Source organism: Colossoma macropomum, unplaced genomic scaffold, assembly GCF_904425465.1.
Source record: "Colossoma macropomum unplaced genomic scaffold, Colossoma_macropomum, whole genome shotgun sequence".
Taxonomy (NCBI): domain Eukaryota; kingdom Metazoa; phylum Chordata; class Actinopteri; order Characiformes; family Serrasalmidae; genus Colossoma; species Colossoma macropomum.
This window is the reverse complement of record NW_023494800.1, coordinates 17,963,705-18,084,166: the sequence shown is the minus strand read 5'-3', so window position 1 is coordinate 18,084,166 and position 120,462 is coordinate 17,963,705. Positions and strand designations below refer to the sequence as shown.

At 38.4% G+C, this 120,462-nt stretch overlaps 6 protein-coding genes across 9 annotated transcripts; 3 read left to right on the top strand and 3 right to left on the bottom strand.

Moving 5' to 3' along the window:
* The first annotated feature begins 262 nt into the window (after positions 1–262).
* Positions 263–12,779, top strand: clcn5a (chloride channel, voltage-sensitive 5a). Of its 2 annotated transcripts, none has more exons than XM_036587490.1 (12): positions 263–635; positions 1,235–1,420; positions 2,454–2,596; positions 2,683–2,782; positions 2,908–3,218; positions 4,583–4,789; positions 5,553–5,633; positions 7,451–7,996; positions 8,431–8,617; positions 9,008–9,406; positions 10,004–10,220; positions 10,400–12,779. In XM_036587490.1, exons 2-12 carry the CDS (start codon positions 1,273–1,275, stop codon positions 10,488–10,490), a joined length of 2,430 nt encoding a protein of 809 aa, XP_036443383.1. In that variant the 5' UTR covers positions 263–635; positions 1,235–1,272; the 3' UTR covers positions 10,491–12,779. The 2 variants fall into 2 exon arrangements, with proteins under 2 accessions (XP_036443383.1, XP_036443384.1); XM_036587491.1 differs by having other exon boundaries at positions 264–532.
* Positions 12,780–15,181: 2,402 nt separating this feature from the next.
* tnfsf10l3 (tumor necrosis factor (ligand) superfamily, member 10 like 3) lies at positions 15,182–32,443 on the bottom strand. Its single transcript, XM_036587492.1, has 5 exons — positions 32,101–32,443; positions 23,744–23,893; positions 20,496–20,532; positions 18,945–19,037; positions 15,182–17,274 (listed from the first exon to the last, which is right to left on the bottom strand). The coding sequence occupies exons 1-5, from the start codon at positions 32,377–32,379 to the stop codon at positions 16,817–16,819; spliced, it is 1,017 nt and encodes a 338-aa protein (XP_036443385.1). The 5' UTR covers positions 32,380–32,443; the 3' UTR covers positions 15,182–16,816.
* A 4,460-nt stretch (positions 32,444–36,903) lies between these two features.
* Positions 36,904–51,589, top strand: LOC118820563 (short transient receptor potential channel 2-like). Its single transcript, XM_036588922.1, has 21 exons — positions 36,904–37,073; positions 37,282–37,423; positions 38,269–38,424; positions 38,787–38,953; positions 39,170–39,252; positions 39,341–39,498; positions 39,610–39,655; positions 41,139–41,365; positions 41,471–41,697; positions 43,663–44,355; positions 44,606–44,815; positions 45,941–46,105; positions 46,610–46,784; positions 46,958–47,158; positions 48,103–48,265; positions 48,566–48,658; positions 48,749–48,941; positions 49,051–49,178; positions 49,283–49,346; positions 49,446–49,575; positions 50,925–51,589. The coding sequence occupies exons 1-21, from the start codon at positions 37,029–37,031 to the stop codon at positions 51,587–51,589; spliced, it is 4,131 nt and encodes a 1,376-aa protein (XP_036444815.1). The 5' UTR covers positions 36,904–37,028.
* Positions 51,590–53,629: 2,040 nt separating this feature from the next.
* rrm1 (ribonucleotide reductase M1 polypeptide) lies at positions 53,630–61,150 on the bottom strand. 2 transcript variants are annotated; one of them, XM_036588636.1, is made up of 19 exons: positions 60,832–61,150; positions 59,400–59,488; positions 59,007–59,184; positions 58,816–58,916; positions 58,675–58,734; positions 58,511–58,550; positions 58,262–58,424; positions 57,717–57,858; positions 57,540–57,623; positions 57,263–57,424; positions 56,924–57,003; positions 56,516–56,717; positions 56,253–56,402; positions 55,922–56,143; positions 55,649–55,725; positions 55,425–55,560; positions 54,543–54,638; positions 54,086–54,274; positions 53,630–53,995 (listed from the first exon to the last, which is right to left on the bottom strand). In XM_036588636.1, exons 2-19 carry the CDS (start codon positions 59,466–59,468, stop codon positions 53,807–53,809), a joined length of 2,340 nt encoding a protein of 779 aa, XP_036444529.1. In that variant the 5' UTR covers positions 59,469–59,488; positions 60,832–61,150; the 3' UTR covers positions 53,630–53,806. The 2 variants fall into 2 exon arrangements, with proteins under 2 accessions (XP_036444529.1, XP_036444528.1); XM_036588635.1 differs by lacking the exon at positions 60,832–61,150 and adding an exon at positions 60,386–60,604.
* A 2,396-nt stretch (positions 61,151–63,546) lies between these two features.
* slc6a7 (solute carrier family 6 member 7) lies at positions 63,547–79,514 on the top strand. The gene is made up of 15 exons (XM_036587674.1): positions 63,547–63,892; positions 65,826–66,051; positions 68,984–69,115; positions 69,775–69,920; positions 70,892–70,941; positions 72,487–72,625; positions 72,955–73,089; positions 73,213–73,316; positions 73,427–73,551; positions 73,682–73,794; positions 74,136–74,273; positions 75,247–75,346; positions 76,410–76,528; positions 78,018–78,191; positions 78,367–79,514. The coding sequence occupies exons 1-15, from the start codon at positions 63,770–63,772 to the stop codon at positions 78,529–78,531; spliced, it is 1,989 nt and encodes a 662-aa protein (XP_036443567.1). The 5' UTR covers positions 63,547–63,769; the 3' UTR covers positions 78,532–79,514.
* A 2,254-nt stretch (positions 79,515–81,768) lies between these two features.
* On the bottom strand, positions 81,769–120,155 carry stim1b (stromal interaction molecule 1b). 2 transcript variants are annotated; one of them, XM_036587672.1, is made up of 15 exons: positions 119,887–120,155; positions 119,601–119,787; positions 119,161–119,281; positions 104,629–104,759; positions 102,931–103,045; positions 102,285–102,396; positions 101,513–101,628; positions 98,288–98,465; positions 92,573–92,750; positions 90,378–90,545; positions 90,156–90,256; positions 88,696–88,931; positions 87,114–87,194; positions 84,709–84,772; positions 81,769–83,187 (listed from the first exon to the last, which is right to left on the bottom strand). In XM_036587672.1, the coding sequence occupies exons 2-15, from the start codon at positions 119,616–119,618 to the stop codon at positions 82,764–82,766; spliced, it is 2,043 nt and encodes a 680-aa protein (XP_036443565.1). In that variant the 5' UTR covers positions 119,619–119,787; positions 119,887–120,155; the 3' UTR covers positions 81,769–82,763. The 2 variants fall into 2 exon arrangements, with proteins under 2 accessions (XP_036443565.1, XP_036443566.1); XM_036587673.1 differs by having other exon boundaries at positions 84,385–84,772; positions 119,601–120,155.
* Between the last annotated feature and the right edge of the window lie 307 nt (positions 120,156–120,462).

Here is a 120,462-nt window from a genome sequence, read left to right as displayed (position 1 = left end):
AGAGGCCACATTTTGTGTTGGGTATTTTTTTTAATTCAGCTAATAATCAGTAATTGTGCATTAAAATATAATAACACATAAGTGTGTTCTCTTTAGAAATTATGTATTTATTTTTATTTAGAAATCAACAAAAAATGCCATTTGATCAGGGGAGCCATAACTTCTGCATACGCACATGAAGATCCGCACAGTAGCAATAAGCACCCCAGCAGCACCGCTGTAGAACCGACACTAGATGGCGACACTGATGTAGTCCTCATGCAGTCCTGAGTTCAAAGCTGATTATGGGGTTTAGGTTGGGCTACGTGTATTAATACCTGTTAAAACATTTCAGTAGCCAACTAGAGTTATTTAGGCCATGTTCTGTGTGGCGAGTACAAAGAAAATTTTAACCTGTCTAATCCTAAAACATTTCTGTTAATGGATTACCGATGCTGTTTTCCCTTCTATCGACACTCGTCTATGCATGTCTTTGGGGAGATGTAAGGAAGGCGAAGCGGTTTACTGATGCAAAACAAAAGTAGTTAGAAAGGTAATTTTTAACCAGCTTAATGACAATACGGAGTCCTCGACAAAGTAAATATGTAACGTGTTACCTGCTTAGTGAAAACGGCCAGGAAGCGCTCAGCTAAGTGGTATGAATTACTAATTCGGGTTGTTTTTGTTCGTAGATGCTAGCTAGCTAACATTAGTTAACGGGACTGAGAGCGTTGCTATCAGTGTTTATTCACTTTCTGGTAGCCCGCGGGCACAGATTAGCAGCTAATGTAGTTTAAAGTTACACTGTACCACCTCATTTTGATTTGCTTTTGCCAGCTCAGACCAAGAGATTGTGGCCAAGGACAAGTTAGATGGAGTTGATTTTTCGTCATGAATAAGCTGTTGTGGCGTTAGCACAAATGTAGAATAAGTTTGCTAGTTAGCCGTGTAGCTAGCTAACGTACACTAACCGGCGCCCCAGCTGATAGACCTGATTAAGAGCATTTACAGTGAAGGTGCTATTTAGCCTTTTAGCCGTTGCGCTAACTTACACTCGCTTTTCACGAGGTTGCCACGATCTGCCTACCTCAAGTCAAAAATATGTTACTTCAAGCTAGCTGTTTCTCATCTGCATCATTTTGTTTGGTTGACTGTAATTTATCTCATTTAAACGTCGCGGTTCTCCGTTACTGGCCTTTAAGGCAGCTGTCATGCGTTGTAACTAATTTGTGGTACCCTTTCTGATCCATGACAGATCAGAGGGCTTTACTATGTCCCCATCTGTTTAAAGCGATGATGGAGAACACGGGCTACTGCAGTGAGAGCTTCACCAGCCTGCAGAGTGCCGCCAGCGATGAGGACATGGTGGAAATTGCTGGGGCCACTCTGGATTTTTCCAGTACTGATGATGTTCCTCCGTTAGACCGTGACTACGGATCAGGTAATTGAGCTGCAGAACACACAAGAGAGATTGTCAGTGAGGTGTTTAGTTAGAACTAGTAGAATTTACGTGGTGCCCACAACTTAGAAGAAGTAACATTATTTTTTAAAAATTAAATACCGATTATTTGGTAGTGAGTGCCCTCATTCACTCTTGACCTTATTCAAACATTATTGTTATGTAAGAGCTTCCCATAGTTTTTATTCTTTTTCTCATGGAAAGTGATACAAGTTTAGGGGGCAAATCAGTAATGTAGACGCTTCTGGTATTTATATTCGAGTAAGAAAATCCTGGTGTGAAATGGATGAGGTCATTATGCCACTGTTCACTGCCACCCACACAGAGAGCTGCTCTGAGCCTTTATCAACAAGATCAAAGTCTCCTCTAGTTATTTCTGTGGTGGTTTCATATTTTGACTTGGGGGATCGCTCAATTATTTGCTTACCTTGCCTTTTAGTAGCTTGCTTCTGTTATGTCTGTTGTTAAGGCCAGAAGAGCTGTGAAATGTTAACATGTTGCCAAAGTCTCACGCCACTGTTTTTGTCTTAGATTTATCAATACTGCCTGTCAGTCAACTGTAATATTTTTGGTTCTGAGTTATTCTGTACACATATAGGCTGACTTAATGAATTGAATAAATACATCTACCATTAGGTCATATGGATGAGAAGAGTTTTACTACTAGTAAAACTGCATTGGTTGTCAGAATTGTTTTATTGCTGTCATATGTGTATTCAGAGCTCAAGAGTCAGAGCTCATTTCTGAGCGGTCAAATCACTGAAGCTTAACACCACCTGTTATATATCTCCAAGGCAGTGGATGAGCAATAAAGTGGTTTCAGAATTGCTGTTGGAGCATTTTTTTGAAGATGTTTATTGATGACAAGAAAAAAAAACGAATTATAGAATGTGCCTTTTGCTCTCAGTGCTTTTCTAATTATGATACTTGTTAGATTAATGTTAAAAATTAAGGATAGCACACTTCACCCAAAATTTAACCCTGAATGAGCTAACGCTTTTCATTCAATGTGCAGGTGGACTTGAGAATGGGCTGAATGGGGTCCTTAAGCTGATGGATCTTCTAGATGAACCAGTGCCTGGAGTAGGCACGTACGAAGACTTCAACACCATTGACTGGGTGCGAGAAAAGTCCAAGGACCGGGACCGCCACAGAGAGGTTAGCGGGACTTGGTTAAAGACTCAGATACAATTTAAATGCACATAGGAGACTGGATTGGAATTATGTACTTCTTTGTTCTACAGATTGCCAGTCAGAGTAAAGAGTCTACCTGGGCTTTGATAATGAGCATTCATGATGCCTTCTCTGGTTGGCTTCTCATGCTTCTGGTCGGACTGAAAGCAGGTTAATTCTTCAGGCTCTTCATTTATCATGCATTACCATTAGTACTGCTTATTTACATTCACAGTTTACTTAATAAGTGGGTCAACTGATACACATCCTGCTTTATTTCTTGCTTTAATTTAAAGGTGCCCTGGCTGGTGGGATTGACATCGCCGCTCACTGGATGACGGACCTGAAGGAGGGCGTGTGTCTCAGCCGTTTCTGGTTCAACCATGAGCACTGCTGCTGGAACTCCAACGAGACCACATTCCAGGAGCGAGACAAGTGTCCTGACTGGAAGAGCTGGGCCGAGCTCCTCATTGGCTACAATGATGGGCCTTTAGCGTACATCATGAACTATCTAATGTATGTTTGCTGGGCCCTGCTGTTCTCATTCTTAGCTGTGTCTCTAGTCAGAGCCTTTGCTCCCTACGCCTGTGGCTCTGGTATCCCTGAGGTAAGGCCGACAATAGTCAATTTCTTCCTTTCCGTTTCTCTGTTTTCTTGCCTGATTAGATCTGGCAATATTTGCAGGGACACTGTTGCTTCTGAGGAGGTTTATTGCCATACATTCATTCATTTATTTACAGTCTTAAGCAAAAGTTTGAGTGCCCTCGGTCAAGTTTTATTGATGTGCTAAGTGAAAATAAGTCCACATCCTCTACAGAGAACAGACTTTATGCACATTTTATTGCACAATTACTGATTGCTCGCTGAATTTAACATATTGGGGAAAAAATGTGGCCTGTGCCATATAGTGTATATGTTCATTTTTTGTATAGGATGTGGTGTGTATTTTCACTTAAATCAACAAAACATGTAACTTGATTGTGAGTGCTCAAACTTTTGCATACGACTGTATATGCTGATTCTCTCCAACATTGCCCTCCAGAATTTTTAGCACCCTTTTTAAAAATGAACAAACAAGGTAATGGAAAAAATGAGCTTGATCTTGTACCATCAGTATGAGTGGAATCTAATCTTCCATTTAGCTAAAATTATTAAAATATAAAGCTAATTAAGGGGATTTTTTCTCAAAAACATATGTGGTGTAATAATTGGAACTTTGAATTTATTAGTTTTAATTGACATATTTTTGTTCATGTGTTAACTTGTTAAAAACACCCAAAATTTTCTGAGCTCTTAAGTGGTCTTAGATGGCTATGCACAACTTTCTGTAACCCTGGTCTAAACAATATGACAAGCAAGGTAAACACCCTTAGTCATCTGTTGACATTTGGCAAGATCTAAACATCAAAAGGTTGTTTACCTCCATAAATGGCAAAAATAAAACAGCTTCAAACCCATTTCTTCTATTTGGGGAATAATTAAGAGTTAAGAATTTTCGAACATCCATTGCTGTGTTCAACGTGCTTGTAAGAGGATATAAGTGTATTTTGCCCTGTGCGCAGTGAGGAGGTCCGAGTGGCTAAGACAGGACGATAATCCAAAACATACACCCAAATTCACAGAAAATTCTTTACTAACCACAGAGTCAGACTTTTGTAGTGACTATCCTGCTTCTGTGACCTAAACCTCATTGTAAACATGTGTGGGAAGCTAAAGGGGAAAGTCCAAAAGACTCTGAAAGACATGAGGAGAATTTGTATGGAGCAATGGTATCAGATTGTCTGTTATGTGTTATTTTATCTCATTCAACATTAGAAACATTAAGTTAGATTTTTTCTGTATTTTCTACTTAGGAATAAGCTGATACCCTACTTTATTGCTTATCTTTTCCAAAGGTACCATTAACTGCAGAGATGTCTGTATTATGTGGTAATATCTTGATCAGGCAAGTGTCCTGAATCTGATCCTCAGATTAAGACCATTCTCAGTGGGTTCATCATCCGTGGTTACCTGGGCAAATGGACTCTGATGATTAAAACCATCACTCTGGTGCTAGCCGTGTCATCTGGCCTCAGTCTGGGTAAAGAGGGGCCACTGGTCCATGTAGCCTGCTGCTGCGGGAACATCCTTTGCCACCTTTTCACCAAGTACAGAAAGAACGAGGCCAAAAGACGAGAGGTGAGTGAGTGAAAAATGGCAGAAAAAGATTATAAAACAATTTGGAAGAAAACAGAGTGACAGGCTCTATTATCACCATCACTGTTTTGCACTATGGAACAGGAAAATTATTGGGGGCAGCAAGGATTGGTAGTGAAAAAAGATCATGCTTCTTTCAAATCTTCTCACCCTGAAAACAGCATCACTAAGAATAGGCTGTTTGTCACACAATACTTGGAATAGTCTGATAGCTTGTTCCTGTGGTATTATGTTTTCCACAGACACATTCCAAATATTTGTCTGCTGTCTCTATGGCCATAGAACCGGACAGAATAGAATAGATGTAGCCAGTCGTACTGTACTGGTTTGCGCAAGTTGCCATGGAAAGTTGCCCTTAGTTATGCAAGGTTATGCTATGGTATTCTAATGTTGTTGCTGTAACAAAACTAGCTGTTACAGCACTACTGAAAGATGTATTAATATGAAATAGTGCATTTGTTAAATTAAGGGAAAATAATTCCAGTGTCCTTTTGGTGAAACGTCCTTTTGGTGTGGTTCTTAATTAATTAATTGATTACATTCAAGTCAAGTAATCTTGCTTACAGTAGTTGTTGAAGACAGTTTTGCAGACAGAATATTGAACATTTCAGAAAATCTATAGTCACTTATTTCTGTACACTATATTTTGTTTCAGCCAAACAGTAAAACACTGTTACTACGTCATGTTTGGTCTACTGTAACCTTGACGGTGGTTTTTGTCCTAATTCTCTATTTATACATGCAGGTGCTTTCTGCTGCAGCTGCGGTTGGCGTTTCAGTGGCATTTGGAGCACCGATTGGAGGAGTCCTCTTCAGCCTGGAGGAGGTAAATAACCTTATTTAGGTGATGCTATACTGCTATTATTTCCTCTGAAAGCAGAAGTTTCTTGCCTTTTGAACGTGACCTCAAATTCACTACAGCACAAAAGTATTAAAATAGATTTTTTTTTTTTTTATGCATTTCAAAAGTATTTTACATTTTGATAAGTTTGCCTGTTAATTGAAATCAAGTTTCACCAAAGAAGTTTATCCATAAATATTCTATTGATCTACAGCAGTGGTTTCGCTGGTAACGTTTCTTTGTGGCGGCCCACCACACCAAAATCTTTGCTGCCATGGCATCTAAATCAGTGCCTTGGTGAGTCGCCCAGGAAGCCCGATTCCTTCTTTCACACCCGTGTACACGTTATAGAATTCAGTTGGTTAGTGACACTAATAGGCTATATTACATTGTCGTTTAGCAGATGCTTTTATAAAGCTCTAATAAAATAAGCATACTTAGGTAAGGAAAAGAAAAACAGGCAAGGTAGGGAAACAGAGCAGGCATTTAGTTAGCTGGAGGGTGACAATGCATCTCTCTCCTTGCTCCCTTAGGTCCAAGCTGGGTTAGCTTAGCTCTTAGCTCTCTTCCCTTTCAGTGATGGCCTTTCTGTAACTACTCTACTGCAGCCTGAGGTTATCTAAATGATACTTCTCTCACACACTGGGAGAGACTTGCTTTCCACAATAAACCCAGTAAGTTTGAGTCACATAAACAGGTGCTGTTAGGCTGTTGTTACATTGTTGAGTGAAGCACTGGAGACAGGCAAACTGGTGAGGACTTGCAACAGGTAAAAAAAAACCCTAGTTGTCTATTACTGTCACTGAAAAATAACTAGCCTATATCACACACACACATTTTCTAAGCCGCTTATCCTTCTGGGTCGCGGGGGGAGCTGGAGCCTATGCCAGCTGTCATTTGGCGGAAGGCAGGAAACACCCTGCACAGGTTGCCAGTCCATTGCAGGGCAGACAGACAGAAATATACATTCACACACACATTCACATCTAGGGGCAATTTAGCGTGTCGAGTTGGCCTGACTGCATGTCTTCGGACTGTGGGAAGAAACCGGAGTTAGCCTATGTCACTTAATATAATTTTCAAGTGTTCTGCCAGAAAATGCTCCAACCAGTCCTGCCAGCTAGTCTGTATTGGCTCTGATGCTGGCGTTTAAATACAGTATTATTATGGGTAGTAGATACCACTAATATCATGAAACAATTTCTTACACGCAACTACCTAAATCAAGCAACATGCCTGTGGTGTGGGACTAATTCATGCTTCACACATGCTGTAAAAAAATTGTAACGAGAGTATTATGAGAGTTGATACAAAAAGTCACTATGCTATTTGGCATAGTCATCTTTAAATGTTTAAATTTATTTCAATTTGATGTATTGAAATACTTGCTAGTTTCAAAACATGAAATTGAAATAAATTTAAACGTTTAAAGATGACTATATATTGTTGTATCTCTGAAACTATTAAAAAATGGCATCTCTTCAAGCCTAGTGTGTTTTATTTGTGAAACAGTATACTGCTTTTACCAAAATAAAATATTTATGAAGTGGAATGGTATAACATATACATGTATTTATTGGCACCTTTTGAGTAGTTAGGTTAGATATAATTAGATATCGGTCTCTATCAAAAGGGAAAATGCAGTATTGGTGCATATCTAGTTGCTTCTGAACTTTTAATCTGTAGTGTATATTTGATTCTGTGATTCAGTGGCTTTGTTACTAGTGGCAGACTAGAAGTCTTTTTCATGATCTTCAGCTTCAGGTTGATAGAGGTTCATGCTGAACTGTTCCTTCCTCTAGGTGAGTTACTACTTCCCCTTAAAGACACTGTGGCGTTCTTTCTTCGCTGCTCTGGTGGCTGCCTTCACATTGCGCTCCATCAATCCATTTGGAAATAGCCGTCTGGTGCTGTTCTACGTGGAGTTCCACTCTCCCTGGCACCTCGTAGAGTTGGTGCCATTTGTGTTGCTGGGAATTTTCGGTGGCATTTGGGGTGCCTTCTTCATACGGGCCAACATCGCCTGGTGTCGGAAGCGCAAGACAACGCGTCTGGGCCAGTACCCTGTGCTGGAGGTCCTGGTAGTGACTGCGATCACAGCTGTTCTGGCGTTCCCCAATAGCTACACACGCATGAGCACCAGCGAGCTTATCTCAGAGCTGTTCAATGATTGCGGCCTGCTGGACTCCTCCCAGCTCTGCAACTATGCTAATGTCAGCGACATCAAGCTTAGTGGGAACACACTGCCCGACCGGCCCGCTAGCCATGACGTCTACATGGCCATGTGGCAGCTGGCACTGGCACTTATCTTTAAGATGCTCATCACTGTGGTGACTTTTGGCATGAAGGTAAGTTCAACTAGTAGTACAGCTATTGGAATATGATACTTAACATAAAACTACAAATTAAGAAGTATTTTTTTTATTCTTTTAAGAAATTGTGTAATTGTGTTTCAGAAGATGTTTTAGAGGTGTGCAGAATTCATTACGTTTCAATTAAAGATTATAGGAAAGCAAGAATTTTGTCAAATTATGCATCATGTTAAAATGATCAAGGACAGGAACTAACACAGTAAAAAAGGTCAATTTTGATTTCAGGTTTACTTTCAATTATAGAATTTTGGAAAATTCAATATGTGACTGATCATAAAAGCTGTACTAAGTCTGCTTCACTAAACTTTATCTTGTGTCCATTGAAGTTCACAGGGTGATGATTTAGTGCTCGGGTCATCCTTTGTTATGAGACTGTAAGCTGTTTTGTTTCCATTTTGACACCATGCCAGATACCTTCAGGTCTGTTCATCCCCAGCATGGCTGTAGGAGCGATTGCAGGCAGGCTGCTGGGAGTGGGCATGGAGCAGCTAGCATATTACCACCATGACTGGGTGATCTTCAAGGGTTGGTGTTCACCTGGTGCAGACTGCATCACACCAGGCCTCTATGCCATGGTGGGCGCTGCTGCCTGCTTGGGTAAGTAAGAAATACAGCCCACTGCGTTGGTCTTATCCTCCATAATTGGTGCATGAGTGTTTACATTTTTTTTCTTCATGATTCAAGCTAAATCTGGTTTGTGTAAAACAAAACTAAAATCACATCTAAAAAGAAAACTAGAAATCTCCACTAAGCATGACATGAACTCATTCATCAGTGGTGCTCTACTCTGCAAGATCACTGCTACCAAACTGCATCACTGCATTATTGCCTGTCACCCTACACATCACAGACAACAAAAAAATTGTGTGGACTAGTCTGGAACCCTTTAATATGATTTAAAGAATGGGAATGATGTCTGCCTTTTTCCACAGAGGAAACCCCTTTGGACTTAAAACTGCAACCTCTCTTTTCATTTTGTCTTTCCAGGTGGTGTGACTCGTATGACTGTCTCTCTGGTGGTCATCATGTTTGAGCTGACCGGAGGCTTGGAGTACATTGTGCCGCTCATGGCTGCTACCATGACAAGTAAATGGGTAGCGGATGCACTGGGCCGTGAGGGAATCTACGAGGCCCACATCAGACTGAATGGTTACCCATTCCTAGAGGCTAAAGAGGAGTTTAGCCACAAGACACTGGCCATGGATGTTATGCGGCCTCGTCGTAGTGACCCCCCACTCTCCATCATAACGCAGGATGGTATGAGTGTAGAGGAGGTGGAGGCTCTCATCGTGGACACGTCTTACAGCGGCTTCCCTGTGGTGGTCTCTCAGGAGTCACAGAGACTGGTGGGCTTTGTGCTGCGTCGCGATCTAGTCATTTCCATCGGTGAGAGACTTAACGCAAATTGGCGGAAGGAGCGTGGGGGTTTATGTGACTGGGGAAAGTGGTGATATGTGTCTGTTTGTTTAGATGATTTGCTGATTTATCTTTGTATTTTACGTATTTGATTTAACATACTCCCAGTTGACACATGGAACGATCAATTGAAGTACTGCACTACACACCATACAAATCTTTTTGCTTAACATATTTTCATCTGTAGCTGCACTTAATGTCATGATTTTGCTTAACACAAGATATTTCAAGAAAATACAAAAAAATATTTAATATTTTATTCCAAACTACATATGCCTTGTTTAAATACCTGACTAAGGAAATGGTTTGGCAAAAAAAATCACACAATGTCCCACTTCCCCCAGTTGTAGTTGATCAGCCAAGACATATTTGAAGTACAAATTTTGCTTCTTTAGCTTAACGCTAGAGCTACAGGACTGTCACTAACAAATTAGCCCAAATTGTTACTTCAAATATTTGAATAACCATGTCCACCCTTAGATTGTGCTCAAACTGTTGTGTGAAACACAGATAGCTTTTTACAGCTTTTAGTTATTTTTCTCATCATTTCTTCTCTCCTTCTTTCAGAGAATGCTCGGCAGCGACAGGAAGGCGTGGTCAGCACCTCTCGGATTTTCTTCACAGAGTACACGCCCCCTCAACCACCGAACTGCCCCCCTCCCCTGAAGCTACGCGGCATCATGGACCTCAGCCCCTTCACCGTTACTGACCACACTCCCATGGACATTGTGGTGGACATCTTCCGCAAACTTGGGCTGCGCCAATGTCTCGTTACTCATAACGGGTAACAAATTTTAGCATTTTAAAAAACACTATTTCAAAGACAGTAAGGAAGTGTTTTTTATGAATTACTGTTTTTTTTTGTGAAATAGTGGCAGTGCGGGCAGGACATGAGCTCATAGGCAAGCAGTTTTCAATGTTCACTCTGTCTTCACGTTCTAAATATTCTCTCTTTCTTCACAGGCGTTTATTGGGCATCATCACCAAGAAGGACATTTTAAAGCACATGGCCCAAATAGCCAACCGTGACCCAGACTCCATTCTCTTTAATTGAAGCTCCAAGCTGGCCTTTCTTATCTCACTCATGCTCCAGTGTGTAGCCACCTGTCAGGCAGGGAGCGCCTGTCTGACCAATCATTTGCACTACAGCACAGCCTGTGCTGGATGAGAGTCCACTCACACTGTGATGGCCATTTTGTAGGGCCTCGGAGCTGCAGGCACACCGCCAAGGTGGACAACTTGCAGCAAAACACCCTATGCACCTCGACATAGCTTAACCACCAAGCTTGGCCAAATCAAGATGCCAAGTTTTTTGTTTTCGTTTTTTCCCCTAAGTAGCCCTGATCTTAACATATCAAGACTATCACTTCATTTTGAAAAAAAGAAAATAAAAAAATTCTGTGGATTTGCACATACCACAATCCCAATCATGTTTACCTTTAGATATAATGTGTTGAAATTCCTGCAGAATGATAAATCACCTCCAGGATATCTGCTGACTCTGACAACTCAAAGCCCCATGTTCTCTCGGTAACAGAGGAATGCTTTGTTCGTCTTTTGTTTGAATACTTTTCATGGATGTGTGTGTGTAAGCAGTTATTGACTGGTTTTGCCTCTGCAGATTTCAATCATTCATTATGCCATAGATATCACAAAGAATGAGCTAAAACCAACTAAACTAAAACTAAAAATGTGCCCATGTGTTTTCTGTGTTGTGAACCCTTCCGTTTTTTTATTTGTGTCTGTCAGAATTTTGACTTTAAATAACTGGCTTTTTCAGCTTCTTCAGCAGAATCATCAATGGAGTTGTCATTTAAGGAAAGCATTTCATTTCACAGTATTAAGAAGTATGTGGGGAAAGTTGCAGAGCACTTTTATTTTTCTCAAAGAGCCACTGCTTTGGGGTTTGCAGTCTTTTTTACCTTTACATTATCCTCAAATAATGAAATGTACCAGGACTTTGGGCATTCCACTCTACTTTAAATGGGCTGTTTTTGTGCTTAGTTGATCTGGCATGAAATTGCTGCTGGGTGTCATTGTATGTTCTGCCCATCAGGCCTGAACACTTTGTCCTTAGATGAGTTTTATTTTCTTTGCTAGAAATCCTGTCTTGTTGCTTTAGTGGTTGATTACATTATTTAAGTTAAATTGACACATTCTGGGATTTATCTTGGCAGCAGGTGATGCGGATCTTCACCCAGCCAGGTGGCTAAACCCACATTATCAGAATACAAATTTGCAGAACTGATCAAGTCCAGAAAATGTGGCTGTTTAGGCTTTAAGGAAGAGTCTGAGGAAAAACTGTAATGGTCTGACTAATCACAGACTCACCGCCTCATAACTTAAGGCTTCTACAGTAGCCGTGCTGCTGTTTATTTCATACACTTCATTTATGGTAGGCATAATGAGCCGCCTGTAATATGTTAAATATTGTATTATGCTATATGCCTCATGATATGATGCATGCGTGGTAGAACTTTCTGTCATATATCACAATAAGCATTAACAATGACCCTAAATTTCCAATATATTTTTTAAATGTACACATTTTATGTAAACACTACTCAAAACAGTATATAAAATTTAAATACTAGGTCTGATTATTGTTTCTAATGCTTCCAAACTTGTGTGCCTGGATTGTAAGGCAGCCCATGCTGTGCTGTGAGCCACCTACCTGGGTTTAAATCCAAATCCATTTGTTCTTATGGAAGTGACATATAATAGAGATCAGATGATTATAGATTACATGCTCATGTTTGCGTTGGCTGCCTATTAGTTTTATGACACTGCCCTTGGTCTGCTGCAAAAGCTTACCAATAAAATACGTTATTTCATTGTTTACATCCTCCAAAGACACATTTATATGTATTGCTTTAAGCTTTTTCTCATCTCATTATATACCTGAGTTAATACTGGAATTTTATCTAACCATCTACCCTGACATCTGATTTCTTTATTAGGCATTGCTAATGAGAAGAGCTCTTTAAGTACCAGGGCTTCAAGAAGCCCTTTTACAATTACTGTTGAAAAGTCTGTAAATTGAGATGCACAAAAAGCCACTTTTCTTGCAGAGTATTCCCTTTATTAAAAAAACAAAAACAAAAACATTGTGTACATGTAGGGTCTTAAACAGCGTAACCTCTTTAATCCATTGTTTGTACTTATTTTAATTGTCTAATCAATGCTTGTTGATCATGAACATTTATATGTTAGTATTAAATATGAATGTAACACATTATCACAGTAATTTATGCATTAATACCCATGAGACAAGTTAAGATGTGATCTCCTGTGTTTATTTGATTGTATGTAAATATATAAGCAAACTAAACAAAAAGCTAAATCCCTTATGTTCTCGCTTTCCTTTAGAGCAAGTGTTGTGGTGGGTCCTCCCAAGACATAATGTCCAGCAGAGTATTTGTGATAGTGTGGTTTATGAACAGCCATACCACATACTGCAGAATGCACACTGATTAGCTGCTGATGTGCCACACAGCAAGCTAATAACTGACATGTTATTGTCAGTTATTAATTAAGGATAAATTTTTAAACATAGTATAAACAGGATGATGATACATAGACCAACGCACAGTTAGTGAAAACAAACTGGAACAGCAGCCCATTTTGGTGTTACAGCACAAAAGAGAGAACCTTGTAAAGGGGAATCTTGCCCCACTACCTGGCGTAAGAAGCCCCCTTGGCGAATCTTTTACAGAATGTATAATTTATATGTCAATTAATTTCTAGTCCTTGAATTTTTTCAAAAATTGTGTTATTAGGCAAGGTACAAAACCAAAATATTTTATTTTAAAATTAATTTGACGCCTCTGTCAGTGTCTGTGTTAATGAATTGACTTAATTGTAATAAGATATGACAAAAAGCAAATGACAGTAATTGTCAGCTTTGTCTAATTATTGTTGATTTAAAATGAATTAATGACTTTATTGTTGTTATTATTATTATTATTATTGCAACAAAAACAATTCAACCAATAGCATTCAACATTTAACTGAAACGTGCAACTGATTATTACAGCTGAGAACAGATCAGGTGTGGATGTAGTTCTGAAGTTGAGCTGCAGAAGTCTCAAAAACTCATCTCCACCAAGATGACTGATAATGTTGCCAAATTCTAGCTTATGATAGCTTCAGCCAGTGCTAGCCAGTCAGTGAAACTGCAGTGGACAACTTTGTCTTCATATGTATTTGTGGTGATATGCCTAATGGACTTCTTGCACCAAAGATCCAACATTCACTTTGGAAGTATAAAACATGTATTTTAATTCTTCTCAAAACCAGCTATACTAATCGGTCTACCCACCCGCAATAAACTATTCATGTACAAATCTATGCATATAAATGCATTGGTCACTACTATCTAATGAAACTAAAATGAGATCAACTGAATCTAATCAAATTCCTGAGGAATAAATCCCAGAATCCAGATGTAATCCAGATGTAATTTCATTGCTTTAAGCATAGACTTTCAGTAAATGGGCTGAGATTAAATTTAGCTCCATCATCATAAGGGGGCTTTTTCCTCCAAATTACCTTACTGAATGACCTTACATATCACTAAAAAGAAGCACCACTATGTAGTGTATCTAAGACCGGCATTCTGACATTGATAAACTGTTATCTTTCCACCCATACAGTTTGAGAGCCAGTTTTCCAGACCCAGATTAAACATAGACTAAAAGGAATTTCCAGTGATAACTCTCCATTCACACTAAAATTCAGCCCACTGTTAGGCTGGAAAACCCACAATAATTGTGTTTGCAAGTAACTTCAGGTTCAGTGTACTGCAGCTGTGTTCAGCAAGTTTAGTTTCCCTTTCAGGCTACATTACACACAACCCGTTTGTCTGATAATGAATATCAGCCTCATAGCGCGCTTCCTATCAAAGATAGAAGATTCCCACTAAATGACTGTTTTCCCACCAAAAAGTGAAATGTCTGTAAACTTACAGGTCATTAGAGGACCAAATAGTTTCAGTCTGTTTCTGTGAGAGACCAGAGCAATCTACATACGTAATAATAAGCAGGCTAACAGCCTGAGAAACTATGTGGAGAAAAAAATCGTAGAATTCATTAATAAAAAGCCTCTGGAGGATGAGCAATAAACAGTCTCATAGAAGAAGGCCAGTTCAAAGCCTATTATGTCATATACGTACTTACAACCAAGATTTCTTTCCACAGTGTGAGTCAGTATTCACTATGGACGTTTCCCATGTCTTTTATCTTTACTCTCTCACACAAACACCACAGAGGGTCTTTTACACCACGGGGGGGTGGGAGTTCCACAAATTAAACTCAAATTCCGGATGAAATGAATGATGATTCAATGTGAATTTCCGTCAGACTGTCTTGCGGATCAGATGCGAGTACTGAGTCACTCAGTGCTTTCGATCATGGTTCATATTACAGCGAGGCCTGAAGGTGTCCTCATGCCCTTGGTGATGCACTTCATCCACAAAGATAAAAAAATGTCCTTTATTTTATAAAAGGCAATTTACAATACATGTATTATTAACATTTCCATTTGCAGAGTGCTTTGTTGAAACTCTGAGGGTATTTGAAAATGTACTATACTATGGTAAAGTTGTTTCTTTACAGACATTTTCCACTGTTTTGGCACAACTACACATGGTGCTTTCAGTGACATTCCCCAGCGCCACAGTGTAAAATAACAAATAACAAATAATCATAATCTAAAAAAAGAAAAGAATGCCATACATCATTTGTGCTTGCACTGAAAACATAATGCACTGAATTTACTTGATTCCAACATTGTAATGACCTATTTTTATTATTAATGCATTGATGTAATATATTTGATTCATGTGGATATTATGTACACATTTGAAATGAGTAAATTGAGTGCACTGCATTTTTGGTGTGTTTATCCCACATAGTATATGCTGTGTATGGTGTCCAATAAATTAGTGGGGAACCCTCAGTGCCTTCTAGGCCTTAAAAGAAAGTTTCTGTTAAATAAACAAAATACATCATACATACATACATACCGTTTTTTTGTTCATTTTTAATTGATAAAATCAGCATGTTATTGTAGTAACACAATTATTAATTAACTTGGTTAAATTCTTGCAATGTCCAAGGAAAAATTATCCAATCAGAATTTTTCTTGCAGTCTCTGGATGGATACAGCTAAGCAAGCTCTGACACCGGTAACTTCCAACCAAATAATTAGGTACTGAGTGGAAAAAACCAATCACCTTGTGATTTCCAATAGTGGAACAAATTTTGTGAGGGAAAACGTCACGCTGGGCCTTTTGGAGGTTCTAGATACATCAGTGACTGTGAGTATGTGTGATAGCATAACCAAGTTTCAGTCAATTGTTAGAAATGGAAAACGGCAGCTCTCCAACAGGATTCTTTACTGAAAGAGTCTCTGTAAAACTACTACAAGACAAAATACGAGTTAATATGTCTGTTATAAGCTTTAAATAAAACATGGAATGTCTTTTATAAGCTTCACATGTCTACATTTAATCTAGAATGAGCAAAAAATGTTAATGTGAATCACTGTTAGCTTAGCAATAACATACTACTAGAATTCCACAGGAGCGCTAGAAGAAATTAGCATTATCGCAAAAATGATTCTTTCCTCATTTTTGAGTGAGTTTTCAGATTTATGGCCCACAATGAAGCTCTATTAATCATGATTCACCACTGGTGAGAATGATTTGATGATGTTTTTTTTTACGTTATTTATTTTTTGGAAGAATATATTATGAAGAATACAGGCATATTAAACCATTTTAGAGTGCCAGTTGATATTGATTAAGATCCATTAGCCACAGTTTGCTTCTTTTGCTTTTTTAACTTACTTTTTTTCTGTACATTTAGCTGTTTGAGGCTCCATCATAGAAAGAGACAAACAGCTGTGAGCCCAAGTCCCTAGTGTGTCTATCCATTTGGATTTTTCCATGCATCTGGCAGCACTCTTCACATCTGCCCTAATACATAGAGAGTTCAGTAAATTCCTCTGCTGCTTTCCCACTAGCTCCAGATCCTCCCTGCCACAGAGCTGCTTATTTGAGGTCCTGATGCACATTTTCAAAGGGGATCAGAGGGAACCTCACTTCAGCTGTCATGCTGGATCAGGGGTATCCACACACTTCTCCAACTGGTTTTCATAAAAGCATGTGTCTTTTGTTTATCATTAAGCTGGTTGTTAAGTCTTGAGTCATTTGAGCTCGCTCCATGGAGGTTTCTGAGTAAACAGGAAGCCATGCATGGCTTCCTAAATCCTCTCATTTTCAGTCTTTCTCACAGTCCTCTGTTGGGTCGCTTCAGAAGAACCCACTGGTCTTTCATCCAAACAAAAAAAACAGACCGCCGCTCACCACGTCAGAGGTCACAGGTCAAAGCGGAAGGCTCCAAAGTAACTTGATGAGTCTTCCGCATGCACAGCCACAGGGGAAGACACGGAGACAAAGATTTCGTCACCCGCCCGCAGCTCAAACAGACCTCCCTGATAGACGGAGTGCAGAGCGTTCTCACTGTCCGGCGCCCAGCACTTCGTGCCCACTCCCTTCAGAAGCTGAATGGGCCGCGCGTACGCTGTCTTCTTGTACACACACTGCACCACCTGGTGACTCTCAGAACTGGACTGCCGCTCACTGTTGGACAGGGTGAGGTAGCGGAAATAGACCTGGGCATACAGGTAGTAGCGCCCAGCCTTAGGGATGCGCAGGCGGCCATTGGAGACAGTCATGTTTTGCAGGTGGGAGCCGAAGCTCTGGTTGCCCCAGGAACGCACAGGGTGACGGCAGGACTGGTGCAGGTCTGCCTGAGGGGTTAGAGATACAGGGCCTGCAAGAATGAAGAGGAAAGTTACATTTCCAGGAAAGAACGTGGATGTATAACATGTCATGTTCATTAATGTAATACTTAAAAAGATAATCCAGCATTTTCTAACCTAATCTCTAGCTGCCACATCAGCATATAGTCAATTACCCAGACAATAATTTTGGCCCTTTTTTCCTGTTGACACGAAACATGCTTATTATAGAAGCCAATGGGCAGATGCTAAAGTCTGTCAGGAAATGTTTATATGAAACACACATTTCTTTAGGACACATCAATGAACACCTCCCAGAAAACCTCTGGGAACTGCTTTTTCACTATTTTGCTCCAATGTTCAGAAGTTGAATATGCGAAGTCATGTTAAGTAGTACACATAGATCCTGTTTACACCTGGTTACTTAATGCATCTTGAGTATTATTGTTGTAGTTTTATCATTATTGAGTATTATTTTTAGATAAGATCAAGCCACATAAAAATGCAAATCTAAACGCACCCAAGACGCATTTAAAACAGATACAAATCTGATCGCTCAGACCACTTCAACCAGAGACGCACCTGACTACCAAGTGTAAATGCATGCGGCTAAAATCTTGAAGTGACCAGGTGTAAACGGGGTCATACAGTATGCATCTTTAACTATTATTTTACCCAATTCTCTCCTAATTATTTTAATCATCGCAAATTCCACCCACTAGCTAGGTCTCCCCCAATCACACGATGCTACCAAGCTGGGAAGATTAAGGTTAGAATAAGCTTCTTCCAAGACATGTTAAGCCAGCCATTGCATCTTTTCAAACTGCTGTTAATGCAATGTCAATGGACAACTCAATGCACATGGAGGAGAATGCTAACTGCCAATTCTGTTACGTTAACTAACAGACGCTTGCCTTGGCTAGCATTGCAGTGACTGACTGTGGCATCGCAGGATTAAACTGATAATAACTGCGCCAACTATTTTGAACATTTATTCACATAGTTCAGCAACTGTCTTCTATAAAAAATGAGTTTTGAGTCAACAGATTTTCTTTTTCTTTTCTAAGTAGAGGGAAAAGCATTAAAGTTATTGTCCACTGTAATAAACCATACATTACAGATGCAGAGGATAGAGATCAGCTTGACAAACCTCAGAGTATTCCTTTAACCTGACTCCTACACTTGTAAAACAACACACTCTGTCCGTAACTAGACACATCAATGTGTTGGTTTATTTAGTGTATTTCTGTGCTCAGTTATGGTGTTAAACATAACACAAAATGCACTAAAACAGGTAACACAGGTAGTGATATTTAACCTATCACTTTTTAGAGTGAACAATCATACACAGTATGGGAGCATTGTGTTTATCCTAGTAAGGGTTTTAAAGCCTATAAAGTGTACATGAAATCGCAAAGAACTGCCTGTTTGCTAATCTCTTTGGTAACAATTTCTGAAGCACTGTTTGAGATCTCACAGTACTTGTGGAAACATTTCTCAAGTGTGGTCTTAAGAGATCCATTATATAAACAGTGCAAACAATGCAGACATTGTTGCTTTTTTTAAGGAATGTTTCAAGCCTCTCTTTGTTATACTTCGTACTACAAAATGAGTATTAGCCTTATATGAAAATATAGGTCATGCTTCAAACCCCTATTCACCAGACATACACACACACATACATACACATACACACACACACCCTGTAGTCCGCTGTCTCGGAGAGTGAGGTGAGCAGAAGGGCGCGGATTCCCACCAGTGAGAAATGTTGTCCGTGGTGGGGCTGTTTGTCTTTCTGAAAGAAACAGAAAAGGCAGAGCAGAGTGAACGGCTGACCCAAAAAGCAAAAAAGCAACATTTGGCACGTTGTTACATACATCAAGAGTAATTATTTTCCTTTTGTTGTACTATTCAAATGCAACTGTTACATATTTAATTGTTGGAAGTACAAAAACTAGCAATGCTTTATTATGATTAACACCACCTTTATCAAAATCAAAATGTGTTTTCCATTATAGCTCAGCATAGACAGATTTTAATATGCACTTTCTATTTGTCTCAATGTCAAGAAAAAAATTAAGGATCCTTTTTTTCATTACACAAAACAAGACAAGACCCAATAATAACTTTTCATGAAGTTTAGATCATCTAAAAAGAAAGAAGAGAAGAAAAGCTGGAGCTTGTTAAAATACCACGCGTCAAAGGACATTTTGATACATATTTAACCCTTAGAAGTCAAGAGTTATTAAGGTCATTCTAAACTATTTAAACAAAACAACGTAACATTACAACTTTGATTACATAGTAATTTTGTGCTTTTGTTTGATGTCAGGAAATTATAAAAGTATGGATTTTCTTTAGGAAAAACAAGATTCTACACAAATCATAATAAAATATAATGAATTAGATGAAATAGCACTATTAGACCTATTAGTAACAATTATTATTAGTAAGCGTGATTCAAAAAGATTAATCCGATTTCAAAGTGCCATTTTCTTTACAACCGTGAGGCGCCTAGGAACCAATCACATACCAATTGAAAGAGGGTGTCATAAAGTGTTTCTGACTGTCACTGGAAGTCGGCTCCCATCAGTCTGTGAGGAGATGGCAACCCCAGAGCAGAAAGCGTTTTGTGTTCTCCATTTCAATAAGAGTGAATCTGTCATAACTGTGCAATGTGATTTTCATCAGCTGAGAACCTCCGACAGCTCAGAGCATCTGTCATGGGTTCCACAACATGATCTCCGAAATCGCACTGAAAGAGCTGTGAGTACAGTGACACCCGACATGCTCAACAGAGTGTGGGATGAATTTGACTATGGCATTGATGTTGTCCGTACTGCTGGAGGAGGTTCATATTGAGCACTTATTTACATAACATTACATAATAAACGTTATGCTCACATAAACCATTTACAATTGACTGTGTTGTTCTGTAATGCTTTACAAGTAAATATATCATTTGAAATAAGATTAATATTTTTTTTATCACCCTGTAGTACTATTAGTAGTAATAACTTTTTTAATTATTATTAGTCAAATCATAATAAAATACCTCCTCTTCTCACTTAAAAACAAAAAAAAACTACTGTGGAAATGATTAAAAGTTTAGAATTCAGAATTTTGACAGAATCTCAGAACAGATGTGTAATTTTTTGGGGTGAGGAGAGAGAGAGTGAGAGAGAGAGAGAGAGAAAGCTTATCTTAGGATGATGTAAAGCCAACTATTTGGGTTCCATGGGTAAAATATTACCTTGAAAGACGTGCTGGGAGATGATGTTTTCTGTTACCTGAATGAGAACAAAGAAAGTCCCGCTCAGATTTGCAACAACAATGAAGACATAAAAACAACAGTATCTACTACATTCATTTTGCTGATCGCCACTGCCCTGCCAAATTCATCTCTATGTCTATAGTTCAAATATCTTTGCTTATTAAACAAAGTAAAGGGTGGTGTTAAAGCTGTGAGCAGGAAATGACTGCACAGCTTCACTCTGCCAGAGGCCAGAGGAGCCATGCTGGCTAAATGGAGTATAGCCAAGAGGCTTTCAGAGCTTTTGTGCCAATAACGTCATTCAGGACACGTTTATCCTCTCTGAGTCCAACTTACAGCCACGGAGAAAACAAAAGACACTGAGATTCCATGTAAATTCCTGCCAACAATACAAAGAAGTGCTGACGTCATACGTGATCGAGTTTCTCTTCGGGAATCAAAGTGGTCACGTATCAGATGTACCAAAAGGTTTTCCAGAGTATCGACTATGTCAAAAAAGGAAAGAAAAAAACAAACCAAAGTGGAAACAAAAACACCAAGGAGGGAGATGATAGCTCAGAGAGGTGAGGGGTTCCACTTCACTTGAATTGTTAATGCTTCAAAAAGCTGACTTGCACTTTTTACTAAGTGCACTAGGCCAATGCAAACTGCCAATGTGTGATTAAATGAAGAATAAATGCCATACTGCCAAAGAAATGTCTGTTATCCACTTTTTTTCTAGTCTGAACCTGAACTACTGTGAACTACTGTGATAGGTACACTGTATGTCCAACATTACTTCTGAAATTAGGGGTATTATTAAGGAATTTGCCCCCGCCACACCCCTTTGCTGCAGTAACAGCCTTTACTTCTGGGAAGGATGTACACTAGATGTTGGAACATCACCTACTGGATGGTTTTGGAGGGTTCTCCATCATTCTAGAGAACGCAGTTCCACTGCTCCTCAGCCCAATGCTGAGGGGCTTTATACCCATCTAACTCCCATGTGTCATTGAGCATGGTAACCTTATTCTCATGTACAGCTGCTCCAGAGTGTCTCATTCTATTGGCAGTGCTTTTTTGCACAGTTGAATGCCTGTGTCAACAATGTGCACACCTTAAAGTAGCTGAATTCACTGAATAGAAGGGGTGTCTAAATACTTTAGGACATATGTCTGCAGCAATATTATAAACTTCCAATTAGCAACAGGAACACCACAAAGTAAGACTTTATAATACACATAATAGGTGCCCAAATGAACTCTCAAAAAGAGTGTTAACTGAATTCCATTTAATTGAATTTTCCAATTGAATCCATTGAAAAACACTGGTACACAAAAAGCCTTGCTTGGTGAACTGGTTTCCTGGAGTTGATGCATGGCACAGATTAGCAAATGCACATCTGCATTCATTTTTGTTTACAGAAGCCTGCCAAAAAGTCTTTTATGCCTTTCAATACAATTACTGCCATAGTTCTCTTGGCTGCAGTAATGTCACGAACCTTTATAATAAAGTAAACGATGCAATTTACGTAAATACTAGAAGAAAAGATGGATCTGCCAGATACACATGTTACAGTGGAAGTACATGTTAGCCCTCAGCCTCTCAGGTTGGTAGCCATTGTGCAGTATGAGGCCTAGGTAGTGGTTGGCAATGGGCAACTACTTATCCCACACATCCTACATTTTCTTATATTTCATTTTGTTCTCCCTGAGGACCACTTATCACATTTGTGTGTTTTTATGCATTTAAACTTATATATGTAAATTAAATTAGTTCTGTCAGGTACTGAGCAGTCAAGGCTGAAACATGAAACACTCCTTGTAACTTCACCGTACATGAATGGAGCTAAACTGAACGAAGGTGTGTGTGTATATATATATATATATATATATATATATATATATATATATATATATATATATATATCATTGCTGTCGGAACAAAACCTTGTATCTCCGTTTTGGTTGTTTTTTTGGTTGTTATGCCTGTTGGCCTTTACATTGTGTGCAAATTTCATTATGAATGGACCAAAAGTACTTGGGAAAATGTCTGGTTCCATTGACTTACATTAAAAGTAAAGCAAGTTTTTTCCTTTTCCTGTAAAGTTACCATTTTGGAGATACGAGGTTTTTTTCCGACAACAGCGAGATATATATATACACACACACATTTAAGTGCATTGCTTTTTGTGACCTCAAAACGTCCCATTTTCATAGCTTAATCTACATATCGCCATAGAGTAAGTGCAAGCAAGACCAGAATACATTTTGAAATTATTACAATGTTTACAGTGTTTACATATCTAACTCTTTTATTTAAAAAGGTGATGCAAATTCTTGAAATTTCCATTATATGGGCCCTTTAAAAAGAATGAAAAAAGCTGGACCTGCATTCAAGGAAAGCTTTTATTTTCTTCCAATGAGTCTGAAGGAATTGGAGAGATAGAGAACAGAGTTGAAGCGTCCAGGGAGATCCTGCCTGTATTACTAGTGGATAGTTGTTTTTTCAATGATTACCACCACATTTTTGTGGTCTGTGAGACTCCACTCTCCAACAACTTTCCCATTTTCTCAAACAAATGACATTCACTTCACAGGACATTCAAGCAAACACAGAATTGTTCCCATAACAATGGCTTCAGCATGATATGAATTAGACATCAAGCCTCACTGATTAGAAGCGGATGATTCCTGATTTGTTTTTTTCTTGTTTTTTAAATTTACATTTCTTAAACAATTATTTTACTGATTGCCACATGTGACATGTGGTATGAGTCACAGCTAGAGCCTATCTGACAGATTTAGAGAATTTAAAAATCAGCTCTTTATTCATTTAGCAATAAGAACACCACAAAGTAAAGCTATTTCATAGGCATCCAAAAGGGACACTCAAGAGAATTTCAAAGGTCTGACTGTATTCCATTTAGTGGGCTTCTCCAAGTGAATCTTTCACAAAGGAGCCACATCATACATCATGGTTTTTCTTCAAATTAATAAAAAAATTAATGGCACTAAAAAAAAGCCTTGCTGGATGAACTGCTTTCCTGGAACTGATGCATGGCACAGATTAGCAAGTGCACATTTGCATTCATTTTTCCTCAGGTCTTGAGAATCCTGCCAAGACTTTCCAACCAGTTTTTCAAGCCTTTCTGGTTTATAACAAAGCATCATGCTATAGCAGCACAACATCAGAACCATATGATAAATCACAAGACCACTAAAAAATGAGAATGTATTCATGCTTACCTTTGAGATGTATGCCTTAATTCCCTCAGCCAGTTTGATACACGGTTCACCAAACAGCTGGACCAGGCCATCAGGCACCTCCTGGTCTTTTTCCAGAGCATTCAGCAGCCCTAGACACCGTAGCTCCTCAGAAACACCCTGACTCCGGGCCTGTACATCAGCCAGACAGAGTAAAAACAAAGATACTTTAGATTAGAAAACAACAAAGTTTATCTTTTTCCCAAATATCTTCTGCCTGACAGAGCACATAATGTCCAGTCACAGCACAGGTCTAATGAAATTCTGCTGAAAATTAGGCAAGTGGAGGCAACGTTTCAGTTCATGTGGGCAGATGTGCTATGAGGTCACCATCCTCTCTCCACCACTGCACTGCTTCCAGTACTGTCATCAAGATAGAAGTCTGTAATCAAAACGATGACAAAAAGCTTCATAAACATGTTATGGCTTGAATGAATGATTCAATCTTGCCGTCAAAACCAAACTTTTGTTTGTGTCTTGGTTGTGTCTCGATCTCAAGTTGTGTCTCAATCTCAAGCAAGCATTACAGGCATGCAAGAGTGCCCTTCTGTTGAAACCCACAGATTCTTTAGATTTCATCCTACATTTTTCTTGTATTTTATTATTTTTCCTGAACACAACTTGTGACATTTGTGTGGTTCTATGTACCAAAACCAGTCATAATTCATTTTTACATGCTCATTTTCCAAGCTCTTTTTTATCCTTTAGCATTAAACTGGCTGTTTTTGTTACCATGCCTTTAAGACTGATTATATGTAAATGATTTATGTTTTGACTGGCTGCCCTGTGTCGTGCCCCATTTGAAAAGCCGTCTGGGCTAAAACAGAACAAGTTCAGTGCAAATGGGCAGAGCTAACCTGCTATAGGCTGAATAGATGGATATACAGTTAGGCCCAGAAATATTTGGACAGTGACACAAGTTTTGGCATTTTAGCTGTTTACCAAAACATATTCAAGATACAGTTTTAAAGATATAGGGTTTAGGAATTACAGCTCTTTAATATGTACCTGCCTCTTTTTCAAGGGACCAAAGGTAATTGGACAATTATCTCAAAAGCTATTTCATGGGCTGTATGTGCTATTCCCTCGTTAATCCATCATCAGTTAAGCAGGTAAAAGGTCTGGAGTTGATTCCAGGTGTGGCATTTGCATTTGGAAGCTGTTGCTGTGATTCCACAACATGCGGTCAAAGGAGCTCTCAACGGAAGTGAAACAGACCATCACCAGGCTGAAAAAAAGAAGAAATCCATCAGAGAGATAGCAGAAATGTTAGGAGTGGCCAAATCAACAGTTTGGTACATTCTGGGAAAAAGGAGCGCGCTGGTGAACTCGGGAACTCAAAAAGGCCTGGACGTCCACGGAAGACAACAGTGGTGGATGATCACAGAATCCTTTCCATAGTGAAGAAAAACCCCTTCACAACATCCACCCAAGTGAAGAACACTCTCCAGGAAGTAGGTGTATCAGTATCTAAGTCTACCATAAGGAGAAGACTTCATGAGAGCAAATACAGAGGGTTCACCACAAGGTGCAAACCATTAATCAGCCTCAAAAATAGAAAGGCCAGATTAGACTTTGCCAAAAAACATTTAAAGAAGCCAACTAAGATCATGAAACTAAGATCAACCTGTACCAGAATGATGGGAAGAAGAAAGTATGGAGAAGGCTTGGAACGGCTCATGATCCAAAGCACACCACGTCCTCTGTAAAACATGGTGGAGGCAGTGTGATGGCATGGGCATGCATGGCTTCCAATGGCACTGGGTCACTAGTGTTTATTGATGACGTGACAGAAGACAGAAGCAGCCGGATGAATTCTGAAGTATACAGGGATATACTTCCTGCTCAGATTCAACTAATTGCAGCAAGGTTGGTTGGACGTCGCTTCACAGTACAGATGGACAATGACCCAAAACATACTGCGAAAGCAACCCAGGAGTTTTTTAAAGAAAAGAAGTGGAATATTCTGCAATGGCCGAGTCAATCACCAGATCTCAACCTCACCGAGCATGCATTTCACTTGCTTAAGACAAAACTTAAGGCAGAAAGACCCACAAACAAGCAACAACTGAAGGGAGCTGCAGTAAAGGCCTGGCAAAGCATCACAAAGGAGGAAACCCAGCGTTTGGTGATGTCCACGGGTTCCAGACTTCAGGCAGTCATTGCCTGCAAAGGATTCTCAACAAAGTATTAAAAATGAACATTTTATTTATGACAAAGTTAATTTGTCCAATTACTTTTGAGCCCCTGAAATGAGGAGGCTTTGTAGAAAAATGGTTGCAATTCCTAAACGTTTCATATTCTCATATTTTTGTTCATCCCCTTGAATTAAACCTGAAAGTCTACACTTCAACTGCATCTCAGTTGTTTCATTTCAAATCCAATGTGGTGGCATGCAGAGCCCAGTCATGATGATTGTGTCACTGTCCAAATATTTCTGGGCCTAACTGTATGTAAATGTTTCTGCAACATCACAGAATACTAGATTCAAAACAGGCTGTTTTTGCTGTTTAGTTTCTGTGTAAGAACTGTATGAACTGGGGGTGAGTGGTACACTTTCAAACATCAACAGTGTTTACATGCTATTAATGAACTCGTTAAGTTCAAAAAAGCAAAGAAAATTCAGCTTTCCATGATATGGTTCCTTTAAAGTCAGCCAAAACTTGTTTAAGAGCAGTAATTTTATTACTGTACTAAATGAAACATTGCTTGATATTTTCTGGTCCCACAAAGGCACAGAGGCATAATTACACCTCCCACCAAGAATTCCAGATTCAAATAATATGCAAATCTCCCCTTATGCCAGGGTAAACAGTGTTGTGGAGTTCAATTCATTTTACCATATCAATTACACATAGTCTGTGCTGCAAAGTGAATGGGATTCTGTTTTATAATTAATTTTCTTTTTTACATTCAGAGACAGTCTTGAAGGATGTAAAACTGCAACATAATAGGAAAAATGTTATTTGGATTTAACATATTCAAATATCTCTGTTTATGCTAGAGCATAAAATAAATGTGAAATGTGAATCTACACCACTCTTAGCTTGATACTAGACTACACTGTAAATCCCACAGGGGTGCTGGCAGAAATTAGCATGATAATAGCAATGGTAATTGGATAAAAATGCAACTTATACAGCAAATGAAAGGGTTGGTCATTTCTCTATTAAAATCTGCAATGTAATTATATGCTATCAATTATTTTTTTTATTTTATGATAGCACCTGGCTCTGTCTAAACAACATAATACAGTTAATGAAAGAACTGCAATATCCTAAGCTTTATTTAGTTAGTTCTAGTACATTGTTAGACAGATTATGATACTGAATACAAATTAAATGATGAAGAATGTAGTCAGTAGTTTAAATTACTTCAACGTTGCATTCTGATCTGATTACTTTTGGACTCTGATCTACTGATTTATTTAGTTTCATAATTGCTTAACTGGATTAATAAAGTTAGAACCTTCCTTGCATATATTCCACACCCTCTCCCTACTTTCGCAAATTTCTTTCTCCCAAAACCACATGTAATTATTGCCATCAGTCATAGTGGCACAGCTATTATGTGTTTATTTAATTTTTTCCCCAATATCCAGCATTTGCACCATTTTCTGTATCAAAAACAGTCATAATTCATTTTACATATTTTTTCCATATTAAAAATGCATAGAGCCTGATTCAGTGACAGTTTTCATAAATTAATGCAATTAAATGAATTACTGTAAGGATATAATGATAGAAAACCTGGTGTCTTTAATACTGACATTGAGGCTGATGAGGATCCTCCGTTAGGACCTCCTCAGGCGTGGGCATTTGGATATTTCCTGCATAGTGTTTGACACAGCATGGCTGCCAGCTGCAGCGTTAACTTCCTTTCTCCTCTGTTCATACTGTAATGGCATGTTTCATGGTCAGCTGAGAGCGCAGACACCCTCTAAGGTTTTTTTTGTTTTATATGTAATACTCATAGCTGAGTGCAGGAAAAAGGCACTGGCTAACATCACTGTCAGACTTTGTTCTTCAAACACCCAATCAATTCTCATGGTCCCTAAACACATGTGTAGTACGACCTGGACAAGGAACATCTGTTTTGATTCTGGATACTGACTGTAGCTTTGAGCGAGCAGCAGGGAATCTTTCACACTTTCAAGTTCATGCTCAAAAAATGTACTTTCTTTGACTGAAGGATGATAATGTGAAGTATGATTTCAAGTCAAAACTGCCATTAAATGCTCATTTCCTTGACACTGAAAAGTTAATAATTTTATGGCTGTTTTGACTGAAAATTGAATACATGCATGGTGGGCTCTGCTTTCTGCACAGTACTATATGTCCACGACGGCTCGTGCAATGTCTCTTCCAAAATCAAGGGTATTAACAGGGAATTTGTCCCCCTTTGCTGCAGTAACAGCCTTTACACTTCTGTGAAGACTTTACACTAGATGTTGGAACATTGCTCTGAGGATTTGATTGCATTCAGCCACAACAGCATTATGTTAGATAACCATTGATAACCAAACATCGCTCCAACTCATCCCAAAGTTTAAAATGTTGCTCCATCACCCCAGAGAATGCAGTTCTACTGCTCCACAGCCCAGCACCAGGGGCTTCATACCCCTCCAGCTGATGCTTGGCATTAAGCGTGGTGACCTTATTCTCATGTGCAGCTGCATCAGATTCTATTCTACTGACAGTGCTTTTCTATGGAGATTATACAAATTGTGTGTGCGCAACTGAACTCCTATGTCAGCTATGAGTACCGCTTAAAGTAGCTTTTTCACTAAATAGAAAGAGTGTCTCGAGAGTCTCTCTCTCTCTGTCTCTCTCTCTCTCTCTGCTACACAATTGCAAAAGACAGAGCAAAATATTAACTAAACTGATCTTTCAAATAATATCAGCATTTGTTTGATTTCACTGTTGAACTTAAAGATTTCCCTTTTTTACGCACACAAGGATGCCTTTGAAATTGTCAGTATTGGGATCTTTGTATCAAACTGAAAGGAAAATCAGTAACATCACCCTTCCATCCAAGGATCTCAGTGCACAGTGATCAGATCCTTATATAAGAATTTTCCCGCATTATTTATCTACATTCTCAAGCCTTTGCTTCATTTGCTGAGCACTCACTAACCTCTGTCATGGCCACATTGTAATAGCCCTCCTTCCATGAATAATATTGATATTGGTCAAGACCAAAACATATGACCACATGACCTTTGAAAACGGGTCTTGTTGTTGCAGATATGAATGTATGAAGAGCCTCAAAGAGTCCTTAGAAAATATGAAGCCAGTTACTTAATGTACTAAGCTAAAAAGTCTTTTAACCAAAGACTGCTGGTATATGATTTAATTAGTGCACTAATTGCAGTCTGATTTTCTCGGTCTTTTTGGGAGTCTGAGGTTTTGAAGCAGAGGAGCAACAATAGGAGTTTAGACAGCTGTGTACATAATGCATAAAGGTCATGAAAATAGCCTGACCTTGCCAAAATGAAAACCACAAGGCTTTCTGAGAAAAAGACCACAGATGACCTACAAACATCTTCATCCCTGTAGAGATGTGCTTGTTAAAACAAACACCAAAACAAATGGAAAAACTCAGCATTTCCATATGTGCCTGCTTATTAAGGGATGTTGATATACAAATATATAATGGTGGCGACTAGTGATGATCAGAGTTTTTGTTCTGGGGAAAAATAAATGCTGTCAAGTTCAAAGAGCTCCATAATGATCTCATAATGTCTCTAAATATGTTTGTTAAAAAGAGAACACTTCTCTTAAGAAATACTGATTTAGCTTACTCCATATTTTATTCATTGTGTTTTACATTCAGTAGCAGACATTGTAAAACATCTAATCACAAGGTTAATCATTTAAAACCTACCATATTCAGACATGCTAACTTGCAGGCAGTTAATAAACGGGGCTAGTTCAGAACCCAACCCTATGTAGGTGGGGTTTGAGGCTTGGTCCTTGGAAAATGTAAAGTGTTCTGGTGCACTCTGAGATTAAAATACAGGGAAAGAAGTAATTGATTAAGTTCATTGACTATACAAACATAAGTCATGTCAAAAATTGTACTGCTTTCCAAGTAGACTTATTTTTTTTTAAACCTGCTTTTGCCTTCTTAATAACTTCTGTAACTAGAGGACATTATAAAAATCAGCGTCAATTTCATCAGTTTCATAAATTTCAGACAAAAACCGATGTTATAGCTGATTGGTTTGTTTAGACACGACACATAAAAAAGTTTTGGCAGTGCTGAGATTGGTTTTTCGTACATGATTTCTGTCTTCGACAGCTTCCAATGGCAGTGCAAAACTGTTAATATGTGTATATTATCATTATTTGCAAACAAACCAATCAGCTACAACTTCGTTTTAACAAGCACATCTCTACAGGGATGAAGATGTTTGTAGGTCATCTGTGGTCTTTTTCTCAGAAAGCCTTGTGGTTTTCATTTTGGCAAGTTCAGGCTATTTTTATGACCGTTATGCATTATGTACAAAGCTGTCTAAACTCCTATCGTTGCTCCTCTGCTTCAAAACCTCAGACTCCCAAAAAGACCGAGAAAATCAGACTGCAATTAGTGCACTAATTAAATCATATACCAGCAGTCTTTGGTTAAAAGACTTTTTAGCTTAGTACATTAAGTAACTGGCTTCATATTTTCTAAGGACTCTTTGAGGCTCTTCATACATTCATATCTGCAACAACAAGACCCGTTTTCAAAGGTCATGTGGTCATATGTTTTGGTCTTGACCAATATCAATATTATTCATGGAAGGAGGGCTATTACAATGTGGCCATGACAGAGGTTAGTGAGTGCTCAGCAAATGAAGCAAAGGCTTGAGAATGTAGATAAATAATGCGGGAAAATTCTTATATAAGGATCTGATCACTGTGCACTGAGATCCTTGGATGGAAGGGTGATGTTACTGATTTTCCTTTCAGTTTGATACAAAGATCCCAATACTGACAATTTCAAAGGCATCCTTGTGTGCGTAAAAAAGGGAAATCTTTAAGTTCAACAGTGAAATCAAACAAATGCTGATATTATCTGAAAGATCAGTTTAGTTAATAATTTGCTCTGTATTTTGCAATTATGTAGCAGAGAGAGAGAGAGAGAGAGAGAGAGAGAGAGAGAGAGACAGAGAGAGAAAGACGGAAGAAGGAAAAGTATTTTTGCTATCTTTTTTATCTTTTCAGCATACATTTATGTGCAAAAGGTTGGGCACCACTGGTCAAATTACATTTGGTTGACTGTCTAAGTGAAAATAAGTACACATTCTCTAGAGAACACACTTCTGCACATTTAATGTACAATTACGGTTTAACATGTTGGGGAAAAAAATAAAACATAAGATGTGAATGTACAAAGCCTTTTATATGTTATAATATGTTATTTTTCCCAATATATTAAATTCAGCAAATAAAGCCATGTACAAGTTTGATTCTCTTAAAGGATGTGTTAACTTATTTTCTCTCAGAAAATTAACAAAACTGGTATTTTGACCGGAGATCACCAGAGATTTACACACACACACACACACACACACACACATATATATATATATATATATATATATATATATATATATATATATATAGTTTTTATATGTAATGTTGATATATATATATATATATATATATATATATATATATAAAGACACACAGACGGATATCGCTGTTAGGACAAAATCTTGGAATCTCCATTTTTTTCACATAGTTCCCAAATACAGTCATTTACATGATGTGAAAATGTACCAGAAATGGTCCAAAATTACTTGGAACTTTAAATTACTTAACTTCCACTATAAGCTAATATTCCCCTTTTACTGTTAACGCACACTTACTGGTTAAAGAAAACACGTGGTCTCAATATTCTCTGTAATAATCAGTTGTCAGAGTCTGGATGGGAAGTATCGATGCTCGGTATCAATCCGCCCATCTTTAGCTTCGTTCCTTTATTTGTGCTTGTCGAAGCGCTCAAAGTAGTCCGTAGTGTGGTTTACATTAAGTAGGGCGCATCGGGGGGAAAGTGTGTGTAAAATAGGCTACAAAGACAGTGTTAGCCTTCAGGCTGACTGCGCTCCGAGTTAATCAAGTAGCGTGAAATAAACCGTGTTATTGCAGCTCACGTAACAGCAGTTCACTTTACACTTACTGAGGGTCACGGTCTGCTGGCTAACTTCACTGAACAGCGTTATAAGTGGGACTACTTTTTTCTCACTGCATTTGTTTACCTGAACACTCCACGCAGTGCTGAGTAAAGTGTGTCCATTTACTCTTCATAAAAAACTCTATTATCACTTGTATTCAAAGAAAAGAACTTACTTGAGCCATGGACATATTGAGGTAAATGAAGAGTCCGGTTGTCGAAGCGACTTGGAGAATAATCATGACGGTAATAATCATGGTCATCCACAACTTAGACGGCGCTTCCAAACGGCTTTTCGGTTGAACCATGATGAATGAGCTCGACTCGCTGCTCACAGATCTTAAATAATGTGAGTTTTCCTCGGATGCCAGCGCATTCCTTTCGAATGACTGCTCCTCGCGTTCAGCAGAGGGTGGTGGAGGAGCCGCCACCTCCATGTCCATCACTTTGTCCATTAGTTATATCCGATCAGCGAGCTCTGGGCTGAAGAGCATGTCTGAGTGTGGCTGAGCTCATCTAAAGCAGAGACACAGTGCTGCATTGCTTAAGAGCAGCCTGTTAAGAAGGCGTTCCATAGTGCAAGATGATTATCTTAGCTGGAGGGAGATCCAGGAACACGTAAGCTTTTGACTGAAGTTTTTCCATCTTTTTTTTTTTCATGTAATGACTCCAGTTTACCATTTACGTTGCCCTCCACAAAGCTTTCATTATTTTTTTTGTTTATAAGTTTCATCTCATACTGAAATTATGAAAGAAATCTAACCTTTCTGTGAGACACAAATATTCAAGGAAAGAAAATTATACATGCAAGACATATATAACAATTAGCACTTCACATCACAATCAACACAAAATGTAATATATTCCCATTGCCAAGCACAGCTGAGTCTTTAGCAGCTCTTAAGTGGTCATCCATTACTCCCTACCATTATAGGGTATCATATGAAATTCTATGTAGGTCAGACACATTGGATTTTTCATTAAAGGGAAAATTCCCCAATTTTTCAAAATTTATGTATAATTAAATCACTGAGATGTAAAGTAATTAATTCTGACTGGTTTGATGTGAAATGGTTCACTGTGGAAAAACTTACCGGCTCAGATTTGTTTGCAGTGGTGGTGATAGGAACCAGGGGTCGCGATGTCAATAGCGCAGATATAGCCAATTTGTTTACCGTCCAAAACCACCAGTGAACATACACGTGCCATACATACATCTGAGTTTTTAAATGTCATGTTGCTGATGGTCTTGGGCAGCGTATTCATAGCAGTTTCATGTAAGATCTTTTTGTGATGTAGCTTGTAGAGGCATTCAACTTTTCAGATGTCTGGTTCCATTTGCCACCACTGTGAACAATTCTTTCTCTAGAACGGAGCATTTCACATTAAACCTCTCTTAATTTCTATATACAGTTTAACAGTTGACTTTTGGAAAAATTTAGAAAAATCGGTGGAATTGCCCTTTAATATGTGCAAGGTCAGAGAATACATAAGTGAAATGAGAGAAGGTTGCTGATCTTCATAAACCAAGCAATGGCAATAGTAAAACAGCTTTTCACCATAAGCACCCATCTTCACTATTAGGCAATATCTAAGAAACTTCAAGCAATGGGAGCTGTGGTGGTCTTGCACAAATGGCTTTTGCACTCATCCACAGTCAAGAAGAAAACACAAAACATTTGCTCAGCTGTTGGACTGTTGCAAGAAGAGTTTTTTTGGGGTTACCAAGCTGCGAAACTAAAATTAAGTGCCACCTCAAAGCCAACAAATATTTATGTTTCCAAAAGCTTACCAGAAAACAGCCTCTACTTTTGTCAAACAATAAAAGTAAGCAACTGGATTTAAATGTCGAGTTTGATTGGAACAAGTTCCTATAGTCAGATAAGACAAACATCAGATCAGATCAGTTGCTTTGGCATAATCTGTTTCCCGTTAGTGAAGTATGGTGGTGGGTCTTTGATCCTTGTTAGAATACAAGGACTCTGTGGGCTCCATCAAATGACAGGAGATAAAAAGGAGAGTAAAAGTGGGTCATGGTTGGCTCCTTCAGCAAGTCAAGGCATGACACAAAGCATGCCTCCAAATCCACAAAAAAGTGGTTCATGAACTACATAATCAAGCTTTTGCAGCAGTCATCCCTGTTACCCTGAATTAATCACCATTGAAAACTCTTGAGGTGAGCAAAAGAGGAGAGTCTCATTTTGCATGGAATAATGGTTTTATCTCATTATATATTTTCTCTCACTTCATTCAGCATTATAAGACAATACTCAGAGCTATTATTTTGGCTGGGAGGATGTACAGATGACAAAATGCAGGTTTGCTGATAATTGTGACATGTTTTTGCAATAAAAAATATTATTTTATATGTGTTTTTTCTTTAAATCATATTTTTGCCGAAACAAAAGGTTAGATTTCACTCATAAAAATAATAATGTTGGAGGGCACTGTAAAAACTTGAACCCTAAATTCTCTTAGTGATTTAGTCTGATTTTGTCTTTTTAAATCACTATTAGCCTGCTGTTTTTCTAGTATTACTGGGAGAAGTATGATGTTGTCATTCCACCAGAAAGATTACATTGGCCACAGAATGGTCCTGAGCTCTAGGCTGTTCCTGTGCCCGACCACAGGCTGGACCGCCCTCAAATAAGACCATCAGAGTGATAGTCTGCCTTGTGTTTATCTGTAACAACAATATTTGACAAAATAGGGAGTCTGTGTTGTTATATTCTTTTCACGTTTTTACATAACAAACACAAATTAATGCAAATAAACCCACGCATTACATTTTCAAAATGTTTTCATGACCTGACAAACACATTTGGACTTAAATATGTTTGTGAAGGATTGGACGAGCTGAAACAAACATCTCTGAAAACTTTACTTTCATTTTTTGGCAAATTGAGCTTTATGTGATTATCTCCTTACCAGAGGGAGCTTTTTCTGTCTGGGGCCTAATAAGGAGCTGCAGTGTGCTGAACAACAGGACTGGGCTCAGCAATTGAGACACTGGGCAGTAATTTACCAAGCTAGAGCAAAAAACTTTACATCCAGCAGGAAGGGCATGTTTTTAGCTAGACTGACTTGAAGATATCTGACAGTTTCCCTGCTATTTCAAATGTAGGCATGTGATGTACTTTTGTCCATTTTCACAGATAACAGTATGACATATAGTGTGGGAATCCATATAAACATGTCTATTTAACATCTCAATCTAGTTAGAGATAGTGTGTGATGATTTAAGAATGCAGTTTCTACGTACAGCTTTCACAGCTTCTATTACTTGTTAGTTACATTAGCCTCATAGCTCCGGTGCAAAACTAAATAAGCAAACTTCAGACATTGACTACATTTTGAGATCTTTATCCCCCAAACTATCTCTTCAAGGTTTAGCTTAAGAGGACAGAAGACAGATGCAGTATGTCAGCTCAGGCTGTGTCCTGATATCTCACATATGCTAACAGACAGCTACAGCTGCCTAGCAAAGGCCACAAACAGCTGAGAGCATACACACTACGCTCAGTCTTGTTCCTAAGGTGTAGAAGCCACCAAAGGCACTAACAAATGAACTATCATCTGTTAATCATTTATTTAATTTGGCATGTTACCATGTTAGCATGTTACCATGCTACCGTGTTACTTTTACGTGATGCAGATTCCATATATATGCAGACAAATTTTGCAATACAATGCACTACATGTTTTTTTCAGTGTGACTTTTTATTCAGACATGACTTTATAGTAAAAATTTTTTCACTGAATGAAATGAGTAAAAATCACACACTCCTGCTTATCACAAACATATCTACTGAAGAAGTGAGGTTTGGATTTATGTTTTTTGTATTATCTGTGTTCCACCCACGTTCTTTAGTTTCTGACCTTGCCCAGTGCCGGCTGCCCTGGACCCCCACCAAGACCATATATGTTTAACAGCTGCATCCTGATGTGTGGTTACTCTGCATAGTAGTTCACATGACAGATGTGCATCAAAGCCAGGATGTATGGGGCTCATAAGCAGCTGTGCTGCATTGCAGGATGAGCAGTATACATAAGCTAGAAACCTAAATCTAGCTGAAGACATGGGAAATATACTGTTTTTGTTACTGTGTATTAACCCCTTAAAATCACAGGCTTATTACATACTAAGGCTTATTATTCAGTAACTACAGGAACTTCAGTGCGAACTGGCTGAGCTGTTCCTAGGTTATAGAAGTGTGTGATAAAACTTTGGGCCTGCTGGTGGGCCCTGGCCATTTTTTGCAAATAAAATTTGTGAAGCATCATAATTAAGCATTTGCCAACTAATTTACTGACATGTGGATTTAGGAGATTAGGAGTGAGAGCCTAAATTTGATTCCAGTAGAGTACCATGTGAATGCTGGATCCAGAAACATAAAATCTTAAGAACTTTCAACGAAAATTTTAAAAATAATGTATTTAAAATGACATAAAACATAGCAAGCTTATAATTAAATATTCAGTAAGCATGAAATATCTTTTTAAAAACCCTAAACATCTTAATGTTACATGTTATGAATGTATTTGTGGTTGGTTAAAAGGTTTATTCTGAGATTGTCTCCAAGGCTGTGTCCAAATACTACCACACTGAATAATGTGTCAAAATAGCATACCACCGCTAGGTATACATTAGTGTAGTACGCGTAGTGTGTATAGTATGTGGTTTTGGACGCAGACCAGAGTTCTCTGGATGCTGTTTAACGCAAAGGCTGTCTTAACTTTTTTTTAACTTTAACCGTTTTCTTTTATCATTTTCGCGTACTGACAGAGTAGGAAAAAATTAAGCAGTACAAACATGTATTTTTGGAGTAGTTCATGTTTGTGTCCAGCGTTGCTCAGCCCTTCCCCGTTTGTTGTTCAGGCGCAGTGGTCTTTTCTCCCGGAGCCACTAGAGGGCGCCTGAAACCGGACGAGGCGGGCAGTGTTGCTAAGAGACAGTCAGCTGATACAACAGGCGGGAAAATGGCAGCGGATACGAAGCGTCTGTGAATGAGCTCGAATAAGTTAGCTAAACGTTCATTGAACTATCATGAGTGCAACTTTTAAATAATCTTGTGTTCTGCTAGCCAATCGAGCAGTCTTTGCTATGGCACCTATCAGAATTAAACACGTTGTCTCATTCACGTCGCAGGTAACCGAAAAAATATACCAAACTTATTGAAGTTATAGTTGTTATCGTGGTGCTGTAGGTTAGGTCAGTTTCGATGAGCCTGTTACTGGAAAACTATCTGAACACTGAATTTTGATACCGATATTATCACTGTCAAAAACGGGTTACGTTGTAACTTACAATTAAGTATAACATTATGCCAGCGTAGTAAAATATGAAATCTTTTCAGGACCCCAAGAACTGCGTGGAGAATCTCTGTGAGCACACAGGAGCTAGCAAGCCGTGGCTGTGTGGTAAACAAGCCTGCAGCGGAGTGCTCAAAGCAGAGCTGCAGCTGGAGAGAGCTTCTACTGTTGGCTTCATCGATGTTGGTGAGGGGCTCTTGGTTCTGTCCTAGAAATAAATGTAGGTGCCTTTTGTTTTAGAACATGAGCATAAACATGACAGCCTGACATAACTTCCCATTTGACCATTGTAACTGACACTCAAACTGAAGAAAAGGGAATTCCGTCGATTTTTCTTTTTTTTTCTAATTCAACGGTTGAGATGTAAACAGCGTCATTGTGAGTGGTTTGGTGTGAAACAGTGCGTTGTAGAGAAACGTACCGGTTCAGATTCGTTTATAATGGTGGTGATAGTAACCAGGGGTCTGCAATGTTATTATAGCCATTTTATTTGCTATCCAGTGAACCTACAGTGAACTGGTTTACTATATGTGGAGTTTTTATATGTAATGTTGATAATGGCAACAAACTGAAGAAAATGGTAAATCTGCATATACCAATACGTCCCCTCACTAGGCTCATAACCATTTTATGGAATAACTTGATGTGAGGTATACTTTAGAGGTATTAAACTCTTTGGACATCTGTTTGCCTAGACTTCACTTTGGATAATTTTGTTTGCATCTTAATGTATGGGATTATGCAGAAAATTTTAAAAATCGGTGGAATTTGCCTTTAAGGGATTTTGACATCTTTTGAGTTGGAGCAAAATGTACTGAATGCAACAATGTTCAGTGTTGACAGCCTTTCATTTTATATCGCTGCACTTTGCAGATGAAATACTAGTCGGTATTGTCGCTGTCAAAAATGTAGTTAAAATGTTATCACACTGTTATTGAGTCATCAGGTACGCAAGACACCACCAGTATGTGATGCTTCAGAGTTTTATGCATTTACTCTAACTGGATTTCTTTTGTTTTGTCATTTTTAAGGAAACTGTGGCTCTGCGTTCATACAGGTGGATGTAGGACGCTCCTCATGGCCATTAGACCATCCTTATGTCACACTGTTACCCACTGCAACCCTGATGAGTCCAGCTGATTCGCGACAGGGCAAAGGCCGACAGGGTGTGCGCATGTTCAAAAAAGGTATCACTTCAGCAGAACACTAAAAAACTAGACACACCTTTCACAACTTTTTTAGTCTGTAAAAAAAATTAGATAAATGTAATTCTCAATGTAATATTAAACATTTCTGGATTGTACCAAAATAATCTGTATCAAACTTTATCAAAATATTGTATTGTTTTCTAAAGAATCACAATCAAATCAAACATTTTGCAGGTCACGGATTCACACCTCTAACATATAAACTTTAAATGTAATACTTAATGAAATCACTCAGCTACAGAGTTTCACAAATTTAGGTTTTAAAAAAACAGTGTTTTAGTTTTGTACGTATGATTGATACAGAAGGGGATGTAACGGTTACATAATCTGTCCGTTTTCAGCTGATTTCTTGCCTCAAGCTGCTGAGGAGAGCTGGGACAGGCTGCGGGTCACCTGCACTCAGCCATTCAACAAACGCTCTCAGTTTGGCCTGTTTTTTCTGCGCCTTCGCACTGCAGAGGAACACACTGAGGAGGTTTCATCTCATCAGGAGGACACTGAAAACCAGGTGAGATATTGCAGGAAATTTCATTCATTCCTATGCAATATCCTGTTATATATTATATGCTAGTTGATTAATCTGCGGGGGAGGTCAGGATTGACTGATTATTATATGATTTTATAAGAATATAAAAGTGAAAGGCTGGAAGGGTACCACTGCGATTATGCAAGCTGGGGCTGGTGTTTAAGAGTATAACTCAGAAATCTTTTGAATGGTTAACAGGGCACACCAGATAAGATACAGTCTGTGAGAGAGTGGCTTACCAGCCCTGCTGTACAGCACACCTTCTTTGGGCGTAAGACAGGGTGAGTATGGAATAAATGTTTCATTAATGAAGAACTGGGATACGGTTGCTTAGCATGCTAATAGTATGTTTATGTTTGTCACTCTCAGAGAAAACTCTCCAGCAGAAGACCAAAGGAAACATGGGAGTTTGAGCAGGGCAGAGCGAATGGTAACAGCTGCCCAGTCCACCAAGCGGTCTCTATACATTGAACCCCACAGCAGCAATCCCATCCAGGGAGAAGCTAAGAGCGAGAACACACAACTTAGTAAGTGCAGCACTTGTCATGCCATATGAGTGCATTTAGTAAGAACACATTTGAGACTGACAAATATGTTGTTTTTAGTGGCACATTCAAGTGGATTTTTTTCTCTTGCAGGTAAAGCTAGTACTCCTCAAGAGCGTAGAAGAAAGTCAAAAATGAGGTATGTGTGTTATTGTTCATGCAATGTAAAGCCATGTTAATTTAAGTACTGAATTCACCAAATGAATAAAAAACACATACAGCCAACAAGCCACAGCTACTACTTAAATCTCAGTCATAATACACAAGGGATGTTTCCACTGTGAATGGTTATCTTTGCATACCGTACACATGTACAAGGTAAAATATGTCTGACTGTGGTTTATAACTGTTTTGTACATGTTATTCAATTTGCAACAGAAGAGGTCAGTTCTTGTGGCAATTACCAGTTTGTCCTTGAAAAATAAAACTTTTGGGATTTGTTAGCAGTTGGAAGAGTGAGAAAAATACAAATTAAAGTTTCTCCTAATCCAGTTGTAGTAAGCTGTCAAAATGAGCATAATTTTAGCAGTCTTTTAAAAAAGAATGGGTAGTTTTTACTTACTCGCTTTCACAATTATCACAGTCAGTGAGATTAATTGGTATTGTCAGTCACACTACATGACCAATAATCAAAATATCTGCAACAACTGTTTTTTTTTTCTTTCTTTCTTTTCAGTACATCAGAAAGGTTGAAGTTGTGCTTAATCATAATCAATTATTCTTAATCATTAATTCTCCCTATAACTAACAACTGAAAGTTATATATGTTTTACGACTTTTGTTAATGGTCCTGAAAATCCATTTGCAGCAGCAAAAACAGACCAAAACGGGACTCACATTGTCCAGTCCAAACCAGGCTTTATCATTTTTGTTGGATTTGTTAAATCTGAGCCCCATTGCATCAAGGCTAGAGTTTTCCACTGCTTAGATTAAGTGAACAATTTTTGCAGGATTATGCCTAATATTGCATGATGCATTTTTGTTTGTTGAGCAGCAATGCAGAACAAAGGATCCCATTTGTTTTCTAAGCGAAGTGGTATGTCAGTCCGATGCGGCTGCCCAGTGCATAATGAATTTGGAGGATGCAGTTCATCAAAACAGTTGAGCAGAGCTGAACTTATGCGAATGAATCCAGCCATTGTGATGCCTTTGCCGAATCAGAAGACGTGGTCTTTGTGTGATTAGTGTCTGCAGCTCAGCATATGAAACATTCAGTCTGCTTACAAAAGTGACAACGAAGAACAGTGGGAAAAGCCCAAATATTTAAACTTTTTACTCTAGAATTCAAAATCTGAGAGGGAAGATGATTAGTTGGATGCATTAAAATCACTGATATTGACTGCAAATAATAATCAATAACCTCTGCTCCCCAAACCTGAATTTGTCTAGTGTTAACCTAATCAACGTTTTGGAAAATATCAACCTAATGATACAAACCAAGTTAATAATCAATGCATTAATTGCATAAATATTAAATTAGCAAGATTTATTCCAAATAGATTTCACACTTTCGTAACCCTCATAAGCAGCCAGTTGAAGAGAGTGAAAGTGTTCAAGTCTGCTGCCACAACACACCAGTGTCAATGCAGCATAACACGACTTTCTGCATTATGGTTTTTCAGGCAGGAGCAGGCAAGCATGATGTCTTCTACAAAGAGATCCAGATCCAAGTGTGAGAATTTGTCATCTAAACATCAACAAATAAGTACACCAACCAGAACTGTCAAAAAGAAGGAAATGAGCACTTTCAAACACAGCCCTGTCAAAACTCCTATACCAGCTAGGTCACCTATACAGAACATTCCTGACCACCTAGAGCCTTCTGAGTCTGTATGCCCAATATGTGGAGGTAAGTGGGTGCATATTTTATTTTTAGAATTTTAAAATAATTTATTTTTTACCTAAGTTGTTAACTCTTATTTTCCCTCTGTTCCTGTGTCTCTCTGCTACACAGTGTCTTTTAGCCCACTTTATTTGCCTTTTCATGCTTCCTCGTGTCTGGATTCTAGTTCAGTTGGGCTCTCAAGCGACACAGAGACAGACATCATGCCCTCTTCACCCTCTCCCCCACCTTTTAGTACCAGCAGAGATGACCTCATGGTGCCGTGTCCTTTGTGCTCCTTCAGGTTCCCTATAGACTGCATCGAGCAGCATGCCAGCGCCTGTGGTGATACTGTATGGGTAGACTGAGTCTCTGGGGTTATGATTTGATCCAAGTGTGGTTGCTTCTGCGTAGCTGATGAAATAATGAGGATTGAAGCATTTTGCACGCAACTTTACATACCTTGGACAGAGCGGAAGACACATCAGCATCACTGTGCTTTTCATGTACAGTATTTGGTATCGTGGGGGAAGCAATGTATAGGCCACGGAAACATTGGTCTGAATATGAAAGACAGCAATACATTTTAAACTTTTTAGTGCTATTTCTTTTTATACTGTTTTTTTGGTGTCCATATGTACATGATTCAACACCTGAAATGTTTTAATCAAAGGCATTGTGGAAAATATTGAAGTGTATCAATGTAAATGTATGCTGTTTCAACTGCTGTTCTCTCCTTTGTGGTATTGTTTACTGCCAAAAGAAATGTAAATAAACCAAACTTCTGTTTTTGTATAGTTGGCCAGACTGATTTTAGTTCACAATTGGCGAATGGTTGTCCAGGAAAGAAATGTGTGTGGAAGGAAAAAGGAGAAGAGATCTAAGGACCTTAATGAGATAAGCACATGTGAAACATACTGTCTGTTTTTAATTGGCTATGACCTTCTGGGACTGCAAGCTGTTATTTGGTTCGTGAGGTAATTGAAGGTGAATTTACCCATTCAGGCATGTTAACTCCTCAGTTTCATCAAACTGCTGGAGTCATCCTGATGCACCCACTCACACTCATTCAGTTCAGATACAGAGGCTTCTAAGAATGACTGTTTCTGTCTCAACTTGGGTTTGAAGGCTCATAAGGTCTCTGGTGGATTTTGGACATGTGGAATTGATTTATTGAAACAGCTTTCCAGAAATATTGTTTTAAGTTTGTTTTTCTAGTTTTTTTTTTACCATAATGGAAAACCTCACGGTAAGATGTCATTTTTGTTCAAATAGTACATTAAAAACAAATTGTTTTGGATAAAATTAATGAAATTTTACTTTAAAGCTTGACAAAAATGAGTACAAAATAGTGTTACTTCCTTATTGTTTATTCATGATTTTGGGGCTGTTATTAATGAGTTCACATGTAAGAGAATGTCTTGTTTGAGTAGTTTTTTATTGTTTGGCATTGATCAGCAAATATTTTGTAAGTGAGTTTTAACTGACTGTGCCTGTTGCTGTGTTGTAATTTGACAGCAGACAGGTAATAGACATTGAAATGTGTAAGAGAAGAGAAGCTGTTACATTGGTTAAACATGATCTGCTTTCTTGCATCCTTACAAAACAATCAATGAATGCTAGTTGTTGAGTTGGGTTTGCTAGTCCATGGATTTATTTGTAGCATATATAATTGTTAATCCTGCTTTTTAGACATTTTAATTAAATGATAATTTTATTATTAGTGATCATAATGGCAATTTTAATGATGATCATTATTATTATTATATTACATTTTAATAAGACAACATTTTGCTAATTATTTTTAGGTATAGCTCAGATACTGTAGTTTGAGAGCACCTTATTTTACTTCTTTTCACCATGTTTTTTTTTATATTTGACTGAAGGATCAATCAAGGCTTTATAAAGATTTGTGTGTGTGTGTATCTATACATACACACACACATTATATATATATATATATATATATATATATATATATATATATATATACATACAACAATGAGAACATACAGACTCGGAATAATAGATATTATTCTGATTGTGTATGTTCTCATTTAACTTTTAACTTGCCCACATTTAAAACAAACTGAAGAAATATATCACAATCATCATCACCAACCAGTTTTAACCCTTACCCCCCCCCCCCCCCCAAATCAATCAATAAAAACAAAAACATAATGTAAATATTGCCACACATTTTAGAAAAATCACACTTTGCCTGCAACAGTCACAAAAATAGCAGCGAAATCCTGGTGGGACTGTATTTTCGATGTTAGGTGTAATGCTTGGATTAGCAGTAACAGCCTTCTACTATCTTCCAGCCAGAGCAATGGAGGGAGATTGTGAACAAGAAGCTGCGTTTCCCCCCAGAGCTCATCAGTGCCATCCAGGAGGGGAACATGGTCATGATTAGTGGGCTCCTGAAGACAGGGGATGGGATCATCCGTCAGCTGGAGGAGTCTGAGGACAGACAATGGAGAGAAGCTCTGAACCTGTCCATCAGGCTGGGCAACGAGGACACAATGGGCGCTCTGCTTCAGGGGGTGAAGTTTGATTTTCGGCAAATCCATGAAGCTCTGTTGGTGGCAGTGGATACCAACCAGCCTCGCATCGTGAAGCGCCTCCTGGACCGACTGGATCAAGAAAAAGGAAACAAGATGGACGTGCGCTCTTTCTCCCAGGCCATTTTTGACCATTCTATTGACGACTCTCAGTTCGCCCCTGGAGTGACCCCGTTGACGCTGGCCTGCCAGAAGGATCTGTACGATATTGTCAACATGCTTACACAGAAAGGCCACGTCATCCCTTGGCCACACAAGGTCTCCTGCGCTTGCCTGGAGTGCCGCAATGGCCGCCAGTATGACTTGCTCAAGTTCTCCCTGTCACGCATTAACACCTACCGTGGCCTCGCCAGCAGGGCCTACCTGTCTATTACCGCTGAGGATGCCATGCTCAGCGCCTTCCATCTGAGCCGTGACCTTCGTAAACTCTCCAAGAAGGAGCCTGAATTTAAGGTCAGACAGGGCTCGTCAGTCATTTTGAAGTTATGCCATGGTAGAGAATATCAGTGCAATTACATGTGTCTCACAGAGCCATGACCAGGCATCCAGACATAACTTCATTCAGTTTAACTTGTGGCTGATGTTTATAAAGCTCTGTTAGCCTCTTTTAGCCTCTGTTAGATTCTTTCAGTTCATTTAAATGGATTTCAGATGTAAATGTTTTGCACTGTAGTAGTAAGTCATGGTCTGTTACCTCTTTCAGCCTCAGTATCTTGCCCTTGAGGAGTTGTGTCAGGAGTTCGCTGTGGAATTGCTGGGAATGTGCCGGAATCAGAGTGAGGTCACCACCATTTTGAACAGCTCTGGGGTTGACGATGAGGACAGTGAGGACGAGTTTCATGATCAAGCATTTGAGAAAGGCATACCAAACCTGGCCCGTCTGCGACTTGCTGTCAACTACAACCAGAAACAGGCAGGCTTTTCCAACTGGTTCTGTTGGTTCTTCACATGCTGAGCACTAAGATATTGAAACTATCATAATTAGGCAAACTATGCTCACAGAGTCAGTGTATATTGAATATGTATGTAGAAAGCTTAACCCCTTGAATGGCCAGGGTGGGCCCAAAGTTTTGTTACACACTTCTGTAATCTAAGAATAGCTTAGCCAGTTGAAGTCCTTGCAGTTACTAAGTAATAAGCCTTATGCTGGCCTTACACCAAACGACTTTTCAAGCGAATTCACTGTCGCAGACAAATATCCATGTCGGGACAAAATCATGAGAGTCTTTAAGTCTTGGCTCATGAAAATAGTGACGCGCGTGAGTGCTTGCGGGCTAGCGCATGCGCGCGGCGCGGTAGAAAGAGAGAGACAGAGAGAGAGAGAGAGATAGAGAGAGAGAGAATGTACGTGTGAGTGCCTGAAATCTCTGTAAAAACGGCAAATCTGCTCAACTTTAATACAATAATCACATAACTTAAAATATAAAGTGACTGCTTTAATATTTCAGGACTTTAAGAATGGCATTATTGAAGAATCATTGCCGTTTTTTCTTTTCTGCTTTCTGTTACACTGTTTTTTATGGTTTAGTGCATAATATCCAATCAACAAGGCTGATTCGCTGCATGTTGTGTTGATGTGTAAATCTTTATGTTAAATAAAAAAGTAACTGCACATTTTACAGGTTAGTTAAAAGATTCTGGGTGATGATCTGACCAGAATATACAGTCCTACAGTGAACTGGGCTGAGCCCCAGATCTTTACATGCTCAGCCAATGTATCTTCCCATCTGTACCACTATAGAGTGGAAGGAAAAGGGTTTCTCTGCTTGTATATTTCCACCAGGTGCATGATGGGAAATAATCTCAAAAGTCTAGTTGCAGTCTTGTAAATAGTGACACTGCAAGATTTCCTGTCTTTTCAAAATTCATAATGTGTGATGAAAAACTGTGACACTGTCTCTAGATGTGAGAGGGTGTCAGACTTTAGTCTTTCAAAAGTCTTTTCAAAGTCTTCTAGTGTATGGTTAGCATTAGTATGTAACAAGACTGGGATTTTAAGGGATTAACCAATATTATATGTTGACTTGCATATCTCCAGTTTGTAGCCCACCCAATCTGCCAGCAAGTGCTCTCCTCCATCTGGTGTGGAAACTTGCCAGGCTGGAGGGGCAGCAGGACAGCCTGGAAACTCCTAGTGTCTATGGGGATCTTTCTCACCATGCCCTTCCTCTGCCTCATCTACTGGATTGCACCAAAGTCAAAGGTATTAAAACACATACATTTGGCTGTTAATAAAAATTTGTTGTGGTGGTCAGTGTCACGATTTTAGCTGGCCTAACAAACATATGGCTTTAGTTAGCTAGTGGTGACTGCTAACATGTATCCTTGCATCATACATTTATGTATTCATCATTTTCTGGAGTCACACGAGGATAAATATTTGAACCTTCGTTTGGAGTTTGAGAGTCTGTAGTTAAATTTATGTTGTGGAGGCAAAAATGGCAAAAGAATATAGACTAGCAGTGGAGTCTGTCATGCCCTCCTCTGAGCCTTAGGGCTAAAATGATCATCACGATTATTTTGCAGTGTTGAAATAATACACAGTGCCATTATTTATCAAAATTATTCAGGCAATGCTTTGACAAAATAATTTCATGGCACTTTTTCATTTTAAACCAACAATCTTTTCTTTTACATAATAAAGGTTATTGTGCAGGTTTTATAAACAAAGTGGAAAATGTTATTCATGTTGTGTTGTTTATTTTAGGTGGGGAAGATTTTGAAGATTCCAGTGATCAAATTCCTCCTTCACTCTGCCTCCTATTTGTGGTTCCTCATCACATTGTTAGGGGAATCTCTCACCATGGAGATGTATCGGGATTCATTTGCATCCAGGCAGCCGAACATCTTGCACAACTCTTTCCATATGGTGTGGGTCGCTGGTAGGTTCATTTCTCCATCACCTGACATCCATGTTTCCTTCATTACAGCACCACAAGTGTGATAAGTGAGTAGTGTTCACATAGATTCCATTTGTGGTGAAAAGATCACAATAATTACATTAAGTATAACACATATATGTACAGTGCCATCCTTAGTGCATCATTTTTTTTAGGGTTCTTCTGGTTTGAATGTAAGGAGGTGTGGATCGAGGGGCTGCGGAGCTACTTCCTGGATTTGTGGAACTGTCTGGATATGATGGTGCTCAGCATGTATTTGGCCGCCTTCACCCTGCGAGTGGTCATCATGCTCAAAGGCCACTTCCTTTGTCTGTCACCTGGAACTGAAGAGGAATGTGTCTACTTCACTCAGACTTGTGAGGGACTTTATTGTCTGTAGGACAGTATTGACGAGTGCACCATCGTCCACTGCTCTGAGCTCCGCCTCAACGAGGCATTTGATTGGTTTAGAAATTTCATACTCAGTTTGTTCCCACCAACACTTAGCCCAAAATTTCTCATGGTTGTTCCCAGAAGTTCTCATTACAAGATTATGTCTGCACCCACAAGACTATAACCAGAAACAATCAGTCCACTACAGGTGGTGAATATACACTGGCAGGCAAAAAAATTGAGTTGCAAATATTTAATACAGTAATATTTAGTGACTGTATTTTGTGTATTTAAAGAGACAAATCTGTTCTCTTAAGGAAGGAAAACCACAAAATAGTCTTATCTGCAAAGGGATAATGTGGCTTAAGCTTTTTATTTCAACCATACAGAAACACTCCTGGTACAACTAATCAGTTGTTTGAAGACTTGGAAGACTGAGAATTAAACAACTGGAAAAACAACAACTTGTGCTCCTGCTTGGTTGGAATGAAAACCTAACCTTTACTCAAATGCTGAAGCACTGTTTACTATGTTTGCATTCATTTTTTAGTATCAGTGATCACTACAAAAAAAGGTTTTGGAGATTATTTTTGACTGCCAAATTTATTGTATTCCTAACCCTTCAAGCCCTAGACTATTATCAGGTTATTAATGTTTTATTCATCTAATTAATGTAATGTACTATTACATTATTCAGTTACTACTATGAAACTAATATGTAAGTTGTTTAGTTATGAGAGTGAGGAACTAAGGTGTGGGCCTATATACAGACCCTTCAAGGGGTTAATATTTCTGGAATTACCCACTCATTTTCAGCCTACCCTCACAGTTGGCTCATTTAGCCCCAAAAGGCCTCTCTCTATATATGATCTCTGTATATGTAGTGAAATAACAGCATCACTCTTATCTGCATCTTTACTATCTGTAGTGCGTGATGACTGGCGCCAGGAGGATCCTCAGCTGATAGCCGAAGTGCTTTTTGCCGTGACCAGCATGCTCAGTTTCACACGTCTAGCCTACATCTTGCCTGCACAAGAGTCTCTGGGAACCCTGCAGATCTCTATGGGGAAGATGATTGATGACATGATAAGGTAGAAATACAGTAGAGTGCAGTTTTCACTGCTGGAGGATAAACCAGTGAACTGAATGATGTTAATGCTGTCAGTCATTCAAAACATGTCTGGTGTATGAAGTCTGCTTCTTTAGTTTTGCACTGGAGCTACAAGGCTAATGTACCTCATAAGTAATTGAAGGTTTTAGCTGCCAGTTAGTAACATACAAATGCATGACTAAGTCATTACACACTTGCCTCAAACAGTGCTGAGTTGTTGCTCAGCAAAAAGTACTTTTCAGTTTTTTGCCATTTTGAATGGGATGTTCTTTCTCTCCAGGTTCTTGTTTATTCTGATGATCATCGGTACAGCCTTTCTGTGTGGAATCAACAATATCTACGTTCCTTATGTCATCTCTCCTCAGCTTGGAAGGTCTGATCTAATATTAAAAGTATCAGTTTTGTTCATAAATTTAAAATGTTGGTTTCTGTGTTGAAGTTGAAACCGATACATCCTTACCAGGTTTAATGAGACTTTCCAGTTCCTGTTCTGGACAATGTTTGGTGTCGTCAACAAGGAGTATGTGGATATGCCTGATTTTGTTGTGGCGGAGTTCGTGGGTAGAATCCTTTATGGTATCTTCACGCTTCTCATTGTCATTGTGCTGTTGAACATGCTCATTGCCATGATCACAAACTCTTTCCAGAAGATTGAGGTAAGCTTACTGAGGCCACTTTGAAATGCCGTTTGTACAGAATAGCCCTGTTCTTTCTATAAATTAATTCAAAATCCACCCGTTTCTCTTTATTGACCATCCCCTGTAGGATGATGCTGATGTGGAGTGGAAGTTTGCCCGTTCTAAGCTGTATCTTAGCTACTTCAGAGAGGGCCTCACTATGCCTGTCCCCTTCAACATCATTCCCTCACCAAAGGCTTTCTTCTACCTCATACGGTAAGTTAACCATTTTTAGCTCCAGTGCTCTCTCGCTTGTTATTAAAACAAAACAAGCCAAGAGATTTCCAGAGTTCTCATTTCTGTGTTATTTTTATTTCTAGAGGAATTTTCCGAAGAATCTGCTGCTGTTGCAAATTTAATTCAACCCCAGACTATCCACCTATTGCCTCTATGGTGAGTTTATTTCCAAACAGGCACTTTGTTTAGACTCTGCATATCACTAAAATTGTCTGCTGCAAAAGGCTTGTTGTTCTGATTGTGCAGTCAAATGTGTCTATGAAGGATGATGGAGGCGTAGATGAGAAAATGTCTTACAGACAGCAAGTCATTCGTGCTCTGGTGCAGCGCTACATTGAGTCTGCAAGGAGGGAGTTTGAGGAAACAAAACGCAAAGGTATGATAGAAAAGGCATATTTACTATTATTGTGTTTTTTTGGGGGGGGTTTAGGGAGTGTCCTAGAGAAGGTGGAAAAACTTTTTTTAACCCATAATATTTGCTGACCCATTGGTGGGTCCAGACTTCTATATTTCTCATGCATGTAACTTAACAGTAACTCAGCCATTGGCACCGTTTTCTATGCAATTGCTAAAAAAGAACATTATGAGGTTAACTTACTAGTAGTATTAGTTTTTAACAGTTCCAACAAAACCTCTTTTGTCAGCATCCAAAACAGGAAATACAACAGTTAAAAAAAAAAAAACCATGCTTGTTTGCCCCTAAAAGAAATTGGAGTGTAAGTGCCTTACTTAAAAATGTTCATTGTGTTAGAAAACAACATTTCAAGTAGCATAAATTTTTTTTGACAAAGCATTCTTTCAAAAGGCGACTGGTGTTTTTCTGATTGTTACCGTTTATCGAGTATTTTTCTTTGCAGACTTCTGCAGGTTTGCATCCAAAATACAGTTGTACGCTTCATGTAAGAAAACCAGAATCAGACTTTGACGTTTCCTCGTTAGAAGAATTCTCAGGCTTTCTCCACACAAAGAGTCCAACATCAGTTTGATGATGTGCTGAAAGTGTTTTTCTCTGAAACAAATGTCATTTTGTTAAGCATTTTAGTAACCTAAATCCAAATACTTTTTGGGACCACTGTTCGTCATATCTGTTCACTAAGAAATGCTGTACGGTAATACATAGGCACCCATCTTTACAAAGAATTTACCTAAAAGAAATAAAGTAAATTCTATAATTTGAACATAAACAGTCCATAAATAATAGCATTTTTGACTTTCCTCTTGTTTGAGTCTCAGTTTATGAGTTATCCCATAGATCTCCCTGACTGCTGCTGTCCACTGCTGTTTGGTCAGGGTCCCAGCTTAAGCCACTTGTGTATTATTCATTTGATTAAAAAAAAACATTTAAAAAGTTAAAGTTTAAAAAGTGTTGCTATATATCAAGTTAATTTAGTGCCAAAATTTTAACATAAAATAATTAAATCCACAAGCAAAATGTTAAGTCTTAGAAGAGGCGTTCACCTGTACTCTCTATTGGCCACAAGTTAGATGCAAAGTAAGATTTCAGAAGTAAAAGAACGATACCAGAAGCAAAATATGTATCAGTAAAATCAGCAAAAAGGAAAAAATGAATGAAAATGAGTATTAATCTTTTTGAAAAATTAATTTAGATTTAACTCTCCTCATATTTGTGAGGTTTTGATACTTAGAAATTTGCTTGTGGACTTTATTATTATATTTAAAACTTTTGTCACAATATTAACGCCATACTATACGCCTTTTTTGTAGATGTTGGAAATCGGGTGACGGAGCTTAGCAAAGTAGTTGGACGGTTGCATGCTGAGATGAAGCAAATTCACCAGACCCTGTTAGACATAGAAGAGGCCAAAATGGATCCTTCAGAGAGAAGTTCCTCCTCCGTGCTGGGGAAGTACATAAGGGGGGCCAAAAACAACTTTCGGGACTTTGGCAGCAGCGGACCATCAGAAAGTAAAAGCACACCTCTACTGGTGAATGTACACCAAGAAGACCCTGGTCTGGAACCTGAGAGTATGGAGCAGAAAGACGCAGGAGGGGACAACGTCACAGAAGTCAGTGAGGAGGAGGCCAGTGGTGATCAGACAGTGGTAGATATGAAGAACAGTTTATCTGGTGAGGAAGAGACTGGAAGTGGAGATGGAGAGGGTGAGATAGAGGATGAGACAAAGAAGATGGAGGAGGGGAGAGCTAATGAAGGGACATCTGAGGAGTTTGACATGTCTGAAGTAAATGTGGTAATTGAGAGAAGAACTGGGATTGTAAGTTTTATGGCTAAGCAAATAGAGGAAAGAAACAACGGACAAGAGATTTCAGGTTTCAAAGGGAACAAGGCAGCTTCTCCCACTGACAGCAGCGACTCACATGACACTGGCTTTGGATCTCAAGAACTAGAACTCTCAGATAACAGCCCTTAATAACTTCAACAATCTGCTAGCTTTATTATTCTGTTCTAAAATGATCTTACTATAAATGAGCGTAATAAAAATGTTAACATTATTTAAATTTACTGCATGTATACAAAGTTTAAGGAAACTTTTCTTTCTTTCTCTGTTTCCTGAAGAATGTTGGACTTTCATTATGACTTTTCAATTAAGTGAGAAAAATGATTTGGAGAGGAAAGAGGCTTTTAAAAGGAGGAGGGAGGAGTTTAAAAGGTTTGAGATAGCTGACCAAATAGCTCCACAAAGCTCTAGGATGTCCCAGAACAAGACAGAAAAGCCATGGCAGAGCATCTTTGAGGGATGCTTGGTGTTATTATGACAAAATTGTGTACAGCAGTTAAAGCTGCTAGGTTTTTTTTTTCCTAATGAACAGATTTTATATTTATTGCCACAAATACGGAAACACAATATTGCTGTCCTCAAAACAAACCTGTACGTCTTTAATGTTAAGTTAGTGTGAACTCATGAAAAGCATGTTCATAAAAATGTTTCAAAAGGCTTGGTGTCCCCAAACTTTTGACAGGCAGTGTGTACACACAAGAAAAGAAAAACAAACAAAAACACGTCAGTTACCTGAAACTCTTCTGTTACTACCAGTTGAACGTTTAGAAGTGTCAAAAAATCTTTAGAAGTGTAAAAATCTCTCATGCAAAGTGTACCAAAATAAACAATATACTATGGCTCAATACTTACAGTTCCTCTTAATCAAGCACTTGATAAAGAATTTCTTGTGTTTTTGTATATTATGGGAATATTGTAGAAAATGTGCAAACTGCTGAATAATGATATGAATAAACACCTCAATCTTTAACATTAATGTATAATTCCTTTTTTCCACCCCAACTAAAGAAACGAAAGAGTTAAATGGTGAAACAGTTGCAGGTTTTGTTGAGTGAGAGCTGTAATTGTCCCCTTGGCCTGCGTACAGGTTGCAGCTTGTTTAACACCTGCTGTTTGTAACACACAGCTGGGCTGTCCTGAAAAGGTCCCTTGATTATTAATTAATATATCACCAGGGGCTTCACTTCTCCTGGCCTGAGTAAAAGCACCACACCTGTGCTTCTGATTTACCGGGTGATATACTCAGATAAAATATCCTCCAACCAACAGTTTCTTGTCTCTTGTGATCAAATGATTGTGCCAAATCTAATTTGATCAGATTTACTGAATGGCTATGGTCTAATTAATTTTTATGATTCAGCTGGATCTGCATTCTTGTGATTTTTTTTTTTTTTGCAAATTTTTAGGGTCACTTGATAACAGTAATCAATGAATTTATATTATGCTGTACAACATTGTAACACTTAAACATATGATTGAGGGGTTTGTAGAGAGAGCCATACATTTGATTGAGATTTTTTTTTTTTGGAGAGAAAGCACAAAATCCCCTAAAAGAGCAAAAGGCTTCAGCATTATTATTCATTACCAGTCCAAAATTATTAGTTATCAGTTGCTCTCATACATGCAGTTGCTTTGATTATCCAGATTATTTGACAATTGTGTGAAGCTTAAGGGCAAAACTGCTGCAAGACTTGGGTTGAACTTTCACAAAGCCCACTTTAAATGACACCAAGAACATTTAATAAAACCTTTGCGTTTGTTCAGAGGGAAAAAGACTACCCTGCCCACCCAATTTTTTTTTTTTGTACAAAGAAATTTTATTGTTTTAATATGTAAAAACAAAATTCTTTACAGATTAGAAATTTTATAGTACAGGATCTATATGTAAATAAAAAGGCACCCAGGCTGCTTCTGATATTACTTGTACTCCTGACATTCAAAATGCATTCATTCCAAGATCACAATGAAAATATTAATCACAATGTACAGAACTGTTAGGCAGTACACCCAAGAGAAATAAATATGGAGACTGAGTACAGTTATATCTGGGATTATAGACAAGCATATATACAGCACTAAAAAGAAGACAGCAAGAATGATGTATGTCCATACCGAACAGTCCCAACCAAGCCAGACGTTTTGATGCGTTTTTGTAAAAATTCAGACAAAACACTTAAGTGCCACAAAAGCTCGTGAAATACTGTTTGTTTGCATATCAGTTTAAAAAAAATGTGGTCCACAGATGATACAATAACTGCAAAAAACACCTGTAGATGGTTGTTATTTATAAATGTAATCAACATGACAAGGACAAGAGGAACTGGGGCGAGGAAGAGCAGGAAAAAGTATTTAAGAGCCACACATTAGACACTCATCACGATTCTCCAGAGAGCACACCATAGCAGCTTTGTTCCGCTCCTTGACCTCTTCACTGCTTTTGGTCGCTTCTGCCTCTCTTAGCTTTTCCTTGTTTAGAGTGAACTGGATAGGGTTTGCAGCTGGCTTTGTCCGGAGGTAGTACATACCAGTCTTAAGCCCCTGTAGGAAGAGTTACACAAGTTCAGTTACACACCTGGCTCAACCATTCTACCATCATATTACTCTGTAGACCCACAGTGTTTAACTTACCTGCTTCCAGCCATAAAAGTGCATGCTAGTGAGCTTGCCATAGTTGGGCTCAGCGATATGGATATTGAGGGACTGGCTTTGGTCAATGAAAGCCCCTCTATCAGCAGCCATCTTAAGGACCACCTTCTGAGAAATCTCCCACACAGTCTTATACAACTCTTTCAGGTCATCTGGGATTGTGGGGATACCCTACAAAATAAAGCCCACCAAGAAAGTCAGATGGAATAGATAAAACACAAGACTTCCATTTTTGCAACTTAGTGTTGTCAGACATTATACTGTAAAATATGATAAAAACAAGTCAAAACATCCTAAATCTAGTCAATACAACAGTTTCTCATTATGAGATCATTGTAAGAAAAAGATTCACCATTTCTAAACAAATTTTACTTGTTTTAGGTATTTTTTCCTAGTGACGTTCTTATAGTGAAATTATCTGCCAATCTAATATACCAACCTGGATCGATCCATTATGAGCGATCAGCTGGTTCTTCATGTCCTCACTCCAAAGGCCTCGTTCTGTGAGATCTTTCAGCAAATGAGGATTCACAATCTAAAGAATGAGCATTAACAAAATTAGTAATGCACTGATTTGATTTTCCTTCCTGATTTAAACATGTGAACTCAGGATATCAGAGTGCCAATCTGAATTCAATTTAAAAATACTTAAAATTTGCTATTACAATTAGAGAGTTCATTCCAAACATGATACATGTATTTTAATAAATCTTGCGAATGATTTAAAATAATTTCATCTAAGTATTTCAACCATATACTTCTAATTAGAGTGATTAGACTCACAAAATCATCCAAAAATTATATTTGAGTTCATTTTTTTAGCCTACATTAAATTGACAAAATGTAAAAGTCTGCTGTTGAAGCACAACAGGAAAAAAAGGCCCATGTGCACAGGGCTTTTATTTTAAATGCACCATCTTGCTTTGTTAAGAAAGGCTTTTATTTTGACATGCTGCAGCACAATAAAACATGGCATTTCACATCTGTAAAGAAACACTTGCTTCACCTCCACAAACTAGTTGCCTGTAATGTTATCATTAATGATGGCATATGTAGAGCATTCAGGTCCTATTAATAAAAACAAAGTGAACAAAAAATAACTTTGTATTGCGTTTTGGAATGACTTCTAGATCAACTGTGCCCAAGAGTATCAATGATGCATCTGTCATGTCTGACTAACACCTGCTTCATTTAATAGGAACAACAACAACAACAACAACAACAACAACAACTCAAAGCAACACATGCACAATAGATGTGACTGATGTTTTGACTGATTTATAATATGAAGACAGGAGTGACTGCAGGTGACTCATTGTACCTGAAACTCTCCAGACAGTACTCTGCGTGTATAGATGTTACTGGTGTAGGGCTCGATGGACTCGTTATTGCCCAGAATCTGTGCTGTGGAAGCAGTAGGCATGGGTGCCAGCAGTAAACTGTTCCGTACACCATGCCTGCAAATAAACCAAAGCAAAACTGCAATTAGGCCATTTTGGTCTTCAAACATGTGGCATAAAGAGATCTACTGAAGATTTGACTTACTTGGCAATCTTCTCCTTCAGTGCCTTCCAGTCCCATAAGTCTGTTGGGGTCTTGTCCCACATGTCATACTGCAAGATCTGTGAATATTAAGAATAAAAGTTTTAAAGCTCTAACAATACTGAACAAATACCAACTAATAAACAAACACCAAGTGGAAAAAAATATCATCTGAAAGATTAAGAGGGAGCAGATTTTTTTTGGTCAGCACTGATGCACCTGAACTTCACCTTTCATTCACAGTCTGTTGAGTGGTGTTGTGGTTTAGACACTTACACCCTTACTAACAGGGGATCCAGCATAGGTCTCATATGGGCCATGCTCAGCAGCCAGCTCACAGCTGGACTCCAAGGCAGCATAGTAGATTGTTTCAAAGATCTGCGTATTGAGGAGTTGAGCTTCTGCACTCTCGAAAGGGAACCGCATGAGGATGAAGGCATCAGCCAGCCCCTGCACTCCTATACCAATGGGCCTGTGGCGCTTGTTGGACCTCTCCGCCTGTGGAAAGGGGGAGAGAAGAAAAGGGCACGATACAATGTGAGAGTCTACAAATCACAAGGTTGATGAACTTCAAAAACTAAAATTAAAATACAAAAAGGTAACTCACCTCAACGACTGGGTAATAGTTGATATCAATTATTTTGTTCAAGTTCCTTACAATGACCTTTGTAACAGATGCCAACTTTTTAAAGTCAAATGTCCTCTCAGCTGTGACATACATGTTAAGTGCAATGGATGCCAGATTACACACAGCTACCTGCAAATGTAAACATTAAGATTAAAAATAACATTATTTCCCCTTTTGTATATATAGAAAAACAAAATCCAATCTGTGATCATTGACACTATTCAAGAAAAATAAAACCTCACCTCATCCTTGCTAGTGTACTCTACAATCTCTGTGCACAAGTTGCTGCATTTAATGGTGCCCAGATTCTGCTGGTTGCTTTTCCTATTGCAAGCATCCTTATAGAGCATGTAAGGAGTTCCAGTCTCTGTCTGAGACTCAATAATGGCATACCACAGCTGCTGAGCCTTCACTACACGCTTCGCCTTGCCCTCTTTTTCATATCTGCCATAAAAACATTTGATCAGTTGAAAAATCTGAAAATCAGGGATGACAAGAACATAGTACTACAAACAAAAGGATACACACGTAGTATTCTTCATAAAGTACATTTGTATTAATTTAGAATGACAAACATCACCCCTTTGATATGCAAATAACTAGAAGACATCAATCCAGTAGATAAGCCATAGAAATGTATAACATTTTACCTAGTATATAGTTTTTCAAACTCTTCTCCCCAGCATTCATCCAGACCGGGACAGTCATTTGGGCACATAAGAGACCATTCCTAAAAAGTGCACATATACAAGTGAGCATGAATAAGAGACAGACAGACAGACAGACTTGAGGTGGTGATTATAAAGGATATCTAAACATTAATACAGAATCTGTTTTTGTGACCTAAAGCACCACTCACTAGAGACAAGTGTTCCCTAACACAATCCCAATCTGAAATGCTACATGAATACCCACATGTGCCTTAACGTAATACTATAGTACATAATATTAATAAATCTATAGTGCTTTGCCTTAAGCACTGCACTTACTGCATTGGTCTCCACTCTCTTCATGAAGAGATCAGGGATCCAGAGAGCATAGAACAGGTCCCTCGCCCTCTGTTCTTCTTTACCAGTGTTCTTCTTCAGCTCAAGGAAGTCAAAGACGTCAAAGTGCCAAGGCTCCAGGTACATAGCAAACGCTCCAGGCCTCTGAGAAAAGACAGGTGAAGATGGTTTATGAGATGGTTTACCCAACTCTCCAAAAAGGTACACACAAACATACAATAAACAAAACATTTCGTTTGTGAGAAAGCATCTGTCTCACCTTGTTTCCTCCCTGGTCAACATAGCGGGCGGTGTTATTGTAGACACGGAGCATAGGAACCAATCCGTTTGAATTGCCATTTGTCTGAGAATTTTATAGATTCCATTTTAGATTTCCATTTACTTTGTGAGGAATTAATGATTTGCAATTGTAGGTTATCTGGGTAAACTGACTCACTCCTGCAATGTAGCTGCCTGTAGCTCTAATGCAGCTCACGGCCACACCGATGCCTCCTGCAGATTTAGAGATCAGGGCGCACTGCTTCAGTGTGTCATAGATACCTTCAATGCTGTCATCTCGCATAGCGAGCAGGAAACAGCTGCAAACAAAGACAAACACTTCTTAAAACAAAACATACTGCATGAACTGAGTGTTATTCAACTTTACCTGGAGTCACTACACTCATTAATAAACTCTAGAAACTGCTACAAAAACGTAACAAATATCTGTGGGGATTCTTAGCCCCAGGACTAAATTTTGTCCAAAGCGAGGCAACAGAATGAAGCTTGGCCCAAGTACCGCACATCAATTGTGTAATAATGGTGTTGACTTGAAGGGACATTAAAGACTTAATGAAATAAAAAAATAATAATAATAAAAAAAATAACACCACACAAGTCACCTCATTAAATCCTGGAATTTGTGTTCATTTCTTTAGTCAAACTGCCCCCTTATGCCCAAACTATGTAATGCAACTATGTGTTACCCCCTCTGGTGTATACCTGGAGAGCTGAGGCCGGTTGGTGCCTGCATTGAAGAGTGTAGGAGAAGCATGAGTGAACCACTTCTCAGACAGCAAGTTGTAGGTCTCAGTGGCAGCAGCAATATCCTCTTCATGGATCCCAACTGCTACTCTCATCAGCATGTGCTGAGGCCGCTCTGCAACTGCTCACAAAGTGTGCAACAAAGTGAGGGATAATTAACATTTGTTGCTTTTTACCAGAGAAGCATAATGTTTTTATTTCACATACCTTTTCCATTGATCTTAAGCAAATATGACCGCTCCAAAGTCTAAAGAAACAAGGCATATTTCAGTGGTCGTATGCAGGATTACTGTGAAATTCAATTCATTAATTTCTGTGAGCAGATTGCATTTAAAATATTCAATATGACTACCAGCAAAGACTCAACCTACCTTGAAGCCAAAGAAGTTGTAAGAGAAATCTCTGTCGTAGATGATGGCTGAATTGAGGCGCTGTGGACAGAACACAGCAAGACCATTTAGACTAAATAACTTTAAAGAAACACAAAACTAATGATTATTCAGCTCTCTTACATCCTTATTAGCCAAGATGACGTCGAGGGTCTCCTTAGCAATCATTGGTGAGTGTCGCCCATTCAGAGGATTCACATAGTTGTAGAGGTCCTCCATAACATCTGCAAAAAGGTTAAAAAATTATTAATGCCCACCATAAATGGAGGAAAAGTACACCCTCTCCTCCAAGTTAGTCACATAAAATTACTCACCACTGAAGACCTTCTTGGTCTCCTTGTGCAGATTGGAAACAGCGATGCGGGCTGCCAGTATGGCATAGTCAGGGTGTTTAGTGGTGAGGGTGGCAGCGGTCTCTGCAGCCAGTGTGTCCAGTTCAACAGTGGTCACACCGCTGTACAGGCCCTGGATCACCTTCATTGTGATTTGAGTCTGTAAACATAAGTGTACAAATATCCATGAGTTGATTTAAAAAATACACTAATAAGTAAATAAACAAATCCTAAAATATCTGTTGGAAAAGTCAACAACAACAGACAGACTGTTTAAAACTGTCAAAATATTGTGCTGACAATGAGTAATTCATAAAGATGCAAAAATCTTAAACATTAAGTTCACTATTAGAAGGTGAAACTACTTATACATACAGGATCAACAAAGTCACTATTGAGTCCATAGCAGAGCTTCTGAATACGTGAGGTAATTTTATCAAACATAACACGCTCCTGGCGTCCATCTGCAAAAGAAACACATCGTATTAAGGAACTTCAAAGAATGTAGCTTTTTGCCAGAAAGTTTTTACTAATGGGAATTTAAAAAAAAACCCACAACAAACGTATCTTGCTCTAAATGATCAGTGATGATTCTCATATCACACAGGCTTCTGTCGAAACACGTAAAATATAAGGAATTGTGGGCGGATTTAGGCTTTAGAAGTCAGAAGTGATTAGTTTTGTGTTAATAAATGTTCAAAGCTAACTGGTAGCTTGTGCCGTTTACCGGCTGAGCAGGTTATTTGGCGCCAACAACAGCGACAACAAAGAGATAATGCAGCAAAGTGGTATTGTGAGCCAAACAGGCGCTGGAAAAGCCATATTCTCGTCTCAGTAAATATTCTTTCTTGGTAACGAGCGGTTAAAATCACCAACGACTTTTCTAAGCTATAACGTTACAGCCTGACAGTCGATACAGTAAGAGTCTTTATTTTGGAAATAGGCCTGGAGCTAACTAACCTAGCTAGGTTAGCGTCGCTTCACCGAGAACTTCACACGCGTGCGAGTACTCCTTATTTTAATAAAATGAGTATTAAGCAGTCTTAAAGCCCATGATTGTTGGGTGCGGTCAACGTCAGCTATAAGTTACTACAAAGCAAGCTAGCAATATGGTGCTAACGTGCACAGCTCCGAGTCGAGCATGCTAACTACAGTGGCTAGCTAACTACATGACCACAAGTCCTCAGTACAACAGCAGCTGATTTCTCAAATCATGCAGGGGTTTAAAATAATCGTGCACTAACTACATTAAAAATCACATCTTTCACAGATACATGTCCAACCAATGCTAACTAGCTAGAGGGCTAATGAACTTCTAGCTAAGCAGAGAACCCAAATAAGGGCCAGAAACATTAACTCACCACGCTTGATGACGTGCATATTGGTTTATGGTGAAAAAAGTGCAAAAACAATAGAAAGAAATACTAAAGAAACGGAGGTATTTTGTTTGAAAATATTGATTTGTGTCAGTCTGTAAATTTCCTCCAGCTGAAGCGAGAAATAAAGCGCGAAGGTCTTCAAACCGCGCCAGAAATCCTTCATGTAGAAGAGCGGCGACCAATCAGATCCACTAAAACATATTTTAACCAATCAAAGAGACGACGTGGAGGGGGCTGTCGTGAAGCAGCAGCCGGGAAGAAACAGATGGTCTGGTTATCTGGAAGGAAATCTTCAAAAACCGGCAAAACAAAAGTGTGTCAGATTGGTAATGCAGGCTGTGTCGGTAGTGCGCTGGAGACAAACCGTCAGAATAAATGAGATTTTGTTCTGTTGTCCTCTCCTGTACTTTTCTTGAACTTTTACGTACCATCCCTTTGTCCTCAGCGTTAAATAGGGCTGTCCTTTATTGTGCCTCATTCAGAATAGTAGTCCGACCCGAAACTCTCCAGATCACTTCAGTGTAAACGAGTTTGGCTGAACTGCTGTAGGACAATAGGCTTTATATCTAAAAGTTTTTATAACATCAAGCAAACAATAAATGTGTTATAGGTCGTTTACCCACATATTGACCAGCTAAACTGTGGTGTGAACTGTATGTTTTGAAACCTTAACATTATTTACATATACATGCTATATTACATACGGCATTAAACTAAATATTTGAAAAAAGTTTTCCCTGATATGAATTCAATTTGTGACTGAAGGCACCTAAAGAAACAGGTATTTTGTTTGAAAATATTGATTTGTGTCAGTCTGTAAATTTCCTCCAGCTGAAGCGAGAAATAAAGCGCGAAGGTCTTCAAACCGCGCCAGAAATCCTTCAAGTAGAAGAGCGACGACCAATCAGATCCACTAAACATATTTTAACCAATCAGAGGAGAGACGACGTGGAGGGGACTCCTTCCTGAAGCAGCAGCCGGGAAGGAACAGATGGTCTTGTTGTCTGGAGGGAAAATTTGAAAATCTTCAAAAACCGGCAAAACAAAAGTGTGTCAGATTGGTAATGCAGGCTGTGTCGGTAGTGCGCTGGAGACAAACCGTCAGAATAAATGAGATTTTGTTCTGTTGTCCTCTCCTGTACTTTTCTTGAACTTTTACGTACCATCCCTTTGTCCTCAGCGTTAAATAGGGCTGTCCTTTATTGTGCCTCATTCAGAATAGTAGTCCGACCCGAAACTCTCCAGATCACTTCAGTGTAAACGAGTTTGGCTGAACTGCTGTAGGACAATAGGCTTTATATCTAAAAGTTTTTGTAACATCAAGCAAACAATAAATGTGTTATAGGTCGTTTACCCACATATTGACCAGCTAAACTGTGGTGTGAACTGTATGTTTTGAAACCTTAACATTATTTACATATACATGCTATATTACATACTGCATTAAACTAAATAGTTAAAAGAACGTTTTCCATGATGTAATTTCAATTTGTGACTGGAGGTGCTGTCCACTTTGGAAATTAAATCCATTTGCATTAACAAAATGCAGGGTTATGCATACAGTTAATAATGTATAGTAAAATGCAACACCTTTTTTTATTTTGTTTTGATTTTGGTTTATAATAGATTTTATATCGGTTTGTCAAGGCTGCACCGTCCTGCAGTTTGGCCACAACGTATCTTGCATAAAAAAGAAAACATTACATAACTAAACAGTTTAATAGCATAGAAGTAAGTGTTATTTCAATTAGCAATTGATATCAGTTTCTTTCTATGCGTAGTCAGTATTGTGTGTTGTTGGGTTGGGCTGTACACTGCATCTCTTCTTCCTTCCTCTGGTGTTTGGAGAAACTGAAGGCCGCTCCCACAGAGCCACTCCTCCATAATGGTGTTTCTCTCAGGAGGAGGAGCTACTGAAGCACAACAGAGCATCTCCTAGAAACAACAAAGCACACAAAGAGGAAAAGTACAATCTGAAACTTTACTCAGAGGCTACAGAACATACAGCACACACACACACAAACACACAAACACACACAAAAAGCACAGGTAGCAGTGCAGATGAGTTTTCTCTAATATCAGAAGTTAACAGTTCCAGGAACAAATTTAAGCATCTTTGGAGTCACAGTATAACTATGTTATTATTATTTTCATTATTAGTTTTAATTTTTCAGTCCATTCAGAATGAGGTGTTCTTTCACAGTCCACATTTCTTAGTAGCAAAGTAGCAATTTCCTGTCGTTGCAGTGTGGTTTCCTGTGGAAATGAGAGCAAAAAGGAGCTTTTGACAGCATATAGTAGTTAAACTGATGACAAGTCGTATGTCATATTTTACCATTGGGTCATTTGTGCTTTTGCAGTTTTGTTTTATGGCAAGATAGTTTTGAAAGAGGTGTTAAATGAAATTCCAAGCATATTTATCTATCTATCTATCTATATATATATATATATATATATACACACACACACATAGTAATGACAGTCAAAAGAATTTGAACAGCAGTCCCAATTTTGTGTGTATATATATATATAAGTCTGAGCCTGCTTTAAAATGTTTTTAAGTTATTCCTCCAAAAAAAGTTAGAAGAAGTAAAATGAAGAACACATTTTATTTCCAGGTCACTGTTCAAATTTAGGCACATTTGTGACATTGACCATGTCCAGGCCTCTGTACAAAAAGGTCAATTTTTTAAAAAAATCTCTTTTTCCTTCTATTGAAGCTCGGGTTCAGACGACTCTCAGGTGGATTTGATCTTCTATTCACTTTTGTCACTGTCAGTGATCAATGCTAGCTCGAGTGCACACGAAGCAAAATTTCAAATTCATTTAAATATTTTAAACTTTCCGTCGTTTGAAAATGAAACAAATGCATTAAATCTAAGAATAATGCAAAATATAAGCATTTTTGCTAGTGATCTCAGACATTTGGACCCCAGTGTATGTATACATTACTTTACTTATTTACTTTTTTTATTTAAACTTTGTAAACCTCATTTTTGAACCTATGTTCAATTCCCTTTTTAGTTACTGAGAGATCTTTATCGTGTAGAGACAGACAGACAGACTGACTGACGGACAGACTGAAGGCTGTCCGGGAGGAGTGGCTGTAGCTCAGTGTGGATAACCTGTTGGAAGGTGAGGAGAGGAGAGAGAAGAAGAGCCTCCCATTACAGATTACAGTCTACTCTCCTCCCCTCCCCCCTCCGAGAACAACATGGCGAACTGAGCTGAGTACACCTGCGCTGCTCTCTGGACTCTTTAACTTTTCTGTAGCCTGATGTAACTTTTCTAATGGTCTAAATCATTCGCGATAATCAACCCGCTTCTGATATCGGTGTGCGCTTTTGAGGCTGTTCGGTCGTCTCGATGAAACCTTTACCGGAACCATGTAACGAGCATCAGAAGAAAAGCTCGGACTCTGCTGCCCGCGGGGAGATGCCGAGTGTGGAGGCGAAAGCTGTACCTGGAAACACGGAGCTCAGCGCGGAGGTGAGCCGGATAGCCATCACGGCCAGTTCTCCAGCCTTTTTAACGCCTTTTCGTGGGTTTTAATATTGAAGGAAGGAAATTAAAACAAGCCTAAGCGCCCATAAACGGGCTTGTTTGGCTAGTTTGGATGGCTGACTGGTTATTGAGGTAACTCAACCTGTTTGACCTCATTCTTTGGAAAGTAATTGTTAAATATAGACTCTTGGTTTGTAATAAAGTGGACATTGAAGTTCTACCAGTAGGATTAAGGACAATTAGAGTATAGGGTATTACACAAAATGAAAAAGGTAAAAGTTACCCTACCACATTAAAATCATGATTATCCAAGCTATGACAGTATTATAAACCAAACTGAAAATTCTGGATTAAAAATTATGTTGGCTTGTCCTTTTCTAGACTTGTCTTATGTTAAAGGCACCCACACTCTGATTTTTGTGAACATTGTTTACAATTTATGGTACATTAACTTTTAAAATAGTTTTCTTCAGATGCCTCTAGGCCCCATATTAACCCCATTACAAACCGTATCAGGGTTTCTGATTCTCCTTTATGCAGATAATTCTTTATAAGACAAAAAAGGAGCAAATACATCTTCAGAACATGATTCTCAAAGTACGCTTGTTGTTTCTTGTACCTTGATCCCTACCATTTCCTTCACAGTAAATGAAGAGACTTTTTTTGTTCTGACATCACAGAGATTACAGATATGTGTGATATCTGTGTGTATCTGTGTAGTAGTTCTGACAAGTTTACTCTTGCTAGCCATTGTGTGCGGAACCATCATAATTAATGTGTGGCAACCAGAATGACTTCCCTTTCATTAGACAGCTGAACCAAACACAGCATGCACTGGTTCCCCTTTTAGTTTATGTGGAGGATCACTCCTAATTCACGTAAAGAGAAGTGATTTCAAGCCATTTGGCAATACTGTTGGAACTGGTGTTCAGTTGCCTTCTTTTCTGTGGGGAGATAGATGCCTAGTGATCAAATTACTGTTGTGCATAAGGCATCTCTAACAGGCCACAATTTTACACAATTTTCACAATTTCCTATTAATTATACAGAAAGGGAAATTCTAAAGATTAAAAAAAAATCAGAGTAATTAAACTGTTAAGATGTACATTTTACCAAGTCATTCAGAGAGGTTTGATATGAAAAGCTCTGTTCTAAAGAAACTTGCTGAGTCAGACTTGTTCATATGTTTTGTGATAGGAATCAGATGTCCAAAGAGTTTAAAGCCTCTAAAAGCTGCATTACAAAATGAAATGGTAACAAATGAGCTGCCTGATGCTTGAAACATGTTTTACAATTGAGATAAAGTTTTGGCCTAAAAGATATTTTCAAGAAATAATTCTTGGTGGAAGTACCCCAGTTCATTTTTTCAGATTTACCACTGTTTCAATGTTATCAGCAAAATAGCATGCTCATATTTGTATTGTAGAAATCACAAACCCTGGTTCCTCTCACCACCACTGTAAAGAAATCTGAGGCAGTACATTTCTCTCTAATGCATCTCACATCAAACCACTCTGAATGATTCTTTAGATCTCAACAATTAAATTATGCTGGATTTTGAAAAATCTGTGACATTTCCCATTAACTCAACGGCTGCAGTTTGTACAAAAGAATCATATGAGGTTCTTTTTGTGTGACACATCTTCCCAATGCTGAATAGTTCTTCAAAGTGGTTAATAAACCTTGAGGCACTCATCTTAGAGTGTTCTTAGACTGGTGTTATGTTACACAACTGGGGAATAACCAACTGCACTGGGAACTGATTCCCAGTTGTCCCAGCTAAACTTTGGTCACATAAAATCCATTGGATTAAATGGTGGTGAAATTTGAGATTTCAGGATGAATTGTTGTGAAGTCAGAGATTTTGTTGTAGAGACTGTTGGTATGTGTCTGACTGAACTTTTTCTCTCATTGGTAGAGTCCAGCACAGCTGAATGGCTTCACTGTCCCTCCGAGTGTGACTGGTGCTACCTCGCAGGCTGAGTCTCACTCTCCCTCTCCCTCTCACGCCCCTCCACTGAACCCCCAGCCTCCCAGAGAGCAGTGGGGCGGCAAGTATGAGTTTCTGCTCTCCTGTCTTGGCTACTGTGTCGGCCTGGGAAACGTCTGGAGATTCCCTTACCTCTGCTACCGGAATGGAGGAGGTGAGTTATCACTAGTGGAGCTGAGCAGACAAAGAGGAATAATTTGATAATTTGACTGATAAGTGTGTACATTTTTTAAAAGAAAGCACAAAAAGTCTGCACCATGTATCTATAAGTTGATAGTTAAGGTGGTTATATACGGTGTACTGCCTGGCATAAAATCAAATATTGCAACTTCTCTCAAACTAAAGCTGCTTGATAAACTGTCTGTTAAATGTTTTCAGAACTTTGGCTTATTCAGTAATGATATTGCAAAAGAATGTGAATATGCAAATGAGCCTTCAACACATCACAAAAATTCATTGTGTGCTGTGAGCATCAAGAACAGTGTCAGATGTTTCAGATGAGAATCAGGTCAAAATTACACAGGCCATCTTTAGCCCGGTTACATCAAGGTGTTTGTAAGACACTGCAAACATGGTGTATTGCAAATGCAATATGTAGCAATATAATATAGACTATAATATGATATTTTATTCTTATCATGCCATCATGTAACGAAAGCAGACAATATAGTTCTTCCAGGTTGGGTAACACCCATAGATCATGTTATTTGCATGGTGATGGTTGTGGGTAGTCCAGAAAAAGCTGTGTTTAGGGTGTGCTTTGTGAAATTGAAATATACTGTACTGCATTGCAGAATGCACTAACGTAGGTTTTTCAGTGACAATGGTGAAGTTATTAGATTATTACTTTAAAACAAGTACCTATCTACTTCACATTGTTCTTGTTATTCAAATGTGAAAACAAAATTTGCAACTGTGAGTTCATATAATACAATATAATATATAATACCTCAATATAATACATATAATACCTCATTGTATGTTCTGAATCATTCACCTGATATCTTGGTTGCTGAACCAGGTTCGAAACTATAGTAGCACAGTGACAGCCTCTGGCATCTGTAAGCAGATACCAAAACTACAGTCAGCTGCTCGCACACATATGCACCCAGTCCCGCCCTGTGCCGTGTTAGCTCTATAATCCTTTCAGAGCAAGCTTGGACGGCCTCCAGTCACCCCTGGGTGTGGTTCACACGTGAGTGTCTCAGATGTAATGGAATTGTCTCTACTATTTAGATTGGTATTTGTTCAGAGTTTCATCGGCATGCTTGACATTTGCACTGATGTTTTACTTCCACCTGTTTATTGTACAGTTCAGTACCAGCATGGAACTAACAGAAAAACAACACTCCTACACACTTACAACATAAAGCACTGATGCTATATTAAAATGATGACAGAGAGCATCGTTTCCTCATTTATAATCTGCGGTGTTTATAAATACTTCCCTACAACAGTGCATTGTAACTTAGGACTTGCCACTTGCACTTAGTGTTGCATGGTTTTTTGAAGGTACTTTTTCTATTCTACAATGTGATGTACAAATCAGTACTCTAACTTCTTAGACTTTCAGTTCATTTGTTGATGTTGTGTTCTGCCTGGAGGTGTATCAAATTTTGCATGGTAATTACATGGACATTCAACACGTTTATTAGCATATGTAAAACAGACAAGTGAACACTTTTGTTCTGACAGACATGTCCTACGCTCCTAGAAACAATCAACATAAGGTTACTCATTTGTTTATGTTTTAAACACAGTGTGAACAATGCTAGCCTATATTGTGTCATCATCTCGCTGTTAAACTTCCCTTCAGAACATGTTGTACATATTTGAATTATTTATTTACTTATTTGATGCATTTAACAACTGAAGACTTTTGTGTTAATAACGAAAGAGAGTTAATTTTTGAGAATCACTTATAAATTAAGCTATAACAGTTTATAACTGTTATTGTTCTCACACACACACACACAAATGTATAATTTAAAAATGTATATATTATATTACTTCCAACAGCACAGTCTAATTGGTTGATAAGCATTCTGTTAGTGCTTTTATTTGTGAAAACAGCACGTCTTTTTCACAGTTTACTAAGTAATGATTCACTTTACGCTACATCTAAACATTAATACATTACTACTTTAGGCCAAACAAAAACAGAAAATAAAAACTTTTATAATATCTGACCTGCCGCCTGCACTCTTCTGAAGAAGAGTGTGACGGCAGGCCTACATCAGATTCCAAAGTTTTCCTGTTGTTGTCACTGAAAAGGGCTACTACACAAACTAACTAAACAAACTGGAATTAGCCAGAAACAAACAGAATATAAGTCAGCAAACACTGTCAAATGCTTTACAGACTGTCTGAAACAGAAGAACATTCAGGTTAATCTGGCAAATACTGAAAAGCTGAGCTGAACATGAAGTTGTGATAGTTCTGTGGCTCTATGACGCAAAAGAGTACTACTTTTTTGGCGTGAGGAATTGCCAATATTGAAGCACGTTTTATATGATGTTTTGGGCTTATTTGTTTTACTTTTTTATTTTACAGAAATATATGAAACTGAATAGAACTGTATAAAAGCAGTAGAACACTTGAGGCTATTTGTTACCGTGAATATTGTCACGGCTGTGATGATCTTGTGACTGAATCACAACTGGTAATGTTTTTCAAAATAACACACTCCCTCTCGTGTTCTACTGCTTAAATAAAAGTTTAATTGATCTAGAAGAATTTTTTGTGATTTAATTTTTTATTATATTTTATTTAAAGAAAAACCAAACAACCCCCTCCCCCCCACATAATTTTTGTGTTCAGTCCAATAAACATTGGTTGTTTAGTTCATTTTTTTATAGTGTCATTTTGGTATAAAGCATTTTAAGTAAAGTATCAAAGTCGAAATTCTGGTATTTTGAAAACCCGCTTGTACTGTTAGGTTATCTCTTTAGAGATAAAGAAACACGGACATGGATTTTGAAGGTGCAACCTTTCAGAACGTGTAGATGACCTGTATGTCTCTAATGTTACTTTACATTCCCTCTGAACCAGGCATTTCCTGTATGAAAATGTTTTTTGTACTGCAGGTGTGTTTCTCATCCCGTACTTCATCATGCTGTTCTTCACGGGCATGCCCCTCTTCCTCATGGAGCTCAGCTTGGGCCAGTATGGTGCCGCAGGCCCCATCACTGTCTGGAAATGCTGTCCACTGCTTAAAGGTACCTGCACACTGGAATGCAGTTCGTTAACGAATAGAGGCGACTAGCGGTCCCTGTTCATAAATGAACAATTACATAGTTTTATTTGATATTTTATATATTGTTTATTGACTTACATTGCTGCACAAAGTCTCTAGGTCCATCTGGGGTTTTCTGTATATAGTAGTTCTCTGTTTTGATGCTTATTTGTATTATCAAGTCTATACAAAGCAATAAGCTTTGAGAGCCTGTGTGTTAAGATTATTGTTATGCCCATGCTAAGCTTCGCCTTGATAAAAAGGTGTACAGAGTCATAAAGTCAGAGTAATAAAATGCAGCAATTCAATAAATAAATTAATTTATTAGTAGTAAAGCAATCCTTCCGCCACGTAATATAGTTTGTTAACAGTAGACATTGGTTGCCAAATGAAATGATAACTCATACAACATTCAATTGATGTGTATGATCATATGTATGTATCTTAGAGTATTTTAAAAGAGTTTGCATGTGGTTCGGCCAATTAGATTTTAGAAATGGAACTATTTGTTGTATAATTATTGTAATTCATAATTAATGTAGTATATAAACCCCACCTGTCACCTCAATTGTTTAACTGAAACAAGACCTCTAAGGACAAATGTGAATATCACTCTTTATGTCCTTTCTGTGCTTTCTGCAGGGATTGGCATAGGGATGCTGTGCGTGTCTACACTTGTGTGCCTCTACTATAACGTCATCATTGCTTGGACCTTTTATTACCTGGGTAATTCCTTCCAGAGCCCACTGCCATGGTCCTGTGATGCTAGTGCTAATGCTAAGTTCTGTGTAAGTATTTTATAGCTGCTAATCACAAAGCAGGGTTGCATCTCAGCTGTATTGTTGACCACTGTGACCTAAAAGTTAGAAAATCTTTGTGTGTAAGTAATCTTGTTAATATATTAATCGCTTATCTCACACTGTGAAGTCACTTACAGTCTGAGTTAATACTAGTCCAGGTTGTTATCGAGGGATTGAACATTAGAGAGATATATGGAAGGCGCCATCGCTCTCTTGGGGTAATGATAGCCTTTAGCCCTGGTTTAGCGTTTAGCATGGCAGCCTGCTAGCTGGGCTAGTGTATCCACTAGCCCCGCCTGCAGTGCGCCTCTGCCAGTCAGCTGCATCACACAGCAGCAGGGTCTCACAGCCTTCATCCAAGCAAAAAAAAAACAAAACAAAACAAAAAACAAATCAACAAAAAAAAACTGAAAACAGTTGTTACTGGCAGCATAAACAACTGTAATATGTTACTGAACTCCTGAGTCTGATGCTCAGAGATGTGTGAGTGTATGGGAAGCGTGAGACAAATGGCTTGAAAAATGTGAAACAACATTAACACTGTTATTGTCCGAGCCAGATAAGCTGCTGCATGCTTACATGTACACACCATAGTTTTATCTAAATATTATTCAGTGCTGTTTTTAACTGTTTTGCACAAGAAACATATTTTTAATTTACTGCGGTCATTAAATATGTTTTTTTTACTGATTATATAATAGTAAAGACTAATTCTATAAAGTAAACAAAAATAGGTTTTCTTAAGCATCTAAAATAGTTTTACACACACACACATATGTGTATAAAATCCAAAGAATAAATGCCAGAACACAAATAAAATATTTAAAGTAGATTTGTATAAATATCAGGGCTGGTATCGGTATCTGTATTAGGCCAGTAATTGAGAATCAGGTACCGGAAGGGATAAAGTGTAATCCCTGCTTGTTTTTTTTAATATTACTCTCTTTACTCGTCTACAGAATACCACAAACACCACAATCTCTTTGAGTCCATCTGAGGAATTCTGGAAGTAAGCATTCTCTGGTTTATTGCTATGATTTATTTGAAGGGTTGCATTTCAAAATGCTGTATATCCTTTTAACAATTTTGGATATAATCCATTTTTCATAGAAAGAATTTCTGTAATTAAGATGATATTAATCATAAGGTAGCTTATGTGTATGTGTAAAGCCCTCTCACTACAAAAAAAGAAAATTCTTGAAAGTGGTCTGTAATGCATTTTGGAATTAAACCCTGCATTTGTAGTCTGGCTCAAAAGAAACTGACTTAACGTGCCCTCCCAGCTATGAAAGATAAAGGCAGATTTACTCACATTTTGTAGTGTCACAAACTATTTTGACATTAAAAAGGGACAATCATGATTCACCAAATTGGTGCAATTGCCCCTTAGCACCCATAAAATGATCCAACGGCAGCTGCTGCTGTTTTGCTTTTTTGCCTCATTGAACGGGCATGTACAGGAGCTTCACTCTCAAACTGCAAAATACTGGGAAGAGATTATTATAAAGAACCACATAGTTCAATTTACCAAAGCTGATAGTAAATACCGATTATGCATACTATTTAGCACCTGTGAAGAGCTTGTCTTATTTTTGGGGCTAACGTGGCTGTCGTTGTTGCTCATGATTGCACAGAAATATTTTGCCTGTTGTTTTTCCCTTGTTTCTGGCAGTACTGTGAAAAACCTTGACTTGTTTGACCTCTCAAATTTTTGAATTTTTGCAATGAAACGCAATACCTTTTTGCTCAAAATGAAATACAAGACGTTTTTGCTCAAAGTAATGACTTTCTACACACATACATTTTCTAAGTCGCTCAACCTTCTGGGTTGTGGGGGGAGCTGGAGCCTATCCCAGCAGTCATTGGGCGGAAGGCAGGTTAAGTAATGACTTACAATCTCAAAATAATTATACTATCTTGAAGAATAATAACTAATTATTTCAACATGCTAAGTCAAAATGTCAAGAAAATCAATTATTTCAATATAGTAAGTCATTATTTTGTATTGCCTTAAACAAAGAGGAAAAAATAATTATGATCAAATAATGTTTTTTCTCCTTTCTGGTCACACCTATCATATGTTTATTAAGAAGTAAGTGCTTGTTCTTAGTAGATAACCTACTAAATTGGCCACCACATCAGCCCTAATTGTCTGTAGACCGTCAGTAATTAGCGCCTTTAATGTTTAGAACATGTAGCTGTAGCAAAAATGGTAATTTATTTTCATATTTTTGAAATGTGTTAACATACTAACTACTTAAATTCTAAGAGAAATTCTCACCAGAACATTTTCATAGTATAGATGTGTTCATGCTGTATTCCTGTTTGTGAAAGTGCTTGTAAGTGGATGTACATCAAATATACATTCAGTTCAAAGTCTAGATCTAGCTTTGATACAAAGTGTCCTTTGATCAAAACGAAACAAGAGCGCATCTGATACAGACCACCAGATGCTCTCATAAGCTGCTGAAGCCTAGTTGGAAATAATTGTGGTTGAAGTTCTTTGAATTTGAGGTCACATGCGTGTGTGCATGTGTGTGTGTGCGTTTTGCAGTGACCGTGTCTTGGGTGTGCGAAGTAGTAAGGGCCTGCATGACCCTGGACCAGTGAGGTGGGAGCTTGCTCTGTGTTTGCTGGCAGCGTGGGTCATCATTTTCCTTTGCATGCTGAAGGGCATTCGCAGCTCAGGCAAGGTAAGGTCTAGCTCATGAAGGAGGAAATAACTGAATGAGGAAATACCATAATTTAGGCCCTTCCTAATGTTTACCAGCAAAGGGAACCCATTACTGAATCACAGTCATGTACTTTGTAGTTAGAGGTCTGGTCCCCACATTGGATCTACTCAGCATTAGATGCAGTTGCATTATAATACACACATCCTCCACAATGAAACCACTGTTTAGTCACATTAAGAGGGGAATTTTTAAGGTGCTTTTTTGTGTACTTCAATTGTTAGGATTTAAACAAATTAATTATCCGATTTTTAAGCACAGTCCAATTTCTTCGTTTTTTCCATTGTCAGGTGGTGTATGTGACGGCCACCTTTCCCTACTTTGTACTGATAGTTCTGATCATCAGAGGGGCCACTCTGGAGGGCTCTCTCCAGGGCGTGGCCTTCTACCTCACTCCAGTCTGGGAGCGACTGGCTAATGCACAGGTACAAGCAACAGTGCCAGTCTTTCACCTCTTTTTTATTTTGTGTAGAGGCCTCAATTGTTTGTTGAGCTTTGCTCTAAAAATCTACACAGATGTGTGATACAGTGTGATTGGGCTTGTGTAGGTGTGGAATGATGCTGCATCACAGATCTTCTACTCACTGGGCATTGGAGTAGGAGGGCTTCTGTCAATGGCTTCCTACAACAAATTTGACAATAATGTCATCAGGTTAGTTTGTAATTGTGATTTTGTCTATTTGTGTCCTTTGTTTCTTCCACTGTTTGTCAGAGTTCTATAAAGACAAGTTTAGGATCTAAATTGTAATGTCTCTGTGCTAGGGATACGCTGGTGATCACCATAGGAAACTGTGCCACCAGCTTCTTTGCAGGCTTTGCAATATTCTCCATCTTAGGTCACATGGCCTGGAAGAAGGGTGTGCCAGTAGAAAAAGTGGCAGACACAGGTAAATCCAGTCCAGCATGTCTGCTTAAGTCAGCAGACACTCCTTATTCCACCAAGATAAACTGAAACATAGTGTGCTGAATGCCATAAAATGAGGAGCTGAATTAATTGTGTTTTTTCTGTCCTATCAGGTCCAGGCTTGGCTTTTGTAGCATACCCAGAGGCATTAGCTCTTTTGCCTGGTTCAGTTTTCTGGGCCATTCTGTTTTTCCTCATGCTGTTCATGCTGGGAGTGGACACACTGGTTAGAATCTTTAATCTAGACTTCTCCTTCTTTGGTCATTTACAACTTTCTGCTGCTGTTAGCCAACAGGATGGTGAAAGGTTTACATTGTTAAATAATGCCATGCAAGGTTTGTCTGCAAAATAGCGTGACAATCTTGTTGACAGCAAACTTGTTGACCATATAAAGTGTGAAATTTCTTCATGCAGCCTGCTTTCAGAGCCTGCCATGTTCCTACATTTACCATACCACATATTGATGCAACTTCCTGCTGTCGACATGCATATGCAACACATAGTCTCTGATCTTACTGCATGCTTCTCTCTCACCCGTTCTCTCTCTCTTTCTTTCTGTCTCTCTAGTTTGGTAACATGGAGGGTGTTACCACAGCAGTGCTGGATGAGTTTCCTCAGCTGAGGGCCAATGTGAAACACAAGACTCTGTTTCTGGGCCTGCTCTGCTTTGGCTTCTACCTGATGGGCCTGTTGCTGGTCACTAATGTGAGTGCTAGCTGACCTTTTTTGAGAGAAGCTTCATTTGTTTGTGATGGTGGCATATGTTGTGAACTGCTGTACAACAAGATATATTGTAACTAATGTGAAATTGTTGCTGTCATATCCAAAATGCCAGATGCCCTTTACAATATGTAAACAATTGGAAGAAGTTTTGATGCTTCCTACATTTTATTTTATCGTATGTTTTCCCTGACGCCCCATGACATACAACATTTGTGTTTTTGTACCAAAAAGAGTCAATTTTACATGACTATTTTTCCAGACAAATGAGTCATTGCTGTCCAAACAAAATATTGTATCTTAACATCATCATTTTACAGAAGAAGGAAAAAAAAATCTTTCAGTGTAAGTTAGTATAGCAAGGTTTTATTCTAAGCCATTTTGAATAATTTCTATTTGCCTGTTTGTCATGGAATTTTGATGCAATACCAAGGGCAGCTGGCAAGAAAAATGTTTCAACAGCAACAATATGTACGTTACATTTGTTCTGATTGGCTAATCTTTATTACAGCTTATTCAAAAAGTAGTCCGTGCTGAAACGCTCAGTGTTCATGAGCAGAGCTACACTGCTTTAGGCTGAATAGGGGGATTTATGTAAAATAATTAGTTTTCATGGCATCACCAAAACAGTAAATTCAAAACAGGCTGTTTTTGCAGCTTAGTTTCTGTATATGAACTGTTTCGTGAGGGAGGTGAAGGATACATTTTGGAACAGTGTTTGCATGCTACATCCAAATCTTTTCAAGATTCAGTTTTCCATTATATGGGCCCTTTACAAATTAAGAGCATTTTTCTTTCTCCTGTAAAACTACTGTTTCAAGGTAAAAAAAGATTTTGTTACTACAGTGATGATATTTAACTGTGAAAAGGGTTCCGTAATCATGTTTTAGGTATTTCTTTAGATTTGATGCTATATTTTACGTATTTCTCTTCATTGTGTTTGTGTGTTTTCTAACAGGGAGGAATATACTGGTTCACCCTCATAGACTCATTCAGCACCAGCTTTGGACTCATCATTATCACTCTCTTCATGTGTCTGGGCATCTCATTCTTTTATGGTGTGCTCCCCACCAGCCTCTTTCCATCTTGTGCTCACATCACCATAGCAACAGCTTTGCCAACACTCAAGTCTCATAAGCTCATCATATCAATTCTGGATGAATGTCTGACCTTAGATTGCTCTAGTTTTGCCAAAACATTTTGGAAATATAACAAAGTTTAGGAGTCTCAGCCCAACTGCAGGCCTGGATCATCCAATGAGTTTAATGGCCTGAGCCACTGGGGGGCCCCATGAGCCATTTTAAGAAAATCTAAACAGCTGTTTTGACTCTTGGTGGGAACTAGTGGCACCACAAAAGAATTAGCTAATTTCAAATTTGTCATTATGGACGATCATAATCCTGATGCTGTCCACGCCTGATTCATTTCATCTTTTAGTCAGTGCTTAGCAACCACTATTCTATCTGCCATTACTTTGGTCAAGCTTTCAGGTTTTTTAGCGAGACCTGATACTTACAGTACATTAGAGGATATCCATGTCCAAAGCCAGTTATAAGATATCAGAGGTAAAGTTGCACCACCCTTGTCGTGGTGACCTGTGACCTTATATTTTCATGCATAAAATCATCAGAGGTAAGGTATAACGTTAAATGAAAAAAAAAAAATCTAAGCCCATCGTGGCAGTATGCATTAGTTTAGCATGTTTGATGGTTTGGGTTTTTAAGTTTTAAATTTGCTGCTTTTTTCAGTTGTTGTGCTTGTGAACAGTGGACCCATCCTTTATAGAGAAATTTTGCTCTGGAAATGTGCTCTTGTTAATGTGGGCGTGATCATGCTATTGTTTTGTCTCAATTCGAAAAAAAAAAAAAATGCGTTCATAGCAGTGTTGTGGTGTTAGTGTGCTACCACTGTGGTGCTGTATAACCCTCATTAAAACCTGTTGGGGTGATGCAAAAAAATTCCATGACCACCCAAAAAAGTAGCTATGTAGGGGCACACCAAATGTTTGTGCCCAGGGGCCAATAAGTTGATGATCTAGGTCTGAAAAATGCTCATACTTTATGTTGCGAAGTAGTTGAATATTCTGAGAGTTTTAACGGCTATTTGCATCTGTTTACACAGGGGTGAACCAGTTCTGCCAGGACATAGTGGACATGATCTGTCGCTGTCCACCCTGGTGCACCAAAGCGCTGCTCTACTTCAAAGCATGCTGGGTGTTCTGCACACCATTCTTGTTACTGGTGAGCACAGTGTCTGTGGGTGGACTGATTCTTCAAGAACACACTCACATTTGTGCACATTTGGTGCACATTTGTGCACATGTGGTGCACATTTGTGTACTGTGAGCATTTGATATCATTGTGTACAAGGCTTTGATTGCTTTGATCATGACCTTAGCTCTGTGTGATATGACAGGAGCTTTGGTACAAACAGTTTACCTTCTGTGACATAAGATTGTTACTAATAATGTTGTTAAGAATTTGTTAACCCTTTCAAGTCTACACTTTTAGCAAAAGAATACCAAAAAGGTTATGTGACTTGTAACAGTAAAAGAAGCCTTATATACAGAACTCACAGAACTATATACAGGTTTCTCATCATAAGAAAGAGCGATTTAACCATGTAAAGAACTGTTTGTGCATTCATATGGTTCTTTGAGTTGTCATGGTTCATTATGCAGGCTTATTATTAAGTTACTGATTAAGACTTACTGTTTTGTTACTAGTATTAAAGTCAGAAAGTATTCAGTCAGAACTGAATCATGTTTAATCAAATTCAAATTACAATTACAAGCTCCTCTCCTATTTGCAAACACAAATTTGGTATTAAGTTCAGAATCCACACTTTTCACTGAATTCATGTGCTTCTCTGAAGAATTTCTGCCCTCTATGTGTCATTTTATTTATTAATCGCTTAAATTGCAAGGTTATTATTCAGTAACTGCTATGAAACATATATACATATGTTGTTATTTGAGTGAGAAATTTTAATGTGGCTGAGGGTTATTATAGTTTTGACTTTGACTAATTAATAATTATAATTATTATAATACTATTACAACAATTATAATTATTATAGTTTTATTAGTTTTTATTATTTTTTACCCTTGGTTTTCAAGTTCAGTTTAGTTTCAGTTTTCAGTTTAAGACCACACTTATAGTTTTTGCTTTGTTTTTATTTTCTGAAAGAGCTTTAGTTTTTATTTAGTTTTAGTTTAGTTTTTTTAGTATTGAGGTGAATATGTTGTCAAAAACTGGTATATAATTTCAAATAGGATACTATATGATACTATATGGTAAGTTTTGCAAAGCAAAATTAGCACATCATCATAAATCGTCATTCATGCACAAAAACACTAAAACCAACAGTTTTTTGTGGGACACTTCTTAGTTGTCACTTGTGTTACAGCAGACATTATAGTCTTGATTTACTTGTAAAAAATGTGATGTGGATTCAAGTTAGTGTTTGAATGTTTTTTAAAGTGGTTCTTGTCTTAAATTTGTTTGCAAACATCAGCCTAGGAAAGCTCTATAGGGGTCATTGTGTTTTGAACCAGAATAGAACCTAGCATAAATAAATGAGTGCATCTGACTGAGACTAGAAATGAACACCAGGTCTGTGCTGTGTCCAATGTTGTGAATAATTTATAGTGTACCTGTGTATAGCGTACCTGTCTTTCTCTCACTGATTTCCCTTTGTCTCTCTCACTTGTGCATTTTTCTCACATAGTTCATCCTGACCTACATCTTCATTGAGATGTACAGAACCTCTCTCCATTACGGCTCGTATGTGTTCCCGCGGTGGGGCAAGGCGCTGGGAGTGTGCATGGGAGCTATCTGCTGTCTGCAGATTCCTATCTGGGCCATTGTAGCCGTCAGTAAGGAGTCTGGCACGCTGAAAGATGTGAGTTGTTCAGTGTTGGATGTTGCTGTAACCAAGAAAACTGGTTAATCAAGGTTTCTGCTTAGTACACTTTCCTTCCATTTTGCACAGTCATAATGAAATACAGAAAAGAGGGGCAGGAACCTGTTTAAAGTGTGTGATCTAACTCATTATTTCCCTGTGTCTGCTGGCTCAGCGCTTTCAGAAAGCCATCCGGCCGCTCAACTCCTGGCGGGTAAACAACCTGAACAGCACCGCTCAGGAGCAGCGCGTGGAGCCGGAGAGAATAGATGGACCCTTCACTGTTAACCTCACCGAGGTGGACTTCACTGCTATGGCCTGGGAGAGCAGTGAAGCATAATAATGTGCTCTCCCTGTGTTATGAGAGCAAACTACAGGAGTAGAAGACTCTCCGTGTTTTATGGCCATGGGCAAAAGCTCACACTGCCTAATGATTACACTCTCAAAACTGATGTGTTAACTGACAATACGCTTTTTGTGTTGTCACTGTTTTAACACATTTTATATTATATAAAATTATATAAAATATATATATATTATATATATGGCCTGAAGAATACAGCACAATGCAGCCTCTGGCATTGACTGTAGAGCACATGTAATTATATTCTGAACACACTCCCTGTGCTGAATAACAAATTATTTGGACATAGAGACTGTGTTATGTGTAACACGTCTGCTTTGAGAGTGTAGTAAAAATATATACTCCATACTATCTGCACTATCTGGTGTTTAGTGCCTAAACAGTGCCTGTTTTCTGTGTGGTAATCAGAGGACTTGCATATGTTAAAACTGGAAATAAGTGGGCAATTTCAGGTATTTGTGTTTCAGGAAACTGAGTTACTAACAGCATTCCAGTTTACTGTTCTCAAAAAGCCTGATTGTCAGTCATCTGGTCAAACAAGGCTTTCGCCCAATGCCAGCATATGGAGAGCAGCAAGGTCTTCCCCAATGGGGATTATTCAGAAAAGCACAGTTATTGCTGAAATGGTCCTCCAACACATTATGCTGAATTATTTATGTTCATGTGTATTTTATGTTATTGAGTATCTTACTAGTTTTACCTTGAGCCTTCTGCCTCACCTGAACTGGGCCAAAGCATAAAAGTGTATGTGAGGGAAACAAAAACATATTTAACCAACATCTCTTACCGTGTCATTGTCTCGGTGGGTTAGCGCCCACAACATGAAGACTGATTTTAAATTAATGATAGTTTTGTCTTTATTATGTCTGATTTTCCTAAGTGACCTGTGGTTCAGAGATGAATGTCAGCCAGACATCCAGGGATCCAGTGACTGTGGAATAAATTTTTAGGCCCATTTACCCATGGAAAAATAAACTGTGGTCTGTTTTAGGCCAGCAGCTCAGCATCTCTGTTTCTTACGGAGTTACTGACTGACCGGTCCATTATAACGCTAGAGGACGTCCGCGAGCGAGTTCTCAATGAATAGGATGAGAGCAGAGAGTTTGTAGAGGAGAATTGCCTCTCAGAATTGTTCTCCGGGTTTGTCAAACGCTAGAGGGCGCTCCTAAGTGAGTCCAAAATGAGTGCATAATATGGAGCACTCGAGCACAATCATACTTGGTAAATGCTTAAACATTTTTATATAGAATAATGTATTAATTTTACTAAACACAGGACAGCATAAATCATTTAAACATCGCTGTTATATTTTTGAGCGCTTCTGAACTCCAGTTACACGTCTATATAATTGTGCCTCGTGCACGTTCATGACGTCAGTGAGCGAGAGATTTACTCGTCTGCTCCGCTCGCCAACCAATCAGCATTCAGTAGCAGTAATGCTAACCAATCAGCACACAGTAGTTATGCTGGAGTGCTACTGCCCAAAACCCGTTTGATGTAGGAAAAAAAACATACAGGCCAAGTTTTCGTTGCTTTTTTAGTGAAATACATCCTCCTTTCTAAAACTAATGGAAGATCCTGGACAAGTGGTTAGAAACTCGTTTGTTTTCATCCGTTTACCTCCATTAACTCCTATTCATTTAGGAGTCGCTCGCGGGCGCCCTCTGGCGTTTTGCAGTCATGTTTTTTATATAACGGAAAAAAAGGAAGTGGCCAGGCTCCCCCTTAAACTGGCTCTGGTAAAAAACGAAAAAATGAAACGTTTCTAGCATTTATTTGGGAACTTCTTTTAATTTTGAAGCGTAAAATGTTGTATTACATAAAACAAAACAAAGGGATTCCACCATTGTCTTTCTGTTTTTCTACAGCTGAAATGTTTAGTGCTCTAGGACGCTGTTAGCGTTACTGCTGCTGAGTGCTGATTGGCTATCAGTGTTTAAAAAAATGACAGAACATTTACAAACTCAACAGAAATCTAGCTATTTTGGACTTTATGTTCTGGTATAGGGCTAACAAATAAATAATTAAAGAAAGGGTGAAACACATTCACTGAAAGACGGATCTGACATAAACGACAAAAGCTCTTCCTAATTATGGGAGCGGTGTCACCATTGGTGAGTACTGTGTGTTCGTCTGAGTTCAGGCTTTGATGTTAGTTGGAAATGTCCGCTCTTCCAGGTGAGGATGAAGTAATGTGACCAGATGTCCCCGGACAGTCGTCGATTTTGGTGGCCTGTTGGAAATGTCCCGGAATAATTAAACAAATCTAGTACAAGTAGTAGTACTTGTAGTGTACCATAATACACAATTTTTGTATTTATTTCCACAAAGTGGCTGGCAAAAAATCAGAGTGGGTGGTAAACATTAGCCATCTACCAGACACTCTTGTTTCTTTTAATTACAAACTGCCCCTAAAATGCTGTTTTAAAGTTTCTGTAGTTATAAATGGCACCAGCAATCTTAAGAGAACCTTCCAGTGAGGCAGGTAGGGTTTACTGTGAGATGAGACAATGATTGTATATCCTCTCTGGATGAGATAGATTAGCTATTCAGGGGAGCAGGAGACATACTGTAGGTTTACTCCAAGCTCCATGGTAACATCTCTAAACTTGGCTTTGCTGGTAGATTGCTGAAGAGTCTGACGCTGAAAAGCTCTCTGGATTTACATCTCCTCTCTAAACTCAGATGAGCATGCCCAGATAGTGTGTTGCCTTTTGGTTACATCATCAGTCCTGATGCAAACAAACCTTTAGACCAGCAGTAAATGTGCTGCTGAAGTGGGTGCAGAGGGCAGGTTAAAACATTTCCACTGGTATTTATACACAGATTCCTTTACTCAAGCATAATCTCAGTGAATGGAACAGTCATAAAGCCTCGATCAGGACAGTTTTAGTGTTGGAAAGCAGGGACTTAAAATCCTGCAGTTTGAGAAGAAATGATGATCATGAAACTATACAAAATTTGAGTTTAAGCAGAAAAAGAAAAGTTTCAGGCTGTAAGGCAGTCAAGACTTCATTAGTGTGCGGTGAAAAAAAAAATAGGCGGAGTAAGCAAGGCTCAACTTGCTCAAGCTAGCCTGAGTACAGGGGCGGAAGTACATGAATGACTGGGTGGGTGGGGTGAATGTATTAGCAATACCTCAAACTTTTATGTATCAAATAAAAAAGAAATATATTGAAATCTGTCTATGAGTGAAATAAATATAGCTTTAAATCAATTAAATACATTTATTTAAAGTCCAGAGCAAAAATCTTTAGACACATGCATTGCAGTAAATCCACATGTACACGAAAAAGCATTTGCAAGTCCAGTGATGCCACTAATAAGTCAAAATACGTGTAGGATGGGTCTGGTGTATCTGCCAGTATTTTGGTTATAGCCCTAACTAAATAATGCTAAAGGCTTAAAAAAATAAATAAATAAACTCTTCACTGACCTGTCAGTGCTGAGTCTGAATGTAAGCAGTCAGATATGGGCAAGTATGCAACATCACATATAAAACATGGCAATAAAAGGCTGTATACAGGTATGAACATGGTCAATTCAACATACAGACAATGATTTGGCTTAGGTGTTGATAAAAAAACTGGTTGTGTGCACATACTGGACAAGACGTTGTGGGGCTTTTGTGTTCATGCATTTAATAAAAATAGATAAACATTTCCATCTTTCTGAGTCTCGTACCCGTGCAGGTCTGGTATGACAGTGAGCAAGATAATCGGAACAAAACAGATTACTGAAGTTTGTCTTTACAGGTTACAGTGCACCCTAAGATTAACTGGGTGCTGTTATGATATTTTAATTCATGATAATAGTTTTGTCACATCTCCTCAGTGTGTCCAGGCCTGTAGACGGAAAGCACACAAAGCCTGTATTAAAATATAAACAAAGCTTTAAATGGCTAAAAATGGGGGGGGGGTCCCTAATCTGCAGAATAAATAATTTTACCTTAAAAAATCACACATTTCTTCACAGCACTAATATGTTCCATCAGCCAACAAGCACTCAATAAACCAAAATACAAAACATATATTTTGAAAATCACACAGTAGATGCTCCCTTAGACCTATACAGACAGTACTGGTGTCTTTTAAAGGATGTAGTCCTTTTAAATGTGACTGTACACTTTGTGTGTTATAGTTTCTACTCCTATATTTTGGTGAAACTTTTAAAAGCACTTTTTTAGGTTTGAGTTAGGCCCGTCACTGCTATTTCTTCTGCTTCTGCTTGTTGAAGATCCTGGGGAAGGTGTGTTTCTTGCGGCTGGAGCTGGAGGCCTCTGTGTCCTCTCCTGTTGAGCCACTGTCCTCGTCCCCTGGGCTCCTCTTGCCCGTTAGCTGTGGAGAGCGGCCACTGCTCTTTGGCCTATCTACATCATTGGTGGTGGGGCTGAGAGAGCGGGTGGACTCGGCCGAGGTCAGGCCACTGGACTGGATGTGAATCTCTCCCAGGCTGGCACACTTCTCCATGCTAAACAGTTTCTTCTGGAGCAGCGGGCTGTCCCCTAAGCTGCCTCCAGCTCCATTAGGTTTGGAGAACATGGGCCTGGTGCCCAGCGGAGTGGACGAACGCTGACCCTCACCATACTGAGACTGAGACAGTGAGGAGTCGGAGTCAGACCGGTTTAGATCCCTGGTGAAAGGGAAAAAAGCAAGAGAGCTTAGTGTGTATTGTATGTTCTACATACATTCAGCAGTTTCTGTAGCAAGAGCTCAAATGTCTTAAAAGGATAAAAACAAATCAAAAGTCAGAAAGGTCATAACAGACACAAAAAAGATTTATTTTACTCATGTAAATCTTTAAGTAGTTTCTGCTCATTTGGGAGGTCCAGCATGGACAATACAGGGATAAAGCGATTGAAAGCTCAGGCAAACTGCAAAACCCCACAGGGCTGAAACAAACTGGGCAAGGAAATCAAGCCCTGGATTAGTATTGGCGGAAGGCAAGCAAGCAAAGTTTGAGAAAAGTCGCAATCTGAAACGTTAGAAAAAGCATGAGTGAATTAAGCTCGGAATGTAGAAAAGCACATTCATATGAAAAAGCAGTTGTAAAAGCAGTAAGTTTAAACATTCTTGATGGTGTTAACATATATGCTGCTAAGCTCAGCAACACGTAGAATCAACTTAGGTAGGGCTGGACAACACAGCCAAAAATCTGATTACATGTACTTTTACACAGCACGCTACAGATAATAAATTACTGATATGCATTTCCTAACGCTCAATTTTAAATCTGAGTAGTGTCTTGACTCAGGCTATCCATAATTTCAACATGAAAATAGCTAGCCAGCTAACACTTAACTGCCAAACTGGTTTGTGCTGTTGAAAGTGAACAGGGAGACCTCCTTTCTCTCACTGTCCAGCGAGTAAAAGGCACACATTTGGGTGGAAAAGAAATACAAGCATGACAATATGTTGCCTTGAGCTATTTTACCATATTGCATAAGCTACGTGTAGCTCAGCATGAAAATAACAAACACATACTACTTCTGATCTATCCTAACAGCATGACATTTCATATGCACACAAAATAAGTGTAATTAGAAATTAATAACACTTAAATTATATACTTTGACAGAAAACATGGGTGCTACAATATCTCATTAGGTTAAATGGGATTTTTGCATTTGCAGAACATGCATAGGTCAACTGTTCGAAGTTCATGCCTTTGCTGCTCTGGACTGAAGAACAGAACAGCATGATCATTTTATTAATAATCAAACGCTTATCATCAATAATGAAAAAATGTTTTTGACAATTCTCATTATCTTAAGGTGTTAATCAGCACACGCGGTTAGCTCCACCCTCACAGCAGGAGAATGTGAGGTACCCAATGCTTCCGGCTCTCTGGCGTGGGTGTGCAGCACTAAACCCAGCAGGGGGCAGGCCGGACACTGTCTCCACAGAGTGGCAGTAGGAGGAGCGGTAGAGCAGGCCAGCGAAACGAGAGCCGGAGGAAGAAGAGAGTGACTGTAGGAGAGAAGGAGCGGCAGTGCAGATGATAGAGGGGTGAGAGAGAGAAGAGGAGAGAGAGGGCATGGGCCGGAACTCCAGGTGGCCTATGGAATGACTGCGAGCCTGTCGTGCATATGGGCGGGTGGGGGGCTGAGGGGCACACTGGGGTCCTGCCTCAGCCTGATCCCCCTCTACCCACCTCTGAGAGCTGAGGGTCTGCGCGGGGTCTCCGAGCCGCGGCCGCAGGGACACCAGATTGGGAGCTGTAGAAAACAACACACAGAGACAAGAAGTTACCGAGGGACTATTCTGTAGAGCTCTATCGATATACCGTTCAGCAAATCGGCTGATTGAGGTTCCACATTTATCAGCATTGATAGTAATCCTGATAATAAATCACTAGGAATGGAAGAATTATACCAAAGAAGTTAAGGACAGAAAGTGATTTTTTTGTGTGTGTATAACACAGTTCACTTGTGAATAGTCTTGCAGGGCTAAGCGTGATCTTCAAGAACACACAACTTCGTTAAAACTTTTGGTACTGGGTTGCAACTGGATCCACTGCTAACAAGGAAACAGCCTCTCAAACATCCGCCCCCAAATTCCTCCAGTCTGTGCTCTTTTAACATTCAGAGTACACTTGATAACGCAAGGAAAACACTGCTGCTAACAAACCACTACAGTTAAATAATGGAACTGTTTTTCTTTTTCAAAAAGTAATGCTTATTTTCACTTCATGTAACACAACACACATCTATATACTTATTTGGAGACTTTTGGGGGCACTTTTCAGCCATGCTAACTGCGTTATATCCATAGGCTAATGACAAGCTTGTTGTCTGTCAGGCAGTGTTGACAAGCGCACCATCACTACCTCCTTTGAGCTCTGTCTTCAAGAGGCACTCAACTGGTTGTAAAAATTTCACACTCAGTTTGTTTCCAACCTAATAAATCTACATTCCCACCCACACTTAGCCCGATATTCTTCACTGTTGTCCTTAAACATTCTGGTCGAGATCAAGCTTGGCCCCACGGGACTAATTTGTGAGGTGCTTTTTAGAACGGAAAGTACTTTACAGTTCCACATGTGAGAGTTTGTGTTCTTTAAGATGTTTCTGCTGTTTGATATTAGATATTAATTCTGATATTTGATATTAATACATTATTAATTGAGAACTTAATTTGACACCTGACAGTCTTATAATGCAATACAGTACTATTTAAGTTTTGCAAACATGATATTATAATAGCTGATATTTTTTTACTTTAATTTTAATCAGAATTTTAGCCTTTTAAATTCTGAGCCAAACTGTTATGGAGGGGTATGATAACCTAGTCTTACCCACAGTGAAAGATCTCTTAGTACATTACAACTTTGCTGTAAGTCAGCTTTGACCAGCCTCCCAGTAAAAGATAGAAATATTACTGCTGGAAACACAGCCGAAAGGAGCACAGAACTGACAATGACGGTGAACCACACTGCGGTTTGTGAGTGAAAACAGAAACGTTACGGGAAGGCTGATGATGAACAGGAAGTGCCACGAACTATATGATAGAGGAAGACATTATAATCAAGCAGCAACACCACAGCACAACACTGGAACACTCAACATGATCAATTACAGAATTCAGAGGATGTAAAAGGTGCACAGATAAGCAAAGATAAACACTGAGAGTGGATTTTTGCATTTTGCCTTACAGAGAGTCCCACTATCCACAGGGAACTGTTGCCGCTCTAGTTATGGGTTAGTTGCCATGGAAAGAAGAAAAAGTTAGTGTTCTGACTGCATAAAAAGTTGGAATATGCATTAAGGCATCTGATGAATTAGTGGATCAGATTCAGCTGCACTAGTGGCAGCTTAAAAGAACAAAAGGTTTTGATTAGTCTTTGAGTGAATTTGATGAAAAAATAAGGATCTTTTGATTTTGTGGGTGTTATTGTGAGTTGTCTTTGAGTGCAGGCCTAGGATCACCATCTTGTTTTACTTGGAATGAAGACTGGGCCATGTTAGACTACCTGCACAGCGCTGCAACACATCCTACAACTCTCTCAACATGTTGTTACACAACTGATTCACATTCATGGCACATGGAGTCATCATTCCAGAAGTCATGAGCAAGAATATCTATGTTTTATGCTAATACTCAGTGGACCTGAGTGGACGTGGAAAGGTCCCGTATGGAAAGAACGCTTTGGGTATTTATTTATATTTAGGTAGACAGGTAGCTTTGGTATGTAATTACAGTCGTACACAAAAGTTTAGGCGACCCCTGCCAAATTATGTTTTGTGTATTTTCTGAGTAAAAATATGTACACATCCTCCACAGAGAACACACTTCTGCACATTTTAATGTACAGTTACTGTTGATGTGCTCAATTTAACATATCAAGGAAAAAAGCAGAAAATGTGGCCTGTGTAAAAGTTATGGTACATTTTATATTTTACTTTTCATTATTCCAAAAAGGAAACTCCAGTATCCTGCTGCCTGCTTACGGGTTAGTAGCGCAATTTCCACAGAGGCAGACAGAAAATAAAGTCAATAAAAGGACAGTAGAAGGGATACAGAGGAAGCCGTTTAGAAAATAAGGAGGGCGATGCCAACCAGAATGCTTCCACAGGGACTGGCTCTCAGAGGCCACAGGCCAAAGGTCGCTCACCCGCCGGTCCATCTGCCAGGCGGCATCTGCAGACATCAGTCAGTAAAAATATAGCTTTATAAAGACCAAATTTCCCTGAAACTGTAGACCTAGACCAACTAGTATCAGTCATTCAAAGGAAAGCAGAAAGTTAGGATTCAGTATAACTATCCAGTGCTACACACTGAGCAGAAAAATGCAAAGTAAAAGGAATGTGTTCAGCAAAAATCAAATTTACACAAAGTTCCTCTTACCCCAGATTTGTCAACACATGTTTGAGATCATCACACACTTGCCAGAAACCACATCAAGATGTTAAGTAATCTCAAACAGATTTGCTTATGTGGTTTATGACAAAGTATGCCACAATGTTATTTATAAGAATGGATAAGAGTACTGACAAAATTTATGCTTCCAGATGCCTGTTTCTACTTTTTGTAGCTATGCGACTTACTCTTCTTTGGAAAAAGGGGTGTTATTGTTTGACATTTTCAGGGTAAGATAACCTATTCAAACATATCACAGTATCAGGCTATTAAGCAGGTGGTTAAAATTAAATGAAAAATCATTATAACTCACACAGGGATTTAACTCAATATATTTGAGCATTATCCTTCAACGTTAATTTTTAACAATTTCTTTGCTCTCTAAACTGAATGTTTTTAATACATTCAATATGTCAATATTCAATAAAAAAAGGAAAGATTTAATCCCTTGCCACATTGAAACTGTTGCTATAAACAGCAGCCTAATTTAATTAATGTTTTTCTGAGATATCTGTGGGCCACCGTGCTGTTTAAGGCAGTTGTTCTCATTAGGCTAATGTTGGGGAATTTTATAATATATAATTTAGAATGACCTTTACAAAAAACTCCCAGTTAAGTGATATTCCATTGTCATTATTAGCTTAAACAAAGTGCCTGAAAGTAGACATTGCGAAGCTGAGTTGGGAAAGAGTGCTTGGATGTCTGCAAAGTTGTTGTTTGATGTAGTTATGAACGATAATGCTATGTTTTGTCATGTGTTTGGTAAAACGCTGTGTGTGACATTACTGACTAACAATGAAGTTTACATATCCTCTTTAAGTGCTGAAACATGAAGAAATAGTGCTATAGTGTGTTTCAGGGTTAGTCTGCACTGAGAGAGTCACAGCTAAAATAGGCTGGTTTAAGGAAACTAACATGCAGACAGAGATTTTCATTGGTATTTGGAAAAATCAATGGTGAGGTAACCACCCAATCACTCACTGTGACTGAATCCCTAATAAGCAAGTCTGCTTTGAGATTACTTACCAACTGAAACCAAGTATGTGATGATTAAGGCATGCAGTCTGCATAATGTTAGGTGGTGAGGTATAAGCTTCCATTACATATTAGCTGCATTAGCCTCATACCTTCATTGCAAAAATTTAAGAAGCAAACTTCAGACACCAAGCATGTCTTGGCTTAGTGACTATATTTGAAGTAAGAGGAAATTTGTGTAAATGTGTTTCTTAGCTAAATTATTCTTTCAAAAAATGGTATAAGGGTAAGTGTATGGAAAACTCACAGCGCAGGGTTCCAGGAGACAGTATGTCCTCGTCCATGTCATCCAAATCATCGGACAGCAGCAGGTTCTGTGGGGTGGGAGGGCGGATGCCCAAGAAGGCAGGGTCCAGGTTGAGTGCAGAGGCCAGAGAGGACAGGCCTGGGTTATTCACGAGGGCCAAACCTGTGAAATACTCAATCTGCTGCCAGCGATAGAGCTTCTCTCTCAGAGCTGCTGTCACCTCACCCAGAGCCTGTCTGTGTGGGAGACAGAAAGAAAACAAGATGGAAACTGGGTTAATACCAGTAAATAAGGCAATAAGCCACAAAAGGCTTAGCATTACAGTGATTTTATCAGAGGTAAGGAGTAAAAACCCCCTTACCTGTGATAAAATCACTGTAATGCATGGCCTCAAATGGCTTATTTCTTTTACAAAACAGCTACAACAAATAACGTATGATAGAATTTTCCAGTTACTTTAAGTTACTATTAAAAATGATTGAGATAAACAGTTTTTCCGGCATTAGATATAGTTCCTTTCAGGCCATCGGACCCGGACACCAGACGTTGCACAGCGCAGCGCCATGTCACGTAGCAAAGTCCTACTACAGAATGCCAGCAGGGAGAGTGCAAAAACACCAGGTTCAGGTTCATTTTACCACTCTACTCATATAAATTAAATTTAAAAAAGGGTTCAGCATCACTTATCACGCTTGGCATCCATTTACTACCTCTTCACAGACTGGCTGTTTTTGAGCTTAAAGATATGAGCTGAAAAAGGCTTGAATAGTAACATTAGCTGAGCTATCTTACTATTAGCATTTGTCTGTTTGCCTGAAAGACCGGCTGCCTTTCTTTGTGTAAATTTTAAGCCACATGATACACTAAGGCTTTCTGTGGTCTCAGTATGGCTTTAATTTAATGTAGTAATGCCAAAATGTTGTGTGGTGTGCTGTGAAATCGAACAGTGCTTGTAGTCATGGAGCGCTGGTGTGGATCAACACACTGTGTTGGTGCCAGTAAGTGTACCTCACTTTTAGAGTACGTTATTGTTACCAAACAACCATGGACTGCTGAAAGAAGACAAGAATGTTTAGTTGCCAGTCTTTGGACATCGCAATCAGGAGAGTGAAGCAAACACACAGCATTTTTAAACAGTTACTTTTTTCATTATCAGATCTTTCAAATGATTTGTTAAGTTTTAGACTTTGACTTATTACAGCAGTCCTATTTATTTATTTTTTTCCAGACAACATTTTCAGACCTTTTACTTCAGGCTGAACACCGAAAAGGCCACTTCTGACCATTTACAGAAGAAATGCTTCGGTGGCTGAAATGTCGGTGCATCTCTACCAATTATTATGTATTTTCAGGTGACATGCAATTTTAGGACTCGTCCACATGAAAACAGTTTTGAGCAGCTTGAAGCATTTGAGTGTTTACTTTCGTGTGGTTTATTTCTGCTCTCATCATACACTCACTTGGCTGACAAAATTTTGTGATCAACATCATCCAGTGAGGAGCTGTGAGCCACATGGAATGTTCCGAAGAGTGTGCCTCTCTTCTTCTTAATCTTCTCTGCCTGCCATCACAAATAAACCATGTGTTATCAAATTTATAAATGCAGGTGAAACAATCTTCTCCTCTGTGTGGAAAAATGAAGAGTGTGTGTGAACACAGTTAAGTATGTGCGATGGTCTCACCCCTTCTTTAGCCACCAAGAGCTGTCTCTCAGCGTTCTGCTTCTTTATATTGTAGTACTGCACCTCCACTTCGTGTGTGAGCTGCAGCCACTTTTGTAAAGGCTCAGGAGGAGACCAGGACCTCCTCGACTCCAGCTCTTTCTCTGCCTTCTTCAGAGCCATGCGTACCTACGACACACACACACAGACTGAGGACCAGAATAAAATTCAGAAGTGACTGCACTAGTTCATAACACATGTGTTTTGCAATGTTTGTGTGCATGTTTGTTTGCATATATTTCCTGCATGTACTGATTTTGTAAAAAATCCAGAGATTAACAGGGCTAACCTGTCAGGACAAATAAAATGACTCTTGATGTTGCAAAGTGCTTTTTACAAAAGCTACATGTTTATTTTTAACAGGAAGGTCAAAATGTTTTCTTTTTGTAACCGAGGTAAAGATTAGGGTTGGTTTAGAACGTTCTTATTACATACAGAAGGTATGTAATAAGAATGTATCTCCAGTTTTGTTAAAGTTCCTCTTTACATTGTCTGAACATTTTATGATGAATGGACCAATAGAAAATAACTTGAAAAAAAATCTTAATAAATGATGTAAATTAAAAGTTAAGAATGCTTTTTCCTTCTGCTGTAAACATTCCACTATTTACAGGCGAGATTTTGTTCTGACAGAGACAATATGTAATATACACAGCTATAAATTATATACACGCAGTAGTATGCAGTTTGCACACCCTCGGTCAAAGTACATGTTCTGTTATTTTTTTCTGACTGAAAATAAGTTAGCAAATCCTCTACAGAAAACAAGCACAAATGTGCAATTTGTCTTCAAATTTTAGTGCACAGTTCTTGTAGTAATTGTGCATTAAAATGTGCAGTTGTGTGTTTCAACAATAACCTCCTCAGTCCTGAGATGGGGAACTTTAACAATAACAATGTTTTGTTATGAAACATGTTCTTTGGTACACACTAAATAACATAATATTTGATAAGAATAATTTCAAATTTTTTTTTTTTGTTCATTGGGAAACATATAACATTCAGTGTCCAGAATTTGGAGTTCAGTGCATGAAATGTGAGAGTTTTTAAAATATAAATAAATATATATAAATACAAACATATTTATTATTACCAACATGGGACACAAAGCAAGCACTGAACTTTTCATGTGTTTACTGTATGCACAGTTACAAGAAAACACTCTTGAACGTTTGGAACTACCTGGACTCCTGCATGAATAGCTTCTAAAATAAATAATTTTCATATTAGTTTTAAGCGTTTATATATCTAAAATAAATGAATTGTTGAAACAATCAAGATCAAAGCTTTAAAAAGCTTAAAAAACATTACATAAGCTGTATTATAAATTGCATAGTTTTATATGTAATATTACACATCGCTAGTCCAGCGTCGTGGACAGAAATAATGTTTCTTTCTTTTTTATGTTTGGATCCTGATAATAAATAGGTTTCAAAATCTTGCAAATTTCATGAGCCTGATTCCAACATCTAGTACACTGGACAATGAAATCCATTGAAATCCCCCCAAAAAAACATATTATATAACCCCAAAATTCAAAGAACATCATCTACTGTAACTCCTAAATACACAAGATTTTGCTTTTAACAAAATAAACAAAAATCATGATTTTGAAGATTGTGTTTTGTGATGCATGAATCTGTTATACTAATCAAAGCCTAATTTACTCCACTGAATCCAAACATCCAGATTACTAGACATTAAAATTTACTGCAAAATTTGTGTAGAATATGTAGAATAAATATCTACTTTTTTATTTTTTACCCCTTCACACCCAGAACCTTCTAGAAGGACATACATACAAAAACAGTTCTGAAATAATATCCAGGACGTTCAGAATGTCTTATATTTGGTCTCAGAGGCAGTGAACATCTATCTTACCAGCTGCCAATTTTTTTTTAGTTTATGACAAGATTAAAAAAGAAAACATAAAACATAAGTGAGTGTGGTGACAAAGTGAGTGTGGTGACAAAGCTACTTCAATAGAGCTAGAATCCCTGGGGAAAAAATGACCAGTCTACTGGACATTCAGACTGAGTAGGATACATGTCATTTGAGTGGGGGCGCCCATACTTTTGCATAAGACTGTAATTCATAGGGAGCATATGTATGGCCTCATGTTCTGACCCAGTGTAAAAACTAAGTATGTGAGTTACCTGCTCCAGCTCCTCTTCAGCGTATTTCTGGCGGCTCAGCTCGTTCTCTGTGCCCTCACGCAACTCTCGCAGTCTCTGAGCCTCCTGCTTAGCCGCATCGATCTCATCTCTCAGCTTCTGCTCCAGATTTACCTTCTCCACTTCTACTGAGCGGTGCTCATCCTGCGCTATCTGCAGCCTGCACACACACACAGACACATGCTGCGGTTAACTGTGCTCTTTTTCTGTCAAAATCAACAAGCATTTTAACAGGGCTACACTAACAACTGTAAATGTTTATTGCTTGTTATCTATATTACCATATTTGCTCCAGGGTAAAACGAGAAAGTAAACTTATAACGTCAGGCTGATGGACTATGTTTGGGCCAACAATTCCTTTAAAGCGCTCATATCATGAACAACCACATTTTCCTCACTTTTTGAAATAATAAACTTGATGTAGTATGTAAACATTACTAAAGTTTCTAAATGTATCACACACTCTCCAGTCCATATATGGAAACTAAGCTGCAAAAATGACCCATTTTCAATTTGTTTTTTTTTTTTTGTGATGACACAAAAGAAATATTCACATATATGTGCCTATTCAGCTTAGTGCAGCTTAGCTCTGCCCATTCACATCAAGCTTATAGGAAGTGTTTCAGCCTAACTGCTGTTGGAATGAGGCACAATATCAGTCTTAAAGTTAAAAGAACAGTAACAGAAACAGACTGTTTAATTCTGAGACATAAACAGAGATTGTGAAATGCTCATGTAAAACTGAATTGGCATTTTTGGTACTTAAAACCAAGCAAATATCATAAGCGGCGCTCAGGGGGAAAATGAAATGCAGGAAGAATCTGGGCTAGACTATGGACCCTTTAAGTGAATAAGCTGGGAAAAAGCCTGTTCTGTGATGCAACTTGGTGCATCTCCAAAGAACTGCTGCTAAAAGCTGTATTATATCTCTACAAATCATTTATATAATCATGTGCTAACCACCATTATCTTAGAGGCTTTTCAAAGGAGCATACTGAACAGCATCAACATATCACAGAACTGATTCTTGAATGAAAACAATGTGTAATGAAACAGGAAACAGAGTAAGCTGATAAGGCCTTTCAAAATATACAGAACATTTTCATTACGCTCAGTATGCTCAGCACATTTATTTTATGACAGGCTTTATGGTAAACGGCTGTGCAAAACAGAGACTGGCTGCAGTTCTTAAGTCTACCAGCAGGGGGGAGCGTTGGGGAAAGCTGCAGCAAAGACAGCAAATACTTGTCAGTTTTTGCATTATGAGTGCTGCAAGATATATAGTAAACATACTCCACAATCTTTCCTCTTCTCACTTCATGGTTAGGATGTGAAAGAGAGCAGATGAGCTTTGTCTAAACAAGAGGTGACTTGTTCCCTGCAGCAACTCCTGTTGCAGTTTAACTCCTACCACTCAAACAAGCTAGAGCCTGGATACGGAAGGCTGAGTGTAGCCACATCCGACTGGTGGCTTTCTCAAAAATAGCTGTTTCGTCACTCCTGTTTTCAAGTGAGCCATTAATAGCCTTCAAACTAATTGACACTGGGATGAACATCCGTGAAACTTCAAGTATGTGAACAGCTTTGCTGTCAACCCATTTTACCCACACATGAAACAGAATGGGGCTAGAAGTGACCAAAACTAAAAAAAAAGCAAATAAAAAAAGCGTGAGAGCTGTTCTATGGCAGCCATCTCACACAGCACTGATGCAGTCATAGAGAGAACAGGAAGTGAGGTATAAATCAAACTGACACTGATATGGCAGTAGACTAGGCCAAGCATTACACTCAGAGGGACAGAGAGAGAAAAAGAGAGGGGGAAAGGGAAAGAAGAACAAACACCAAAAAGAGTGTAAGGGACTGAGCACATTCACATTCAAACCACAAAATCTTGCTTGTAGCAGTTTGACTGGGTGAAGGTCAGGGTGTGAATGAGTGGCCAGCACTCTGTTCCAAACAGGACTTACTGTGAAGGACAGAGAGAGACATGCCACACAAGTGCCCAACTAGTTCACTGGAACTAGCGATTAAGTGCCTTTCATTAACGTATTGCTAACTATTGGGCACTGCTCAGAGAGAACATATAGATGTGCATATTTTATGGTTTATGTTTTGTCTAGAAGTGTCACAATTAGTAGATTAAGCTCACTTTTGTGACTTTTTTCTTTAAATCATCAAATACAATTTACAATTACAGTAACATTCATTTATATGCATTTTTTGCAACATGGGGTTTTTATATATTAAAAAATAACCTCAAATTATACAGTATTTCTAACCTCAAATCATACAACACTATCTAATGAAAAAGTCTGAAAAAGCTATACATAGTTTGCTACTGTACACTTTTAAGTCCATTATTATGTCTGGCCTGTTTAAATAGTGGTTGGTTGATTACTAATGTAACTGAAAGTGACCACTCCAGCTGTGTCAGTGCTTTATTTTTCCTTATTTTCTGCTCAGCAGTCGTAGGATTATACTGAGCTTCAGCTAACATAAAACAAAATGGCTGACAGGAAAAATGAGGCCTACAAACGGAACTGAGATTGTACAGTATCTGCTGCAGTGGAAAAGAGCTACGTACCCTATAAGGACAGGGGTTTAAATTAGAGCACTTCTGAGAAAAAAGGCATCATAGATTTTGAAGGACCTGTGACCTGTGATAAAAGGCTTAGCCCGGCTTTGCGCTACGGCACTGCTAAAATCTCCAGCTGGACACAACGAGCAGTAAAACAGTCTGAAGACTGTGCGATTGTCTGAAACAAACAGAGTGGATTCACTGGAGAGTTGTCCGTCCTTTTTGCCATTTAAGGACTTTTGAAGCAGGCTTACATCGCCCAGCCAGAATCCGCTGCCTCTATCAGCACTGGTGGACTTAGTGTGACTGAAAGGAAATAAAAAAGACTTCTACAGGAAAAGGAGTGCATCTTTGAGTTTTTACCATCTCTGTCACTTTGCCTGCACTGTAATACATTTTACACTTCTCTGACATCAATTTGGGCTAAAGGGTACAGTTGTGGTTGGAGTGAAGCACGCAGGACCTTTAGTGTTTAATCATATTAGAAACAGCTGGACACACACAACCAATTGCCCCCAAAGGAATTCAGCTGTACATATGATATAGTGTATGAGAGTGTGTGTGTGTGTGTGTGTGTGTGTGTGTGTGTATGCCAGAAATACTCAATAGCATTCTACTTATTCCCGGGGTTGTGGCAGAGTGTAATCTGGATTTTCTTTATGTGTTCCAAAGTTTTTGGCAGGTGTGTAGAGGCAGCGGAGGGCAGGCAGCAGAGGGCAGGCAGTAATGACACGACATTTCACTGCATCAGAGGGGTGCGCTTATGACGCATTCTAAAAGCGTCACAGGGTATGATAGGCAGAGGTAATGAAGGACACGGTCTACACCACAAATTCCTCACAGGGCAAACACACAGGACAAACCCACCTGTATATTACTCACACACACTATTAGATTAACGTCATGGAAAGATTAATTGTATATGTTCAGAAATTCATTGAGACAAAAAAATAAATACTAATGGCTTTAAAGCTGCACTATGTAAGATTTTTTTGTTGAAGTCAACATAAAAAAATATCTTTTTTTACCTTGCTAGTTCTTATTCCTGGTCATATTAACCCTTGTGTGGTGTTCATGTTTTTATTACTCAGTGGGTCTGGTGGATTATTGTTTTTTATATCACAACCATAACAATTTATGTAAAAATACCAGATGTTTAAAATATTACAAGTGGCCAGCATAGGATTCTCCTTTAGCAGCTGTAGCCAGTCAGCAGCCTGTCTATGTTGTCCACCCTCACACACACACACACACACATTTACAAACACATACACACACAGGCACAAACACACAAACAGCAGGCCATGTAGGAGGAGAACAGAGTGAAGGGACACAGCACCTCCACACTTTTATTCTCTGCAGGTTCACCCCAACACCATGTGTAATATAAATGTGTAGGGGGTGAACAGTGTGAAGTCACTGAAAATGTGTTATTTTACATGTTCTTCACAGAAAATGAGCAAAGGCCAAGGAATCTGAGGTTGAAATGATAATAAATCGCATCATTTTTTATTTTGGAAAACATTGAAACACCACACAAGCGTTAAGCATTTAACATTTAAAAGACAAGTTTCTTGTTTTACCATAATTTTTAATTTTAATGTAATAACTTGTGCACGCCTCTAAAACGACTTTTGAGTTTTGATACGTCACGGTGCATTAATGAAAATGTGATATGCAAAATGGCAATGCTTTGTATATCTGAATTTAAATTTTCCACTCATAGATGCAATGTTGGGCTCAAAATGAAAATGAAAATTTAATACTGCAATTGCAAATTTGAACACCAGTACTGACATTTTATTTACACAAGGATTTAGATGCTTTATAAGTAGCTTTATTTAAATTTACTGTATTTTAATGTATTTCCAGAACTGCATGGTAATACTACATGTGATTATGCAATAAGGGTGATAACGTGATGATTAACACGTAATGTATCTTACATGTATTTACACTGTCTAATAACGCAACTGAAACTGCGTTATTAAAGAGTACAGCAAGCTAGAAAGATGTCAAAAATTTAAATGTAAAAAGAGAAACAGCGCCTCTCCTATTTGGAATTACATATTCTCGCCTACTTCACTCATTCTGTGGTAAAATGATTTTGAAAATGTATACAACCTAATTTCATTTCCATTTTCACAGACTTCCACCTGCCAATCATCCAATTAGGGCAGGGTCAACAGCACACTCAGTAGAAAAGTCTCCCTGAACCCTCATCCATCATTGAGCGAAAACACTGAGCTAGCTCAGAGACCTTCCCTGATACTGTTTGACTCAGAGATATATCACGATACTGAAAAAAAGTGTTATGAATTATGTTTGAATTTTGTTAAATTTGAAAGAAGTAGCTTAATTAGTCTGTAGAGAAAAAAATACAAAAACATACACTTAAACATGGTGGTCATTCAGTGCTGCAAGTCACACAGTAAAGCCTAAAATATTAATTTAAAAGAGTTGCTGGGTTAGATTTGCTGGATGTAGTTCAGACATCAGGCTCAAAAGACCAAGTAGCAGGGACGCAGCTCAAAGAGCTGGTATCAATGACACAGTAGTGATAGTGTAGTGGAAAATGCCGTCTTCCTGCACATAGAAAATCAAAGGTTTGATTCTCTGTTCAGATAACAACACCACAGCTATACCAACAAGAGTTCTTTGGCCAGTCTTAATGCTACTTACTGCTGTCAGTTGCTTGCTGAACATGTTTAGTCAGCTCATGTGAGGACAGCACAACTAATATTAACAAAATATTGTTCTGAGTGCTTGCAAGTACATACTGCCACTAGATAGGGCCCCAAAGCCCCAGCTGTAAACAATGCTACAGCTCTTACTAGGGCTGGCACCTCAAAGCTTAGGGCATTAAAATAAGAAACTACAGGAGCAACCATGAGCTCTGATGTGCAAGACAGCATTAGTGTTAATGTGTGCGTTTTCAAAACTTGACAATATGCATCTGTAATTTACCTCTGGTTTTAAATAAAGAAAAAGATGTATATTTATTGAATAATTTTGTCCCAATTTATCAATATTTCAAAGTTGCTTATCATCCCATCCATAATTCTTACTTTGCCAGAATCACAAAACAGTGAACAGATCAGACCTGGAGAGACACTCACTTCTGCTGCAGTTCAAGCAGGCTGTGCTCCGCTCTCTGCAGGCCGTCAAGGTCCTTTATCATCTTGCTCATGTGGTCTTTTGAGTTGCGGTTCTGGATGTAGGCAAACCAGCACCCGGCCACACCAATTACAATGGACAGCACCAGCACAAAGTCTTTCAAGTGACTGTGCCTGCTCACTGTTAAAGAAAGGCAGGAGTAGCAGATTAGTTTAATTAATTTATTGTCTTAACATCTTTGCTATGAACGTACAGTCCAGTGATGTCAACTAAATTCCACTGGATAATACATATTCTCTGACAGATGTAATTCCTATAGCAAAACAAACTTGCACCTGCACTGATGAACGAGGTGCAATTATTTAAACACACATTACATAACTGACCCTGACAGGCCTCTCTACACGGAATTAAGAAGGAATTCACTTTTGCCATGGGTTGTTGCCATGGACTAGCCTTGTAAATCTCAATGACACTTGACTCAAATATAGTAAGAACTTGAATGTCAGGTTGTGTCTCAATAAACCAAGCATTTACATGCCTTTATTTCAAAGAGCTGGATCTGAGAAACTGATGGTCCTTGACTTGACCCTGTTGAATCACAAATTAAACAGCGAGCAAGCATAATAGCAGTCAGCTGGGGGTAGATTGAAAACACAATATTGGTAATTTTACCATTAACAGAAGTAATAAGAATTGTTTACAGGAAAACAGTGGTAATGAACACAGGCATGACTCAAACAAAAAAATGTTTTCACATTTTGATAAATATTTAGTGCACATAAATTCCATATTTTAATGCATTTACATTTTAGATACAGTAAGTAGATGTGTGACAATTACTCCATTAACCTGGATTAACAAATAATAAATTAAAAAGTACCTTTCTTGATAATAAGCAATGATTAGTTAGTGATTTACATGATCATAATGTATATTTAAAAAGTTTCAACCAGCCAGTAAAAAAGGCTTCCTTGTTTAATCTTTCCACATAAATATTTTGGAATCCTTGAAAGCCTATACATGGTTTGTTATTGCTCAGTTAAATATCTATTATTATTATATGGTCACTATTCGTAATATAATTGGCAGTGACAATCCTTTCTGCAAGTTTCTTCGCCCTCTTGAACATTACAGATTTATCTGAAATAATGCAAGTAGGTGGCCAAGGCAGTCTTCCCCATATCTGTATATTGTGGGTTTCCTGTGGCTGTGTATGGGTGGGGTTTAGATGGACAGATTAGCACATGCTATTTCCGTCTGCAATCGAACTGTCCATGTCCTGCACAAGAGCACCAGAGCACACAATGACCCATGATATCAGATCTGAAAACCCTGAGTCTATGAGGCATGCACTGGGTATACCATTCATGCCCCAATGCTCCTTGAGTTTCCTTTTCCCATAAGCTGCTACTGGTAAAATAAACTTCAGTTCTTTGGGTATGCTTGTGAGTGAACATTCTTTTTGCATTATCCAAAGGTTTAACCTCTGAAACTGTGATGGCACCAGTAACGCTGAAAGATATAAATACACTTTGAAACAATATATGCTGCGTTCTAGATGACATTTTTAGGGATGTCCATGTATATTTCAACATGATAACTGAAGCCACATTCTGCATGTTACGATAGCATGACAGCGTAATCAGAGATAGCGGGTGCCTGGATCCAGAGCTTTCTGTCACTGAAAATGTGTGGTGCATTATGACAACAAAGACGTTGTATGGTTATACAGCTGAGGAAGCATTGTAAAATATTCTGCTTTCAAAACTTCATCAAAACTTGATGTCTTCCCCCAAACAAAGGTTGACTGAAGGTTTAACACAGTGGAAAACGCACGTCTCTCCCAACTCTTTGGACACTTTATGAGGTAAAATAACCAATATTGTGTTTTTGTTGTTTTTCAATTCAATACAGATCAAACAGAATTCACAAGAAACAAGAAATCATTGTTTTCTGGTTTTATTGGCATTTCACATACTATCCCGACTTTTTTGAAATGTTTGTGGAAATGTGTTGGTGACCCTTAAAGTAATTTAAAGCCTCCCCTGTGCCCAGGCTTTCTAGAGACAGACACTAATGATGACACATTATAGCACACATAACTGAGATGCTTGTTAATTTGCACAATTCAGTCTGGGCCTGTTGTCCACCTTAACAAAAACATCAACAAATCACAGGCCTTTCAGACATTTCAACCAATCAGAATGCAATGTGGTGTCATTTGATGCTCTGCAAGATGTTTAACTTTCAAAGTGCATTCAGAGACAGTCCACTACACTCAAGGACAATACTCTGTTTCTTATTTATGCTGTTAACTGCACCTCAGCTCATAAAAGCAACAATACAGTCTCAGCAGTTCATTCATCTAAAAGAATGGCCCCATCCCCTCCGATCACCAGCCCTTTTGCTCTCTCTCTTTCACTGATTACTCTCTCCCTTCATCCCTCTCTCAGTGTGTTTAGCCAGCTGTGCCGATGCACCACATTGAAGCAAATGATGGCAGTGAAGCGTCCCCTCGTCTGCCCCACTCCCTCCCTCTGCAGCGCTGTGCTATTTTCATACACAGACCAAAAATACTCACTCACGTGTAAAAACATCACTGAGTGTGTTTTCTTTGCACACAGAAATAGAATTTGGATGTGCTTGACTTAACCTGCAAACTTCTCCTTCACCCAAACAATCCACAAGACCTTCTTCATGAATGCTCTATGCATTATAGTTCCCACTTAGGCTACTAAAGGCTACCTGAAAAGATCTGAAGAAAGAAATTACTGTAATTCACAAAAAAATTGCAAACTCCTAAGCTGAAGAGATTGTTCAATACTCCTACATACATTAAATGTCCAAAAGTATCTAGGCACCCCTTCTAATGACTAAATACAGCTACTTTTAGGTGCACCCATTGCTGAAACACATAGTTTGTGGGAAGTGATGAAGTGAAGAAGAGTGGAGTGATAAGGCTCCATTCAGGACCTTTGGGATGAGTTGGGATGAGGAACATTTCTGATCCAGAACTAATCATCAGACATAGAACCTGACCTCACTAATGCTCTTGTGGCTGAGTGCAATCAAATCCTCACAGCAATGTTCCAAGATGTAGTCTAAAGTCTTTCCAAAAGAGTAAATGCTGATACTGCAGCAAAGTGACTACAAACTCCCTCTTAATGCCTTTGATCTAAGCTGTTTATGAGTAATCATGACTCCTTTCTCCAAGTTACACTTACTTTGTGGAGGGCCAAACAGCACTGTGTCCAGAGCTTTGAGCTGCAGTTTCTGAGCATGACTGCGGTCCAGGATCTTCAGCACGGACAGTGTCAGGGTGGCATTCTTCACGGCCAGCCTGCAACGGCAGCAAGGAGTAACGGTGATAGGACACACTGTACTGTTTAAAAAACATTCTCTCCAGGCTGAACGCCATACTTCAGCTGGAAACATAACACTTCAGTTAAACCTCCAGAGGACTAATGTGAGAGGAGTGTTTCTTAATCCTGGTTTTCACAACACAGTTTTAGATATTCTCTGTCCCAACTTAACTAACACAATGTAAAGGTCTATGGAGCTGATCTACAAATGTTTGGTGGCGTTACAGGTGAAAAAAGTTGCCTGTGTTTTTCCTCCCATGTCTGACCTTTTAAAATTTTGAATTATTGTTTTTAAATAATTACTTATCAATACTTTGACTCTGTATCAAAAGTAATGACTTATTCTCTCAGAATAACGACTTTTTAACTTATTACTCTCAAAAAGTAATAACTCAATATTTCAAGTCAAAATCTCAAGAACACGAGTCTCTATTTCGACATGTCACTATTTATTTTGATTTACTAAGTCCAGGTATAAAAAAAAAACATGTAATTTAATATTTTAATTAAATACGTTACACCTGTTAAAATGGCTTCTCAAACCAGCATAAACTGTCTGTACGCTGTCAGTAATAAGCACCTCTTTTACTAAATCCGCCTCTGTGAGTGCAGGTGTATATGTTCTCTGTCTTACCTTGGCAAGGCTTTGCCACTGATTTCATTCTTCCTGAAGGAGTCGACATATGGTGGCAGCTCCACATAGTTAATAAGCCACTCCTCCACCTGCCCCACGCTCCAGTTATACACTAATAGAAACATTTAGACTGAAGTTATTTCCTACATTATCTTCATAACACCTGCCTATTGTTTCACTTTGAGCTTTTTGGTCTCAAGACGTTATGTTTCAAAGTCATTAAACTCCATACTGCATTCACCATCACACTGAAATACTTTCATTCACCCTTATTCCACAGGGAAACTGAAAAAACATCACAAATTGTGCCATGATTCCAGCCTGATAACAGCAAGGCAAATCTCTGTGCTCCTAAACAGGCCAGAGGGATTACAATCTGTCAACATGTTTTAATGTTCCACCCACCCAGCAGAATGGAACATCCCGGGTCTACTCATGACCCACTGTATCAGAGCCAGCATTGTCAATTCATGCATACCAGAGGTTAATAAGCACTGGACCAACTGCTGTGGAACTGGTGCAAACTATTGTGTGGATGTACACAGACAAGTTCCACAGGCTTCTTGAGATTAGTTTTTAAAAAGAGGCTGTGTTCAACTTGAGGTCTTGCAACTTTTTTTTGTCCAGTTGTCTGTGTGTATGTAACCTTCTGAGGCCCTCCAGGTGTTCCACATGTCCTCCACGGTGATCAGCAGGTCAGCTCCATGGAAACTCTTGTGCTTTGCCTTGGGGTCATGGTACTTCAGATCCTCTCTGAGAAACTGCACGAAGAACAAAGACTCGAATCATCTAGTTACACTGAATGGCTCTCAGCATTTTCTGACTGAACACTGAACAATTAAGCTCTGGTTTTAGTTTAGATCTTTTTCTGTTCTCTAATCTGTTATTTTATATTCCAACACTGTGTCCCTGAAGAATCCCACTGGGACTGGTGGGCTTAACTGACTCCCACTCACAAGAGCTCATAACAACAAGGGCAAGAGCCAGGAAGCTGTTAAAACAGTTCTAAAATTGACTACTAACGCACTGCATGACAGGAAATATAATGAAAAGATATACAAACTTAACATATCTCACTGACCAACTTGCAACACCCACCTCTTTTGCGCCTTTTAACACTGAAGCTTTCGTCCACTAATCACGCACTATTACAGTTCAATTATTGAGTAGAGAGAAAAGGTATGGCATTTACATCATGAAGTGTTTGGCAGAAGATCAAATGCTCTTAATATGCTGTGCTTACGTGACTACTACCAAAAAAGCACTGCATCTTCTGGCACAGTCCTTGACTACGTGCAGTACTTTATCCGTAGACCTAGAAGAGCACAAACTGCATCATGGGTTGCCGACTTTGAAGCAAAATGACTGAAGTTGAATGAATTTGATTTTACCATTCCTTTAGGGGGAGGGGGAGATTTTGGTGCTTAGGATTTTGAACTGAACTGATCAGTATCCATAACCTTGGACAGACTGTGGTCAGTTAGTGATTAGAGAGTTTACTCAAAATGCAGTGCACAGAAAGCCCCAGCTGGCCAGTTCTCAGGGGACAGGAACCTCTGTTTTGGCTTATATAAGTGTCTTTATGCTTACGAAGTTGAACAACACATGTAAAATCTGTGTAGTTGTCCAAGTCAACTGCCATAACTTAAGTCTTTTTCAAGCTACATTCTTTTACCTGGGAAAGCAGTATGACAGTATTAATTTGGGAGTAAAATAGCTTCTGTGATTCTCTGAACCTGGACCTCCCTCAGTAATAACACATCTGTTCTAATCCACCCCACAGAAAAATAATAACAAAACCTGCTAGTAGATACAGCCAATGTGCTGTGTTGTTATTGTTATTGAGTAATGCTGATGTGGTCATCCATGCTATGATGTTTCAGTACAGGCTGTCTGTAGGGAGTTAGGCTGAAATTCTGCATTTTATCCCATACAAATTGACCAGTCAAAGTTCCTACAAATTATTTTACAGAGACTCCTCTGATAAACTGTGCTTCAATAGTACTTTAGATACATCTGTTAAGGCATATACTGCTTGCAAAAAATGCACCAGACATGATCACTGTGAAGTTACACTAGTCTTCAAAAGTTTGGAATCATTTATAATACTATAACTTTTTATCATTTTAAGATAAAAGCTGTGACGTTGTAGAGTAGTAAGATCACAATAAAATCATTTCATACTTTTATGTTCAACTTTCCCATTTGACTTAAAAGTGATCCCAAACCTTTGAACACTAGTGTAAGTGAAACAAACACTGGGAAAGGGCTTATAAGCTGTTGAGCTACAATGGGTTCATAAAGGACAGCGTGCAGTGGTGCCCTGATATGCCACAGCCCTCACCCCATCTGTCTCCGTCACATCCACACTTCCGTCTGCATCATCGTCCATGTCTTTGTGGATGCTACGAATGGCCTCGAAACTCAGCACAGCGTTCTCATCCTGACACAAGACTTCATCGATCCCACACAGCTCTGAAAGAGACAGAGGGAGGGAGAGAGTGAGAGAGCAGAGAAAGACAAATGATTAAGATTAAATGAATAAGACGTCAAGACACTTTTAGTTGTATTTAAACCTTTTTTGTGGGACTCTCAGCTAACAGCACACACTCAGAGGCATTTCACTTTCTGAAGCTCAGCAGTTTTCATTTGGAATATTCATCGTAGACTAGATTGAACTGTACAAAACATATGATAGCAAGCAAACAACACAAATAACTAATATAAAATCTAATTTATCATTTGCACATTTTTCAAAGAAGCCTCTAATTTCGTGAGCCAATACTTTCCTTTTAAAGCATCCATTTATAATGAAACCAAGCACTTCCAATTAGAGTTCCTATTAGCACAATACGTTTTCTTTTCTGATACCAATACTAATTTTGCATTGCAGGTATTGACAGTCCAGTAGTTTTTCTTTAAAAACTAAATCTTTAAACTGAGCTTTTTTTAAAATTGAAGTACTTCCCTTAAAGGGAAATTCCACTAGTTTTTTTTTTTCAAATTTTCTGTGTAATTGACAGTTAAGGTGTAAGCAAAGTCATTCAGAGTGGTTTGATGTCAAATGCTCTGTTCTAGAGAAGCTTTAGACTCAGAATTGTTTGCCACATTGGTGATAGGAACCAGACATCTGAAGTGTTTAGTGCTTCTGAAAGCTACTTGAAATGTCACAAAATTATGAAAATATTGCCTAATATCCGAGACATTGTTTTACAATAGTTTTGTTACAATATTTTGACCTAAAATGTCTTTTCAGTCCATTCATGGTGGAGAGGTACATATAGAGTGTGTTAAGGCAAAATACTACCAAAAGATTTTCGGACTTACCACAATTTTACTATTAAAAATATTACATATAAAAACTCAGAAGACAAGTATAGATTCGTGGTTCAATCTGCATAGTAAATAAAATCGTCATATACGTGCTGTAGACATCACAATCCCTGGTTCCTGTCACGGCCACTGTAAAGAAATCTGAGGTGGTAATCTTCTTTGAAATTAACAATCTCACATTAAAATACTCTGAAATAGAGATAGGACTGATCCGATCCTATATCGGTATCGAGTCCGATGTTGATGTCACTTTGCTCATCGGATATCGTACAGACAGGGCAGATCCACTTACTGATCCAGATTCCAGTCCGCAGCTTGCACTGGACCATGAACTCGCCATAAGATAAAATAACACGCCACCAATCCATATTTCATTCCACATTTTACCATGAATCCTTCCCTATAAAATGGGACAACCCTCAAATAAAGAAGAACATTACTTCATTAACAGGCTACTAGCAGTGCTCTGTAGGCAACCCTGCCAGTCTGCAGTGATGGGAAAGGGTCTTAGTCTGGAAACGCCGAAAAGCAAGACTGCTACTCATAATGTTTGTAAAGCCAGCGTGCCGAGGGATTGAAGTATGGCTGCATCCTATAATACAACCAGTTTAATAAAACACCTGCAGAGGTTTCACATGAAAGAGTACCATGAGTTCATGCTAGCTAACAGACAGAAAGACGGCACTCGGCAGCGACTCTTGCCGATGCTTTCCAGAAACACGTTACACTTCCAGCACACAACCCAAAGGGTAAAGGGATCACAGAGTAGTTGCTCAACTTATTAACTCATTATACTCAATGACCAACTGCTATCTGTAGTGGAAATTGTTGGAATTCACAGCCTGTTGGAGCACTTAGAGCCCAGGTGTAATCTCCCATCCAGAAAATACATTTCAAAGATTAAGAGACTGCTATACCCGAACTGTACAACAACCAAGTATCATCAATGTTAGTGGCGGAGTTAGATGTTAAAGCCAAGAGCTTCACAACTGATATTTGGACAGTGGGTGAGTGCAGTGCATCGGGTGAAAATGTGCAGCAAACAACATACATCACACAATGTGAAAGTGTGTTATTTTAATATAAAACTGTATTGGATTAATTATTTATTATTTATTTTCCCTCCGATATGTGGTATGTCATTTCATTTTCTGCTGATATCTGCCTGATACCAATGCCCATCAATCAAACTGCAGTACATACATACATATATATATATATATATATATATATATATATATATATATATATATATATATACATATATACACCGATCAGGCACAACATTATGACCATTATGACTTGTTTCTATGCTCATTGTCCATTTTATCAGCTCCGCTTACTATATAGGTGCACTTTGTAGTTCTACAATTACAGACTGTAGTCCATCTGTTTCTCTGCATACTTTGTTAGCCCCCTTTTACCCTGTTCTTCAGTGGTCAGGACCCCCATGGACCCTCACAGAGCAGGTACTATTTGGGTGGTGGATCATTCTCAGCACTGCACTAACACTGACGTGGTGGTGGTGTGTTAGTGTGTGTTGTGCTGGTATGAGTAGATCAGACACAGCAGTCCTGCTTGATTGTTTGTGTAAAACTGTTTTAACAAAAAATATTATGATTTTATGTAAGTACAGCTGTTCAAGGCTGTGTTTACTTGTCATGTACTAGCTAGCGTTTTTGAGTTTTGCTCAAAATTAGCTAAACTTGGCCCTACGGAAACATTGGAATCAATTCCATCATTTTAATAAAATAAACATAATTAAGGTATAGAGTCATTCAAAGTAAAAGGATTTTAGCCTTAAGTCCAAGTTAAAAGTCTGAAATATGTTTTCAGCTCTGACTTTGAACCAATTCAGCAGAATGACCCATATAAATATTCCAACGAACAATAAATGAATGTTTAGATTTGGAAACTAACACTGACGGTCTATTTCAACATTAATTTAATTTAAAGGGACTGTGCTGTGGTTTAAAACTACGTCATGCTATGCTATATCCCACACTAGAAAACACTTTAGTTAAAATCGGTGAAAACACCTTTTGAAAATCAATGCAGCCTATATATTTACAAAAATAAAGGTGAGCAAACTCAGTGGTTTATAATTGACCTTCAGATCTTACAGGCTCTTTTTAAAGCCACAGTAGGACTGAGAAGAGAGTGGGCTTTAAAATTTGAAAGACTACAACTTCCAGGTCCCTTCCTCTCCATTACGCTCCAGTCCTGCTTCCAAAGCCCCTCCCTGCAGAGGAGGCTGCCATGCACGCACAGGCTAGCAACCATGACACCTGAAGATGCCAGGTAAAAGACGAGGAGCACACCCTGGTAAAAATATAACATAGCTTGCTTTTCTTCACTTGTCTTCATCTTTTTACTTGTCTTCATTGTATACGCTGTTGTTGGCAAAGGAGGGATGCACAGTTTTACTTGCTGGTTGTTTATCTGTCATTGCCTTTCCTGAAGCTGCTCACTGAAGATATTGAGCTCAACCGTGTGAAAGCATACGCAGAGATGGTGCACAGGGGAGGGGGGCTGCCCACAGCGTGTACACAAGTAGTGACTGACACTTCGTCAGACATTCCTCCTCGCTCAGATTGGTTGTTTTGATTCGGTCACGGTGGATTTTTGCAATGGCATTAGTAGCACAAGATGGAGCCAGAGGAACCTGATTTTTCACAGCCTTGTGTACTACTGTCAGGACAAATATGACAAAAAGTTCTATTTATACAGGTTACTTACTGCAGCTTTGAAGTATGTATCGTTCAGTGCCGTATTCCGCTTTCATCACAACTGCAAATACCTTATGTTCCTAATTATAAAAAGAGGAAGCCTACCAGAGTCTCAGTGTAAAAATAGCAATAACGGCATGGCCTGTGGAGTCCAGTGACAAAGCCTATTGTAAAAGGATAGCTCTAAAACCCAGTTAATACAGTTACTGATAGAGTCCCCAAGAACCAGATAGTGACTTTTTACGCTATTTATAGACATTAACACAAAACAGCTGCTGGGTTCCTGAAGCCTTGAGAGACTTTTACTACAAAATGCGGCCATTCAAAGTTAACTCTGTAACAATAGTACAACAAAGGTTAATACGTCTCTATTTCTATTTAAATGCTACAGAGAAACATTCACACATGGTGATATCATTTGCTAACTACTTAAAGTGCATGAAGTAAAGAGAAACAACAATGCACTTGCAAAAAACCACTGAACACACAACCACAATTGCCACTGCAACACTCACTATGCACCTGTATTATCCACACAGACATTAAAGGGGTTGTCAATTTGATTGTAAACATGAAAATTATCTAAATTATACTGAAGATATGTAATTTAATGACTGTTAAAGATTTTGGCAAATGAATAATAATATATATTTAATAATAATTAAAACAGATTGAAAAGCTAGAAAAACTCAACTACCCTACCTGTTAAGGACTGTGTCGGGGTTTCAGACCGCACAGTGTTTGGCAACATACACAACACCACAATAGACGTCACTCCGGTCGAGGAAAACAAGGCACAACCTAACAGAGAGTTCATTTTTAAAACTTGTGATTTCTGACAGCAATCAGAACAGATATTTCTCGGGATTTGCCACAGAGACCTTTTTGTAGTACAAAAACAACTTTCTACGCACTATTCAATCACTGAATTGTCTGAATAAGTCACAGAACTCATACCTATATTATTTGAATTGCTCTCCTGGTGGCTTTAAAATAGCACTGTTTCGAAGAACATAAATAACTCACAGCAAAAGCTAGCCAGGCTGAAGTACATCCTTCACACAGCAGGGTTAGTTTCTAACACAGTGTTACAATTAAGCCTCCACAAAGTATGCATATATCCATAATGCCCCTCATATAAATTCAAAAACAGTTAATTATTAAAAACTTTTTATTTGCAAATTCATTAGAAATATTTTACAGATGTCATGAAAATAAATGCATTCAAAAATTTTTTGTTCTGATATTTGCTGTTCTAATTTTTGGGCAAATATTAATTTGCTAGTGTTTGACAGCATCTTTTGGAAAGCTCATATAATTCAAATTAACTGAATTTTACTGAATTTAGTGTGTTGACTGTGCATAAATTTGCTTCACTTTCTTAGTGTCACAATTAGCCCCTCAGTCTATTACAGTTAACCTCGCCTATAGGGTACCGTTTTGTAAGTTATTATAGGTTGTGCCCCGCTCTTCACTATGCAATCACATCTACCATCTTTTGCAGCTTTTTATGGCACAAGTAGGTCTTGGAATCTGTGTGAAATATTGAATTATGTTGAATAAGAACTGAGCTGGACTAAGGGTCAGTCACTAACACAAGTAAGAATTAGAACAAATCTAACATATCACGTGAACAGCATTACCATATAAGCTAATTTATGGTTCAGTGGCCAAGTGGTTATTACAGGCCCCAGTTCATTCATTTAAGCACCATGAGATTGCTCTTGATTTTGGACATTTTGTGTCTGCAGATGTCCAATAACAAAGAGACGGAGTAATAAATAAAATGATACCGTAAATTGCACTGCCTAAAAAAGCTCAAAACGCTAGTTTGCTGGTATTTGGAGTTGCTCAGAGTCAACTACAACGACTCTGTGAAGCAGGGGTGTGGGAAGGGTAGCAGAGAAAAAAGGAATCTGCTTTGATTCTGATATTTACCAGCAAAATGTCAGTTCCTTCCAAAAAGATCCTTCCCAAAACCTGCTTAAAATCCAACAGAGGAAACACAAAAGTGAATATATTTTATAGTCAATAGTGAAATCATGATTTTTTGCTAACAGCAAAGGAAATAAGATGACATCCCCTGTAAATTGTTTTTACAAAACTACACCAGATTACTGTTTGTTTCACAATTAAATGCATTATGAGCACTCTATGTGATAACCTGCTTCCATTAGCACTGAAACTGAGCTTTCCCACAGGGGCTAACCACACACATTTACAAATGAGCTTCAGCAAAGAGAAGTTAAAAAGGGAGAGGAGAGAGCGAGCAGTCAGTTAGTCTGTTCACAGATCTGAATTCAGACTTAAGCATCATTCTTCAATATATTACTACTTTCTTTACTGCTAGACTCCCAGATTAGACTAATAAACTTTAAAAGTACATTAAGAAACTTTTTCCCCTCATTTATCAAGCTACCTTATGCTAATTTTTGCCATCTGCACCACCCTTTTCAGACTTTTCATGTTTCCACTGACTGACTGTTGGAATTAAAAAACAGAAATGCTCCCATTTCTTTAGCTTCAAAATTAGAGGCAATCAAACATGGTGTGAAGCATGTTTAACACAATAACAACAGTTAAATAGATAGGGAATTAATTAGTTATTGACTGGTATAAACTACAAGCTGTTAATCGTTATCATGATATTAGCTTTTGCAATACGGATACTGCTAAAGGCTGTAATATGCAAATGAGCCCTCTAACCAATCAACAATCAAAAATTTTCGGGGTGCTTTGATTAATTCAATTATTCATGCCCAACAAAAGTAAATTATTTATTGATTACTGATTGAATGACTAATAGACCGAGTAAATTGTCAAAAAAATGCAGGCTAATCTTTAACCCACATCACACTACAGACTCGCCAGTCCAGTTCTAATATGCGTTATCACACGTGAAATATATAGCAAAATACTGGCAATCAAAGTTTTGTTTTACCCATATTCTGCAGCCCCAGTGTACACTTGCTTTTTTTGCATTAGGGACAAGACACTGTTTTTCACCGGAATAGATATAAAAAAATCAATCTGCACAATTACTGCTCAATCTTCTCAATCTCTGCTGCCTCAGACTAGAGTCCGCCCAGAGAGATCAGCCTGAGAGATTTTAGAGCAGGAGAGAGGAGAGCAATCAGGAGTGGAGAAGAGGCAATAAAAAAGCAAGGCTCTTGAGGAGCCATGAGGATTTACAGAGAACGCAGCTTTAACAAGTCCCTTTAGCACTGTCCTCTGACCTTGCTGGAAAAACACAAGCACAAGCTGACAAGATCACGCAGATTCTTCTCAGTGATGGAAGAAAGATGGGCTGCTAGTAACAAAAAGCAGTCTCCTGAGACCTTAAACTGCATGTCTGAATTTTTAGTAATTTCTCTTTTATATTTTTGCAGAGTTATATAATGATAATTAAAACGTAATGACTTAATGGCTTGTAGTTCTGAAAGACCCTCTTTGTGAGTCTATCAAATAATGCAGCTTCATAGAGGAAAAACTTTGCTGATTACCTACTGAGAGGAGTGTGGGTGCTGTATAGTGATCTAGTGTCTTCAGGATTTTTTTCTTGACTGTCCAACATGCCAAGAATAGTCAACAGCTGCATCTAAAACCATGTACTACATTCTACATGCTATGAAATGATCTAAATATACTATAATATATTTGTACGAATATGAGAAAATAAGTACTAATAAATAACAATAAATAATGTAATTATTGATAAAGAGCTATGAACTACAAAGCTTTTTCCACCAGTTATTTGTACTAAATACTACAATTCAATTTCAGTTCAATTTACTGTAATTTTTAAAGGAACAAAGACTTTTTGAGAAGACTATATTTCGGTAAGTTTAAATAACATTCTTCCATTAGCAACATTACAAAGCCTATTATGTGTGGCTAGCAAGCTAACTCTATATTACAACTACTAGAAATTCCACCTAATGTGACAAAGAAGAGTTCAGGTGAAAGGAAGTCAAAATAAGTGATTATTTCCCACCAAATTAATCTTGATGGCTTCAGAAAGACTGCACAGGTATCAACCAATGATTTCACAGTTACCTTTCAGATGCTGAAAAGTACAGAGAAATTATACTTTAGTATGTGTACTGTAATTTTGCTCAGTTAAAATTGGAAGTATAGAGACAAAAATCTACTTAAGTAAAAGAAAAAACAGGCTTTAAACATACTCAAGAATACAAGTGTAATGTTCAATGTTTTCTTTTATTTTAGTAGTGTGTGATGTGACTGATTAACAGTCGATCAAATTAGCAGAACTATGGGCAGTTTCATTTTATAATGATATGAAATTAACTGAATGTTTAAATGAAAACAAAACAAATAAGTGGAAAGAGGAAGACCTCCTGGAATTTGACTTTTATAATGAGTGCTTTGAAAATTTAATGAAAAGTATTATCAAAAAAATAACAGTATAATAGTAAAATATTTTACTCAATTACTCTTGCAGATATAATGGAGTAAAGGTACACCTGAATTTCAATAACACAGTTGAGTACAAATCTTCCAAAATAATACTAACAAAGTACAATTACTGAAGTATTTTCTACACCCCCGTTAGCTATCATTAGCTAATAAACATATAATAACATACAAACAATACACATAAGGTAAGCACATTATTATTTTACTTGCTGGTCACAATCACTGATTAGTGTTAATTAATGCTATTTAAACTGAAAAACAGCAAAAGCGGCTGCCTGCCACCATGTTTTCTAGTTCGAATAGCCTAGCGTCTAGTGCTTCCATACTTAGTTTTCCCAATGGAAGTAGTACATCATCTGTGTTTTTTCACAATTCTTTATTCATTCCATGTACTGGTCGCATTAATGATGGCATACTACTTGGACATACTATTTAATATGGTTGAATGAGGAATTGGATGCAAGGAACGCCCCTGACTATATAACTGACGGACTAACTGACACATTGTTGAATGGCACATGTAAGAATTTCAAAGCTGACTTTTTTCAACAGTATGAAACCTTTGTTTGCTGCAGACATAAAAATCGCAAGAACAAAGTAGACGCAATTTTCAATACTGAATATAATAGTAAATGACCTGCTGCCATAAAGAGGAACCATTGTGCTGTCATTATTCGCTGTAATTTCTTGGACAATCCTTATTTCAGTCTAAAAAGGAAATTCCACAGATTTTTCTAATTTTTTCCATGAGTCAATTGTTATGACATAGACAAAAACATTCAGAGTGGTCTGACGTGAAATTCTCTTTTCTCAAGAAACTTACCCAATCATAATTGTTCACAGTTGTGGTGACAGGAACCAGACATCTGAAGCGTTTAATACCTCTAAAAACTACTTCACAGAAACATATTACCCAACAAGGTTATGAATATGATGACCAGGACAATGTTCTATGATAGTTTTGAGATAAACCTTTACGCTAAAATGTACAAATGTGCTTTTTAAAATCCAATTTAATGGTGGAGAGATACATGCAAAGTTTTGTACGTCAAAGAAGCCCCCAAGGAAAACTTTTTTTTTTTCAGATTTAAAACTATTTTACGATTCTCAACATCACATCTAAATACTCGGAAGATGTGTGGGTTCACTGGCTGTTTTGGATAGTGAAGAAAATGGCTATATTTGTGTTGTAGACATTAAAAACCCTGGTTCGTATTACCACCACTGATCACTGTAAAGAAATCTGAGTCTGTCCGTTTCTCTACCATGAACCACTTAACATCAAACCACTTTGAATGTCTCTGTTTACACTTTCAGTGATTGAATTATGCACACATTTTGAAAAATTTGTGGAATTCCCTTTAAGCAATGGTGCTGTGTGCAATACAAGGCCATTGCCATTAACAGTATGGATCTAAGATGGTAGTCTTAGGTTAAATTAGACTTCTTTACATAGATCAGAGTTGTCAGACCAAAAACATAGAGAACAAAAACAAATGATCAATGTCAATATGACCAATGTAGGTTCCTACTCTGTCGTTACTTTATATGAGACAGCGCTTCTGTCTTATTGCTGTAAAGGCTGATGGCTCTTTAAAAAGCATATGTCTAATTTATCAGGCAATAGACCAATTAAAACTGACTCAATGAGTTACACTGGTTCCTCAGGTGGCTGGAAGGCTATAGCCAGCTCTCCACTTGTGCCTGGTCTTTGATGAGGTCTGTGGAACCATACAGGATTTTTATTGCCCCATAAAAAATGTCCATTGTAGTTCATGTAGTTCTTTACTATTCTATGCATCCTGCATTCTGCAGTTTTCTAACAACAGTGTGATTTTAGCATAGTTCTCCACAACACAATCTCCAAGCACACCATCAAAGAGATATCGGTTCCTTGGGGAAAGTGCCTGTTATAGTGCCTTTTAGAAGTGTTTCTTTCCATTCCTGTCTGATGGCACAGTCACTGCTTATCAAAGTAGCACCAAAGTGGTGGTGAGGGGAAAATATCCACATAACGAAGGCTTTTAGAGCGCCACTGGGAATAGATCTGTGCCAGCACAATTTTCTTGACTGTGGAAAAGATGGTTCTGATTGCAAAGATGGTCCCAGCTATTTGATTCTAGCCTGCAGAGTATAACTACACTAAAACTGTAACTATATTCTATATATAACTACATTCTGTAAAACCTTCCAGTAGGATACTGTTCATAAGGCTACATGACACCTACAGAACCTTGTCATGACAGCTGACATAACTCTACATTCTATGTTCACTAGAAAGGTTACATTGGCCAATTTTGATTAAAGTTAGCTAAAGTTGCCTTTATGACAGATGACCCTCAAATGAAGTGTTAGAACTCTCTTCCAGTCCACAGAGCTATACAGAGATGTGACATATGACTGATGTGTGACTTACATTTCTACACCATATTATAATTGTACATATGCTAGTTTAGAAAAGCAGTTTGTGACAAACTAAATGAAAACCGATTCATTTTTGGCTTTGCTCGATTGTGTTCTTTACATAAATAAATGCAATAACAGCATTAAAAAAATGTTGTGATTAATGGACAACAGCAGATTACACAACAAAAATAGCCACGTTTTTATGTCGGGCTCAAAGGTTAAAGTTTAAAGAACCTCCAAATAATGTAAATAACAACATAATGGTTCAGTACCAATTAAAGATCTTTCCTAGAACTGCATGACCATTTTTTATCATGGACTTTTCTTTTTAAGAGTGTGCTAGCCATCAGCCTTCCAGTCTGATAGCCTATCAGTCCTATCATCTAATAGGAGACATCAGGAGCAAATGAGGACTCGGCTACAACTAACACTGCCTTTTCTCTTTTGTCTTCCAGGATGACCCACAAAGCTTCAGGGCAATGGTTGATATGTGCTGAAGCATGTCCACTTAGAATAGTCCTAAACTCACTGTTTCCACAAGGAGGCCCAACAATTTTGGGAATGGAGTCACTACGAGCAGGGCAAACTTATGCAAAACAATGTTTTCTGAGTTCAACATAAGGGCTCGCCAGTAATAGCAGCAAAGCTCTAAGCAAGAGGTTAAAGCACTTTCATAACTCTAAAGTACAGCACGGGTATATCGCATGCATGCTTTAAGCACAATCAGCACATATACAGCACTCTGGCTCATACATATACATTCATATGTTAATTCAGTATGAGAGAAACTGCCTTGCTCTCAATTACTTCAACTTCATTTCAACTCAATTACTTCAGTCAATTCCAGTGTGTCTTTATGGACCATGCATGTCTTTATGGACTAATGAAGGCAAAATGTAAACAAGACCCTCCATAAATCTTTACAGCTTTCGTAGTGAAATAACCTGAGCACTGCTCCACAAAGTGTGTGTAAAATAATATAAGCAGCACAGGATTCCAAACCACTTCTTCTCTCAAAGTACAGCATTTTAATACTGTAGCTGATATCTGGTACTACAGAGCATAGTCTAAAGATTTAAATTCATAATAAGCATATTTACATTACTGTGCTTTGATATAAAAAAAGACTAGGCATTAAAATGAAGGCAGGACACATTCTCAGAGTGCCACAGTAAATATTAATATATGACTGGCATGACGTGCCACTGAGTTGTGGATCTGTGGGGCTCAGAGGCTCAGTGTGGGTTTTATCTCTTATCCAAACTCTTCAGAAAGAACCATAAAGAGCATAGTCTAATACATTACTGTAGAAATAACAGACCACATACATACCAAACAGCTAGTGGAATGGCCAGCATAACTAATGTTACATCACACTAGGCTGGCCTACAGAACAGGCCAGAAATGAGGTAAAACGCTTGTGCAATCAGCTTTGGAGGACCTTTTTGGTAAAACTACCCTCTATTAAAACAAAGTTTTCCTCTCTTTTCTAGTTCTTTTGTTCTTCAATTAAAATGTAACAGATAAAGCTACATTAACCTTGGAACCTTATACTTCAAAGCCAGTTAAAGCCCAGCAACACAATTCCTTAAAAAGGAGAAGTTTGCTTTGTGCATTCCAGGAGACATTAAAAAGTTCTCTCTCTTCCCCATTACCCGTTCAGCCTTCCACACCACAGACCTGTGCAGTATGAAGCCCTGCATTTCTGAAGCACTGCACTCTTAGCAAAGATTTATGCTTTTGTTTAAAGGTATTCTCAAATATAAATAGGAGGTAAAAATAGAAAATAAGCGCAGTGGGTTTTCATTCTCTTGAATGAAGCACAGAGAGGAAAATTGGCACTGGGATGATATCAACTGTGTCTTAGAGGGAACTGAACTCATTTTTCTACAACTCCATTTCCAAAAAAGTTGGGACGCCGTGCAAAATGTAAATAAAAACAAAATGCAACGATGCGCAAATCATATGTACCCTATATTTAATTGAAAATAGTACAAAGATGACAAATCAAATGGTGAAACTGAAATATTTTATTGTTTTTTGAAAAATATATGCCCATTTGGGCAAAAATATATGCCCATTTGGGCAAAAGTTTGGACGGGGGCAACAAAAGGCTGGTAAAGTTGTGTAACGCTAAAAAAAACACCTGGTGGTTAACTGGCAACAGGTCAGTAACATGATTGAGTATCAAAAGAGCATCGCAGAGAGGCTGAGCCTTTCAGAAGTAAAGATTGTGAGGGGTTCACCACTGTGAAAGACTGCACGAGCGAATAGTGCAACAATTTCAATGTAAAATAGCAAAGAACTTTTGCTTTTCATCATCTACGGTACATAATAACATTAAAAGATTCAGAATCTGGAGAAATATCTATACGCAAGGGACAAGGCCAAAAACCAGTATTCGTTCTTTGGGCCCTCAATCAGCACTGCATTAAAAACAGACATGATTCTGTGGTGGAAATCGCTGCATGGGCTCAGACACACTTCTGAATACCACTGTCTGTGAAAACAGTTTGTCGTTGCATCCACAAGTGCAAGTTAAAACGCTAAAAAGCAAAGATGAAACCACATATAAACAAGATCCAGAAATGCTGCCACCTTCTCTGGGCCTGAGCTCACTTAAAATGGACTAAGGGGAAGTGGAAAAGTGTCCTGTGGTCTGATGAATCAACATTTGAAATTCTTTTTGGAAATCATGGACGCTGTGTCCTCTGGGATAAAGACCACTCAGCCTGTTATCAGTGCACAGTTCAAAAGCCAGTATTCATGATGGTTCAGGGGTGCATTAGTGCACATGGCATGGGTGACGTGCACATCTGTGAAGGCACCATTAATGATGAATGATATATACATGTTTTGGCAACATATGCTGCCATCCAGACACCGTCTTTTTTATTTCAGCAAGACAATGTCAAGCCACATTCTGCATGTATTACCGCAGCAATGCATTGTATTAAAAAAGGTCCGGGTGCTAAACTTGCCTGCCTGCAGTCAAGACCTGTCACCACTGATAACATTTGCCGCATTATGAAATGAAAAATACAACAAAGGAGACCCCAAACTGTTGAGCAGCTGAAATCCTGTATCAAACAAGAAAGCATTTCACTTTCAAAACTACAGCAATTGGTCTCCTCAGTTCCCAAACGCTTACAGAGTGTTGTTAAAAGAAGAGGTGATGAAACACAGTGGTAAACACTGTGTCCACAACTCAAACACAGCCATTTTATTTACTATCCAAAGCCACCAGTGAACCTATGTGTCTTTAATGCTGATGATGGTAATATAGTAGTTAATCTGAAAAATCTTTGGGTATCATTTTACATCATATTTATTAATATGTTTTGAAAATATGCTTTAGGACAAAACGTGTACAAAAATCATACAGAAATTAAAAAAAAAAAACTGGAATTCCCCTTTAAGCCTGATGCTCATTAGGGGATGGAGTCTGTGTTAAAGAAGCCAGTTAACACTAACTTTAACACTACACAATAAATTGTACATCATCTGAATTCACAATTAGTTAAGGCCAGAAGAAACCAATATCTGAATTTCTCAACAACCTGCACAATGTCACCAGCTTTGACACAGTGAGTTTTACTCATCATGAGCTTGCTATGTTTATGAATTAATCATAGGTCGTATCATAAAAAAGACAGATTCAGACCAATGCTAGAAACTATGGATACCACAACAACAACCAGCATATAGTAACTGCATAAGCTGCATGATAGAGAGCTGATTTGATGTCAGGTAACTATGCTATTATCATATTTCATTTGAATTGTTTTGCTGTAAAATCACACTCATTGCCTTCTGAAAATGTGTTCTGTTCTGCTAACATATTTTGTCAGCTCCATCTTGACTGCAAACCTGTGAAAATCCATTTAATTGCCGTGATGTTATGTTTTTGCAGTATCACCCACCCTTAGCAGAGACATGCACATTATAGTATGCAGTTACACATCTCTTACCAGACAATCCGTTGGATGACTGTAGGTGGTCTGTAAATCTTGGCTGGTCTGCTGCGCTTCTCCTCAAGAGACAAAGGCATGCGATGTACAGACAGGCAAGACTTACCGAATCCATGCTGACCTTCAGACAGAAAAAGAAAGAAAATTTAAAGGTCTCTGTCCTCTTTATCCTGGCAAGTTAAGACAACCATGTAGCACTAGTAGCTACATGAGGGAACTGGAAACAGGATGTTTTCACTAACATCTCAACTCTATACATATAAAACACTGAAGTAAACGGTGTAAGAGTTATTTTCTACTGATGCCTAAATTCTTCCCAAGTGGAAAATCAGCATATAACAGGGAGGACTCAGTAGCTTCCAGCTATGAAGTGCATGCTTCATTAAACATTATCAAAAAGCTAAGCTGAATAATCTTTGTCCATAAAAACCTCGTATTACCTGTAAGAACTTAAACATCGCAGACTTTCTGGTCACTGTCAGAGAAGAAGTCAGGGTTATTTGCAGTGTCTCTTCAGGTCACTTTGACGGAGCTCCATCGAGGACCAAATTTAGTCGAGGATGCGGTTGACTTGGTGGTAAACTTTAAACCCGGATGCGCTGATGCTGTGTCATACAGCTAAGCTGCCTGCAATGTACAGCCGAAAGTTTTCAACAGCGGCGCATTAAGCTGTGTAGAGAAGATTTTTTTTCCTATCACCTCCTCACAGTTTCTAGAATAACCCACCGATATTTGAATAGGCGAGTTCAGTAAAGCACGTCCATCACCTCCGCCCTCAGTCAACACCGAACACAGCACACAACGGTCTTCCGGATTTTTGGTGAAGAAAATCGTGGTCCGGCTGTCCAAAGTGCACCAAACTTCGTCACCAAGCTTTAAAACTCCGAATAAAACATGAAACACATGGCTGGATGTCCCTCTATGAGCGCTGCTCGCCTCTGTCGAAAGACAGGCTCGCTAATGTATTTTTTAGCTTTCATCTAATACCTGTCTTACTGATCGGGGAGTCCACTTAAAATGGAGCAATGCCGCCACCTAGCGGTGAACATCACCAACTGACACGGTGTTTTTACAGCCAAAAAGTAACAAGAGGTACAAACAACATTCAATAACCGAAAATAAACATATATTCATTGGCATCGGGTTATAGAGAAAGCAAAAATCCATCATAAAATATTCAGTTCTTTGCCTTGATTGTCTTTAGAGTTTATATTTGTTGAATATTGTATAAAGATGACATTTGACATCTTCCAAAAAGTGCATGAAATTAGGTTTGGAGAGAGACCATTTCGCTTTATGAAT

Excerpts from the sequence above, each read along its gene's own strand:
- clcn5a (XM_036587490.1), top strand. The coding sequence starts at position 1,273 with ATGATGGAGAACACGGGCTACTGCAGTGAGAGCTTCACCAGCCTGCAG. Across the intron at positions 2,783-2,907 it reads TCTGGTCGGACTGAAAGCAG|GTGCCCTGGCTGGTGGGATT; the intron begins GTTAATTCTTCA and ends TTTAATTTAAAG. Across the intron at positions 8,618-9,007 it reads GGGCGCTGCTGCCTGCTTGG|GTGGTGTGACTCGTATGACT; the intron begins GTAAGTAAGAAA and ends TTGTCTTTCCAG.
- tnfsf10l3 (XM_036587492.1), bottom strand. The coding sequence starts at position 32,379 with ATGGACAAAGTGATGGACATGGAGGTGGCGGCTCCTCCACCACCCTCT. Across the intron at positions 23,894-32,100 it reads TCAATATGTCCATGGCTCAA|GCCCGGAGTCAGGGTGTTTC; the intron begins GTAAGTTCTTTT and ends GCTGATGTACAG. Across the intron at positions 17,275-18,944 it reads CCGAGACAGCGGACTACAGG|GCCCTGTATCTCTAACCCCT; the intron begins GTGTGTGTGTGT and ends TCATTCTTGCAG.
- LOC118820563 (XM_036588922.1), top strand. The coding sequence starts at position 37,029 with ATGGCACCTATCAGAATTAAACACGTTGTCTCATTCACGTCGCAG. Across the intron at positions 39,499-39,609 it reads GAGCGAGAACACACAACTTA|GTAAAGCTAGTACTCCTCAA; the intron begins GTAAGTGCAGCA and ends TTTCTCTTGCAG. Across the intron at positions 41,366-41,470 it reads TGTATGCCCAATATGTGGAG|TGTCTTTTAGCCCACTTTAT; the intron begins GTAAGTGGGTGC and ends TCTGCTACACAG.
- rrm1 (XM_036588635.1), bottom strand. Across the intron at positions 58,735-58,815 it reads TCATCTTGGCTAATAAGGAT|CGCCTCAATTCAGCCATCAT; the intron begins GTAAGAGAGCTG and ends TTCTGTCCACAG. Across the intron at positions 53,996-54,085 it reads ACTTTTATGGCTGGAAGCAG|GGGCTTAAGACTGGTATGTA; the intron begins GTAAGTTAAACA and ends CTCTTCCTACAG.
- slc6a7 (XM_036587674.1), top strand. The coding sequence starts at position 63,770 with ATGAAACCTTTACCGGAACCATGTAACGAGCATCAGAAGAAAAGCTCG. Across the intron at positions 73,090-73,212 it reads AGCGACTGGCTAATGCACAG|GTGTGGAATGATGCTGCATC; the intron begins GTACAAGCAACA and ends GGGCTTGTGTAG. Across the intron at positions 73,795-74,135 it reads TGCTGGGAGTGGACACACTG|TTTGGTAACATGGAGGGTGT; the intron begins GTTAGAATCTTT and ends CTGTCTCTCTAG.
- stim1b (XM_036587673.1), bottom strand. Across the intron at positions 103,046-104,628 it reads ATGTGACGGAGACAGATGGG|TTTCTCAGAGAGGATCTGAA; the intron begins GTGAGGGCTGTG and ends TTCTTCGTGCAG. Across the intron at positions 102,397-102,930 it reads CACCTGGAGGGCCTCAGAAG|TGTATAACTGGAGCGTGGGG; the intron begins GTTACATACACA and ends TGTTTCTATTAG.